A 129,655-nucleotide genomic window follows, 5' to 3' on the forward strand; every position below is an offset into this window, starting at 1 on the left:
ATATTTACAAGTTTTGCCATGGAATTTAAAGATTAAACAGATTGGATCATATTTTTTAAAAGAAAATCGAAGCATTTTTTCATTTTTCGCGATATTAACTCATCATAAAAATGAGGAAAAATTCCAAATAAATGATAATAGCTTTACATATAATTTGGGCATATTTCTGTGCCTTTACGAAGCTTTTCTACCTCCTTTTTGTACCATCTACTTCATACTCAAACGCTCTAATGAAGGGTTGCATATCACTTTTATTATTGATTCGTTTTTCTATATGTTAAAATTGTCATTTACATACCATGATAGAATAATACAGGTAACAGCAAGTGTTGTTGTACAACAATCGCAACAACAACCACATACAAATTTGTTTTTGTAAGTAATACATGTCAGAATTATGTGTCCAAAAATGTAAAAAAAATAATTAATTTTCAATAAATTATTTTAATTTCAAAAATATACACTTTTGGAATTTGGATTATTAAATTGAAATGCAGAAGACTATTTCTTAAAATATTTAATTTTTAATGCTTTTACATCATTGCCATGAATGTATAGTTGTTAGCTGTTGGTCCTAATCTCTCAACACTTCAAGCAATCGCTAAAAAATCGCGGAAAAGGCAACACCCCTTTCAAATTGAAACCAAACAGCATACATACATCAAAATTTTTTAAGTGTCTTGTCAAAAATAAGTCTAATTTTATATGTTTTCTTATACGATGTAAATCGGAGGTTGCAATGAAATGTATTTTTCTACAGTTTTTACAAATTTAAATAATTTTTCAGTCAACATTTTCCATTCCAAAATTGGTTTGACAGTTCATTGTCCCAGCAGCTGTGTCGATGCGACTACCTGTATTCTTCTACCATGCTAGTATTACTATAGAGTCATATCAGCTGGGACTTGCTGTTACCTGTAATAATTATACCATATTTACATACATAAGACTTATAATTTTTAGGATCAAAACTGCGGTTTTTTTTATTCCTTTGATTATATAGTGATTTGATTATATTACTAGCTGACCCAGTCCGCGCTGCTAGCCAGATGCTGAAAATATGCTTGTAATTGTAAATTATCGTGTTAAACAAAACAGACTCAATAAACTTGAATTGAATTGGTTAATGTTTATTTTTTAAGAACATTTTATTGAATCGTCTAAACCATATAAGTTTTTTTTTTTTTGCTTAAGAAAATATTGGCTTTCAGCTGAAGTCAGTCTATCAGTTTTTTGTAGTTTGAGGTTTCCTTCACCGGATCGGTAGAAATTTCTGAATGGGAATGCAAAAATGACTGGTACCATTCTGTTTAGGTGTTTTGAACCACCTTAACGCATTTTAATAACATGGCTGCAACTTAATCGATATATGCAATGTTTTTCAATCAAATGGCCACTAATTTTAACTCTTAACGCATAGAATCATGTAGCAAGGTGTTTAAGTTTATAGAAAGTAATATTAAGATGAATTCATGTTTTTATATTCATATTTGAAAAGGTTTTAATAAAATAATATTATAAAAATGGTTAAAAAAATAATTTGCCTTCATATTCAAATGCTCCATTTACTCTTGTTAATAAAATATGCTCCAGTTTGTTCGTGTTAGACGAAAACAATCTCTCCACGCTTACTTGTGTACATGGAATGAATGCAATTGTCGTTAGGGAATTGCTTTCTTTTGTCCAGTAGTCTATAATATTTCCATTTACTGCTAATCTGTGCTGTCTTTCATAAATTAGGAGGTCACGCTCAATATTTTATGAGTGGCTCACTGCAGGAAGGTCTATCACAAGTTTTAAGGTAAGCTTCAAGTGCGAAGTGGTCTGCCAATTTTAGTAAACAACTCCACTATAGCATTGTCCACACCATTCTTATCAATTATGCATAAATTTTTTAATGCATTTTTATTAACTGACTGTTCATTTTCCATTTGTGTGTAGTTTAATAAATATTAGGGTGTGCAGTTTTTAATTGTCTTTCTAAACTACCTTCATGGCCGCATAATTTTTTATGGCAGTCTTCTTTCTGCCCATAAATTGTTTATTTTGATCGTCGAAATCAAAGATTTCTAGTGTTATATCATTTTTTGTACGCGGCATGGTCTTACAAAGTCGCGGCATGGTCTTACAAATGTTCAACTGCTAATTGTCATCGTAGATAGATATAAATAGATTCATTGGATTCGTTAAAAACCTAATCCTATTTTCCAGCCATAGGTTGCACTTTTAGAGTAAGAAACCAAATAAAAAGCACAGCTGTATATATAAAACCGTTTATAATTTGTGGGTTAGAGGCTGTTTTTTGATCATAGTAAAATGGAGTGACAAACAATATCCGTCTGTCTATCCGCCAATCTGTTAAAATCTCTATACATCGGCGGACCTGGGAGATACTGTTTTGGCTTCACCAAAATATATATCTACACTTTACTCTTTAGCCAAATCCCAGAAACATTGACCTACATTGCGAAGAGGTTTCTATCCCCTTAGAAGACAAAATGCCAAATATGGGGCTATCAATTTAAAAATATGACAAAAATCAGGGATACCCTTATATGAGGGTTATGCCGTGGGCCCATACTTATAATTTTTGAAAGGATATTTTCTTCTTTCTAAATTTTCAAGTTACCAAATTTTGTCGATATAAGTTCGAAAAATATAAAAAAAATACTTGAAAGCGGGATACATCCTCATATGTTGGCAAAATCAAAACGTAGACCTACATGTAACCCATTTGATTGTATCAAATCTAAAAATCTATCGTAAATTTTGCCAAGTATAGAGCAAAATATTTGAGGCCTTTTGTGCATGGTTAAGGCTATATATAACGGACCATAAAAAGTTTAGCCTGGTAACCCAAAACCTATTTTGGAATTTTGATCTATTAACCGAATACAATCCACTAAGAATTTTCCATCCTAGCAGGCTGTTGCCCAATTTCGTTACTCGCTAATGCATAAAATGGTATTTGCGATTTAAGTATATAAATATTTCGGAAGATTTTTGGAGGACTAAATTTTAACTTCGCTCTACCATTTTGCATAGTCCGCACATTGTGATGCCTCTTTGTATTTGGTATTTCATAACCAATGAATATTTTATTATGAGTTCTCATTGTGTTTCCATCTTCCACCTGAAGTACGATGTAGGACCTGTGGTTGGAAAGCTAGATGCCAATTCCAGTCAGGAAAGATCGTATTGTGCACTTATTTAATATTCTTCATTTCACATACAGAATTCAAACCACAAAAAAACCAAAAACAAAGGTAAACTTCAATAAAACGTGTCGAATAGAAAAAATACATGCGCTGCAAAAATTTCGAAAAATTAAAAAAAAAAAAAATTAGGATATTTTTATGATTTTTTTTTTATTTATTGTTTTCAGGAAGTCATTCCGAAACGGTGTGAATTATTAAAATCAGGCCTCCGTTCTAGAATTATAAGCTTATTAACTAATAAAACTTTCTTTTATAATATAAAATTTACAGAAAAGAAAAACAAATGGAAAAAAATCTTCAACTGGGTCGTTGGTGTTTTACAGCAAATGTCCTTACGAAGTTTGCCAATAGAACGTACTATTATTTTGAAATTAGTTTCCATTTATATGTATATAGATATCATCGTTTTTAATTAAATTTTCAAACCTCAATTGTCAGTATTATAAAGGTTTTAGCAATATTTTCCAAATCAAAAGTAAGTTAAATTCGTAACTTTTAGAAAACTATGTTTGTGCAAAATCCTATGTCAATTAGTCTATATCAATCTGTGTATGTGGCCGTTCGTTAAAATCGCAAGAAAGCTAAATATTTAGGTTAATCTTTAAACATTTATACAATATTCCTAGGAAGTTAGAATATATACGTTTCATTTAAGTATAATAATACCGCTATCCTTTTGTATGTTTTTGCTATAATTTCTAGCGAATGAACTTTAATTTGACATTTAAAGTTTTCAGTATTGTGAAAACAATACCTGCAATAACTGTTTACTATTTAATTTACTATTGTTCCCCATTATGTATAGCCCCAATTTAAAAGTACGTTGGGATTTTAAATGTTTTGATGCTTTGAGAAGTATTTTTAATATAGATATAGGTATAGAATATATCCAAAATTTCTCGATTTTTTCCAATAAGAATTTTCAATTTTAAAAGGCATTCTAAAACAATTCTATAGGAAATTCCTTATCAAAATAGAACATTAAAGTTTTTCACTTTCGCTCTTTTCTAGATGCTTTTCTCAAAATTTTCATTCATGAAAACGTTTCCACTATAATTACAAATAACCAAAAGAAAATTTGAGTCAATTCGGCCAAGCAGTTCTCAACTGATGTGTTACTATATTTTGTTAAATTATATACATATAAATTTAAAGAAGTATGTGTGGCCAGTTCCTCTGACCCCAGATACCTAGGGTTGGAGGGAGAGTCAAGAGTACGCCATATACTAACTATGGAACAAATATTTATTAAATTTGGCAAATATTAGGATTTTAGGTAAATCGAAAAAAATTGGCGTAAAAGTAGGCGTGGTCACTTTTCTTTGCATAAAAACCAAACATTTTAAGCGGTTCTTTAAATGTATCCATTTCCCCTGAAAAAAGTACCGGGCTAAAGCAAAAGTTAAAAATTTATGTAAAAGTTTATATGAAAATTTACTTGTAATTTCTTACTCAGTTTGCGTACCAGCATCTTTTAGCAATTTCCATTGAATTTTTTTTTTTGAGATGCGTGCAAATCCACAATCTCTTGTTGCCAAAAGTCTTCGTGAAAATTGACCTCCTTGTTCACAGGAGTTGATGTGCCTCCACTTAAAATAAATGAAAAATATTGCTTTCAATGGTGGTCTATTTCAAAAATGTTATAAAATTACCGTGGCAAAAGTGGAAAATGTCGGAATTCTGGAACCGCGAAGTTCCTCATTTCAAGCTATTACCAGTCTTGTGTTGAATATTGAAGTGGCCAGAGCATTGGCAATGGAAAATGCATTCCAAAACTCACACACCCCACTCAAAAAAAAAAACTTTACCAGCAACATATTTTGTTTTGCAAATACGCAAGCAATCAAAAAAAATTACTCAAAATATCTCATATTTTGTCCCATATTCCCGGATTTTATTGGTCCGTGCCGGAATTGAGGAAACTCCCGGACCTTTGTTCTGCTCGGGTTGTCAGAACGTCATCCACCATAGATCTCAGCGGTGCAGGAAACCAAGCTGAATGAAAATTACAGCCTACAACGTTGTTATGGTTACAACGATTAATAGGTGTGAACCTCGGTATTTTCCAGATATTAGCCCATTGTTGGTAGGCAATAACTGCCTGCTACTAGGGAATTTCAATGCCCACCATGAGTTGTAGCATTCCGTCCTAGGAAATGACCAGAGATGATCATAATGGTTGGGTAGCAGAAAGGATTTTCCGAAACATCATCAAAGCTGCAGCCACTCGCTATATACCTGCTAGTCGAATACCCGAGATAAGACTAAACTTCCCAGCAGAGGCAGCGGGGTTAGTAAACGAGCGTGATGATCTCCGTCGTACCAACACTACTGAAGCCAGTATCGGTGATTTGACAGTGGAAGTCAACCGGTTGGTACAGGAGCATAAGAGGAAAAAGTGGCTAGACCATCTGAAGTGTTGCAGCATTGGACCCGATATGAGTAAGCTGTGGTTAACGGTTAAGTCTCTCTCGAACCCTGGAAAAAGGGTAATAGAACCTCAGTCACTTTTAACGACATAACGGTGACTGATCCGAAAAGGTGCACTGAGTATTTTAACCAACAATATGTCGAGCACCCCGAGAGCGACAGGGCGAAGCGAATAGTTCTACGTCGTATCAGATCTCTTCCCGACGAGGAAGAACCACCACAGTTTATGATGGGTGATGTTGCAAATGTCATCCAGAATGCTAAGTCATCCAAAGCCTTGGACCCAGACGGAATCTCAATGGTAAAGCTGAAACAGCTGGATATGCCGAGAGTCGAGCACCTAACGAAAGTTCTCAACCAGTTGCTAGCCACCCACAACCTGTTGCTAGCCCCCCTAGCCAAAATTGAAAAATGAATAATATGAAACATTTAAATATAAAAATATAACATATAATCTATATATAGATTATTAGATTTCCTTTAGGAAACGACTCCGACTTGCCGATACCACCACCTTTATCTGCTCGCTTCGTTATCCATACTACTGAATTAGTAGTCCACCGCTGCAGACCGTCATCACCCACGTAGCAAATTATTGCTATTGGCCTTATTGTTAGCTTGGCTTGTCGTCTTCTATTCTCACGGCCACTGTTGGATTACTCTTGATTCCTCTCTGATAATACCCTTTTATAACCAGAGAAATTTCTTCGGCTTTTCTAACTTCTTCGATGAATTCTTTTCTTCTAGAAACGTGGTCGTACTAATCTTCCCCGTATCCGTCGAACAAGTTGTGGTCTTTTTTGCGTGAATCTATTCGTTCTGCATTAGCCAGGGCGGATTCGACCTCGGAATTTCCTCCTTCATACCGTTCCTCAAATTGAGGACTTGCCGACGGGAAACACTTCATAATATTTCCTTCTAAGCATGGAGTCTTTTGTTGCGTTGTAGCAATAGGAACATCTGCTTCATTAGTTCCATCATCGATTTCATATGCTCCTGCTGCAGCATCATCTCCTGGAACGCCCGAAACTGTTGCAGCAGCTCAATATCTCCGACGCTGTTGTATGTATTGTCTCGCTCCTCATCTTGGAGCTTTTGATTTTGGAACTCCTTTTCCATTTTTATACCCTCCATCATACTATGGAGGGTACATTAACTTTGTCATTCCGTTTTTAACTCCTCGAAATTCTCATGTCAGACCCAACAAAGAATATATATACTTGATCAGCGTAAAATTCTAAGTAGATTTAGTGATGTCAGTCTAATTGTCTGTCCGTCTGTTATAATCACGATATCTTTCGAACGAATTGAGATAGATGGCTAACATTTTGCACACATGTTTATTTTGCCAAAAGGAAGGTTATGTTCGTAAAAGGTCCACGTCTTCGTATAGCCCCATATAACTGTACCTCCCTATATTCGGTATTTTTATGATTTTAGCGACATTATTCACCGGAATTGTTCCAAATTTGGTATTTGCCGTTCATAATGGATACTACAGCCTGTGACAGAAAATTATCTGCGCAGGTTCACGTCTTCGTATAGCGTAACGGTACCTCCAAATATTCGGTATTTTGATGTCACGGTCATTATTCACCGGAATAGTTTCGAATTACGTGCTTAGAGTTCGTAATGGATACTACAGCCTGTGACAGAAAATTGTCTGTGGAGGTCCACGTCTTCGTATAGCCCCATATAACTGTACCTCCCTATATTCGGTATTTTTATGATTTTAGCGACATTATTCACTGGAATCGTTTCAAATTTGGTATTTGAAGTTCGTAATGAATACTACAGCCTGTGACAGAAAATTATCTGCGCAGGTTCACGTCTTCGTATAGCGTAACGGTACCTCCAAATATTCGGTATTTTGATGATTTTAGCGTCATTATTCACCGGAATAGTTTCGAATAACGTGCTTAGAGTTCGTAATGGGAACTACAGTCTGTGACAGAAAATTGCGTATACAGGTCTTCGTACAAGCCCCATATATGAGTTCCTCCCTATATTCGCTATTTTGACAATTTAATTTTGACAAATTCGTTCCAAATAGTGGAGGGTATTCAACTACTTTTTAACTTGTTTGTTTCAGCTTTTGATTTTTTATATTTCTTTGTTGTTTTGTTTTTTTTTTTTTTTTTTGTATATTTAGTCCCTTTTTTTGATGTTGCCTTGGCTTTTTTTTTTAATTTATTTCTTATTTTAATTGGGACTTTTGATGTCTTCTTTTCAAAATTGTATATTTTTTCTTTGTGACTGGTTTTGCCCCAATGACGTGTTTTGTAATATTTGCCCTTTGGGTCTTTTTTGTAATATGTATATATTTTTAAATTCTGCCTCTATGACTTTTTATACCCTACAACACTATGTGTTGGGGTATTATAAGTTTGATTGGCCAAAAATTATGTAACGCCTCGAAATGTTGATTTCCCACATAGGAAAGTATATATAGATATCCCTATCTCGCCGAGCTAAGTCGATCTAGCTATGTATGTCCGTCCGTCCGTCTGTCCATGTTAATTTGTAATCACTCTACAGGTCGCAATTATGGCCCAATCTTCACGAAATTTAGAATGGAGGTGGGGCTATAGCCAGAATAGAACGCTTTTGGAGATGATCGCATAATATTTAGGGGTTGAAATGGACCAAAAACTGAAAAAATCCTGATTTTGCAGTTGCCCTACAGGTCGCAGTTATAGACCAATCAACGCGGAAGTTAGCATGGGGCTAGAGCTTAGGGCAGGGCAGAAGCCTCCCAATTTTGCGGTCATCGGGTAATATTTAGTGGGTGATACAGACCATAACATTTCTGTTAAATAAAAGTCAAATTTTTCATTAAACCGCGAATATTTTTGATCTCAGCGAAATCACAAATAGACGAACCGGTCGATTCTGAGCATTATATAGATCGCGATAGTAAATATATCGGATACATATTGCGAAATATATACAATGTGTATATACAAAGGAAGGGGATTTTAGCTAGAATGCTTATATCTCAAGAATGGCTGGCTCTATTTTGACAAATTTTGTCAATTCGGAATGCCCTCTTGGCATAAAAGAATAAAATCTAAAAAAAAAATCGCATAAAAAGATGTCAATAATGATGTAAATAAAGATTTTGTAGTATTTTGTGAATTTTTTTTATTTTTTCATAATTTTTATCGCATGCGATTCATTCATTTTGACTTATAATATTGAAGAATACATTTTGTAATATTTTTTCATTATACAACACAAGTTGGGGTTATTATATACAGATTGCAATTATCCTCACGAAAAAAGGGTAGGTTAGGTTCAGAAATGTTAGGCTTATTGTTTTAAAGGATGTCCGCAACATATTTAGGGGTTGAAATGGACCAACAACTAAAAATGTTGCTGATTTTGTAGCTGTTATAAAGATCACAAATAGAATCCAAAGGATACAGCGGGTAGAATGGACCACTACTTTTGTGTGAAAAAATACCATACAAATATCGTAGACAAGCAAATCATATAGACGAGTCTAAATTTGGAGATACAGAGGGGCCTTATGCTTTTGGCGATGATCGCAAAATAGTTAGGGGTTCAAATGAACCAAAAACGGAAAAAAAAATCCTGATCACACAATTGAAGTTAATCGACACTCCTGGTTCACCATTGGATTAAATTTAGCTGTAAAATGGACCACAAGAACTAACAGCACGACGAAGTGCGTAAATATTGGGCAAATGTCCCTGGTCAAATTGCTAAGGGTAATAACTGGGCAGTGAGACATGACATAAGTTCAAAAGCGAAATCCTTCAAAATGAATTTGAACATGGAACAAGGGGGCTGTTAACATATTGTAGTGTTGTAGGGTATCACATAGTCGGCACCGCACGACTATAGCTTTTGCTTACTTGTTTATTTTTGCACTATGGCTTTTTCAGTCAATTTTGTCCCTTCGACAATTTCTTAAAATACCCTACCGTCTTACATTTAAAATGTCTCAGCGGACTTCTTTTGGTGGCAGTTCTCCTCTTTTTTAAAGAATAGCTACTTCTATTTGTAGTGAGTCTCTTACCACTGGTAGGGGAAAACTATTATTTTCGTTTTGTGGTCGCTAATTCGTTTCACTTTGACAAAAGCGAAGGCTCGATTGACCAATGAAAGCGTGAAAAGAAAACCAACCAAATGTTTTGGCTGTTGATTCAATTTTTGATCCAGCTCGAAGGACCAATGTTTTGAGAATAGAATCCAATCTCCCACTTCGATTGTCAATTCTATGAGAAAAGAAAGAACAACCTTATTCTTTGAACGTAGTTTCAATTCTGATGTAGTTCAATTCAATTTCAAAATATGTTTCTTAAGTGCTACAAAAACTAATCTAACTTAACCTAATCGCAGCAACACAATTATTCTTATTTATTCTAATATTGAATGGAGAACATTGCAGGGCTGCTTGACATTTCATTCAAGTGGTCTTGTACATTTACTGAGCGCATGAATGTCTGTGCGTGTGCCTCATAACCTTCATTATATCACACATTATCGTATGCGTTAGCGCACAAGATCACCGAATTGTTCACATATTGTATTTTATGGCGCTGGGAAATATGTAATATTAAAATATTTATTCTTTATTGATAGATTTTCCCAGCGTCTCAACCGCACTCAAAAGCATGTACAAAGTATTTTGTCCGGAACTATTTAAAGTAGGAACAAGGTCCTCAAGGCGCTAGCCGGCAGCACTTGGGGTACGGACAAGGAAACCTTGTTGACCTCTTATAACGCGATAGGTCGGTCTGTGGTCAGCTATGCGGCTCCAGTGCGGTTGCCTTCTCATGACACCAGTGGACAATTACATAGGAGGCGAAAGTCCTTTCCTTACCACGAGAGTCACCCCAATCATCATATGGTGGATACTACTCCCCCACCCAGGCGTGCCAGGAAGGACATACACGATTTAGCGTGGGAGGTCCAACGTTATAAAAGAGAACATCTATATTAAGAAGTCCATCAAGCACGTCTGAGTGCCATTCATACCGACGCAGTCGTGGATGCTATTAGCAGTTATAGAATGAATGCCGTCCTCTGGGTCCACCCCCATCCATTGCAGCTGAAGAACACCAGCTGCCTAGATGGTGGTAGGATGGTGTAGTCGTCTCAATTCGTATTGGGCCGAGTTGACTAAGATGCGTGACGTTTGCCCGGCGTGTGATACAGGCCTGTACAATACGCAGCACCTCTTTAATTGCACAGCCAAACCTACCCAACTCACTCCAGAAGATCTCTGGCTACAGCCGTTTAAGGTAGCAGAATTTTTAAACATTGAGCTTGAACCGGATTAGCAGAACATGTACTACTGCTACAACAACAATATAAAGATATATGCATTTTTTAAAAAGATATGGCAAGGTTTTTTTGAAGTAACTGGTATTCACTGAATTTTTTCACAATGGCATCTTCATTTTCGTTTAAAAATTATAAACAAAACGCAAATGGGTATTTTATTTTGTGAAATAAATTTTTAATTCAGTTCTTCAATATAAAATAAACGATTTGCGTTATCCATTTTTATTTAAATACATTTTGCTGTTATTGCCATATTATCAATAAGAAATATGCCAACATGAATTCTGTAAACTTTATGTTAAAAGATAAAGAAAAGATGGTCTGACCTTTTTTTTATCGGACAGTTCATACTTTAATGAAACTTGTAATAACGAAAAACGATTTATTTGTCGGACACATAAACCTTTTTATCTATCGGCAAGATGTAATAACCGGCCATAAACTCCCGTCAATTCAAGTGTTTCTGCACAGTTTTTTTCCAACGGTGTGTAAACCACCTTACATTATTTTCATCCTTCCCTTTTTTGTTCAACAACGTGATCCGTGACCGTGGGACGGTATTGGACACATTAGTTGAACAGGAATTTAAAAAAAAACAGTGAGTGAGGTAAAGCTAAGGTCACAAAATTTGATTGCCCACACAAAATTCTTTGTTCCATTCAAATCACTTTCAGAACTATTGTATTTCATCATTAACGAAAAAATAAATTGTGACATTTCAGAATTCAAAATAGAAAAATTAATGAAATTCTAAAATTTTAGGACTGAAAATTATGAAAGAAGGATATAATGTTGAATGGCGTATGCGCATTCAAACGAAAGTAAATTTTGTTTTCTCTGTCATCTGAGTTACGCATTTTGTCAACGTGTTGGAATTTCGACAGAAAAATGGAAACAAAAGGGCACAATTTTCAAAATTTTTGTATCGACAAAAAAATTATTAGCAAGTGATTATCTAACCAAATTTTAAACAGAATAATGAAAAATGTGTGCAAAATGTCAACATTTATACAAAAAGTTCAAAACATGAATGAAAATTGTTAAATGTAATGTAATTTCTTCTATTATTATTAATGCTAATTAAAAAAATCAACAATCCAAAGATTTGAAAGAAGGAATTATGTTAGAATGAATTACGAATCGTGCCGTATGAACGGGTTAATTCATGTACTTAATTCTGACCGTGAACAACGTGATTGAAATTGCAATGAGAACATAGCATAAGTCGAACAATCGACTATGAATAGTCGATAGTTCATAGTCGAGTTCGGCAAACGATAGTAGCAACTAGTTCCGTGCTCTTTAGTGAAGATGTTCAATTTTCTGATGTCTCATTCGTAAACAACAGAGTACCCCGAGTCTTTTCTTTCGATTATTTTTTGTCAAGTATTCCTTTGTGCCCTTCATATTTGTTTAATTGAGCCGATCGGCTTGCAGTCGGCGCACAGCCGCCGCCGACTTTTTTTAAGTCATCTGAGCCGCAGCCGATGCATGCGGCTCTCATCGGCTCAAATTCTTAGCCAACTAAGTCGGCTAAGCCGTCGAAAAAAATGCATGCAGCATGTTTGTATAAATATGCCTTTTAATCTTATCGATTGTATCGATTAATAAACTTATTATTTCATAGTGGTAAGGGTATTATGTCTTTGTGCATTTATTTTCTATTACAAAACCTTTGGCAACCTTTGGTATTTTACGAATTTTGATGGAGTGGCAGATACATGATTTGCAAAAAAGTCATTGTTTTGCTTGTTCATCAAAAGTAGGAGAAGTATTAATAAAAGATTTATAAAATGTGCCAAAGACTTATTAAAAACTATTTATTTAAATAATTCTGTTAATGCAAAGACAAACAGCCTGTACTCTGCAATATTCAAAAATACAATTGTTTGTTCATAACAATGCGGCCGTCGAACCATTTTTATCAAATTAGTTTATTTTTGTAAGAATTATTGAAGTTTTGTTAAGTTAAAGTCGTCGACTGTAGCCGACTTTTAGCCGCCGGCGGCCGTATTTTGCTTTAGCCGCCGCCGCCAATTCTCTTTCGGCTGCAGACTTTTACCCGTCGTCGCCTTTTTTGTGCTTAGCCGCTGCCGCCGGGAATTTCACATCGGCCTCGCCCTCTGGCCCTTAGTCATAAGCAACTTTCTAGTTTTTCTGCGACTGGCGATTTTTTTAAGACGTGCCGCCGCCAATTCCCTTTCTGCTGCAGTCGGCTTTTAGCCGCCGTCGACTTTTTTGTGCTATGCCCCCGCCGCCGGGAATTTCACATCGGCTTCGCCCTCTGGTCATAAGCTTTCTCGTTTTTCTGTGACTGGCGATTTGATTTTTAAGACGTGATTCCGAATTCAAAGTCATAAGCTATGGATTGGGCTAAAAAGGCTGAAGATCAGGTGTCTAAGTTGGTAATAATGTTGTATTTACATTGCTTAGACATTTAATGCATGTGTATGAATATATTTATTGTTTTAGGTTAGCAATTTGGAAATAGAGAAGAAAGGTGAAACAAAGGATGATGCAGACGCCCCGGATGTAGCAAGGTGATATTATGTATTGATATGAACATTGTTATTAGGAACATGTATTAATGCATTATCCATTGCTAAATTATTTTGGGTTACCGAAAATTTTTTTTCTAAGTCGTATGTTCGTTCTTGACGGCCAGACGGATGTAGACATATTTCGATTTTTTACACATACTTCAATTCTAACTTCACACCATGGTACAATTAATTGAATGTAGCAACAAATTTGGGAACAACTATAGTTTAGTAAAAACTCTTCGATTTTTCCGAAATTTTTCCCAGAGATAGGTATTGTTACCCCGATTCCGGGAAACTATTTTTTTCTTGGGTACGGACCCGGGACCCCAAAGTCCGGGTTCAAGACCCGGCCTGAACCCGGTATAGACAATATAGGTATAGTTGGAAAGCTTATCAAAATACATAAGCAACAAGTTGTCACATGATGATCGATTTTTTGAACCCGGATTTTTTATAAAACCCCCAAAAAGTCCAAAAAGGGTCCATTATGGGGATCAACAACCTTTTTCGGGTCTAAAGATATAGCTCCTCCCATCCGCATAAGCCGATTCTAACCAGTTTATTAACATTATGTTTTCAGTAAAAAAGGTTTATTTCGCGTAGCCGTCCTTGGAATTACACCACAAGGTGGTCAGGGTATTATGTCTTTGTGCATTTGTTTGTAACAGGCAAAAGGAAACGAGATAGACCCATAGTTCCTTTTGATGATCTGCATAGAATCACATTCTGAGTCGATTTATGCATGTCCGTCCGTCCTTCCGTCTGTCCATGTATTTTTGTAAACAAAGTACAGTTCGATTTTATTGCCCTATCCAGATGAAATTTTGCACAGATCATTTGTTTGGCCCAAGGACGAACCCTATTGAAATTGGAGATAATCGGTCAAAATTTAGATATAGCTCCCATATATATCTTCGTCCGATTTGCCTTTTATTGTGCACCAAACGTGTAATATCAGCCCGAATAGTATGGAATTTTGCACATACAACCATATTAGGTCTGAAAATAAGTATGCCAAATTTGATCGAAATCGGTTCAGATATAGCTATAGCTCCCATATATATTGTTCATCCGATTTGTTATTTTTGTCCTCCGCAGCCGTAATATGCACCGTAACAATGATATTCAGGGATATATATCAAATACAGCTCAGAAATATCTTTGCCAAATTCTATCGAGATCGGTTCAGATTTGGATATAGCTCCCATATATATCTTTATCCGATTTCAAATTAATTGTGCACCAAATGATCAATACAAGTCCGAATTTAAAAGATACAAATGCTTTGGCATATTTAGTCCTTTGAACTTTAAATTATAATTATAATCATAGCGTGTATGATTGAATTCTCCCATAAAAACTTTTAATTGTTATATGGAGCTCTACTAAATTAGAAAAATGGTGTAGGGTATCATAAAGTCGGTCCCGCCCGACTTTAAGGCTTTCTTTACTGGTTACTCTTATGCTCCTGTGCCAACCGATTGACTTTCACTATCAATTCATTGATTTTTGGATCAGTAAGGTTGGAACGACAGAGATTATCATGCTCAAATGCAATTAAAAGCTGAAAAATTGACTGTTTTAATTTGATATGGGTTTTTTTATAGAATTGTTTCAGAATGTCTTTTGGAATTAAAAATTCTTATTGAAAAAAAAAAACCGAAATTTTTGCGAAATAAACCTTTTTTACTGAAAACATAATGTTAATGAACTGGTTAGAATCGGTTTGTGCGGATGGAAGGAGCCATATCTCTGGACTCGAAAAAGGTATTATCACAAATTGTAGCATTTTGTAAAGGTAAGAGTGTCAGCTATAATTTGGCATCAATTTTGTTAAATAAAAAATCCGGGTCCAAAAAATCGATAATTTGACTATAACTTCCAAACCGTGACCAGTTGTTGGTTAGGTATTTTCCAACGATACCCGGTAATTGTATCCGGGTCTAGTCGGTGTCTTGAACCGGCACTCAGTGGTCCTAGGTACTGAAAAAATTCGAAAAAATTGAAGAGTTTTTGCTAAACTAGAGTTAAGCCCAAATTTGAGTCTACTCTCCTCCTAAACTCAAATTGCTTCAATAAATTGAGTTATTTTTATACCCAGCTATTCAACCCGAAAGTTCAAATACAAAATCAGGTTTTTATACGATTCTACTTAACCGATTTATTAACCTGATCTCCGAACTTCCGGGTCGAATAACCGGGCAGTCGCATATTTCTTCCACAAAATTTACTTTGCCGTAATCGGTTTTTAAGCACCTACGAGCTTTAAAAAATTGAAAATTATCCGAGCATAGCCCCTTAATTCAATTTGCACCAAAGCTTTAGTTCGCTGTGCCGCTGTTGATATCCATATTGCCTTAGTTGTCGAGAGTAGTACAAGTTCAGTCTTTGCAGCGTTTAGTGATTCTTTTATGATGTCTGACTAAAACCGAATTTAGCCACGTAAAATAATATGATCTGTGATCTGAGAAAGAACACTTTTCAGGTACCTTCCACTTGGACCCGTCCATATTGAAAAGGGTGATGTTAATGACTTACACTATTCTGAAATGTCGGAGTGTAACACTTATTATTTGCTCTAAGATTATCGTTGAGAATAAAATATTGATTCTCCAATTAAAGTTATAGGTGTTCGCGTCACATCTTAGAATAATGTTCTTCAAGACAACTTTATGGGTAAGGGATGTAAATTGCAGACATCAGTAGTGTTCTAGCCTGACTGGAATTGGAAAGAAGAATTAGATTTAACTTTCTTTTCGAAACTCGTATAGTTTTTACCATTTAACCTAAAAACCTTATTGATAAAAAGATAGGGCTTCTAGACCAAGATACGGCCCACAGCCGAGGTCTTGGCTTAGACCAGACTCCTTGTCCACTACTACTTGCTTTATGAGAAGCAAAAGGGGATCCCAAGGCTTAGCAGTCCCCCTCTGATTCTTAGGAAGACCTTTGAGGACCACCCCGTTGTTCTTAGTCAAAGAATTTATGACACGCCAATTTCCAGTATTTTCCAGTTTTTTTTTTTTCATTTATAGCTAGCTGCCCAGCATTTGCACCATAACAAGTGTTAGCAATATCGTGCCAAGATGTATTCAATTTGGATTTTCGTATTTCAAGCTTTTATAAAATAATTAACAATGCATTAGAAACCTCAGTCCCACTTGTGAAAATGTGCTGTGATAGGGGTCCAGTTTGGTTTACCCCACAACTTAGGCGCTTACGTAACATAAAAAGCAGGTTATTTAAAAAATTTAAAAAAATCAATTCTACCATAAACCTTACTAATTATACAAAAGCTAGAAGTTTATACAACACTGAATATTCTAAATGTTACTCTGAATACCTAGTCAAGATGAGAAACAGCCTCTATAAAAATCCTAAGAACTTTTATAAATTCGTTAATTCAAAAAGAAAAGTTCGTGAATTTCCCAGTAGTATGCGATTCGGAAGTAGAGAATCGTGTGAACCTAAGGAAATAGCAGACATGTTTGCAGATTTTTTTCAAAGTACGTATTCCAAACATTCTAATAAAGGTGTAAAATACTCTTATAGTATTAATAAACTTAATAATTTTCCTCATATTATTCTCACATCAGATGAAGTGTTGAAAGGTCTACTTTCATTGAAATGTTCTAATTCACCGGGTCCAGATGGTGTACCGTCTTTCATTTTAAAGGCATGTGCACATGAACTATATCTTCCTCTAACAAGTATTTTTAATACTTCGTTAACCCTAGGGTATTTTCCTCTTATTTGGCGTTCGAGCTTTATTATTCCATTACATAAAGCTGACAGTAGATGTGTTATTGAAAATTATAGGGGCATTGCAAAACTAAGTGCAATTCCCAAACTTTTTGAGCGTTTGGTTACACAACGAATAACTCATTTCGTTACATCTATAGTATCACCGCACCAGCATGGTTTTGTTAAAGGAAGATCAACTTTGACAAATTTATTAGAACTGGTCTCTAATGTTCACACTGGATTCTCAAAAAATCTCCAAACTGATATTATATATACTGATTTCAGTAAAGCTTTCGATACGGTGGTGCATAATTTGTTAATATATAAACTTGACTTAATGGGTTTCTCTACAATTCTCCTAAAATGGATATCGTCTTATTTGCATGACCGTACCCAAAAGGTATCTTTTAATAATACTCTCTCTAAAAATATTACAGTATTTTCTGGTGTTCCTCAGGGTAGCCATTTAGGTCCACTACTTTTTGTACTTTATTTAAATGACCTTCCATCTATTATTCGTAATTCAAAAATATTAATGTTTGCTGACGATGTTAAACTTTTCTGCACTCTTGATTCCCACAACGAATCGCTTAATCTGCAACAGGACTTGTATTCTCTTGCTCATTGGTGTAGTGTCAATGGAATGTCATTAAATTTAAAAAAATGTAAAAAATTGTCCTTATATAGATCTCAGCATATGAACTACAACTATTTCATTGGTTCATACAAACTGGATAATGTTGAGTCGTTTCTTGATCTTGGTGTCATATTAGATAATAAATTACGTTTTAATTTACATATTGAGTCTTGTGTTAATAAAGCAAAATCTTTACTAGGGTTTATAAAACGTTGGTCAAAGGAATTCGACGATCCTTATGTAACCAAACGCTTATTTATCAGCCTTGTTCGACCTACTTTAGAATATGGCTGCGTACTTTGGAGTCCTTTTTATAAAATATATTCAAAAAAGATAGAGTCTGTACAGGTTCAATTTCTTTTGTTTGCTCTGAGAGGTTTAGGATGGAATTCAAATGAACTTCTCCCACCTTATGAGAATCGGCTTAAACTTATCGATCTTCCTACACTAGAGAAAAGGAGATTAATGCTTAGATGTATTTTTATCATAAAACTTTTGCGTGGTCAAATTGATTCTGTTTGATTCAGTTTTTAACTGGTGAAATTAAATTCAATATCCCCTCGCGAATTACGCGTTATTACATACCACTTAAACTAACATTAGCAAAATCGAACTATGAAATAAATAATCCTCTCCGAAGTTTATGTGCTGATTATAATAAATTATACAACACGATTTCTTTGTGTGAACCCTTGCATGTCATAAAAAACTCTATCCTACGTTCCTAGTTTATAAAATAGTTGCCAGACTTAGTTTCTGTGATTTAGTATTTGTATTGTTTAGTTTTATTGTAGTTTAGTTTAGATACTTTAATTATTTTAATAGTTAAACCGGCTGATGTTCTAATGTAGCCGGTTTCCCAAGTCTACTAACCCCCTATAATCCGGACTATGGGGTGTACGTGCTCCCTACGTTATGGGGAGGTGGCCCTCTCGGTCGGCAGGGGCGGGAAAGTGAGGCGTTGGGAACGATCGAAAAAAAAAAAAAAAAAAATTAATTAAATTAATTTCAATCGGCTCTATCATTATTATCTTTGTTATGCTGACTCTAAGAGCAATTATAATTCAGTGTTCAGAACTTTTACCGTTTTGACATATTCGGTCCGTTTTCGATTGTGCATGAGTCGTGCATCAATATTCGTTTAGAACTTCCATTATACGAATTTTTATATATTTAACGATATGACTTGACTTAAACTCTATTACTGTCAACTTTTTAATGATGACCCCACCATTTTTCTAGTATTGTACATACATACTGAGTTTGACAACCTTGTTGCAATGGATGGGTATGGTCTCCGAGGACGGCAAAGCAGACGGATTCTGGCTTCATTCTGGTAGGTCTGGATATTCTTCCATAGTGTAGCACTTATATTTGCAGACCACACTGCATAGGGCCAACCAGCTCCCTGTTTCACACTACGGGGTTTGGACTTCTTGTTCCGGTATTCCACGTACGACTGGCGACTACACATATAGTTGATTTTTTAACGTTTCAAACTTAGGAGGATGGTAGTTCTCACTACACCCTCAAACAGTGTGGTATGGTTGAATGTATCAAATACCTTTAATAGGTCAAGTGTTGAAAGCATTGTTCCATGACACTGCTTGTTCTGGTTTAATCCCCGACTGATATGTGTGCATATTTTCTATACAATTTTGATTAGAAAATACTTCTCAATACATCAAAACGTTCAAAATCTCAAGGTATTTTTAAACTTGGGCTATGCCTAATGGGGAAAAAAGTAAACAGTTTTTGCAGGTGTTGATTTCACAACACTGAAAAATTTAAATGTCAAATTACAGTTCATTCGATAGAAAGTATAACAAAACATGCAAAAGAACGAATGTTTAGCGGTATTATTATAGCTAAACGAAACTTATATTTCAACTTCTTAGGAATATTGTATAAAAGTTCAAAGACTAACCTAAATATTTCGCCTTTATAGTGATTTCAACGAGCGGCCGCATAAACAGACGGTTATATATTAATTGGCATAGGATTTTACACTGGTAAAAACTAAATACCTTACAACATGGTATTCTAGAAGTTACGAATTTACAATTACTTTTGTTTTGGAAAATATTGCTGAGACCTTTATAATACTGATAATTGAGGTTTGACAATTAAATTAGATGCGATGATATAACGAATATAAAGAGGCACTGGGGAATAGAAAATAAATCAAAAAGTGAAATTTTATTGTAATTTTTTGACAAATGATTTATAACCTCGAAAATGCTTTTGAGCCCTTCAAAATACTTCAATTCGGCCAAATTAGGGCAGATTTGGTTGACCAATAATAGGAGATAATATTATATGAGAAGAAATATATACCTTTTGTAACGTCAATCATCCTAAGAAAAGTACAAAAGATTGCGCAAAGTTTGAAAGACGCATATTAAATTTGGTGACCTTTATCGTAATTGCAAATGGTGAACGGAGAGGCTAACGGACATAATTTAATCGACAAAGATTTCTACTCTTTAACATACTTTATTATCTTAACATGTTAATGTTAACATACTTTATTCTACTCTTTAACATACTTTTATAAACCGATGAAACTTTATTTATGATAATTAAATTATAGTCACATTGACAGGATTTAAATTTTGAAATTAGCGTCAACGCTGAGCTCCAAAACTCAAAAAAAAAAAATTGACTAGATATGGAAATAATCCATCCAACCATACACAAAGGCCCTCAATTACTTTGCTCTATACTCCGCAAAAGTTACGATAGCCTTTTAATTTGATTTAGTCCTAGGGGTTACATGAAGAATCATTTGTACAAAATATGTATCAGGTCGGTCTACATTGTGATATAGCCCCACTCCAATGATAAAGCCCCTTTCAAATCCCTCAAATATTGTTAATTTGAGATTTTAGAAAGAACAATACATTCTTTCAAGTAATTATAAGTATAGGACCATGCTTTGGTATAAACCTTACATGAAGGTATTCGCTGATTTCAGGTATTTCCAGGGACTTAGTCACATTTTTCAATTGATTTTTCCCTTATTTGGCATCTTAGCTTCTAAGGAGTAGAAGACTACTTCGCAGAAATTTTTCAATGTCAATGTTTCGGAGTAGCGCGTATATAAAAGTAGATGTATACTTTTTAATATATGTGCTATATTATTTAGGTTTTTAACTCACAGATTAAACCTCTGGCTGAAAAATAAGAAGGTTTTGTTGAAACACTATAAATGTCGAATTACAGTTTATTCGGTAGAAATTGTAACAAAAACATTAATCGACAAAGATTTCTACTCTTTAACATACTTAATGGGGCCCCTAACTTTTATAAACCGACGACACCTTATTTATGATAGTTAAATTAAGGTCATATTTTCAGGATTTCTATTTAGAAATTACTATCGATCCTGAGGTCGGAAACTCCAAAAATCGACTAGATATGGAAATAATCCATCCAATGCAAAATTCATTGGGATTGCAATCAGTGAACTGCCGAATATGAAGAGGCAATGTAATATGCGTACTACACAAAATAGTGGAGCGAATTGAAAATTTATTAAGAAAAGGATTCATATCATCGGAAAATTCTTCCGAACCCTTAAACGAACCCGTACCTTAAATCACAGGTAACGTCATACGGGGACTATGTGCTATCGTCAGTAATTACACTGCGACGCAGACAATCATGTGGTTGGGAAATTTTTCGGTTGGTGGATAAAAATCCCAAAAGAGGTGGTTCCCAGGCCATTTTTTTAGGGTCCATTTTATATAGCTTTACCATACCACAAGGGGCCTCAGATATTTCCTCTATACTCCGCAAAAGTTAAGATAGAGCTTTAAATTTGGTGCAGTCCTATGGGTTACATGAAGAATCATTTGTACAAAATATGTATCAGGTTGGTCTAAATTGTGATGTAGCCCCTTTTTAATTCCTTAAATGTTGGTAAGTTGAGATTTTAGAAATAACAAAACATTTTTTCAAATAATTATAAGTATGGACCAAGCTTTGGTATAACCCTTATATGAAGGCATCCACTAATTTCAACTATGTACAGGGTCTTGGTCACAATTTCAATTGATTTTGCCCTTATTTGTTATCTTCGTTTCTAAGGGAAGAAGACCTTTTCGGGGAAATTTTTCAATGTCAATGTTTTAGAGTAGCGCCCATATAAAGGTACCTCCTAATTTTACCTATTTCGAGGGTTTTGATAGTATTTTCGAATCGATTTGGCTTAAAATGTGTGTTTAGGCTACTTTGGCAGAGAACCATCTTACATGTGATTATTATAAACAGTTGATGTATACTGTTTAATATATATGCTATATTAAACTATCAAATTAAAACATCTGGCTGAAAAATAGGATCAGGTTTTTTAAAACACTATAAATCGCCCGGTACGTTAATCTATATTGACATTTTTGAAATTCATATTTATTTCTCTTTAGTCGAGTCATCATTTATACTAAAAATTGCGCCACTTACGTGAGCCAGATCTGTGAATTATTATACTTTAAAAACTATGCGTTAAAGACTAAAACTACAGACCGGCAACGCGGTCTGGGCCAGCTAGTATATATATAAAATAAAGTTGTGCTAGTTACTACGAAATCGAATAAGGACCTTTATACTTTTGCTGTAAACAAATAATCGAACAAGTTGAAGATTTGTTTCTTGTTTTTAATTTGTTTTCTTTTTTGGCTTATCTATTGATTGATTAAATCGATTTTTGGTAAACAAAATAAAGAATTATTTTCACAATATAAAAGAAAGTTATGTTAGGTACTACGCTTATAACTAAAGAACGGTTTGACGGACTTTGACAATTCATAGAATTTTCCAGAAATTTTTCCTAAGCTTTGAAGATACCTTGAATCGCTTTTGCAGACCATGATATGGGTCATAACCCCCCATAGGGATACAATCCGATTTCAAGTATATGTTACATTTTAACCATATTTGTCATAATAATTTCGGCAAATATTGGCAATTTTAGAAGAAACCATCCTTACAAAAATTGATCACGTTTTGGTATAACCATCATATGTATAATTGAAGCTATTTTCGGGGCTTTGAACATGTTTTTTTTTTTTTTTCATTTTTAGGTCTTTATTTGGCATCTTTGTTTCTAAGGGGGTAGAAAATATCTTCTCATAAAATTTCATCAATTGATTTGGCTAAAAAATTGTATTTAGGCTACTCTGGGGTAGAGAATCATCTTACAGATAATTGTCCACATAGGCATTTATTTGAGTATAGTTCCCTTATTAGTGTACCCCGAAGTCCACTTCCGCAACCAATATGAGGCCAGAAATTTATTGAATTTGAAACTCCCAAGAGAATATTGGTTGGGAACGTAGATGTGGGATGCACGTCTATATGATATAAACTCCGAAATGTCAAATTGTTGCAGAAACATGAACAAAATCACGATTATTAATTTCTTTGATCGTCATTGAATTATACTATGATGAAAAAAAATATGGACTTGATGGGGACTCCAACGCACAATATAAATTAAAAAAAAAAATAAAAAATAAATTCCTATCTTACAGTAATGGGTATGAACGAGTAATTATCTTGGACTATTTTGAAATTATTCTGCCTTCAATCATGAGGTGGAAAATTCTAAATTACAGTTAAATTGAATGGAAAATGTCGATAAGCTCTTTACAATACAAAAATTGAGCTAAGTTTCACATGGCGCTATTATAGAAGTTCTATATCATATAGGTTTTTAACACTCAATTATAGCCTATGGCTGAAAAATAATATCAGGTTATTCAAAATATCTAAAACCGACGGTAGGTGATTATCTATTATAATTTTTGCAATGAATGTTTATTTTTGTTTAGGAATTACTATGGAGTTATTTAAGTTATAATAAAAATTGTGCCGCTTACATTATACATATTTGTGTTCTATTATGCTTAAAAAATATGCATTAAAGACTAATTGTACGGGCCGGCTAGTTTAAAATATAGGTCGAATAAAATAACTAAAAATCAGAAAAGTTTTTATTTTATTATATTTCACTGACGAGTTATATATGTTGGTAATATAATAGTAGTGTATTACTTCCAACAAAACGTCAGCACTTGCATTTACCTTCTGATATTATACCATGGAATTAGACAAACGAAAGAACTGGATCATGGTACAACAATGTATTTAACAACAGGTAGTGTTGTACAACAATCAGAAACAATAGCCATATGAATAGTTTGTTGGTAGCAAGTAATACAGACATCATCATTGAATCTAAATATTCTTTTGATGAGGGAGTAACTTTAACTAAACAATTTGTGTTTGTTTTCGTTTTTCATATTGTTGTTGTTTAGTTCATATTCGTCCTCTTCTGAGTCTTCGTTGTAGTAGGGAACTTCCCTGCAGTCTCCCGAACAGCAAACTATATCGCAGCATCTTACAACAAATGTTGCAAAGGCTCCGAGGGGAATTTTATAAGATAGTGGAATTTATTAATCGGAGGCATATCTTGTTCGCTTTAGGGCAAGAAAACAAGCTCAATGTAAATTGCAGCTTACAACGTTGTTATGGTTGCAACGTCCTGAGGAAGGACGCACCAGAAGTGGAGGTGGGGTTTAGCGTTCAATGCAGGCATATCTCACAGTATGGGGGTAGCAGTCAAGTGTGAACGGCCGAGGTAGATGTGCTTAATATGTATATGCCTCCGATTAATAGGTGTGAACCGCGTTATTTTCCAGATATTAGCCCGCTGTTGGTAGGCAATAACCGTCCGGTTCTAGGGGATTTTAATGTCCACCATAAGTTGTGGCATTCCGTCCTATGTTATGAACAGAGGGGGTCAGCGCTGGCAGAGCAGATTGACTGCTCCACATTCTGAACGGTTAACAAGAATGTCCCCATCCGATTGGGAGGAAAGTGTCACAGTTCGCCAGACTTAATCAAAGTGTGATCCGACCTGATAAATTACGTGGCCTGGCAATCCGTCATTTCTCTTGGATCAGACCATCTTCCGATAATCGTCTTCATAAACAAATCGGCTGATTTCATAAAACGCCACATTTCCCTTAACCATGGGAAAGCTCACTGGCCTGAAATTAGATTTCACCAATCGTCACTTCAGAGAACTGCCCAACCCTTCTGATGTTCGGGTAGCAGTAAGGATTTTCCGAGACATCATCATAGCTGCAGTTGCTCGTTATATATCTGGTTGAATAACCGACATTATACCAAATTTCCCAGCAGAGGTAGCGGGACTATCAAATGAGCCGTTCCAACCCTACTGATTTTAGAATCAGTGAATTGACAAAGGAAGTCAACCGGTTGGCACAGGAGCACAAGAGGAAAAAGTGGCTAGACCATCTGAAGTGTTGCAACTGATATGAGTAAGCTGTGGGTAACGGTTAAATCGCCCTCGAACCCTGGAAAAAAGGATGATAGGACCTCAGTGCGCTGAATATTTTAAACGACAATTTGTCTAGCACCCCGAGAGCGAAGAGTACTACGTATCAGATATCTTCCTGTCGAGGAGGCACCGCAACACTTTACAATGGGTGATGTTGCAAATGTCATCCGAAACGCTAAGTCATCTAAAGCATTGGCCCTGACGGAATCTCAATGGTAATGTTGAAACAGCTGGGTACGCCGGTAGTTGACTACCTGTCAAAAGTTAGCAGCCTGTCGCTAGACACCCACACCGTTCCTGAAGCCAGGAAAGTGGACCGGGTAGTCCCGCAACAGAAGTCAGGCAAGGATGCTAGCAAAGGCTCTAGAGGCATTAACTCTTTCCCAGCATCAGAGCAGATCATCCAATTGCATTCAGGATGGTGCAGTCGTCACGAATTGACGAAGATGTTCGAAACGTCTGCCGGCGTGTGATACAGTAACGCACAATACGCCTCACCTTTTCAATTGCCAGGCCAAACCTACCTCACTCACTCGAGAAGACCTTTTGTTACAGTCAATTAAAATAACCCTTAGCACCAGATTAGCAGAACCCAAACATATCATGTGAAACAGAGTAGTTCGTTTGGAGGAATTTGTTCCGACACAACACTTCCACAATGAGTAGTGCTTTGCTGAGGAGCTTGAAAACACATCATCAGCAGCTACTGTCTCTCATGCAAGCATTGACAATTACCAAGCAAATTGTCTAATGCCTAAGACAAAAAAAATTGACTTTCAAGCAAAATGTCTAAAATTTGACCTTTCAGAATGCAATGTTGTTTCCGTCAAAACCCTATTATCATGCTTAAGATTACTTCTTTTTGCAGTGAGTAAATCTTGTTCAATTTAGGTTAGGCTAGGTTAAAGAATGCGCTTCACTCGAGGACCTGTTGCTCCATTGTGTTCATCCTAATTAGAGAAAGGAGAACAAAGAGGAAAAAAATAAAGAAGGAATGTTATTATTTTAGTAAATTGATCTTCTTTCGAAGATTAATGACAAATTTTCATGGAGGCATTACAGTACCTTCCATTTACACAAGGGTTGCTGCACCGAGCACTCATTCTCTAGATCCACTGACTCGGATCCATGTCTTGTCAATTCATCTGCTGATTCAATGCCAGAGATGTTGCAATGGTCAGGAACCCAAAAAGGCTTGAAAGAGACAACTTAACATTTTCCAGAAGATTTCTGCATTCCAGAACTACCATCGATTATTGGTAGATGCATTTAGCTCTTTCAGGGTCGCTTGAAGGTGTTTGCAGGAGTTCCGGAGACCCCAGCACCCGTTCCACTTTTCATCTTTGAGCCATCAGTATAGACGGCTATACCGTTGAAAGATGGAGGGTTCCGGGTCCAGGTGTCCCTGCTAGGTATGTGGATGTCCAATGATTGGAAGTCACCCAAGCAGGTACTGCAACGAAAGCGGTACCTTTCTGTACCCAACCATCAGAAGGGTTGGGCAGTTCTCTGAAGCGGCGGTTGGTGAATTCTCTGAACTCTGGCCAGTGAGCTTTCCCATGGTCAAGGAAAGTACTGCGTTAAGAGGTTATGAAATCGGGCGACTTGCTTATGGACACGATTATTGGAAGATGGTCTGAGTCAAGAGAAATTACCGGTTACCAAGTCACGTCATTTATCAGACCGGGTGACACTATGGTTAAGTCTGACGAACTCTGACACTCAACGCTCTGCGCAGATGTGGAGCAGTCAATCTGCTCTGCCAGCACTGATCCCCTCTGGTCATTACCTAGGGCGGAATGCTACAACTCATGGTGGGCATTGAAATTCCCTAATACCAGGCGGTTATTGCCTACCAACAGTGGGCTAATGTCTGTCAAATAACGCGGTTCACAGCTATTAATCGTTGTAACCATAACAACGTTGTAGGCTGTAATTTTCATTCAGCTTGATTAACGGGTTGGGTTAAAATTTTGACAAAAAGTGTCTTTCAACAATATTCTTTCTAAAAAGATTATTGTTAAAGGACACTTTTTGGTCAAAATTAACATTTTAGAGCAACGAATAACAGATGGAAGGTCGTTTATTTAATGTACAAAAAGTGGAGGACCTAAATGAGGACACTTTTTGGGATACCAAACCTACTTACAATTGATTAAATTTCTAGTACGTTTTAGCACACTTAAAAAAAAGGATTTTCTAAAAACCCAGCCTTATTACACGCCTAGCTTACTCAAATATTTTTAAAATGCATGTTTCGAATTAGTGCAATAAAATTTTTGTAACTTATGAATCAATACACATACAGAGACTGTTAATGCATATAAACCTTTCTTTTCATATGTATATATACTAGTTGAAACCGGTGCGCTTCGCTACCCCTTTTGATTTTATATGCATTGCAAATTTTATATACGAATATTTGTTGGTTAAAAAAAGACAAATTCAAAAATATGAAAAACGTAATTATTGCAATACATTTATGAGTACACAAACAAATACCTCGGTCTATTAACGCGTGAATATGCCAGGAACAGCTGACCATGAGAAAAGAAGGAACATACCAAACTTAGTCCACATTCACGAAGGATTTGTCCTTAGGATAGATTAATTTTAGCAAATGCCAAGCGTGCTGGAAACTGCAATCTTCTGAAGATGAGTGGTATTTCTGTTGCAATTAGAGAATTTGAGGAAGCAACATACTTCCCCGTAATAATCAGTTCCTCAATAAAATTGTTGTATTGTTTTTTTACTGTTAGTCTTATACCATTGCAAAGGCTTTGTGGGTCAATGCTTCTTAATAAAATCATATCCCTACTGAATCGATTTCAATACAATTTGAAAAAATTAATAATTTAATTTTACACCAAATTCCGTCAAACCATCCATATTTCATTGAAATTGGAGGTATATACCGTGTTTGGCGCATCAACTGTGTGAAATCGGCCGAGAGTATATATATGAGAGCTATATCCAAATCTTAACAGATTTCTAATTAATTTGTCAAAATTATTATTGTAACCAAATTCCGCCACACATACTAAATTTCATTGGAATCGGACATAAATATCGTGTTTGGTGCATAACATACATGAAATCGACCGAAATATATGCATGGGAGGTACACCCAAACCTCAATCGATTTCAATATAATTTGGCAATTTTTTTTGGTATCAAATTTCGTCTCTCTGTCCGAATTTCATTAAAATCGGACATATGTATGGTGTTGGTGCATCAAATATATATGAGATCGGCCGACAATATACATGGGAGCTAATCCAAATTTATTTTCGGATCAAATTCCGTTACACATTCCAAATTTCATTGGAATCGAACATAAACATCGTGTTTGAGGCATAAAAAAAAGAAATCGGTCGAAAATATATATTGGAGCTATATCCAAATCTTTACCGATTTCAATATAATTTTGCAAATTTATTTTGTACCAAATTTAATCATTCAAGCCGAATTTCATTCGAATCTGGCATACGTATAGCGTTTGATGTATCAAATATGTGAAATGGGCCGAAAATATATATGAATCTTAAAAATCTTATGAATCTTAACCGATTTAAATATAATTTGATAAATAAATCGTTATACCAAATTCAATCACACATTCTGAATTTCATTGAAATTTGATTATACAGCATATTTGATGCATAAAATACATGAAATCGGCCGAAAATATATATGGTAACTATATCCAAATCTGAACCGATTTCAATATAATTTGACAAATTCAATTTTGTTCCCAATTTCGTTACTTATTTAAAATTTCATTGGAATCGAACATTCATATCGTGTTTGAGGCATCAAATAAACGAAATCGGTCGAAAATATATATAGGATCCAAATCGGAACCGATTTCAATATAATTTGGCAAATTTATTTTTGTTCCAAATTCCGTCGCATTCCAAATTTGGAGACTGTATCTGTAGTCGATTAATAGATATGTGCATATAAAATCTAAATTTTTGGGAGGTACCTCCGAATCTGATGCTATATCCCCGGTTCCAAGTGGAATTTCAAAAATGTATATAGCCTATGTTACCTTTAATTTACATGCAAATTTTCAGGAAAATGTGTTTAGCGGTTTCGAGTCCATAAATTACAAACAACCATACAAATATTTACATTAAACGGGCCCAACTTAAAATAACCTCCACCATTACCTAAAGAAAACATTTTTATATAATAGTATCTCGATTCAAAAGATAAACTACGAAATTACGGAATGTGAAACAATTACGGTCTATAATGTCCATGGGACATACCGTTATATGGGGGTTATACGAAAACGACATGGTCCATTTACGAACTTAATCTGCCTACTGGCAAAATACACCTGGGTGTAAAATTTTAGCATTCTATGTCAATTCGTTCGAAAGATAGCGTGATTACAATAGACAGACGGAAACCGCTAAATCGACTCTTATGCTAAAGTAATGCAGTAATGGAGAGTAATGGAGTAACGGACTTGATTGACGATACTTGATTGACCCGAAACAACAGCATCCCAGTTTCGGCCAGCGGCTGCTAACCCAGTATGTACACGATCAAAACATTATGCGAATATGCCGGTAATTTGGAAAGACACTTAAAAAATACACACTCTAATCTTTACCAAAACGATATACAAATGAAAAATGAGCAGTCGGTTAATAAATGTAAACCGTGTGAGAATCAAGTTTAGTAGGTAGTGTTTATACAAAGTGTAAACCTGTACTAAATGGTACTAAATTTGGCTTTGGATGAATGGATAAAGGTGGAATGTTGAAATTAGTAAAAAAAGAGGACTTCCTGGTACAAAAGTTCTAAATGGTACTAAGAATAGCATAACAAAGGATTATTGTTTAGCTATTTTCTTTTTGGCAACTCTGGTTTAAACAGCTCATGCACGTTTCATGTTTTGTAGTAGAAGTTTTATTAAGAATGAAAAACTTGAGTATGTACAACATGAATTGTAATATAATAGTAAATCAAAGACTACTATAGATAAAACAGAAACTTGGTTATATAAAGTAGTATAACATTTCTTAACACATCAACACTTTCCCTTGTTAAGAGATGTTAGACTGTTTGTTGTAATCCAATGTGATCGCAAAGAAGTTTAAGTCTTGTGGGTTGCAAAGGTTTTGTCATCAAATCAGCTAATTGATCTTGCGTAGGTATTTGTATTACTTGAAGCTCATTTTCAGAAATTTTTTCTCTAATAAAGAAATGCTTATTGTTGATATGCTTTGTGCGTTTGTGATATTCAGGATTTTGTGCCAAACGTACTGCAGCAGAATTATCAACATATAACAATGGAGTGGAATTTAATTCTATCAATTCAGAATATAAACGTTTTAGCCAAATTACTTCTTTTGTTGCTTCAGAAGCTGCAACAATTTCTGCTTCTGTTGTAGATGTTGCTACCATAGCTTGTCTCTGGCTTAACCATGATACAACCCCTCCCGCAAATTTTACAACAACACCAGATGTAGATCTTCCGGTTTTCAAACATCCTCCAAAATCTGCATCACTGTAGCATTCTAGCTCTTGAGCATGTTCGTTGTTGTAAAATATTCCATAATTAATTGTTCCAGATATGTAACGAAAAACTCTTTTAACTCGGGTAATATCTTCGTTGGATGGATTTTCTAATGTTCTTGAAAGGAATCCAATGCTATAAGCTAAGTCAGGCCTTGTTCCCAACATAAGATACATAATGGCTCCTACGGCTTGTCTGTATGGAAATTGAGAACACTTCACATTGTCTTTCCCCGATTCGAAATTTTCTCCTTTCAGCATAGGCGATGAAACTGGCCTGCAATCAGTAAACCTAAATCTTCCCAGAATTCTTTTTGCGTATGCTTCCTGACTGATTGATATTCCACTTTCATTTGCCTTTATTTCCAGACCCAAAAAATAACTTGCATCTTTTGTGGTTATTTTGAATTCTCTTCTCAACTCTTCCAAAAATGTTTCCAGCTCGCCGGGGTCTGTGGCAGCTACTAGACCATCATCTACATAAAGAGCTAGTATTAATTTATTCCCTTCTTGATTTCGTATGTATATACAGGGATCGGCGTCACTTGCTATAAAACCGATTTTTAATAAATATTTTCCAAATCTTCGGTTCCAACACCGCGGAGCTTGCTTTAATCCATATAGATTTTTTTTAAGCTTACAAACTCTTCCTGTGCCGTCATCAAAACCATCTGGTTGTTTCATAAAAATAGTTTCTTCAAGGTGGCCATAAAGAAAAGCAGTGGATACATCAAATTGAGATAGATGCATCTTTTCACTTGCAGCTATACTTATTATAGCTCGTATCGCTGCCAACCTTGCAACTGGACTGAAGGTTTCATTGTAGTCTACACCTTTGCATTGTTTGTATCCTTTTATAACTAATCTTGCTTTGTATTTGTCTGTACTTCCATCAGGGTTAGTTTTTATCTTATAAACCCACTTTGATGGGAGTACCTTATTTCCTTTTGGAAGTTGAATCAAATCCCACGTGTTGTTTTCTCTGAGGGAATTCATTTCTGACTTCATTGCCTTTATCCAATGATATTTTTCTGTACTTTCGACAGCATCAATAAAACTGGTAGGTGTTTGTACTTCACACATAAAATCTTGAGCAGCCATAACATAGTCATCATACTTCGAGTTATGTAGCGTTGATCGATCTCTTAAACGATTTCTAATTGTATTTTCTATCGTATCAAATCCACGGAAATCACTCTCATTGGATACATTTTCTTCCGAACATTCTTCAAACATCTCATCTTCCCAATCTGAATCACAACGAATCTCTTGAATATATCTTGGTGTACTGGGCTGAATATGATCTTCTTCTAACACTTCTTCTTTAGATCTCTCATATGATTTAAATGGCAATTTTATTTCTTCAGCTCTCTTATTTGAAAACTCTTCATTCATCTCTTGCTTTTGATCGTCACATTTTGAAATTTGTTCATTAAATGTCACATCTCTTGACAAAATTACACTCTGATTTTCTTTGATGTAAATTCTATAACGCTCTTCAGTATCATATCCAATTAAATGTCCCTTGATTGCCTTTGAATCCATCTTTTTCCTCTTCTGACTTGGAACATGGACATAGCATTCACTTCCAACTATTCTCAAATGAGTAATTCTGGGTTTTCTTCCAAACCAAAGTTCATGTGGACTTTTGTCATCAACTGGTGTCTTGCGAGTACGATTTAAAATATATATGGCGGTACGAACTAACTCAGCCCAAATAGCTTCAGGAAATTGGACATTCTTATTCGAGTACTTAAAAGTACGGGCCATCTCAATTACAGTTCTATTTTCCCTCTCGCTTGCACCATTCTGTTGCGGAGTGTAGGGAGCAGTTAGTCTCTGTGTAACTCCATATTTCTTTAGAATTTGCTTTACTTCATTATTATCGAATTCGCCACCATTATCGCTCAAAAATTCTTTTATTGGATTTCCTTGATTTTCTGAAAAAGCTAGAACTTCCTTCAATACAGTTTTAACTTCGGATTTTTCCTTCAAGAAATATCCAAAACAATATTTACTGTATGCATCTTTAAATATGACCAAATACTTCCTTTTGCTGAAAGACATATGGAATGGGCCACATACGTCAGCTGACATTAATTCGCCTGGTCTTTTAGAAACCTCTCTAGTACCAAAAGGTAATCGATGTGACTTTCCATAAATACAGGATTCACAAATTTGCATATCAAGTTTTACATTAATACCAAATTCCTCCCTTAGTTTCTTCTGTACATGGCGTTTATTCTGGTGTCCCAACGTTCATGATATAGTTGCAATGTGTTATCAGATTCCGTTAAATTTACTTCATTTGTTGAATTTGAGATGACTGTTTCAATATCCGCTAGATACAATGTGCCTCCTTTTTCCCGATGACCAACTAATATCACCTTATTATTGACCCAAAGTTCACACTCAGTTGCTGTTGACTTAAATTCACTGTTTGAACACTTGTCTTGTGCAGATAAAACAGAAAATAAGTTCCTTGACACTCTTGGAACGTACCAAACATCTGTTAGTGTGATTTGGATTACCTTGTTGTTGACATAAGACTTGATATCAACTGTACCTTTCCCAATTACATCTAACATTTCACCACCGGCCGCTTTAATCTTGCAACATTCCTTGAACTTCTCGAAAGATTTAAATACATTTCTATTATTTGCCACGTGTCGTGTAGCGCCATTATCAATCCACCAATTCTTTGAAATATCCTCCTTAATTGTGTTAATCTCTTCATACATTAAAGGTAAAATCTGGTGTTGAGGAGTTATTGCTTCAGCCTTCTTTTCTTTTATAGGCTTACCATCACTTATCCATTTTCTGCAATCTCGTATCCAATGACCTTTCTTATGACAATAATTGCATGCACCATTTTTCTTGCTTGTTTTTGTATTATTGGTTTGTGGGAATTTTTTCTTGACATTATTAAGCATTAAAGCTTCTTCGTCCTTAACATCAGCACCTTTGCAATTTCTTTGATACATACAGAGTTGTGCGGTCATTTCCTCAAAATTCTTCTCTTCGTTTTTTGTTAAAAGCATCCAACTTGACTTAAAAGTATCAAAATGACTTGGTAAAATTTGAAGGATTTTGCAAACTAATAAAACTTCTGGGAGCTCATTTTCCTTACGTCCTTTCAATCCGTTATTGAGTTCTATCCACAAACTTTTGAGTTTTGCAATATGTAAGCTCACGTCTTCACTTAAATTCCATGTAAATGAGAAGAAGTCAATACATATTTTGAATAATTGATCCTTCGATCTAGCCTCAAATTGAACCATTAGCGATTCCCAAGCCTCAGCAGCAGTTTCTTTATCCATTATCTTTTGATACACATTGTCACTTACTGCGCTTGCTATCATGGATTTTGCATAACTGTTTGCTTTTCTATACAAGTCCGACTTTTCCTTGTACAGCTTCTTTTGTTCACTCGTGGCATCAGAGGATGGTGGATTTGGATTCTTTAGTTTACCTTCAATAACGTCAATTGCTCCTTCGTGATAGTCTAATAAATCACGCATCTTCCGTTTCCATATTGGATAGTCCGTTTCGTTTTCCAAAGGCTTGATGTGCTTAGCAAAATCCATTTCTTAAAAAAAAAATTTTCATAAATTTTTGAAGTTCTATATTTTTATAATTTTTATTTTTCTCAGAGACTCCTGGGCTCATAACCTTTTGTAGTAGAAGTTTTATTAAGAATGAAAAACTTGAGTATGTACAACATGAATTGTAATATAATAGTAAATCAAAGACTACTATAGATAAAACAGAAACTTGGTTATATAAAGTAGTATAACATTTCTTAACACATCAACATCATGTTTTGTTTTACTTCCAACCATCTTCAGTTTGGCATATGACAGCATTCACCAAACTAAGAAATAAGAAAATAAACAAGAATGTCACAAAATCCGTAGAGTGCTTTGAAATCTGTAATTTAAAAACAGTCGTTTTTGTTTTAGCTTCTTCATATTCTGATCTATTGTGAATATGGCAACATTAGCAGAATGAAATAACGAATAAATGGGGAATCAAAACAAAAGACGACGAAGCCTTTTTTTAAAACAGAAAGGGAAAATTTAGCCTCAATGTCAGAAAAAAAAATTTTTAAACCAGTATAGCCGGGGGGAATTAAATTCGAGACGTAGCGATTTTGGCAATAGGTTGCTAACTCCTTAAAAAGGTGATACTGTATTTAATTAATGTCATGCATCTGGTCGCAACATTATTTAGAGGACAATTGACGATTTCGTGCATAATATATGCAGAGAAGTAATTTTGGAATGGGAGGAAGACATTATACGTAAACGTAAATGACGAGGAATAGGCTTTTCAAAGTAGTACGTTTAATATCGCAAAACGACTGAGGGACGACATCGTTGAGGTACTAAAATAATACATACAAATCTTTATAACATTGGAACTGATTTTATTTATAAACTATTGATACTATTAATGTTATTTTGCATTTTCTTGTTCATTTACCCTTATTCTATTTTTGTTTACAATTATTGATAAAAAAATGTTTTTTCGTTCCTCAATGTAATTTTAAATCGAATGATGAAGAATATGAAATAAATTTTATAAGTAAACGAAGACTTGTTTGCAGAAATGCCATACAATAATTATAACCAGATGAAAAGTAAGCAGCAAATTTGCAATAAAATGCATTGTTATTTATGCAATGTTGCGTTTTTTAGCCAAGGGATCGTACCAGCTAAGTGTCGGAAATGATTTGAACCTGGGACTATCACAGCCAGTCGTGCCGAAGATTCTGCCTAAAAAATAATGTTTGGAAAATAAAGTTTGTCCACAAGGATAAAATTCAAAATGACGGAGGCTGAAAAAACCCGAAGCCAAACTACTTCTTGGTATTGACTTTGGCATTGCACTCCCTGAACAGCTACCTCAGGATTTATTTGTTTCTGGTATATGAGCAGATTTGCCACAGCTTCCTCTAAGAGACTGAGTGCCAGCTGCTTGAATATTCCGCCTCCAGTAGCCGTACACTCGGATTTTTTGGTAACCACTGTTTTAACTTTACATTTTAAGCCCTACCAAACAAAAACTTTGTCATACACCTTATTTTTCTAAAATATATTGTGGTGTATTTCAGTAGTTACTTAATTAATATTGGGTGGTAACTCTGTAATGTTAAATGTTCCCTTGGAATGAAAATGTATCTTTTTGTACTAAATTGTTAATCGTTACTTTTCAACTATTAGCCATGGATGTTAAGTTATTGTTAGCATAACGCACTGCCATTTTAATCATCAACCAGTACAAACCGTTCAATCACCATTTTAATATTTTCTTAAACTTTGTTGTGTTAAATATTAAATAAAGAGTTATAGAGTTAAATCTTATTCATCGCGTGCTGATTTTTATTTCAAAATACACAACAAAGATTGGCGACGAGTATAAAGTCAATTTCAACAAATTGTGAATAAGATTTTGTGCATAAATTCAATAAATGGTTTTATCTTGAGCATAACTTAAAATGGAATCCGCTCAATTGGCGCAACTTTTAGAAGCCATAACAACAATGGCAACAGCGATAAAGAACCAACAAACGCAGGCTTCAACAAGTGTCAACATAATTACCAATTTTTATACATTCGAACCAAAAAACGAAAGCTTCAAGACTTATAAGGAGCGTTTGGAAGTGCACCTACAATTAAAAGGTGTATTCGATGACAAAGTTACCTGTGCTAAGTTGTTGTTGCAATACATTGGGTCATCAGTTTATGCTACTTTAGCTACATTAGCAGCCCCAAAGAACATTAGTGAATTGAATTATGATAATATAATTCAACTATTAAATTCGCACTATTGCCCGAGAAAGAATACGTTGGTTGAACAACATAAATTTCTTTGTGAAGTGCAAAATGAGAACCAAAGTATTTCAGAATTTGTAGCTGTTTTACAACAACGTTCAAGTTCATGTAAGTTTGAATGCGTATGCAAAAAGTCTGTTGCTGAGTTATTTTTGCGCTCACAATTTATAAGAGCGAGATACACATATACGTGAACAATTACTACAAACGCCCGATGCATCATTTCATCAAATAGTAGAAAAAGCAACAACACTTGAAGCGGGAAAATTGACAGCCATGCAATCTCACACAACACATCATCATCAACAGAAATAAATCAAATGAAAAATAGAAGTCGCAGTCAACACCGTTCAAGATCAACTACGAGAATTAACTACGGCGAACTAGGCTCAGAAGGGGTGTGTCTTCGTTGCGGCCGGCCAAATCATATTGCAAATGAATGCAAAATAAATAAACGAACGCAAAAGTGCAGTGTCTGTGGTAAACTTGGTCATGTACAACAAGTATGTATACAGGCGAAGATGAAACAAAAGAAATCAAATGATGGTAAATACACACATTCAATTGATCAGTGCAATCAGCTGTTTGATCAAAATAGTTACAATGGCACACACGGAACCTACCCCATGAGCGATAACGTTGGTATAAATAAAATTATCGATATATACCAAAACAATCAAATGTCAAAAAGAGATACACAAAAGTTCTATGCAAAATAACAATAGAAGGAAAAGTGCAATTATTTGAAATTGATTCTGGTGCCGGCTTTACATTAATTCCCGAGAACGAATACAAAATATTAAACATAAATAGACCTATTAAAAAGGCAAATATGGCATTTCGGTCATATACGGGAGATGTTTTTGTTCCCATCGGAGTTGGTTGAATAACAAAAAATCAACTGAAGAATTGTATATTGTGAATTCGAAACATTCAGCTCTGCTTGGCCGAGTTTGGATACGCCATTTAGACATAAAACTTACAGATGCAGAATTAGGAAATGAATAAGGTGACAATTATGCAATTTTCGAGGTGCGACCGGTGGATGAAATCCTGAAAAACTATCCAGAAATTTTCCAACAACAATTTGGTTGTATTCCAGAGTCGATGTGCAGTTTGAAATTACAAAAAGGTGCGAAACCAGTGTTTGTGCGAGAAAGACAAGTTCCTTTTGCACTGCGTGAAAAGATGGAGCTTAGAGCGTGACGGCATAATTTCAAAGGTGAATAAAAGCAACTGGGGGTCTCCATTGGTCGTCATTCCCAAACCAGATGGAAATGTACGTTTGTGTGTGGATTACAAAATTGGAGTGAATCCTCAATTGGAACCAGCACATGAATTGATGAAATTTTCAATATACTCAAAAATTCTACATATTTTTGCAAGATTGACATGTACAAGGCATATTTACATGTTAGAGTGGATGAAGATAGCAAGCAGATTCAAACTATTTCAACACATAGAGGTGTATATCAAATGAATCGACTGTCTTTTGGCATAAAAACCGCACCAAGTGAATTCAATCGCATTTTAGATCAAATTTTACAAGGGCTAGAAGGCACAATATCGTATTTCGACGACATAATAATACATGGTGCAACAATAAATGAATGCGAATGCCGATTAATCAAGTGTTTGGAAGTTCTACAAACAAATCAACTGCATGTGAACAGAAACATGTGCGAATTTTTCAAAACCGAGCTGCAATATTTAGGCTATGTTGTCAGCCACAACAAAATATCAAAGTGTCGACGTAAAATCGAATTTAATTTGCCAAGACCACAAAACGTCAACGATGTGCGAACGTTTTTTGGCATGATCACATATTATTCAAAATTCATTTCGAATACATCAACTTTAACACATCCTTTGCGACAGCTGTTGGAAGATGGTAGAAAGTTTCTGTGGACATCAAATTGTGAAAAAGCATTCAAAAATCTGAAAGAAGAAATTGTTGCTGATAGAGTTCTTACACCCTACAACGAAGCCTTACCTGTGACCTTGGCTTGTGACGCAAGTCCCACAGGTATTGGTGCTGTTTTATCACACATCATAAACGGAGTAGAACGCCCCGTAGCTTTTGCATCGAGAGCCTTGACTAAGGCTGAACAAAATTATAGTCAACTGGACCGTGAGGCGTTGGCTATTATATATGCTGTTGACAAGTATTTTACATATTTGATGGGAAGAGAGTTTACCCTAATTACGGACAACCGTCCACTTTCGAGGATTTTTCACCAAAGTGCAAAAACACCAGCGATGACGTCAGCAAGACTTCTCTGATATACATCCTTTTTACAAAATTTTAATTACAAAGTTGTCCATCGCAGAGAAATCGATAATTCAAATGCAGATTGTTTATCCAGAGCCCCGATAGATAACAACAACAAATTCAAGCATTTTTTGGACGAAGAAGTCAAAAATATTCAGATCAAATAATAAATCAAATTTCGTCCTCATCCATTACTGCTGCAACCATTGCACTGGAGACAGAAAGGGACCCCGAATTATCAACTTTGAAAATAGACCTTCTGAGCGGGAAAAACTTGGAACCAAGATATGCCTTGCAAGATGGAGTTATATTTCGTGGCGATCGGGTAGTAATTCCTGTCAACCTACGTCCACATATTCTCAAAGAATAGCATCATACACACATAGGTGTTGTCAAGATGAAACAGTTAGCACGTAGATTTTGCTATTGGAAAAACATTGATTCTGGCATCGAACATTTGGTAAGAGCCTGCCAAAATTGTGCACAGGTGAGGAAAACTCCTGCTAAAGTAATTACGCATCAATGTGAAGAACCGGGTGAAAATTTTCAAAGGGTCCATATCGACTACGCAGGACCGTTTCAAAACCATCATTTTTTAGTGTTGGTGGATGCAAAATCAAAATGGCCAGAAGTTAGAATTATTCGAGAGGTCCCAACCACTGAAAAAACTATTCTGCTACTTCAAAACATATTTTCGACACATGGTCTTCCACAAATCATGGTATCCGACAACGCTACGATTTTTCAAAGCAACGTTTTCCGACATTTTTGTATGGAAAATGGAATTATCCAAAAATTTATCGCTCCAGGTCGTCCTGCCACGAATGGGTTAGCCGAAAGGTACATTCAAACTTTAAAATGCAAGCTGAAAGCTATGGAGGATGAAAGAGGTAACGTATTTGAAAAGGTTCAAGAAATTGTTCTACGTTACAGAGCAACGTCATTGGCAAACGGGAAGAGCCCTGCTGAACTCGTCGTGCCTTAAGAATTAAATTGGATACTATTCGTCCAATGAAAGAACCGGCAGGAATGTTCGCCAATTAAGCCTGGGAGAGAGAGTACAGGTACGATGTTACGACAGAAATAAGCCGACATGGAAGTTAGGAATGGTCATTCGCAAGTTTGGGAATCTACACTACCAAATAAAACTGGATAATGGTTATGAACTGAAACGTCACATCAATCAACTGTACAAATCCGACGTTCCAAAACTTGAAAATGTGTAACATTCGCTGATGAAGTACAAACAAAAACTAAACCTGCCTTTGATGAAATTAGAATTGAGCAAAGAATTGTCAATCCGATTAACACTCCCATCATTCCCCAACCACAAGTGTCTACACCAGAAACACCAACAATGTTAAGACGTTCAAGCCGAACAAGAAGACCTCCTGTTCATTTATAAGACCATATTCAATATTAGCCTGGGAGATTGTGGTGTATTTCAGTAGTTACTTAATTAATATTGGGTGGTAACCCTGTAATGTTAAATGTTCCCTTGGAATGAAAATGTATCTTTTTGTACTAAATTGTTAATCGTTACTTTTCAACTATTAGCCATGGATGTTAAGTTATTGTTAGCATAACGCACTGCCATTTTAATCATCAACCAGTACAAACCGTTCAATCACCATTTTAATATTTTCTTAAACTTTGTTGTGTTAAATATTAAATAAAGAGTTATAGAGTTAAATCTTATTCATCGCGTGCTGATTTTTATTTCAAAATACACAACATATATTCTGCTTTGCCATCCATCACTCCATCTGTGGTCTTGGTGGCCTCTCCGAAATCCCTTTACAAGAGGTGGATTTTTCCAACTCTTCAACTAAATTATTGCATTGACATGATATTGCTATTTTTATTATGGGATTTTCCATTTTTATTTTATTAACCAAAAAGAAAAACTCTTAACAAATACAATACAATCGACATCAAAAACTGTAACGATACAATCAGAGCCAATACAAGTAAACGTCGTCGTCACATTTTCTTAAAAATGCCAAGAACCTCACAAATATCGATAAGTGCTAATATTGACAATTCCAATACCGATTCGCAACAAAAGCCGTCGACCTGTGCCGGTGTCGATAAATAGAATAACGGCTTTTGTAGCTTCCATTTAACTCACTGTTCCTCCATTACATTAATTCTTTTTTATAAGCTGGACAATTGTTTTTAGTTGGTAATTTTCCTGTTTAAAAAGATTATTTAAATCCGTTTTTGAAGCAGATGGAATAGGTGCTCTAAATATTTTCGGCTTCGGTAACGGTGTGCGAGCATGATGTAAAAAGGTGGTATCCAAATTACTATTTTCTTTAAGGTTGTTAATTTTAAGACCTTTGAAGTGGTAGATGTCTCATCGAGAGTATATATATAAGAAGCATCCATATCCGTCTCTCTTTTTTGCCCCCTCAGTACCATTAACACTTTATAAATACCACACAATATTGCAATTGATTCCTCGTCAATATTTGTTGAGATGACAACCCCAGTTTTTTTCTTCGTGGTGCATTTCTGCCCACGTCTTTTCCATGTATTGCAATCTCTGGTAGGTGGTCCCGAGGAATTTAGTTTTTCAGTAAATTGTTACCAATTTGTTTCGGATATTACTTGATCACCTTTGATATAGCCCTTCGGTAGGTCCTGGTTTCTCTCCATAAAATCTATGGAAATTTTTCATGTCTGTGCTTGCCCTTACTTATTAATTAGCATTTCAAAATACTAAGATGTTTTTACGTAATATTTTTTTAGTTGTTTTTGTTTCGTTTTATCTTTTCTTGAGATTATCATTCGTAATGCCGGACTCTTTAATTGTCACAGATAAATAATTTTCGTTTGGAGGAAATATTATATGGCAAAACTTTGTTAATAATAGGCTTCGTCGACTGAGTAACAATTAAAATTTACCAATTATTTTAAATATATAGATACAAAATGTAAACTTAATTCTGTATTTGTTTTTAAAACAACATTTTTATTACTGTATTGTGTTTTGAACGCCAGTCTTTTTCAAAGTTAACGAACTTCAATTCAAGATTCGAGGGATGGTAGATTTTTACAATTCGAGCGTTAATGAAAAGTTGCTTTTGTGAGAGAGTTTTGGTAAAACTTCAAAGCTAATTGAATTATGTACATGACTTCGGTTTTTGGGCTTACGGTAGATCCATCAAACTCAATGCGACTTGAAGGTAGTAATGTCAAAGACCTAAAATGTCAAAGACCTAAATTGATGCGAAAATATATATATATTGCTATATATCTATATATATATATATATATATATATATATATATATATATATATATATATATATATATATATATATATATATATGTATATATATATATATATATATATATATATATATATATATATATATATAGGAGGAAAATGTTTGTATGTTTGTAATTTATGGTCGAAAACCGCTGAATAGATTTTCCTGAAAATTTCCATATATACTGCAACATCGCCTGAAAGTAACATAGGCTATATACATTTTTGAATTTCCACTTGGAACTGGAGATATAGCATAAGAATTGGAGGTACCTCCCAAAAATTTAGATTTTATATGCACATATCTATTGATTGGTTGAAGATACAGTCTCCAAATTTGGAATACGTCACGGAATTTGGAACAAAAATAAGTTTGCCAAATTATATTGTAATCGGTTCAGATTTGGATATAGCTTCCATATATATTTTCGACCGGTTTCGTTCATTTGATGCCTCAAACACAATATGAATGTTCGATTCCAATGAAATTTGGAATGTGTGACGGAATTTAATCAGAAAATAAATTTGTCAAATTATATTGAAATCGGTTCGGATTTCGATATAGCTCCCATATATATTTTCGACCGATTTCAAGCATTTGATGCACCAAACACTCTATGTATCCCCAATTTCAATGAAATTTGAAACGTGTGATAGATTTTATCTAAAAAATTGATTTCCCAAATTATATTGAAATCGGTTCAGATTTGGATATAGCTCCCATATATATTTTCGACCGATTTCATGTATTTGATACACCAAACACGATATGTATTTCCAATTGTAATGAAATTTAAAATAAGTAAGGGAATTGGGAGCCAAAATGAATTTGTCAAATTAAATTGAAATCGGTTCAGATTTGGATATAGCTCCCATATATATTTTCGACCGATTTTATGTATTTGATGCACCAAACACGATATGTATTTCCAATTGTAATGAAATTTAAAATAAGTAAGGGAATTGGGAGCCAAAATGAATTTGTCAAATTAAATTGAAATCGGTTCAGATTTGGATATAGCTCCCATATATATTTTCGACCGATTTCATGTATTTGATGCACCAAGCACGCTATGTATCTCTAATTTCAATGAAATTTGGAATGTGTAGCGGAAATTAAAACAAATATACATTTGTCAAATTATATTAAAATCGGTTCAGATTTGGATATAGCTCTCATATATATTTTCGACCGATTTCATGTATTTTATGCACCATACACGATAAGTATGTTCGATTCCAAAGAAATTTGGAATATACAACGGGATTTTGATTAGAAAATAAATTAGTCAAATTATATTAAAATCGGTTCAGATTTGGATATAGCTCCCATATATATTTTCCGCCGATTTCACATATTTGATGCACAAAACACGATACGCATTTCCGATTCCAATGAAATTCGGCATGAGTGGCTAAATTTGTTACAAAAATAAATTTGACAAATTATATTCAAATACGCTCAGATTTTATTATAGCTCCCATATATATATATACTCAGCCGATTTCACATATTTGATGCACCCAAAGCGAGAGAGACAAAATCTGGCACCAGAAAAAATTGCCAAATTATATTGAAATCAGTTGAGGTTTGGATATAGCTAACATATATATTTCGGCCGATTTCATATATGTTATGCACCAAACATGATATATATGACCGAAACCAATGAAATTCAGAATGTGTGGCGGAATTTGGTTACAATAATAAATGTGACAAATTAATTGGAAATTTGTTAAGATTTGGATATAGCTCCCATATATATATATATTATCGGCCGATTTCACATATCTGACGCACCAATTTCAATGAAATATGAAAGGTGTGGCGGAGTTTGGTGTAAAAGGTTTTTTTTTTTTTAAATTATATTTAAATCGGATCAGATTGGGATATGATTTTAATAAGAACCATTGACCCACAACGCCTTAGGCTAACACTAAAAACAACACAACAATTGATTATTACGGCGAAGTATGTTGCTATCTCGAATTCACTAATTGCAATAGAAATGCCACTCAACTTCAAAAGATTGCAGTTTACTGTACGCTTGGTATTTACTATGAATTAAATAAATCCGAAAGACAAACCCTTCGTGTATGTATGTCATGTTACTGCTTTTCTAATGGTTTTCGTTATTTACGCGTTAAAGTAGTGCATATATATATATATATATATATATATATATATATATATATATATATAATATTAAAAAATTCAAAATAGTATTACGGTAAGGCACAGAAGCGACATCGACAGTTTAAAATAAAAGTTGTTTTCCGTATTTTCTCTTCCAAGTGCACGACCTAGTTTATTCAGTAACTTTTGAAACTGCATTACATTCGCGACAGACCCCCCCCCCCCCACCAAAGCGACAAAGTCATTTGCTTCAAAATGCCACCTCCAGTAATTTTAACATACTTTTTGCCAGCCATCGGAGTCTCTAATCGAAGGCCCGTTTACATTTAATTTTGTAGCAATGGATTCCCAATCTGGTTTAAAATTAGCTGGAATATAACTTTGGTAAACCCTTTTCCAAACATTTTTTTTTTTCAATTCGGAAACCAAAATTTCCAATTGTTTCGCTATTGTTATATGATGATGAAATATCAAATACAAAATGGTTACAATATCAACGCCGACTAAAAAATATATACCCTAATGTATTCCTTTTTTGATTTATTTATTTTTAAATAGCCCTGCTGAAACCAGTCTCCTTCTAAAAATTATTCGTAAAGGTTTGGTAGAGTCGAAGTTGGATTTAGAAGTCCAACGCCAGGATCCGTCGTCGCCTTTATACTCTGTGAAAACATTTGAGAAACTTCATTTGTAAGTATAATATGTATCTGCATATGTAAAATGATATTAATATATATCTTCTTTTAGAAAACCTGAAATATTAAAAGGAATATACAACATGGGTTTTAACGCCCCATCGAAAATACAGGAAAATGCCCTACCTATATTGTTGGCAGATCCGCCACAAAATATGATAGCTCAAAGCCAATCTGGAACCGGAAAAACAGCAGCGTTTGTCCTTGCAATGTTAAGTCGAGTAGACACGAAACTAGATTACCCTCAGGTAAAATCGCACTAAACACTAAAATCTCCCCCGAGGAGTACATAAGTGTTTCCCTATAAATTTGTAATACTCTAAATGTTTGATTCGACGCCATTTCGATGTGTACAAATTTATAAGGTAACAACATGGTAATATAAAAAGTTAGTAAAAAATTACTGCATCTTGATCGCTCTCTACAATGACATACAAAACAAGCTTAATACTTTATTCAGTGTTCTAAAACTTAAAAAAGCTCAACAAAGAGTTAAACCCTGACATTTGGGATAAAGGGCAGCAAATGCCACATATTTCTCTTTTAATGCCATTGAGAGAAAAAGCTCGTCATGTTATGCCCTGTTTGATCAAACACAGACACGTGACATCCAACTAAATGCTCAATGTCTCGTCATGTCGGTCGGACTCAAAGCCGTCGTCATAACATGTATTGACCAATAAATGGGCATGTTGAATAGCGTGTCTTAAAATAGCTTGTTTCAAAAAAATAGCAACAAGATGATACAATTATCAATGAAACGAGCATTCAAATAACGAGGAGGGAAACCAAATTCCTGCTTTTACGATTGCGCTGTGAATTCTTAGTAAAAAAATAATCTTTTGACACATTTCTGCAAGTAAATTGCAAAACTATCAGATTCTTGCAGGTTCTGCAACAGCATTTTTTCGAACGTATACCTCTGGTATAAATATATAAAATATCAATAAAATAAATTAACTTCACAAAAATGTTATCCAATTTACAATTTATTTATTGTTTTATGATCCGAATTTTATGAAGATGTCAAAAAAAAAGAATTTTCAGCATATTTTCGTAATTAAGAATTGAGACCATTTTCTTCAGTGAGTGTCAGACCTATGTCGAAAATTACAAGAATAGGCAAGTTTACACAAAAAATATGAATTTGTACTTAATTTTATATTTCCAATTGTGTTTATTGCTCCACAATAACAACGCACACTCAAACTGCTCTACCGTCGGAGCAATATACACACACTCAACTTAAGCACACATACACAGGTTAGGTGGGCAGTGGCAGAGCAAGTGTTCGACTGTCTCGATTTCTTCTTCATCTTGACTGATCCTACAGTAGTCAATGTCGTCGCTGTCCCATTTCGAGGTCATAGCCCTCACCTTAAAATGACCTGTGATGATACCCACCACAAGTTTTAGATCAGGTTTCCACAATGACAGCAGCGACCTTGTTCTCTTCTCTGAGAGTGTGGGCCAGATTCTTTTGGGGATGGTGCATCCCACTTCCCAGCCATTTTTGTTGGATTTTCTCAGAGTAATGTCTATGAATGACCTGTAGGAAATGGCACAGTGGTGGTTTAACCGAGTTGTCTACTTCAATTGTAGTTGATTCGGATCCTAGCCTGGCCAATTCGTCTGCAGTCTCGTTACCTGGGATGTTATAATGTCCAGGAACCCAACAGAGCTTGATGGACAACCCAGTGTTTCCCAAGGCTTTCCTGCAGTTCAAAACAGCCCTAGACTTGATATTAAAGGAATTTAAGGCCTTCAGTGCCGCTTGACTATCGACATGTATAGTCACCGGACCGCTGACCTCAGTGTTCCTCGTGACAAGCAGGTCTGTGGCCTTTTTGACCGCAAAGCTTTACGCTTGAAATACGCTACAGTTGTTTCCAAGCTTGTAGGATTCACGAAAATAAAGGGTATCACAGAAGACTCCAGCTCTCGTACCACACTCCATCTTAGAACCGTCGGTATAAACAGCTATGCCGCGGAAAGGTGGGTTGTTATGGGCCCAGGCGGTGGGTTGTTATGGGCCCATTTTGTGTATGTCAGGTGGGTAGAGTGTGACGCGCCCACCGTGATAGGGTGACTAGAGCTCCTTGCATTAGGTCCGAGATTGTTTGCAGGAATTTCCCGGCAATTAATAGGACGACACATCAGCGTATGCGACTACTTTTGTCCCTGTTACCTCTAGATCTATAAGTATATTGTTAATAACCAAAAGCCAGAGTAAGGGTGATATGACGCCCCCTTGCGGCGTGCCCCTAGTGACCGATTTCCTGACGGATGTTTCCCCAATGCTCGAGTTGATGATTCTGCTGCTAAGCATAGTATCAATCCAGTCTATGAGGAGTTGGGGTACCTTAAGTTTTGATAGTGAATCATGAATGGATTCTAACGTGACGTTGTTGAAGGCTACCTCAATATGGAGGAATGCAGCCAAGGTGAATAAGGAAACATTCATGTTCTTCTCTATATAACCTACGACATCATGTTGCTTTGTTTCAACAGATTTACCTTTCATATAGGCATCCTGAGCAGTGTTGATGGCGGTCTTGGGTAGTAGAGATCTGATCTATGTCTATCAGCCTTTCCAAAGTTTTCAATAAGAAGGATGAGGGACCCTTCGGTCTATAGTCCTTAGGAAGTGAGTGACTCGGTTTCCCCGCTTTGGGGATATAAGTGACTGTGACTTCTCTCCATGATTCCGGGATGTAGGATAAACACAGACAAGCTTTGAAAATCTCCCCCAGTATTGGGGATATTGACGCTGAGACACGCTGGATCATATCGGGAATAATACCATCTGGTCCTGGGGATTTAAAAGGCTTGAATGTGTCTATAGCCCACTTAATTTTGGGTAAGCTTACAATTCTGTCAGCCAAGTTTTGGTCTCTAGCCACTGTTGATCTCACTGTTGTACTCCCGGATTTAGAATCCATTCTCGCCACCGTAACGTCTCCTCCACTGCAGTTGCTAAGGAAGATAAGATTTAAACTCTTTTTGGCAACAATACACGTCCTTATCTTATCACCATTGGAGACCGCATAAGAGACGTACTGCCCACTCCCTAGTCCAGTTACCCTATTATTGTATATATAGGGTTCCTGAACCAGAGCTATGTCTACTTCAGCTTTCGAGAGGGATAGGAGGAGTTCGGCAGCAGCTGCTTTGCAGTGATGCAGATTAATCTGCATGATGCTAAGTAGCCGCTGTTTTCTTCCACCTAATGCAACGGCGTTAGACGGAAACGGATCCATCCAGCGCCGAAATGCAATTTTTCCCCCAAGAGATTGAAGGTACTCGTGGCCATCCGTATCCATAGGTACTTTGATGAGCAGGCCCCCTCCCTCAGTGCTTGAACTGACAAGACGCCAGTTGTCTGTTCTGCGTGCCGGATCCACGGATGGTGGTGGCACCCAGGCTGTCAATACCTTACGACAGGGGATGTCCTTTAAGGATACAGCCGCCAGATCACAGCCTTGCCAGAGGTCGCGAAATCCAGATACTGCGGTGACCAGATAATCCTTAGATTCCTGGTTTTCGCAGCACATGACTTTCACGCCTCTGTAAAGGGTTGCGCTGCCAAACTGAATTCCTCTTGGGTCACCTTCTCCCGTAAAGACAAGCTCCCTCAGTCGATCTTCGAATAGCAGCCATCGACTGCCGCTGATTTTACCTTCCGGTTCAGCCTTGTCGATAGTTGCTACTCGAAGATTGTCCGGGTAAATGGTCTGAGAGTACTTCCTCTTCCGTCCTGTTTTGCCTGCCGTTTGTGACTTGACCTCCTCTTTGTGGACCTTATCAGGCTTATAGCTTGAAGGGGCTGGTAGGGCCGGTTTGGTCGCGACCGACTTGCTGACGGACGGAGTGGAAGTTGTAGGTGTAGGCCGAGAAGCCGGGGTTGTAGATGCCTTCTTGGGCTCAGGGTGTGGTTCCTCTGTAGACCGAGCGTGAAGAGGTGTCGGCTTTCGTTGGAACTGCCGAGGCTACGGCTATCACGGGCTCCGGTTTCTTGGTCTTCCTGTTCCTGCGCTTTTTGGCAGGTGGGTTTGACCCAGCAGGTTCAGCACTAACCGTCACCGCGTGAACAACGACCGTGGTGGTCTTGTCGTCGGCGGTGGATTTTCTGACCTCCGCTGGGCCCTCAGCAGAGGGTTGAACCACAGGTTGGTTTACCCTACTGCTGATAGCAGATTGTAGGAGAGGTAGAAGAGTCCGATTAAGAGAACAGCTTGGTAAGTGCGGGTGGTTCTTTTCGAACTTTGCAATTACCTTGAGGTTCATCTTAATCCGAATCCTCTCTCTCTTCGTTATCTGCGCGGGGTCCTGGCCGATAAATTTCTTACAGTAATTTACCGACCTTTTATAGCCTCGCCTTGCTTTCGCCTCATTCGGGTTCCTGCCAGTACCTACGTTGATGGCGTCTTGCCGATCGAGGCTTGTAACATCGGAGGTGACCGACAATGATCCCTCCTGGATTTGTGACTATGCGCAAGTTTTGTCGGGAGTGTTCTGAGCGGCTCTTTGAAATGACTTACCACTTTGAGACGAGGAAATGACCGTGATGTCAAGTTCCTCATCAGAGAGTGGTGAGTCATTTTCAAGGCCAGAAAGAATACTTTCCTGACTGAGCCTCAGCGTTTTTGTCTTTTCCAGGAGAGCGGACAATTGTTCACCATGTTGCTGAATACTTTCATGGATGACGTCACTGTAATTCAGTATTGAGTCGTCCCCTCCCGAGTTGAAAATAGTGTCATTGGTGGTTGTTGGGGCTTTGTTTTTGATTGTATTATTTATCTCCATATGAAAAGTCGGACTTGAAGGAGACAAGGTCCGCCATGGCATAGACTCCCTACCATGGTAAGGACTTGGCAAGTAAGCCTGTTACTCACTGAGACGCCCAGGTATCAGTGAGGCAACCGTAGGAATACAGTCCCTGACTGCAAACCGAGGAACACTGATGGGCACGGTTTACGTAACACCCCAGCGTTAGGGGGTCTTAATCTTCGGTAGACCAACACCGATCACTGGATAATTTGAGGCGGCAGTTGTTCGCCTCGTCGAACCAGGGATCATGGGCACTCGGATATTTGTTCCGAGACTCTCCCCCCGGTACCGCTGAGTTGTCCGCGACTGCCTATTTATTCGCAGCTGCCCAATATATTTATTGGGACGCATCCAGCTATGCTTCCGACAATTGGCCGGAAGCACACGTACACAAATGACGCACAATTATGCCGATGACATGGTCCGCTATCATCGTCGACATACTGCTTTTTTTGAGAACACCATGCAAATGGTCGAGTCGATCATGCCACGATCGAACCTTTGACAGTGACAGACATGAATCAAAATAGGGGTTGTTTTTGGGTGCCAATGTCGATCAAATACTTAGCATATGATTGAGTAGACAAAGACAATGTGTCGAAAATAACACAGTTCGGAATTGTCTCTTGGCAGAAAATGAAATATACAATTGTAATGTTTTATTTGCAAGATTGTTTTCATTTTGACTTACTATTTTACAATGCATATTTCCAGTGTTTTTTTTTACTCTAATATGATATGTAGTCTTTTTAGGGAGTATAAAGCGACAGCGGACAAAACTGTTATTAATAGATTTTAGGTATTTATTAGGTAAGTGGAACTAAACGAATAATATCATTTTAGAAGATAATAGGCTATGAACTAATAATCAATATTTTACCATGTACGAATGGTTTTTGATTAAATTTATTTAATTGATTTGATTTCTTGAAAACTAAAATTGCATGCGGATTATATTGAAGTGTTGTACCGAATTATGTGGTGGCGAATGCCGATTCCTATTAATTTATTCCAAGCTATTAATATAATTGAAAGATATTGAACAGTATGGTGTAACAAGAACACCAATCCCCTTCTTCCACTTCTGGTGGATTTCTTCTTCAATACGTTGTAATCCTAACAACGTTGTAGACTGTAATTTTGATTGAGTTCGGTTTCCTGCAGCCCTGCGATTAAAATATTCCTCCGATTCATATTCATAATGAATTCCTGAAGTTTAGGTAAGATTTAGACGTCTTCTAAGACCAATAGCAGAATTTAATGATAAATAATTTTGTAGAATATATTGACTTGACCTACGATTCAGTTTAAGGGAAGTTTTAAACCATGTTTTCAAATCTGAATCAAAAAGACCCCTTTGCTGACTCACTTGAGGGACCAAAAGAGGGGATCTTTTATTTTTTTCTCTGCTCTAATAATCTGCAGGATTTTCCCTGTAATTATTTTTTGTGCTGCGCGGTGTAATCATTAAAAACCAAATAGGAGAAACAGCAACGCGGATCGGTATAGCTAGTGATCACATAAAAAACAGTAAAATAATTGCAGCAAATACATTTCCAGCTTAATATAAAAACATGAATAGGCATTAAGTGACGTATGAAACTCAGCGTCGCATCTTTTATAACAAAGTCAACGCGTTTACAATACGTAAAGTGGGATATTTTCTATTTTTTATAATGTTAATTGTACCACAAGGTTGTCAAATCGCACTGCATAACGCAAAATAAAATTTGCAAGAATAAAATATTATTTCTTTTGATATAAAATATTTACTTCCACAAAAAAAAAAATACTTCATTTGACAAAGACAAAAACTTACTTTCTGTAGTTGAGACCATAGTACCATCTAATATATCTTCTGAAAATACTTTAAATATATTTCCGTTCAGTCGAAATTGAAAAATTTCGTTGATTTAGCGATGTTAGTATGAAATCACGATTTGGAACACATTTAGATATAAGGCTGAAACGTGTAGGTAAGGTTCGTAAATAGGCCATGTCGGTCCACGTCTTTGTATTTGATGGTTTTTTTTCTGAAAAATTTCAAGTTCCTTTCAAATGGTGAAGGGTATAATAGTATCATACACTGATATTTTGAATTTCCAAAACCAAGGGAGATCCTCATACCAAGTTCGATCGATCGCTCAATAACAATGTCGAACCATTTACTACATTTAGAGCCCTTAAAGTATGAACATTAAAAATAATATTTTCTCTGACCCCTTCAATTAACTGTAATCCTCATGCATCTAATTTCATCAGAATTTCACGTGTTTACGAGGTATTTCCAAAAGTTCCACAATATTTAATATCCACATAAGAGTATATCAAATAGTCTCACAATATTTAACATCCACATGGCAACACTAAACCTATATGCAAAACATCAGGGTTAAAGATTCTTCAAAGCCCAAGTGGACATCTTTCATCTGGACGGAAAAACGAAATACGTGATTAATAGTTGTTTTTTTTTTTTAATTTCATTAATTTTTATATTTTTGTAAATGTTTATTTTGTTTACGATTCTATAAAGATAATTGTAAAATAATATTAAAATGCAAGGAAATATTCATTGTTTTTTTTCATGCCTTCTGCATACTTAGCACGATCTTCATCATGATGGGCATTGAGTAGGAAATCGAGAACTACCTACAGAATCTACTTAACAACTAGTTTGAAAAAAAAAAATAATAAAACATACCTACTTAAACTGATACTAAAATATACATCACAGCATACAGAATTGTCAAAGTCAACACACACTTACTAAGAGGTTTGTCCCTTGAATAATTTACCATTGTTATTGCATGTAATTTTGGATCGACAAATGATTCTACAGTATATAAAATATGACCGTTAATATTAAATTGCAAAATCAAAGCACATATGTTTACATTTCTTTAAATTTATATCCATAAAAAAAGCTATCTGAAGTAATTAAATAAGATTTGACTAAGTTTGTATTGAACTCCATGTAATTTAATTTTACATATGAGTATATAATATGTATAAACAGTGTCAGTTATATAACCATTGATGTAAATTGCATAAGATTGGTTGTAATTGAGAAACCACTACGAAAGCCATGCTGATTGAATTTTGCGAGAAATTATCGTAGTAAATATTTTTTCATACAATTTTGGGATGGCACTTAATTTTGCGATTCCTCTATAATGTTAGACTACCTGGTTTGTGTAATGTTACTATTTAAGACATTTTCCTGAAATTGGGAAAGTGACCAATTTTTAGTGAATAGTTCATTAGATTTAAGAGGAATGTCAATGTGTCTTAAAAATACCTGAGAATTATATTAAATTGATTTTAAAGTTGGCTTCCTTGCTCTAAACCAGCTATACAAAATTCTGTGAACGATGTTAGGTTAGTAGTTGTGGACTTATCAGTGAGGGTAAATGAAAGATTATTAAAAAAACTATTTTGTATCAATTGCGTTCAAAGACTTGAGACTTGCATGATAATTTTAAAATAGCGTTAATTAGACATTATTTGATAACTGTTCTACGCAGCAGTAGCAGCAGCAGACAAATTTTTACCTTGGTTTAATAGTAATTTGAAGAGATGAGCAATCTTTGAAATAAATATCAAATAAGATTAAAAAGTTCAAGACCCCTGACCCTATTACATACGCTTTAATTTTTCTCTTGAAAAGTAGTTCTGCATTTACAATGATGGTGACTAATTTGATTTCCGAAAAATATATATATGGGAGCTATATCCAAATCGGAACCGATCTCGATAAAATTTGGCAAAGATATTTTTGAGCTGTATTTGATATATTTCCTTGAATATCGTTGTTACGGAGTGCATATTATGACTGTGGGTAACATATATAACAAATCGGATGAACAGTATATGTGGGAGCTATAGCTATATCTGAACCGATCTTCAAATTAGACATACTAGTTTCTAGACTCAATTCGGTCGTAAGTGCCAAATTCCATCCCATTTGGACAAAAATTAGACGTTTGGTGCACAATAAAAGGTAAATCGGAGGAAGTTTTATATAGGAGCTATATCCAAACCTGAAGCGATCTCGATAAAATATATATATATATATATATATATATATATATATATATATATATATATATATATATATATATATATATTATATGTATATATATATGTATGTAATATCAGCGCACATAGAACCAATTTAGGCCTAAAATAAGTATGCCAAATTAGGTCGTCCGATTAGCCCAGCTGATTTCTATTCTGGTAGAATATATTTGTTTATATCTGGAATTCGCTGCAAAATATGACAAACTGTCATATAAGAATTTTTACAGTTATGCTGAGAATATTGGTATACAAAATTCGAATTTGATTTTCTAATTCTGCACAATTGCTTTCTTGTGATTTTAAAATATTACAAGTAAAAATGGAAGTCTGCAAGGTTTGCAAAAAAATAGATTGAATGGCAATGTAAATTTTTTCTCCGTTACAAAGGACGAAGACACAAGAGCCCAATGAAGCACAAATTGCCAGGTAAAACTTACGCCCACATTGTTCGTGTGTTCATATCACTTTAAAATGACTGACATTATCAAATCCGGCAAACAATTTAGGCTCATACCCATTGCTCACAGCCTGAAATTCTGCAGCCATTGAAGGCCTTAAGCTATTCGTCAAATAACAGTTAGGAATGGTCCGTATATCCAGTTCATTGAATAAATCTATGATATGTAAACAGAACGTCGCTCGTCATACCTCTTCCTGCATTTATGTGGAAATGACGTCTTCACCTAAAAATAATTCAGATGAAGCAACACACAGACCTGGTACTTTTTTTTAACATTTTTGATCTATGTGATATACTTATAGTCCAGTAATATTTGCGCCGAGAACGACAAATATGTGGAATTGGTAAAAAACTGGAAAATGAAAACAAGGAGCTGAGAAAAGAGGAAGATTCTCATTGCACCCTGCTTCTGGCCATCAACTCAATGCCAATGTCAACTCAAAGCCAGAAGCATTATCCAAAAACTAATTTTTGAGTTCGAAAATCCGGCAAACAATTTAGGCTCATACCCATTGCCCACAGCCTGAAATTCTGCAGCCATTGAAGGCCTTAAGCTATTCGTCAAATAACAGTTAGGAATAGTCCGTATATCCAGTTCATTGAATAAATCTATGATATGTAAACAGAACGTCGCTCATCATACCTGTTCCTGCATTTATGTGGAAATGACGTCTTCACCTAAAAATAATTCAAATGAAGCAACACACAGACCTGGTACTTTTTTAACATTTATTGATCTATGTGATATACGTATATTCTTATAGTCCAGTAATATTTGCGCCGAGAACGACAAATATGTGGAATTGGTAAAAAACTGGAAAATGATGAGTTACAAACGGAATGACGAACTTAATACAGGGTTGCCCATTTTCGACGGACCCATATGTCAACGCCATAACTTTTGACAGAGATGTCACATCGCTTAATGAAATACCGCATTTGAAGCGTCAGTCCAAGCAGATTTTTACCATGAACCAATACACGCCACGCGAGCGCTCTGAAATGGTTGAAATTTACATTCAACAGAAGAAGTCAATTGTGAAAAAAATGTGAGAAGTGCGCCTTCTAAGAACACCATTAAGCGTTTATACGAAAAATTTTCGACTGGCAAGGCTCTTTCTAATCCGAAGAGGCCATATAAAAGTCGACCAAGGCGATCGGCCGAGAATATCGCTGCCGTACGAGCCAGTATTGAGAGGTCCCCAAGAACATCCCAAAAACGCCGTTCTCAGCAGTTGGGCATGGCTCGGTCCACTTTACAACGGATTATTCGCATTGATTTGCATTTGTTCCCGTACAAAATTCAATTGACGCAAAGAATGTTGCCTGCGGACAAGCCGATTGGAATGGGCCCAAAGGTCCGTCGAATATGGGCAACCCTGTATACCCTCCATACTATGTATGGTGGAGGGTATAAAAATATATTAAATTTATTTAGTAAAAAATAATTAGGTCTATTTTAGTATTTTTTAGTGTGTGTTCAAATATTTTTTTTAAAATTAAAAAAAGAAGTAATATACAAAAATAAAAAAATAATATTATTTAGTGAAAAATTAAAGATAAATTTTGTGTTAATAACTGTGTTTTACTTATGCTTTTTGTATGCGTTTTACCTATTGTTTAAGTACGATTATTTATTTGAAATCATATTACTAAAGTTATAAAATAATAATTTGATATTAAAAACTATACAAATCAATAAAGTCACCAATAGTCGATGAAAACCTTCGCCATCGATTTCGACTCTTTCACCAAAAAGGCACACCGTTCGGGGAGAAATGAACCACGGCTCAATGTTACTTAATCGGCAACTTCACCTGTCACTAAAAAGTCAATGTTAGGGAGTAACGAGTGCGTGGTTCATTTCTTCCCGAACGGTGTGCCTTTTTGTTAAAGATTCGAGATCGCCGGCGAGGGTTTTCATCGCCTGTTGGTGACTTATTAGTTATGTAAGCGACAAAAAAATGCTTGCTGTGGGACATGGTTCGATGTCATCTTAAATAAATGCCTTTGTGGACAATTATCTGTAAGATTTAATACAAGTTGTTAGCCAAATCAATTGATGAATGTGGTCAAGACCAAGATGGGTCCTATTCCCAAAATTGAATATTTTATGCGAAGAGGTTTTCTACTCCCTTAGAAACCAAGATGCCAAATAAGAGCAAAAAAAAAAAAAATTAAAAAAAATCCAAGTACCAGACCCCGCAAATAGTAATAATAATATGTATATAATATACTTGAAATTGGATTGCAGCCTTATCCGGGGGTTATGACCCATATCATGGCCTGGAAAAGCGATTTAAAATATCTTGAATGTTTAGGAAGAATTTATGGAAGGATAAAAATCATTTTCTTACTAAATGTTCAATTCTTTTTTTTTTTATTTTGCGCACTTTATATTCGGTATTTCATTGATGGAAGTCCCAATGAATTTTGCATTTTGAGTTCTCATTGGACGGATTATTGTCATATAAAAGAAGTAAGTCCACGTTCTGAAATGAGCCCCATAACGCTTTGTCGGTCATTTTTGTTTGTTTAATTGTATTCGCATCTTCCAGCTGAAGCACGATGTAGGTCCTGAAGTTGGAAGCTAGATGCCAATTTTAGACATGAAAGACCCCCATTTAATATCATATTTTGATATCTTTCATTCAGAATTTAAAACAATAAAAAATTTACACTTCAATATAGTATGTCAAATTGAAAAAAAAAATTGCGACAAAAAAGCTTTTTTCATTCACATTTTTCTTGGCATATTATCACACGATTTTTTGCCAAGATATACCATTAGAGCATGTTTCCATTGGAAACCGAACAACGTTGTTCGCTCTCAGAAATAGGTACACGAATTAACCCGTTCATACGGCACGATTCGTAATTCATAGTAAAATAATTCCTTTTTTTTCAAAATTTTGTTTGTTGATTTTAATGGGAATTTATACTAAAATACATTAAATTCTCACTAATATGGATAGAAGAAAGGATTATTTTTCTCCCAAAGATTTATTAAAACATTAATTTTATAATTTTCAGTCACGTTTCCAACTTTTTGTGTAAATGTTGACATTTTGAACATATTTTTGTATTTTTCTATTTTTAAATTCAGCTGGAGAGACACTTGTCAAACATTTTTTCTGTCGATACAAACATTTTGAAAATATTGCCTCTTTTGTTTTCTGTGGTAATTTCAACTCGTGGACAAAATGCGTACCTCGGATGAGAGAGAAAACAAAAAAAGAGAAATCAAACATATAAAATTTACTTTCGTTTGAATGTACATACGCTATTCTACATTGTAGTTTTCATTCATAAATTTCAGTCTTCCCAAAATTTTTCAAAATTTCATTAAATTTTTCTATTTTCAATTTTTAAATGTCATAATTAATTTTTTCGATAAATGCTCTCATTTGTTAGGGATGGGACATATTTTTTCGTTGTTCTGAGAGTGATTTGATTTGAACAATGTACAAATATGATTGTTCGCTCAGGAAATTTTGTGTGAAGAATTAGGTAGTTTTTTCATAGTTAAGGGTCAAACAACGAATAGAGAGCGAATCAAGTGCAGTGGAAACGCCACATTAAAAAGTTGTATGAATTGTTAAAATCCGCCAAGCCGTTCTTGAGTTATAAAATAACTAACATAATTCTTTATTTTGTTAAAAAAACGATTGAATTCAATATGGTAAGCAAAATTGACAAAAAAGGAAAAAAATCAAGAAATACTTGTTCGCTGATTTTTGTTTAAAAGTCCTTACGAAGTTTGTCAATAGAATGTACTATTATAATTTTTGCAATGAGATAGTCTCATTTTCGTGATTTTTCCTTTATGTTTATTTTTTTTAGTTCTTGTTTCTTTTTTAATTATCTTTAGAAATGACATTTCAAAAGTTAAAATGAAAATTTTCCAATTTCACATTTTTTCACGCGATTTTTTTGGATTGTGTAATTTTCTGTTGAGACAATTCCGAATTTGTCTTAATTGTTAAAATCAGATCAGTCTTCAATATCCATTTTTTAAAACATTTCACAAATCTTGCTCATATAAGCGGCACAATTTTCATTATAAATAATGTTCACGTACCGGTGATTTAAAGTGTTTTAACAAACGTGACCTTCTTTTTCCATTTACGAGCACGGCTCAGTTTTTATACCCTCCATCATTCTATGGAGGGTATATTAAATTTGTAATTCCGTTTATTACTCCTCGAAATAGTCATGTTAGACCCTCCATAGTATATATTCTGGATCAGCGGAAAATTATAGGTGATATCACGACCTGAGATGGAAGGCTAACATTCTTGACGCATGTGTATTTTGCCAGGAGATAGGTTAAGTTTGTAATATGGGCCATGTCCGTCCACGTTTTCGTATAGCCCCCGTATAACGGTACTTCCCTTTATTTGCCATTTGAACCGTAATTGTTTCAATTTCTTTTTATTTTAAGTTGGTAATGGTTACTACAACCTAAGACAGAAAATTGTATAAACATGTAAACGTCTTCGTGCCAAGTAACCGGCAATAGCTGAAATCAGGGCAAAAAAAATTGAATTCGGGGTATACCCCTATATATGGGGGCTATACCAAAACGTAGACCGATATGACACATATTTTGTACAATTGATTCAACCTGTAACCCAAAGCACTACATCAAATTTAAGACACTATAGTGAATTTTGCGAAGTTTAGAGCAAAATCTTTGAGGCCCTTTGTGTATATTTAAGGTTCTATATAATAGAGACTAAAAAAGTTTGACCTGGAAACGCAAAACTTTTTTGATAGGCTAACAGAATACTATCCACTTGGCATTTCCCAAACCCCAGATTGGCTTTTGCTCAATGCAATTACTAACTATTGCTCATAATCCCCCTTATAACGGTACCTGCGATTTAAGTATCTTGAAGGTTTCAGAAAAATTCTCGAGATTTTTTTGTATAGTCCACATATTGCACAACCTCTTTATTCGGTATTTCACTGATTGCTTTCCCATTTTGCATTATGAGTTGTCATTGGACGGATTATGGAAGAAGAAGGTCCACTTTCGCCGTTTCCCTTTCGCCACCGCATAATTCGGTACTATACTTCAATGTAACCCGTCTGCCATTTCAGTTCTCAAGAAATCGAGCCAAATTAATAAAGTTAATCAAATTGAAAAAACTTTCGTACACGATAAAATATTATTTTTTTTTGTTGATAGCTTATCCTCTTCTGAAATGATATTATTCGTTTAATTCCACTAACAGTTTTGTCCCGTGTCGCATTAGTAACATTTTTGACGACTTCTTCGCAACTACCTGCTCAGAAAAAAAATGTCTAATGAAACTCATGATATCCAATTACCCTTATGATATTCAAGAATCCCAACAAATAAATGTGATAGAAATTAGACCAGTACTGTTTCCGAAAACTTAAAACCTGTAAAAAGCACGTTTAATCCTGGACCAGACGCCATTCCTTCAAATTTTCTTAAACATTGCGCGAATTGTCTCGCTTTTTCAATTGCTGTAAAAATTGTAAAAATTAACAAGTCTATTCCAAAATTGTCCTTATTTCCCCTGGAGTTCCTCAGTGCAGTCAATTCGGCCCTATTCTTTTAGCCTTTTTATTAACGATCTACCAACAACTATAAAGTACTAAAATATATTAATGTAAGCAAACGACTTAAAAATGTTTCAGTCCTACAATGATCCGATTAAACAAAGGTTGCTTCAGTCTGACTTGGATTTTTTTACGAATGATGCAATGTAAATTTGATGGAACTAAACATACGCCAATGCAAACACATTTCATTTTCTAGACTACGACTTTTTAATGCAAAATATAACTTTGAAAACAATGAGTTAGAATCTGTTGAATTTTTCTACGATCTTGGCATATTACTTGATCAACGACTTAATTTTCGTCAACACATATCAGTAATGGTGAACAAAGTTAATGGTGCATCAGGGTTTATCGAAAGATGGAGCAAGGAGTTTACAGACCAAGTATATATCTTGAATATCCATTACAATCTTTCTCCACTAGTAAAAAAACGTTGTTTTTAAGTCTAACTATGTTGCAACAAAAATAATACGGTATCCCGAACAAACATGCCAACGCTGTTCAGGCTTAATATCTTTAAACTTCTTTCATTAAAATGTCACCGAACAATGCTTAATTTCAACAGACCTACAAGGAATTTCCAACTGCTTCAAGTCCAATATTATAGGTATTACTATGTTAATAATTACCAATTTAAGAAATTGTACAAAATAATTGAACTATCTGAAAATTTTGAATTTATTTGCTTTCAAAATTTTACATACGAATACTTTGTGGTTTTTAAATAAAAATAAAACAAATTCAGGAGCGTTATAAACAAATCGCTCGGTCTACTAACGCGTGTACATGCCACGTATTCGAGGTAGCAATACATCTGAACATACATATTTCCCCGTAATAATCGTAGCCTCAATTAAATTGTGTAGTTTTTTACTGTTAGCCTAGTACCATTGTATAGGTGTGGTGGTTCTACGTTTCTTAATAAAATAAGAGGAGCACCAACTTTGAGTACTATATAAAGTGATGGAAAGCCTGGCAGAATCAAAGACTTTAGGAATTCATTTGCCACAGTATCGATAAATTTATATATTCTTGCATTTCCTGCAATGCTATTTAGAATGCTACTGTTAATAGAATCAACATCAATATTTAAGGCGCGTTCCCATAACCACTGACTATTATTGACATTCTTTTCAATATTGAGAAACAGGCAATCTACTAATTATTCGATATATTTTATAATATATATATATATATATATATATATATATATATATATATATATATATATATATATATTATAAAATATATCGAATAATTAGTAGATTTCCTGTTTCTCAATATTGAAAAGAGTGTCAATAATAGTCAGTGGTTATGGGAACGCGCCTTAAATATTGGTGTTGATTCTATTAACAGTAGTATATATATATATATATATATATATATATATATATATATATATATATATATATATATATATATATATATATATATATATATATATATATATATATATATATGTAGGATGTGCATCGAATACACGAAATATATGGGAGCCAAACTTCAACCGATTCAAATATAATATGACATATATGTTTTTTCCCATTTCTGTAACTCATTCCAAATTTTTATTAAAACAGCGTGTTTGATGCATCAAGAGGTGCGTGTCATAATCCCCATTACAATTACGGAGATTTTGACCTTTTTTGCTGTTATAACCGCCATAATGGAATGGGTATTATGCCCCCCTCCCAATTTATTATGGTGGTTATGACAGAAAAAACGGCCATGATCCCCATAATTGCAATGGGGGTTATGTCCGGGCGCCACATCAAGTACTTGAAATCTGCCGAAAATATATATGGGAGCTATATGTTTGTTTCGACAAATAATTTTTAAACCAAATTCCATCACAAATTCAAATTTCATTGAATTTGGAGATACATAGCGTGTTTGATGAATAAAATACATGAAATCGGCCTAAGACATATATGGGAGCTACATCCAAATCTGAACCGATTTCAATATAATTCGACAAATTTAATTGTGTACCAAATTTTATTGGAATCGAAAAATACATATGGGAGATATATCCAAATCTGAACCGATTTCAATATAATTTGACAGATTTATTTTTGTACCAAATTCCATCATACATTCCAAATTTGAAGGCTGCATCTATAACCGATTAAAAGATATTTGCATACATTATCTACACTTTTGGAGGATCCTCCGATCTTGAGAAAAAAAAATTCAGGAAAATTTTAGAAATTTTCGAAACATCGTAAAATGGGCGTGCTCACTTTTTCTTTGCACAAAAATCTAACTCGGGGTAGGAAGAACATTTAAAAAAAATAATTATCCAAATCGGCTCAGTCGTTCTCAAATGATTCAGTTACCAACAAACAAAATTTGATTTATATATAAATAGATTAAAAGTAGGCGTGGTCAGTTCCTCAGCTCCCAAATAAATACTCAGGGTTGGAGGGAAGGAGGTTAGAGTAGAATAGATAGGAAATAGAAGAGTTAGTGGGTTTGCATCCACGCTATAGTCAGCGTGTCGTCCTTAGCCATTTTAGTCTTCTGGCTAGCTGAAGAATAACTACTGGCTCGGTTTCGGAGAGGCATGACAAATCCGGCAGAATTTGCTTACCTAAAAGCCTATGCCTTACCCCGATCAGGGTAGGACAGTGACAGAGTAAGTGTTCCACCGTTTCTGTTTCTTCCTCATCTTGGCAAAGCCTGCAGTATTCAGTGTCGTCACCCCCCCATTTTGAAGTCATGGCCTTTATGTTGCAGTGACCTGTAATTAGACCCACCACAAGCTTCAGGTCCAACTTCGTCATGGATGTGAGTGACCGTGATCTCTTTTCTGAATTCACTGGCCAAATCTTTTTGGAAATGTTACATCCCCTTCCAGATAGCCAGTTTTGTTGAAATCTCCCAAGATAGTGATTATGAAGTACTTGAAAGAAGTGGCATAAAGGTGGCTTCACTGAGGTCTCAATCTCTAGATCTACTGACTCAGATCCCCGTCTGGCCAATTCATTGCCAGAAATGTTGCAGTGTCCAGGAACCCAACAGAGCTTAACAAACGACTTTACCTTTTCCAGGGCAATTTTGCACTCCAGAACAGCCTTAGATTTGATTATAAAAGAATTTAGAGCTTTTAGGGCCGCTTGACTATCGACATATATAGTCACCGGTCCATTCCGCTCATCGATTCTGTTTTCCAACAGCTCTATGGCCATTCTGACAGCAAAAATCTCTGCCTGAAAAACACTACAATCGCTGTTTAGTCTGAAGGATCGTTGGATACCTAAACTTTCACAGTAGACTCCAGCCCCCGTTCCACTTTCCATCTTTGAACCATCAGTATAGACAGCTATACCGTTAAAAGGTGGAGTGCCACGGGACCAGATATCCCTGTTTGGTATGCAGATATCGAGTAATTCAAAGCTGTGCCTAGGGAGTATATAGTCGCTAGCTATAGCCTGATTACTTACATTCTCCACATACTTAAGAATGACAGAGTGTCCGATGGATTGGCTCCGCCATTGTCCCAGTTCGTTGAGTCTCAGGGCACACCTAGCAGCTAGTTCCTCTACAAATAAGCCTAACGGCTTTAAATTAAGTAGGGTATCTAGAGCGGATTGTGGCGTGCTCCTGACCGCACCTGTAATTAGTAGCGATGCAACTCTTTGAACTTTATCAATATTCTTGCAGAGGGTGGTTTTCCTTAAGGAATGCCACCAAACAAGTCCCCCATATGTTAGGATTGGTCGGACGATTGACTCATATATCCATCGGATAATATGGGGTTTAAGCCCCCCAACTCTTTCCTATGGAGTTTTTGCAGGAATAGAGTGCATTTAAGCCCTTCTTCGCTCGCTCTTCGATATTCCTCTTCCAGTTTAGTTTCTGGTCTAGGATAGTACCGAGATATTTTGCTTCCGAAGAAAGGCTTAGAATTACACCGTCCAGCTTTGGTAAAGAGAAGACAGGTAATTTCCGTCTCCTTGTAAAGAGTACGAGCTCAGTTTTGGATGGGTTCACGCCCAAACCATTGCAGCGCGCCCATCTGGATAGTTTAACTAGAGCTCCCTGCATGAGATCCGAAACAGTTTGCAGAAACTTCCCAGCAATAAGCAGGACCACGTCGTCGGCGTAAGCCACGACCTTTGTTCCGCTGTGTTCCAGATCGAGTAAAATGCTGTTTATCACCAGAAGCCAAAGCAGTGCTGACAGAACGCTTCCTTGTGGAGTACCCCTAGTGACCGTTTTCCTAACAGAGCACTCCCCGATGCTTGAGTTGATGATTCTGCTGCTAAGCATAACATCAATCCAATCAATGAGAAGTGGTGGCACACTAAGTCTTTCGAGAGAACTATGAATTGCATCAATTGTAACATTGTTGAAAGCCCCCTCGATATCGAGGAATGCCGCCAACGTATAACATGAGCTGTTCAGGTTCTTCTCTATATAACCCACAACGTCGTGTTGCGCTGATTCAACGGATTTGCCTTTCATATAGGCATGCTGAGCAGTGCTTAGCGATGTCAAAGGTATTAGAGTTCTGATCTCAATGTCTATTAGTCTCTCTAACGCTTTCAATAGAAAGGACGAAAGACTGATAGGTCTGTAGTCTTTTGGAAGTACATGGCTTGGCTTCCCAGCTTTGGGAATGTAAGTGACTGTTACTTCCCTCCACAATAATGGAATTTGAGAAAGACGCAAACAAGCCTTAAAGATCACTTCCAGGAATGGTATTACCACAGTCGATGCATGCTGTAGCATAGCGGGGAAAATGCCATCTGGACCCGGTTACTTGAAAGGTTTGAATGAGTTTATGGCCCACAAGATCTTGGGGGCGTTTACAATTCTATCAACCAGACTTACGTCTTCCGTTCCACGATGCTGACTAGGCCGATCTCCCGATCGGTCATTTACCGCATCAGAGCAGTTCGGGAAGTGAGCATTGCCTAGTAGATTGAGAGTTTCTAGACCTGAGTCAGTCCAGCTCCCATCAGCCCGCTTTATGCTTCCAATGGATTTTGGATCCTTTGAAAGTACTCTACGGAATCTGGAGGCCGCATTGACATCATCTATGGACTCGGTAAAACACACCCAAGACCGTCTTTTGCCTTCTTGATCTCACTGTTGTACTTGTTGAAGGCTGATTTATAAGCTTCCCAGTCCGTACTCAGTTTGGTCTTGTTGGCCCTGTTGTAGAAACGTCTGCTTGTCTTCCTTAGCTGGGCTAGGTCTTTTGACCACCATACAGGCTGGTGCCTTTTTCCCGGGAAGGTTAGCGGACAAGCTCTTTCGTAGCTACCGATCAAGATCTTTGTTAGCAACCTGACAGAGTCGTCCACATCCGATGCAGAAGCCACTGGAAGATCTCCAATGGACTTTAGCATCCATGCAGTGTGCTCTGAAAATTGGTCCCATCGAGCCTTTCTCGGGTTTCTATGCGGTTTTTGATGCAATCCCTCTACCGAAATTTGGAATGTTATTTTCGGATGATCCGAGAAGGAGCAGTCAGTCGAAACTTTCCAGTTCAATATGAGCGATTCATCCATGTTAGTGAGAGTGAGATCTATGACCTCCTCTCTATTCTTGTTACAAAAAGTTGCCTCCTTTCCCCGGTTACAAATTTTGAGATTATGTGCTAAAATAAAATCAAAAATGGACTCACCTCTGGCATTAGTGTTGCTGCTGCCCCATTGAGAGTGGTGAGCGTTGGCATCACATCCAACGATGAGACCGCCTTTTCCACCCAATTTTGTGACCAGCTCCTCTACCACTTGGCCTGGCGGGTCGGGGTATTCGAAGGGTAGGTACAGGGAGACGAGGAAGATGATTTTGCCCGTCCCAGTCTCCAGTCTTACCGCCGTGGCGTCTCCTCCGCAGAAATTATTGAGGTAGATTAAGTTTAAGTTTTTCCTAGCAACGATACACGTTCTAACCTTTTCCCCGTTGGAGGTGGCATAGGTGATGTACCGCTCACTCCCTAGTCCAGTTACCTTATTCTTAAAGATGTAAGGTTCCTGGACCAGGGCTATGTCAACTTCAAGCTTGGAGAGGGATAGGAGAAGCTCAACCCCTGCTGCCTTACAGTGATGCAGATTTATCTGCACGATGTTAAGCAGCTGTGGCTTCGTTCTTCCTACTGCGACAACGGCGTTAGACGGAACCGAATCCATCCTGTGCCGAAGTGCAGTTTCCCCCCACGCGCCTGAAGGTGTTCCTGGCCAGCAGTATCAACGGATACCTTTATGACCAGGCCTCCTCCCTCCGTACTTGAGCCAACTAAGCGCCAGCTGTCCGTACGGAGATTGGGATTTTGTTTCCCCAATATTGTCAGCACGCGTGACGGGTCCACAGAGGGCGGCGGCACCCATGCTGTCAATATCCTCCTGCCGGGGATTTCCTTCAGGGATACAGCCGCAAGTGCACTTCCATCCCAAAGTCCTTGAAGGTCAGCTACTGCGGTCACAAGAAAGTCCTTCGACTCCTCATTTTCGCAGCAGATGACCTTCACTCCCTTGTAGACGGCTGCACTGCCAAATTGTAACCTAGAAGGGTCATCCCCTAGGAAAACCTGCTCCCTCAGACGGTCCTCAATGAGAAGCCACCGACTTTCGCTGATTTTGCCTTCCGGCTCAGCTCGGTCGATGACCGCTACACGGAGATTGTCCGGGTATAGGGTTTGGGAATATTTCCTCTTCCTCGAATTCTGGCTCGAAGGTTGTGGGTTAGTGGTGGCAGAATTAGCCTTGGCAGACTTAGGGTCCACAGGGGCCGTTTCTACCGGCCTTGCCACTGTCTTCTTGCCAGCTACTGGCGCAGAAAACGCAGTTGGCAGAGGAGGAAGTTTGCCCGTTGACGGTTTCTGTGCCTCGGGATGAGGTTCCTCCGTTGACCGTCCTCTCTTCATCGTTGCACGAGAAGAGGGTTTGGCCTCCTTTGGATCCACCGGGGCAGCATTTCCGCAAGGGGCGTCCTTCCTTTTTTTCTTCCGCTTCCCTGCGTTAGAAATGGGGGGGTGGGCTGCACTTGATTCCGTTGACGGTGCAACAGCCGAAGCTGTCTTACCATCTTCGGGAGTGGTGTTGCCCTCCACCCCAGCCTCGTTAGATGGCTTGTCCTCAGACGGACTTACCTTCTTGACGAGGTCTGAAAAAAGAGAGGCAAGGTCCTTTTCAATTGAACATTTTGGCAGTTCCGGATGGTTCTTTTCGAACTTCCGTACTGCCTTTAGGTTCCTCTTAATCAGGGCCTTATCCCTCTCTGTAATCTGTAGGGGATCACGACCGATGAAGCTTTTACAATACCTCACCGATCTTTTGTATCCCCTCCTTATTTTTCCCTCCTTCGATCCGGAGTCGTCGTGGTTAATAGGAGCAGCAGTGTCCCCTTCCACGACGCCCTCCTCGACCCGGAGGTTGGCCGCACCGGTAGATACCGATGGAACCCCTTCCATAGGAGTTGACCTCGCTTTGGCACTAGATTGAGTGTCCCCTTCAGTATTTCGGATTAACTCACCCCTCAAAGATGAGGGTATGACGGTGACGTCGAGCTCCTCATCAGAGAGGGGTGAGTCATTCCCAAAACCGGAGGGCACACTCTCTCTCTAGAAGGGCGGACAGCTGTTCGCTCTGTCGCTGTATGCTCTCGCATACCACGTCTCTGTATGTTTGCAGAGTCACGTCCCCGCCCGAAGTTAAAATCATGTCCGTGGCCATGGCCTGGGTCGACACCTCCAAAGAGGTGGTTGAATTTTTGTCGGTTGTTGTGTTGTTGTTCGCTAAATTCTCCATACGATATTGGACTGCGGAGGTGACGAGGTCCGCCATGACACAGCCTCCATATCATGGTAAGGACTTGGCAACTAAGCCTGTTACTCGTCGAGGCGCCCAGGTATCGACGAGGCAACCGTTCTAATACAGTCGGTACCCTGACTGCAAACCTTGGAATACTGATGGGCACGGTTTACGTAACACCCCAGCATTAGGGAGTCCGTTGCGGTGGACCAGGCCGCCGACTGGGTAGTTTAGGGGCGCCAGTGTCGCCTCGTCGAGTCCAAGGAAGGTATCTCGTGCAAGGTATCTCGTGCACTAATTTTCAAACCGATATCTTCATTATTTCGGCAAATATAAGTATTTTAGATAAGTGGACATAGTAAATAAAAAAGATCAAATAATCTTGTGCGTGAGTTTCAGGTGAAGTCATCTTCAAGATATGATTATATCTAATTTTAAGTAAATTATGAACAATTATAAAAAACGCAGCTTCAAATACAAATTTTTATGTATATTAATTTATTTATTTTTATGCACTATTATAGTTTTGGACAAAATATGACGATTATAAAACAAGGGCACTAAAATATTTACAGAGTACAATTGGCGCTTGTATAATAAGTAATAAGTTGTGAGCGCCCTGAAATTTGGTCGTCCTGGCTCCGATTTTCAAAATAGTTTTTGGGGGAATCGCGCTATTTGTACAGAATTTGGATTCCAGAAAATGACGTCAAAATAAATGTGGAAATTCTTAAATAAGAATTAAATAAATACAAATGTGTACTTACGTAGAAATGTACTTATTTCTATTGAATATTTGATATTGGAAAATCGCATGTGGCAAACATATTGAAAAATAAGGAAAATTTACTCTTACAATGACAGTCAGGTATTAATCCGAAATAAAAAGTGTTTAGATTATGGTCAAATATCATGAAACTTGACAGACTGTGTGTGGAATGGTTTTCAAACATTCATTCCTAAAACATTCCCGTGTCAGGACCAATTGTTGAAGAAAATACAATACAATACAAAAGAAATTGCAACAAAACTGGTAATGACAAGCTTTGTTGCTTCATATGGTTGGCTACAGAAGTGGCAGAGTAGATACAATATAAGCTTTAAAGCAGAATGTGGGGAAGCAGCCGATGTTTGTGAAGAGGATGGTAAGAGAAAGACTGGAATTATTGTTCCTAGCAAAGATCTGTGTAAGCATGACAGGCCAGAAAAAAGTTTTATTGGTTATGGGAAAATCAGTTAGATCTCGAGCTTTGAAGCTAATTTTCTCTTATCCTCGCAAAGTTGAGTTAGATAACATGAAGATATTATCTTTTACCTCCAAATACAACTTCAGTATGCCAGCCGCTAGATCAAGGATGTATATATATATATATATATATAAATATATAAATATATATATATATATATATATATATATATATATATATATATATATATATATATATATATATATATATATATATATATATATATATATATATATATATATATATATATATATATATATATATATATATATGTATATATATATATATATATATATATATATATATAATTAAATTAAATAATTCGTGCGGTGAAAATCAGTATATAATAATTGGTAGTACCTACTAGATCTAAACGGAACATTAATTCTAATAGATGAGATTAGGAAATCTGAAGGTATATTACCATTTAATATTTTTAGTACAAACATGGAGTTCAACATAATACGTCTGCTTTTAAGTGTAGGCAACCTAATTAATTTTAGCCTGCTAGCATAAGAAGGCAAAACAAAATCACTATTCCAATGTAAACCTCGTAAGGCAAATAGCAGAAATTGTTTTTGCACGGATTCTATTTTATCTGAGTATATTGCATATTGAGGATCCCATACAACAGAACCATATTCCAATATAGGTCTAACAAGAGACGTAAATAACTGTTTTGTTATATATGGATCAGAAATTCTTTGGCCCACCGTTTAACAAAACCTAAAACACCATTTGCTTTATTTACCATTGTTATTACATGGCTATTAAAATTTAATTTAGGATCCATCAAGAGGCCTAGATCGACAAATGAATCTAGAGTTGATAATGAATGACCGTCAATATTATATTGTAATATCAGAAAAGAAGATCTGGAGAATCACATATGCATACATTTGCTTAAATTTAACTCCATACAATTTAACCTGCACCATTTAAAAAAGCTATCTAAATCGTTTTGAAGTAAATTAGCTCGTTTATCACAATTATGGGAAATGAATAATTTAACCTCATCTCCATACATTAACAATTTCGAGTAATTTATGGAATTAGGTAAATCGTTAATAAATAAAAGAAAGAGGACCGGTCCAAGGTGGCTTCCTTGCGGAACACCCGATGGAACGTTAATCGTTTTGGATAGATACCCTTCAAACAAAACTAGTTGTGATCTATCTTTTAAGTAAGATGATATCCATTTGACTAAGTTGGTGTTGAAACCCATATAATTTAATTTATATATTAGGAGCTCATGATTAACCCTATCAAAAGCTTTACTAAAATCAGTATAAATTGTATCAGTTTGTTTACGCTGAACAAATCCTTTTATTACTGTTGACGTAAATTCAATAAGATTTGTTGTAGTTGAAAGACCACTACGAAAACCATGCTGATATGGACTCAATATAGATTGAATTTTCTGTGAAATTACTGCAGTAATTAATTTTTCAAACAATTTTGGTATGGCACTTAATTTTGCAATTCCTCTATAATTTTACACATTAGTAAGACTACCAGACTTATGTAAAGGTATAATATACGATTTTTTCCAGAAAGTAGGAAAGTGACCAAATTTAAGTGAATAATTAAACAATATAGTTAACGGAAGTGCTAATGTTTCTGAACAATATTTAAGAATTATATTAGGTATACCATCCGGTCCTGGACATTTAATCGATTTTAAACTACGCAGACTATTGGACACATCATGACGTTGTAGAAAAGGCATACAAATTTGATCAGCCTGTAATAACTTATAAGGATACGAATCTTTAAGTTGGCAAGATGTACTGAATAGGTTGTGGCAAAAAAATCTGCGAAACATTCAGCAATATCTGTGCCTGTGACAAATTCTTTATTGTTATATTTCAATACTGAGGGCTTTGAGGAAACTTTTCGTTTTAGATTAACAAAATCATAAAAAGATTTAGGATTGGATTTAAAATTATTTTTAATCTTGTCTAGGTAAAGTTTATACAATCTACGAGACTCTAAAGTATATTTAGATCTAGCAACAGAGTAATTAGTGTAGTCTATTGTTAAGCCTGATTTTTATATTTACGAAAAAGTTTTTTTAAATTTGATAACTCAGAGGTTATCCATGGATATTTATTTGAATTTTTAACTCTAGTGGTTGGAACACATTCCAGTTTAAATCTATTTAGAATATCATAAAATTTATCAATTACATATTCTAAATCTTTATGGTTGTTACACAGGCACACAGAAGCCCAATTTACGGAGGAAATGAGGGTATTAAATTTTCGAAAATTAGTTTTTTTTGTAATTAAGGACAGTTTTAAATGAGTCGGACTGACTTTCTTCAATTACATAACTGTGAGTCATGGAGATATATAAAGTTGGATGGTATATATCTTCAGGAGTGCATATTGGAGGAATTCTGAATATATCAAAATGCTGTGTTATATTTACAAACGCCAAATCAAGAATTTTGACGTGGGAATTTTTCACACTGTTTATTTGATAAAGATTTAAGTCACACAAACTATTTATAACATCAAATGTATACTGGGTACTGTTTATTTCGGATGGCAAAGGAATCAAAGCTTCAGAATCTGGCATTGGAAGCCACCTAATGGAGGGCATATTAAAATCACCAAGGATCAGAATGCGATCGGAATCTTTCATTTTTTCAGTGATTAAATTTATTTCTGATAAATGCTGATTATAAATGTCAAGTGAAGATGAAGGGGGAATATAAGAGCAAGTTACAAACAATTTAGATATGCCCAATTCAATGGAAACACCAACAAATTCTATATCAAGAAAATCATTTAGATCAATTAAATTAGTGGTATATTTGGTATCAATTGCAATAAGGACACCACCACCTTTTTTACAAACACGATCTTTTCTAAATATTTGATATTTTGAACATAAAATTGCACTGTTTAATATAGATGTTTTTAACCAAGTTTCGGAGAAAACCAATACATTATAATTGAAACCAATGCTATCAGTATATAAACTGGTTAATTTTGTATTAAGCCCCCTTACATTCTGATAGCAAATAGAAAATGAGTCATTTAGTTTTTTGGCACCGAATCTGGTCTAAGAGGCAAATGAGCTAAATTATCGAATCTCTCCACAAATTCTTTAATAAATGCCCTAGCAGGCCAAAATTCTTTTAAAATCAACTGTACGAAAATATTTTCAGGCACAACGATTTTGAAAGAAGATCTGCTTTCAGAAAATGCAGATCGGAGCTTATAACATCTCAAAAAGTAATCTCCCTCAATTTTTGATTTTATATAATAGATTATATCATCGGCCGTTGTTTCTGGCGCAAACCTTGTTGCAAATATCATTTTCATGGCGGGAGCCATAGATAATGATCTTTGGACAGGTTGAATTTTGCCAGTAGCAGTCTCGGGACGATCACTAGTGATAAGTGAAGGAAGTGATAATTCCTGTATGTTACGAGTAGATTGTGAGGTTTTCTTAGAAACCTCACTATCAATACTCATAACATCAGGATTATTTACCCCTTTACCTATACCGCTGTTATCTACCGGAACTGGGTGTGTAACAACACTGGCATACGACTGTTCACGTCCAGTCTCAGTTGTTTCAGTGATATTAACTGAAACCGGTTGTGGAACAGTGTTCTCCACAGAAACTATTGCTTTGCGACTAGGCGTTCCCTTAGTTGGTGCCTTTTTCGCAGCCCTTTTTCATTTCTGGCCAGAAACCAACTCATCTAATTCTTGGTATTTCTCAAACAATGTAGAGAAATTCTCAAATCGGAGTGATAGTGAGGAAAATTCTTTTTTCATCGATGTCAATTCCGACTGCAAATCCTTTACAAAATTATAAAAGTCTGCAGAGAGTTTCCTACATTGCACACAACACCAACGAACACCAACATTATTTCTAATTGTGTCTACAACTTTTGCATTAATCCTAGCACATTTTGCATGCCATTGATTAAGACAAAACCAACAGGTAACACACAATTCATCCTCTGCAACAATATTACACAATTCAAAAGGGCACGACATTTTTTATTTTAATTATAATTATTTCTTTTTTAATACACAAGTTACAACTATATTTTTCAAGATTAGATCTGTAGCTGGATTTTTTTTTATTTATTTATTTTATTCTTCTTATAGGTACTTTTTTTGTTAAATCAAATGAAATAAAAATCAAAATACATATAAAAATCAAATGATTTAATGATCTAATTACAGGTACTTTGTTTGTCCCCTACATATGAACTTGCTATTCAGACTGGAGAAGCTGCGGCACGAATGGCACAATTCTGCCCCGATATTAAATTAAAATTTGCCGTTCGTGGGGAAGAAGGTATGACAATTATTGGTCGAAGTAACAGATTTACCCACCTTGTAATGTTGGAAATGTATTATAATTCAAATATTTAATAATGTATTATTTATTTCAGTTGCTCCCGGAACAAAACTTACCGATCACATAATAATCGGCACCCCAGGAAAAGTTTTAGATTGGGCTTTAAAGTATAGATTCATAGATCTAAAGAAGATACGAGTTTTTGTACTGGATGAAGCAGATGTAATGATCGCCACACAAGGTCACCATGATCAATGTATTCGAATTCATAAGTAAGAAACTGCGGCGAATGCAATTTTATTGTAATTAATGACACCTAATTTTAGACAACTCTCGCCCAAATGTCAAATGCTATTTTTCTCTGCTACATATGACAAAGAAGTTATGGAATTTGCTGAACACATTGTCCCTGAGGCAAATATCATAAGGTTTCCAGAAAAAAAATTTATACTGCGTTTTCGGTTAACTATGTCCATTTTCAGACTAAGGAGAGAACAAGAATCCCTAGATAACATTAAACAGTACTACGTCAAGTGTAATTCGGAAGAAGAAAAGTATCAAGCGATTCAAAACATTTATGGAAGCATAACAATTGGACAAGCAATAATATTTTGTCATGTAAGTATTGTACACTTGTTTAAAAATTAAAAAAAGAAGAGATTTCATAAAAATGTTTAAATATAAGAAAAAAAAAGTACAAATTTTTAGATGGCTCGTTTCATTCTACAGTAGAATAATCATAGTAGTCAATGTCACTGAATTCGAGTATGCAATATTTTCGTCAAATCATAAATAAATATATTGAGATGCAATATTAACATTCCATTTTAAAGTGCAAGTGCCAGTGAAAGCGGTTGGAGAATGCAGTCAAGTCTTAAGTTATTGCAGGTGTTAATATACCCTTTCTATGGTGGAGGATCTAAAAATCTCATCACTAAATAGAAGGCTTATAAAGAACATTTTAGAGCACTAGAGTTGAATTTGTATTTAATTTTAGCACATTTGAATTATTTCTTCTGTTATTTTGTTTGCCCGATAGACACTTCACTGTTACGAACATTGATTTTTTCTGACGATAGTATACGCATTTTTTATTGTTTGCTGGCGTGGATGTTCGAACTTGCGACCCCCTAGGTTTCTGGTTTTTAAAAAATTAATTTACTTTGCCATTCAAATTTAATAGGAAAAACTTTCTTTCTGGTAATGCTGCCATTATTTTTGGCGTACTTAGAATGCAGAGGCTAGGCAGTTGTCATAACTAGTAGTGGTAAGCGCTTACCAATTTTGTTGATGCTTAAAAAGTTACTAGTTAAACAAATAATACATACATATGTATAGGATCGTAAGTTGCGTCAGAACTTAAATCACATTTTTACTCAATTTTAATGTTTTCAGGTTTACTAGGACAAATATCAACAGGTCCAAGAACAGTTGCACCAGACCTATCGAAGGCAGGGTCTGATTGCTCTATTCCAACCAATTATTCTCTCCAGTTGGGAGAATCTGACATCAGAATTAATATAAAACGACTTGTATTAGTGATCCTAGGCAAAATGTTTCTGGGCTGAATCGAAAAATTTTTTTTTGTTATTTTGGTTCGATTGAAGTATCTGACAGACAAAGGCGTCTGAATGCAATTGTGGTCGTATTTATTATTATAGTATGAACATATTTTATGTACCCATGGTACAATCAATAGGTACTTAAAACACTTATTGTGATTGGAATCGCAGTACAAAAGGTAAACAAAACGTTAACAACTTTTGACATTTCATCTGAATTTGAAAATCTGATGTAACAAATTTATTACAATTTTCGTTACAAACCACTTTACGCATCCTTTCCCCTATGAACATTATTTTAATCGATTGATATTAGGTATGTACGACAAGCCGATATTCCCTCATGTCAAATCACAACTGGTATGAACTGCCAAGTGGATTCTTTATACCCAATATTAGGACGGACGATATATCGCGAATGAACCATTTAAAATCTTTTTCGGAACTCCTATGAATTTAAGACATTATCTATGACGACCTTTGGAACTATAAAATTTGGCAGTATTCCAATGATACGCAACATAAGTGATTTGCACCGTGAACCGATTTTGTATGTTAACAGATTCTGTATTATATCCAATGTTAGGACGGAAAATATAACGCGAATCAACCATTTAAAATCTTTTTCAAGTTGACGCGGAACTTCTATAAATTTGTTCTAATATATATATATAGGACAAAAATAGGGAAACTTGACTAAACGTTCATTGAGACGCATAGCACCCAACTCGGCTGGAAAATGACTAAACGATTAAATGGGGCTTATAAAGCACAAAGGTCGTCTATCAAAAGTATGGTTTTACTCCTCAGAGTTGTAAACTTCTTTTTCTAGTGTAGAAAATTGAATTTTAGCTTTCACAATTTCAATTTTATGACTGGGGATGTCCATCTCAGTCAAGTTTTAAAATTACCGATGCAAATGCGGCGCACTCAATTCCAAGTCTGACAGATTAAATACTTTATTGGCACTCCTCTTACAATACGATACTGAACAAAAGTTTAACAGAATTTTCTTGTAGTACACAGAAGTTAATCGTCGAATATTGTTAGCCAAACTTTCTGCATTATAATTTTGGCTACAATAAAAACATGTGCTAACCAACCTACGGAATCAATCAGATTTTCAATATGAGAAGAAACTTGCCGCTTTGAATAGTTGGATTTGAAAATAAAGGAAATACCTTGTACCTTATAAAATTGCGTAACACAATATTGTTTGAACATTCTAGTACGAAATTATGGGCATTATAGGTAAGGTGCGAAAATTGACAATATCGGTCCACTCCATCAAGTACCTCCCCCACAAAAGTTCAAAATTTTGAATAAATATAACTCTTATAAAATGTGATGTAAGAGCCAGCTTGTCTTCAAATTTTACACATCACATAATATTTATTAACCCAAGGTCTGGTGATAAAATGAAATATATCGGTCCACTCCTTCTGGTACCTCTCCCACAAAAAGTAGAAATTTTCAAAAAAAAAAAAATATTTTCTGTACAGAAAGATAAACGATAATCCGATTTTGCTCCAACTTTGCAAATCCTAATATTTGCATCAATGCTAAGTCAGGTGCGAAAATGGCCAATATCGGTCTACTCCTTCAAGTACTTCCCCACAAAGGGTCAACATTTTGAATAATTACAATTCTTAATAATAATGTGATGTAAGAGTCCGATTGTCTTCACATTTCTCACATCCCAATAATTTTATTAACCCAAGGTCTGGTGCCAAGATGGAATACATCGGTGCACTCCTTCTGGTACCTCCCTCACAAAAAGTTAACATATATATATATAGTAATATATGTATATATATATATTATATATATATATATATATATATATATATATATATATAACGCGAATATATATATATATATATATATATATATATATATATATATATATATATATATATATATATATATATATATATATATATATATATTCAACATTAAAAAATAAAACAAATTCAAAAGTTATAAAAAATATTGTAATACTTTTATGCGTAAACAAACAAATAGCTCGGTCTTTCAAAGGGTGAACATGCCAGGAAGAGCTGAGCATCAGAAAAGCAGAAACATGCTGAATTTAGTCCGCATCCACCAAGTGATTGTCCTTCGGAGTTATTAACTTCATAGCAAATGCCAAACGTTCAGGAAACTGCAATCTTTTGAAGTTGGGAGGCATTTCTGTTGCAATAAGAGAATTTGAGGTAGCAACATACTTCCCCGTAGTAATCATACCCTCAATTAAATTATTGTGTGGTTTTTATGCCCTCCACCATAGTATAAAGTGTATATTAAATTTGTCATTCCGTTTGTAACACCTAGCAATATACATTTTAGACCTCACAAAGTATATGTATTCTCGATCAGCATAAAATTCTATGTCGATTTAGCGATGTCCGTCCGACTGTCAGTCTATGGAAATCACTCTGCTTCCGAACGAAATAAAGTAGGTTGATACAATATTACTCAAATGTATATTATATCTGCAGGACTTTTGGTATTGAAAATGGACCATGTAGGTTCACGTTTTGGTACAGTCTCCATATAACGGTACCTATCGATAATCGTTACTTTGATGATTTTAGAGACCTTATTCGCCGGAATTGTTTCAAATTTGGTATTTGAAGTTCGTAATATGACAGAAGATTGTCTGTGCAGGTTCACGTCTTCGTATAGCCTCCATATAAGAGTACCTCCGGATATTTGGTAGTTTGATGATTGATGACATTATTCTCCGGAATTTGTTTCAAATTTGGTATTTGAAGTTCGCAATGGATACTTCAGCATAAGACAGAAAATTGTCTGTGCAGTACACTTCTTCTACCTCCCGATATTCGGTATTTTGATGATTTTAACGACATTATTCGCCGGAATTGTTTCAAATTTGGTATCTGATGTTCGTAACAGATACTACATCCTATGACAAAAAACCGTCTGTGCAGCTCCACGTTTTGGTATAGCCGCCATATAATAGTTCCTCCATATATATGGTATTTTGACGATTTTGATGATGCAGGTCCACGTCGTCGTGTAGACCCTAATATAATGGCTACATTCGGCATTTTGAAAAACACAATTTGAAACGGATTTTATTTATTTATTTATTTTTTTTTTTTTTTGAAAATTGCCAATTTCGTTCCAAAGTTCGGCCCGGCCAAACTAAAAGGTTTTTTACTTGTTTACTGTAAGCCTTATGCCATTGCAAAGCCGGTGGGTCAATGCTTCTTAATAAAATCATATCCCAATCTGAAACGATTTCAATATAATTTGACAAAATTTACATTTACACTAAATTCCGTCACACCTTCCATATTTCATTGAAATTGGAGGTACATACCGTGTTTGGTACATCAAATATGTGAATTCGGCCGAGAATATATATGGGAGCTATATTCAAATCTTTACCGATTTCTAATTAATTTGTCAAATTTATTATTGTGTCCAAATTCCGCCATTAAATGAAATTCTATTTCATTGGAAAAGGACATATATATCGTGTTTGGTACATAACATACATGAGATCGGCCGAAAAATATATATGGGACATGTACACAAACCTCAATCGATTTCAATATAATTTGGAAAATTTATTTTTGTACCAAAGTTAGTCACTCATGCCGAATTTTATTGGATTCGGACATACGTTTCGTGTTTGGTGCATCAAATATATAAAATCGGCCGAAAATATGAAATCTGAACCGATTTCAATATGATTTGACAATTTATTTTTGTACCAAATTTAGTCACTCATGCCGAATTTAATTGGAATCGGACATACGTTTCGTGTTTGGTGCATCAAATATATGAAATCAGCCGAAAATATCAAATCCCGTCACACATTTCAAATTTCAATGAAATCGAAAATACATATAATGTTTGGGGAATAAAAAAGGAAATCGGTAGAAAATATATATGGGAGCTATATCCAAATCTGTACCGATTTCAATATAATTTTGCAAACAAATTTTTTAGACAAATTCCATTACACATTCCAAATTTCATTGAAATGTTGCGTACAAAGCGTGTTTAATGCATCAAATACATGAAATCGGGCGAAAATAAATATGGGAGCTACATCCAAATCCGAACCGATTTCCATATAATTTGGCAAATATATTTTCTAATCAAATCCCACCACTTATACCAAATTTGGAGACTGTATCTCTAATCGATCAATAGATATGTGCATATCAAATCTAAATTTTTGGGAGGTACCTCCGATTCTGATGCTATATCTCCAGTTCTAAGTGGAATTTCAAAAATGTATATAGTCTATGTTACTTTCAGGCGATGTTGTAGTATACTTGGAAATTTTCATGAAAATCTGTTCAGAGGTTTTCGAGTCCATAAATTACAAACAAACATGCAAACATTTTCCTCTTTTATAGATATAGATTATGCAAGTGTCCGATTGTCTTCAAATTACACACATCACAATATTTTTGATAACCCAATGCCTGGCGTGAAAATGGAATATATCGGTCGACTCCTTATACGTGTGGGAGGTAAGAGTCAAAATTTTGAAAATCCATGAAGGTCATTTAATGCGAAATTAACATCCGATTTAATTCAAACTTGGCACATCTCAATATTTCCATCAACACAAGATTTTTTATAAAGATGATAGAGATCGGACCATTTCTTCTTGTACCTCCCCCACAAAGGGTCAAAGTTTTGAATAATCAAAACGATTATAAAATCCAAAAAAAAAAAGCATCAGGTTCTCTTTATATTTCACACATCTCATTATTTCCACTAACAAACGATCTGTTGTGAAGATGGTATGTATCGGTGCACTCATTCTGGTCCCTGAACATTTTGGAAAACAAAAAGCTCAAATAAAGCGAAATAAGCATTCAACACTCTTCAAATTTCATACTTACAAACATTTGGCTAACTGTCGTGTGAAGATGATATATCTGGGAACACCTTCTGGTACCTCACTCACAAAGGGTCATAATTTTCTGTCACAAAGGGTCACTTTTATCTGTCATAACTTGCGAAACAAGTCAGTGATTCTTTACAATTTGCTATATTAAAATATGTCTTTCTTTGCCAGAAACCTGAGATGAATATGGAATTTATGATTTTCCATAAATTGGATATAAATGTTAGATTTTCTTGTAATTTTACCCATATCAATATTTTTATATGTATTAGTTGAAGCATGAAAATGGAATACTTCGATCGACTATTACTGGTACCTCACCTACATGTTAACATTTTCTAAAATTTATCATATATAGCATGTAAAGCGAAGGAAGTTACCAATGAAGTCCATACTTGGCACGTCGCAATATTTATATCATATTTATTTAGGTTCGATACGAAGTGGCCAATATTGGCCCATTACTTTGGAAGCTACTCCATAAGGGATTAAGCATTTGAATAATCATAACGGAAGTCAAAATATTTTTAATTAATCATACATTTGCTGAGGGTATACATCTGTAGGCAAAACCGACTAAATTTGGTACAAAAATTAATTTTTCAAATTATATTCAAATCTGTTCAGATTTGGATATATATATATATATATATATATATATATATATATATATATATATATATATATATATATATATATCAAATAATGTGGGTTGTTGTTGTAGAAATGTTACAAACCGAATAAAAAAGTTAATGTACCCTCCTTTCCAAGGTGAAGGATATAATAAGCATTAAAGACAAGGTACATTAACTTTTTTATTCGGTTTGTAACATTTCTACAACAACAACCCACATTATTTGATATATATATATATATATATATATATATATATATATCCAAATCTGAACAGATTTGAATATAATTTGAAAAATTAATTTTTGTACCAAATTTAGTCGGTTTTGCCTACAGATGTATACCCTCAGCAAATGTATGATTAATTAAAAATATTTTGACTTCCGTTATGATTATTCAAATGCTTAATCCCTTATGGAGTAGCTTCCAAAGTAATGGGCCAATATTGGCCACTTCGTATCGAACCTAAATAAATATGATATAAATATTGCGACGTGCCAAGTATGGACTTTATTGGTAACTTCCTTCGCTTTACATGCTATATATGATAAATTTTAGAAAATGTTAACATGTAGGTGAGGTACCAGTAATAGTCGATCGAAGTATTCCATTTTCATGCTTCAACTAATACATATAAAAATATTGATATGGGTAAAATTACAAGAAAATCTAACATTTATATCCAATTTATGGAAAATCATAAATTCCATATTCATCTCAGGTTTCTGGCAAAGAAAGACATATTTTAATATAGCAAATTGTAAAGAATCACTGACTTGTTTCGCAAGTTATGACAGATAAAAGTGACCCTTTGTGACAGAAAATTATGACCCTTTGTGAGTGAGGTACCAGAAGGTGTTCCCAGATATATATCATCTTCACACGACAGTTAGCCAAATGTTTGTAAGTATGAAATTTGAAGAGTGTTGAATGCTTATTTCGCTTTATTTGAGCTTTTTGTTTTCCAAAATGTTCAGGGACCAGAATGAGTGCACCGATACATACCATCTTCACAACAGATCGTTTGTTAGTGGAAATAATGAGATGTGTGAAATATAAAGAGAACCTGATGCTTTTTTTTTTTGGATTTTATAATCGTTTTGATTATTCAAAACTTTGACCCTTTGTGGGGGAGGTACAAGAAGAAATGGTCCGATCTCTATCATCTTTATAAAAAATCTTGTGTTGATGGAAATATTGAGATGTGCCAAGTTTGAATTAAATCGGATGTTAATTTCGCATTAAATGACCTTCATGGATTTTCAAAATTTTGACTCTTACCTCCCACACGTATAAGGAGTCGACCGATATATTCCATTTTCACGCCAGGCATTGGGTTATCAAAAATATTGTGATGTGTGTAATTTGAAGACAATCGGACACTTGCATAATCTATATCTATAAAAGAGGAAAATGTTTGCATGTTTGTTTGTAATTTATGGACTCGAAAACCTCTGAACAGATTTTCATGAAAATTTCCAAGTATACTACAACATCGCCTGAAAGTAACATAGACTATATACATTTTTGAAATTCCACTTAGAACTGGAGATATAGCATCAGAATCGGAGGTACCTCCCAAAAATTTAGATTTGATATGCACATATCTATTGATCGATTAGAGATACAGTCTCCAAATTTGGTATAAGTGGTGGGATTTGATTAGAAAATATATTTGCCAAATTATATGGAAATCGGTTCGGATTTGGATGTAGCTCCCATATTTATTTTCGCCCGATTTCATGTATTTGATGCATTAAACACGCTTTGTACGCAACATTTCAATGAAATTTGGAATGTGTAATGGAATTTGTCTAAAAAATTAGTTTGCAAAATTATATTGAAATCGGTACAGATTTGGATATAGCTCCCATATATATTTTCTACCGATTTCCTTTTTTATTCCCCAAACATTATATGTATTTTCGATTTCATTGAAATTTGAAATGTGTGACGGGATTTGATATTTTCGGCTGATTTCATATATTTGATGCACCAAACACGAAACGTATGTCCGATTCCAATTAAATTCGGCATGAGTGACTAAATTTGGTACAAAAATAAATTGTCAAATCATATTGAAATCGGTTCAGATTTCATATTTTCGGCCGATTTTATATATTTGATGCACCAAACAAGAAACGTATGTCCGAATCCAATAAAATTCGGCATGAGTGACTAACTTTGGTACAAAAATAAATTTTCCAAATTATATTGAAATCGATTGAGGTTTGTGTACATGTCCCATATATATTTTTCGGCCGATCTCATGTATGTTATGTACCAAACACGATATATATGTCCTTTTCCAATGAAATAGAATTTCATTTAATGGCGGAATTTGGACACAATAATAAATTTGACAAATTAATTAGAAATCGGTAAAGATTTGAATATAGCTCCCATATATATTCTCGGCCGAATTCACATATTTGATGTACCAAACACGGTATGTACCTCCAATTTCAATGAAATATGGAAGGTGTGACGGAATTTAGTGTAAATGTAAATTTTGTCAAATTATATTGAAATCGTTTCAGATTGGGATATGATTTTATTAAGAAGCATTGACCCACAACGGCTTTGCAATGGCATAAGGCTTACAGTAAACAAGTAAAAAACCTTTTAGTTTGGCCGGGCCGAACTTTGGAACGAAATTGGCAAATTTTCAAAAAAATAAATAAATAAATAAATAAAATCCGTTTCAAATTGTGTTTTTCAAAATGCCGAATGTAGCCATTATATATGGGGCCTACACGACGACGTGGACCTGCATCATCAAAATCGTCAAAATACCATATATGGAGGAACTATTATATGGCGGCTATACCAAAACGTGGAGCTGCACAGACGGTTTTTTGTCATAGGATGTAGTATCTGTTACGAACATCAGATACCAAATTTGAAACAATTCCGGCGAATAATGTCGTTAAAATCATCAAAATACCGAATATCGGGAGGTAGAAGAAGTGTACTGCACAGACAATTTTCTGTCTTATGCTGAAGTATCCATTGCGAACTTCAAATACCAAATTTGAAACAAATTCCGGAGAATAATGTCATCAATCATCAAACTACCAAATATCAGGAGGTACTCTTATATGGAGGCTATACGAAGACGTGAACCTGCACAGACAATCTTCTGTCATATTACGAACTTCAAATACCAAATTTGAAACAATTCCGGCGAATAAGGTCTCTAAAATCATCAAAGTAACGATTATCGATAGGTACCGTTATATGGAGACTGTACCAAAACGTGAACCTACATGGTCCATTTTCAATACCAAAAGTCCTGCAGACATAATATACATTTGAGTAATATTGTATCAACCTACTTTATTTCGTTCGGAAGCAGAGTGATTTCCATAGACTGACAGTCGGACGGACATCGCTAAATCGACATAGAATTTTATGCTGATCGAGAATACATATACTTTGTGGGGTCTAAAATGTATATTGCTAGGTGTTACAAACGGAATGACAAATTTAATATACACTTTATACTATGGTGGAGGGCATAAAAACCACACAATAATCTAATTGAGGGTATGATTACTACGGGGAAGTATGTTGCTACCTCAAATTCTCTTATTGCAACAGAAATGCCTCCCAACTTCAAAAGATTGCAGTTTCCTGAACGTTTGGCATTTGCTATGAAGTTAATAACATTTGACCGATAGATCATTTTCAATAGCAATCATCTTATACACAATACAAATTGTTCTGCTAAATTTTGACGCTCTACATCAAATAATGTGGGTTGTTGTTGTAGAAATGTTACAAACCGAATAAAAAAGTTAATGTACCCTCCTTTCCAAGGTGAAGGATATAATAAGCATTAAAGACAACAATTTCGGGCCGGAAACGTGTTTTTTTTGTCTTTAATGCTTATTATATCCTTCACCTTGGAATATATATATATATATAAATATATATATATATATATATATATATATATATATATATATATATACATATATATATATATTCCAAGGTGAAGGATATAATAAGCATTAAAGACAAAAAAAACGCGTTTCCGGCCCGAAATTGTTGTCTTTAATGCTTATTATATCCTTCACCTTGGAAAGGAGGGTACATTAACTTTTTTATTCGGTTTGTAACATTTCTACAACAACAACCCACATTATTTGATGTAGAGCGTCAAAATTTAGCAGAACAATTTGTATTGTGTATAAGATGATTGCTATTGAAAATGATCTATCGGTCCACGTTTTGGTATAGTCCCCATATAACGGTACCTCTCGAAATTCGGTACTTTGATGATTTTTGCAACATTTCTCCTCGGATGTGTCTAACACATATAACGATACCTACCGATATTGGGTATGTTGATAATCCTAGTCACATTTACCCACATAATTGTTTAAAATTTGGTATTTTAAAAGGTTTGATAGATTACAATCCTTGAAGTATAAAATTGTCCACATAGTTCCCGTTTTAGTATGGCCCCATATAACGGCCTCATTCACTTTATGGTTTTTTAATAAGTTTAACTACATTGTCCAAACAGTCTTACTGGTATATGAAGTTTAAAGTGAAACTCGCTTGAATTCAGATACTTCTATATAAAAATGTTTGCTTTACCCTAAGCTGGATGATATTAAAAGTTGTGCCCAGCCGAACATAATTTTTATACCCTCCACCTTGGAAAGGAGGGTGTATTAACTTTGTCATTCCGTTTGTAACATCCTTAAATATTCGTCGTAGACCCCATAAAGTATATATATTCATAATCAGCATAAAATTCTAAGTCGATTTAACGATGTCCGTCTGTGTGTCTGTCTGTTGAAATCACGATACAGCCCACATTATTTGACGTAGAGCGCCAAAACTTAGCAGAACAATTTGTATTGTGTCTAGGATGTTTGGTATTGAAAATGAGATATATCGGTCCACATTTTGGTATAGTCCCCATATAACGGTACCTCCCGCTATTCGGTATTTTGATGATTTATGCCACATTTATTCACGGATTTGTCTGAAAATTGGTATTTGTAGGTCATAACGGGTCCCAGTTCGTGTGGCGAGACATTGCATGTATAGGTCCACGCTTTGGTATAGCCCCCATATAAAGGTACCTCCCGATATTCGGTATTTTGGTTATTTTTGCCACATTCTTTCACGGATTTGTCTAAAAATTGGTATTTAATGGTCATAATGGGTTCCAGCTCCGGTGGTGAAACATTGCATATATGGGTCCACGATTTGGTATAGCCCCCATGGTTTTTGCCATATTTTTTCACGGATTTGTCTAAAAATTGGTATTTATAGATCATAATGGGTTCTAGTTCGTGTGGCGAAACATTGTAGGTATAGGTCCACGTTTTGGTATAGTCCCCATATAACGGTACCTCCCGATATTCGTTATTTTGATGGTTTTTGACAAATTTTTTACGAATTTCTCTGAAAATTGGTAGTTGTAGGTCATAATGGGTCCCAGTTCGTGTGCGAATCATTGTAATTATAGGTCCACGTTTTGGTATAGCCCCCATATAAAGGTATCTCCCGATATTCGGTATTTTGGTTATTTTTGCCACATTTTTTCACGGATTTGGCTGAAAATTTGGTTCTAGAAAAATGGGTTCTAGTTCCTTTGGCGAAACACTTTATGTATAAGTCCACGTTTTTGTGTAGCCCCATATAGCAGTATTTCCCGATATTCGGTATTTTGATGATTTTTGGCACATTTTCCCACGAATATGTCTAAAAATTGGTATATGTGGGTCATAATTTGCCAAGATTCCATTCCGAAATTGTATCAATTGTGAAAATCCGTCAAAACGTTCTTGAGTTATAAACATAGCAACTAATAAACATATTGAAAAAAAATCTTCAACTTGTTCGCTGTTTTTTTACAGCGAAGGTTTAAAGGCCTTTACGAAGTTTGGTCCTTGCTATTATTTTTAAATTTAAAAGGAACCTATTGCAATGCAATAGGTTCCTTTTTTTGGATTTTTTAGCAATTTTGAAAAAATAATTATCTTTTAACTATGGTTTGACCACGTTTAATTATTTTGACATCTATTCAGGTCCACCACTCCACATACAAAATAAAACATTGTTATTATTGTACACTTTAAAAAATTAAAATGAAAATTTTTAAATTTCGCATTTTTACGCGATTTTTTTGGATTTTATCCTTTTCGGACAGGAGAAAATTCCAGATTTTGTGTGAATCGTTAAAATCAGATCAGCGGTTCTTGAGTGGTAACTAACACAACTTTCTTTTATATATAGATAGATTAGAAGTATGCGTGGTCAGTTCCTCAGCCACCAAATAAATCCCTAGGGTTGGAGGAAAGTCAACAGTATCTCGTGTAATAATTTTCAAACCAATATCTTCATTATTTTGAAAAATATAAGGATTTTAGATAAATGGAAATAGTGTCCGTAAAAGAAGGCGTGGTCAATATTTTTTTTTCTTTAAGAACCTAACTCGGGGTATGACGAATGCTTGTACAAAAATTTATGCAAATCGGTCCAGCCGTTTTCAACTGATTTCATTACCAACAAACAACAATTGATTTATACATATATAATAGCTGGCCCGGTCCGCGTTGCCGGCCCGTACTTTTAGTTTTTAAAGCATAATAAATCACAGATCTGACTTATGTAGGCGGCACAATCTTGATTATAAGTAATGACTATATTATAATTACTCCAATTTTGATTATAAGTAATGACTTGATTATGAGTAATGACTCCATCACTAAATAGAAATTAATATTCATGACAAAAATTATAATTACCGTCGGTTTTAGATATTTTGAATAGCCTGATCCTATTTTCAGCTATAGGCTTTAATTTGAGTGTTAAATACCTATATGATAAAGAACATCTATAATAGCCCCATGTGAAAATTCAGCTCAATTTTTGATATTGTAAAAAGCATTCAAATGAGCTATAATGTGAAGTTTGTATTTCCAACGTTTAAAATCCCGTACTACGTGGTATTCAGTTTTGTCCACCTCATACTTGACGGTAGAATGTTGTCAGAATAGCCAAAAAAAAATTACTCTTTTGCTCCGATTACCGTAAGATGGGCATTAATTGTTTGTCATTTAAATCGAAATAATCATTTTAGACCCAACAAAGTATATATATTCTTGATCAGCGTAAAATTCTAAGACGATTTAGCCCTGTCCGTCCGTCTGTCCTTCTGTTGTAATCACGCTACAGTCTAAACGAATTAAGATAGGAAGCTAAAATTTTGCACAGATCTCTCTTTTGTCTGCAGGCAGGTCAAGTTCGAAGATGGGCTATATCGGTCCACGATATCGTATAGCCCCCATATAACGGTACCCCCGATATTCGGTATTTTGATGATGTTAGCCACATTTTTCAATGAAATTGTCTGAAAATCCACACAAGTAGTTCCTTGTGGGTACTTTATACCTCGACAGAGAATTATCTATATCGGTCCACGATATCGTATAGCCCCCATATAACGGTACCCCCGATATTCGGTATTTTGATGATGTTAGCCACATTTTTCAATGGAATTGTCTGAAAATCCACACAAGGAGTTCCTTGTGGGTACTTTATATCTCGGTAGAGAATTATCTATATAGGTCCACAATATCGTACATCCCCCATGTAACGGTACCCCCCGATATTCGGTATTTTGATGAGTTTACCCACATTTTTCAACGGAATTGTCGGAAAATCCACACAAGGAGTTCCTTGTGGATACTTTATACCTCGGCAGAGAATTATCTATATAGTCCACAATATCGTATAGCCCCCATATAACGGTACCCTCACGGTATTCGGTATTTTGATGATTTTTGCCACATTTTTCAATGGAATTGTCTGTAATTCCACAAAAGGATTCCCTTGTGGGCATTTTACCTCCTCAAAAAGAATTGTCTATATAGGTCCACGATATCGTATATCCCCCATATAATGGTACCCCCCGATATTCGGTATTTTGATGATTTTACCCACATTTTTCAACGGAATTGTCTGAAAACCCACATAAGAAGTTCCTTGTGGGTACTTTGTACCTCGGCAGAGATTTATCTATATAGGTCCACAATATCGTATAGCCCCCATATAACGGTACCCCCGATATTCGGTATTTTGATGATGTTAGCCACATTTTTCAATGGAATTGTCTGAAATTCCACAAAAGGAGTCCCTTGTGGGCATTTTACCTCCTCAAAAAGAATTGTCTATATAGGTCCACGATATCGTATATCCCCCATATAACGGTACCCCCCGATATTCGGTATTTTGATGATTTTACCCACATTTTTCAACGGAATTGTCTGAAAATCCACATAAGGAGTTCCTTGTGGGTACTTTAAACCTCGGCAGAGAATTATCTATATAGGTCCACAATATCGTATAGCCCCCATATAACGGTACCTCCCGATATTCGATATTTTATGATTTGACCCACATTTTTCATCGGAATTGTCTGAAAATCCTCACAAGGAGTTCCTTGTGGGTACTTTATACATCGGCAGAGAATTATTTATATAAATCCACGATATCGTATAGCCCTCATATAACGGTACCCCCGATATTCGGTATTTTGATGTTTTTAGCCATATCTTTCAACGGAATGGTCACAAGGGGTTCTTTGTGAGCACTTTACCCCCCGACAGAGAATTCTCTATATAGGTTAACGATAACGTATAGCTCCCATATAACGGTACCCCGCCATATTCGGTATTTTGATGATTTTAGCCACATTTTCCAATCGTATTGTCTGAAAATCCACACACGGAGTTCTTTGTGAGCACTTTACCCCTGAAACGGAATTGTTTATATAGGTCCACATTATCGTATATACCCCAATTGTCTGTAATTCCACAAAAGGATTCCCTTGTGGGCATTTTACCTCCTCAAAAAGAATTGTCTATATAGGTCCACGATATCGTATATCCCCCATATAATGGTACCCCCCGATATTCGGTATTTTGATGATTTTACCCACATTTTTCAACGGAATTGTCTGAAAACCCACATAAGAAGTTCCTTGTGGGTACTTTGTACCTCGGCAGAGATTTATCTATATAGGTCCACAATATCGTATAGCCCCCATATAACGGTACCCCCGATATTCGGTATTTTGATGATGTTAGCCACATTTTTCAATGGAATTGTCTGAAATTCCACAAAAGGAGTCCCTTGTGGGCATTTTACCTCCTCAAAAAGAATTGTCTATATAGGTCCACGATATCGTATATCCCCCATATAACGGTACCCCCCGATATTCGGTATTTTGATGATTTTACCCACATTTTTCAACGGAATTGTCTGAAAATCCACATAAGGAGTTCCTTGTGGGTACTTTAAACCTCGGCAGAGAATTATCTATATAGGTCCACAATATCGTATAGCCCCCATATAACGGTACCTCCCGATATTCGATATTTTATGATTTGACCCACATTTTTCATCGGAATTGTCTGAAAATCCTCACAAGGAGTTCCTTGTGGGTACTTTATACATCGGCAGAGAATTATTTATATAAATCCACGATATCGTATAGCCCTCATATAACGGTACCCCCGATATTCGGTATTTTGATGTTTTTAGCCATATCTTTCAACGGAATGGTCACAAGGGGTTCTTTGTGAGCACTTTACCCCCCGACAGAGAATTCTCTATATAGGTTAACGATAACGTATAGCTCCCATATAACGGTACCCCGCCATATTCGGTATTTTGATGATTTTAGCCACATTTTCCAATCGTATTGTCTGAAAATCCACACACGGAGTTCTCTGTGAGCACTTTACCCCTGAAACGGAATTGTTTATATAGGTCCACATTATCGTATATACCCCATATAACGGTACTCCCCTATATTCGGTATTTTGATGATTTTAGCCACTTTTTCCAATGGAATTATCTGAAAATCCATACAAGGTGTTCCTTGTGAGTACTTTACACGCAGACATAGATTTGTCTTTATAGGTCCACAATATCGTATATCCCCCCATATATCGGCACCTTCCTATATTAGATATTTTAAAGATTTTAAAATAATTTTTATTGGATTTTATTTTTTTGAAAATTTTCTAATTCGTTCCAAATGGTGGAGGGTATTCAAAGTTCGGCCCGCCGAACTTACTGCTTTTTTACTTGTTGTTTATTTAAATGTGTTCGCATCTTCCAGCTGAAGCACGATGTAGGTCCTGGAGTAGAAAGCATTTAACATCGTATTGCGCCCTCATTTCATTTTTAATATTATTCATTCAGAATTCAAACTAATAAAAAAAAAATACACTTCAATATAGAAAAAAGAAAAAAAATCTTCAACTGGTTCGCAGATTTTTTTTGCGGAAAATTTTTAAAGGTCCTTACGAAGTTTGTCGGTAGAATGTACTATTATTTTGAAACTCGACTCCATTGAAAAATTTTCGATTTTTCCCGATTTTAGAATTTTCATATAAAGGGACAACGGATAAAATTGTTATTTATAGATTTTATGTATTTATTGGGTATTACGAATAAATACATAAAATCTATAAATAAAGTCTGGCAACTCTTGTCGTGTTTAGTTGTGTTTTATTTGTGTCAAAATAGTGATAAAATAATTTTAGATATATTATTATTTATTGTTCTTTTTGTGCAGTGAAATACTATCAGTTCTTACTAATATAATCGAAATTATACGTGCATTGTGAAGTTCAGTGTTTAAATACGGTATTTTACAAAATAATTAAAACAAATTGTGACTGTTTTTGCGCCTTCTCATATTTTTGTTTTACTTTTGCTGTTTACGTCTGTTTCGCTTTTTTTTTTCTCCCTTGTGCCTTGTTCTTGTTTTTCAATCCCAAATTCTAAATTTTATATTCACAATCTAAAGCATACTTTGAGGCATTAGAATAATTTTTTGAAGTTTTGCACAATGGCCTGTTTATACAAAAATTGTAAAATTACTAATGAAAATGAACGCTTTATTACTTGTTGGCTATGTGAAAATCATGGTCACTTTAAATGTGCGGGTTTTACTGATAGAAAAAATGGACTTCGCTGGACGTGCATAAATTGTAGGTCCTTGGAGGTTGATTTTTACCGTCTATTTAAGGAGTCTAAAGTCGAAATTGCAAACATGAAGAAAGATTTTGAATCTGTTTACTCTCGCTTAAACTATTTTGAAAATATGTATAATAAATTTGAGTATCCTGATGGTTCGCCCAAAAGAAAAAAATCTTCAGCTATTATTTCTGGTAATAACTTAATATCGCTAAATTCACCAGTTGTTGCCCCGCTACAAAATAATACTGAAAATTTATCTTCAGACAACCATCTGGCGCCTCCGTTGCAATTTGCATCTTCGCCGTCCAGCAGGTCATCACGGTCTGTTTCTAATACAAGTGAAAGTCGGAGTACTCAGATCGAAACCTTATCTTCTGAAGCTCCATCTAATGTCCAGCAAAATCCACATCATTTGCATAGCGTCCCCCCTATTTTTGTAAGTGATTATACGTCAAATCCTACAGCACATCCACCATTGCAATGTGCTTCTCTTCCTTCTAGTAGCCTAATTGTAGTTCCTCCTAGAAAAAGCGTATTTATATCTAGATTGCATCCTAGTACTACAATAAATATTATAAGTGATTATGTTAAATCTAAAATACATAATCTTGAAGAAAGTGATTTTAAAATTTTTAAGTTTAATTCCTCCTCTGCTCGTGCAATTTCATCGTTTAAGCTTGTTGTTTCCAAAAACATATTCGATACTATTATTAATAGTTCATTCTGGCCCGATGACATTTTAGTAAAAGAGTTTGTATTCAGAGAAAAGCGTAACGCACTTAATCCTGTCCGTACTTCTAACGCTATGCAAGCTTCAAAAAACTAATAGAATCTGATTCGTTACAAATGTTATACCAAAATGTCAGAGGTCTTAACTCAAAACTTCGTCAAACTTTTTTAAAATCTTTTGGTTCTGATTTTAAAGTCTTTATATTTACTGAAACTTGGCTTAAACCTGAAATCTACGACACAGAAATCTTTTCTGACCAATTTGAAGTTTATAGAAATGATAGAGTAAATAGAACCGGTGGAGGAGTTTTAATAGCTGTACATAATTCCATTACGTCTGAAATAGTTGTCACTGAAGATCTTAATATAGAATTTATATGTGTCAAACTATTATATCGTGGTAAATTTATTGCTTTAACTTGTTCCTACATTCCTCCAAATTCAGACTTTGAAATATACATTAAGCACTCAAAGCTTCTGAAGGATGTTTCATGTTTAAAGTCAGCAAATTTTGATCTTATTTGTCTTGGTGATTTCAACTTACCAAGTATATCGTGGATCCCTAAACAAAATTCCATAGACTATATTCCTGTATCGTCTGCAGGCTCAGCTAGTAGAATGGACGAATTCTGGGAAGCTATATTTGACCAAGGACTTTTCCAAATAAATAATGTTTTTAATGTCAAGAATAGAATTTTAGATTTAGTATTCTCCACAACCGTTAACCTTTCATTATGTAGATGTGCACCGTTTGTCGAACCGGAGGATAATTATCACCCAACCCTCAATATAACTCTTGATCTTAAAACTCAAATAACATCCAAACCACTCAATAAAAAAATATCCTTTAACTTTTCCAAAATTAACATTGATTTGTTACGTACTACTCTTTCCAATACAATATGGCGTCTTGAAGGTGATATTGATTATTGTATTTCCGATTTTTATAATATCTTAAATGAAGCCTTTAAACTAACAGTCCCTAGTTCAAATTACGCGCCAAATGGAGGCTCGCCATGGTTTACTCCATATTTAAGACGTTTACGTAATAACAAAAGTAAACTTTTTAAGAAATTTAAAAAATTTAACTCATCCTTAAACTACTCCAATTACTCCAAAGCTCGAAATAATTATAATACTGAAAATTTAAAATGTTATTCGGCATATCTACAAAGAATTAGAAATAGTTTTCAACGCAACCCAAAAAACTTCTATAATTTCGTGAATTCTAAAAGAAAAGCCCATGAATTCCCTAGCTGTATGAAATTCGGCAGCACAGAGGCTACCGATGATTCTGATATTGCAAACATGTTCGCAGATTTTTTTCAGAATAGCTATTCAACATTTACATCCACTAGCAACTACAGCTTTAACATTAATAGACTGAATTTTTTGCCCCAAATTTTGCTTACGGAAGAAGAGGTTTTAAATGGTTTAAAAACTTTAAAAAATTCGATCTCCCCAGGTCCAGACGGAGTACCGGCAAACGTTCTTAAATTATGTGCAATTGAATTATACATACCACTTACGAAATTATTTAATTACTCTTTATCTTTAGGCTACTTTCCTTATTTTTGGAGATCTAGTTATATAATTCCTCTCCATAAAACTGGTAGTCGTTGCAATATTGAAAATTATAGAGGCATTGCTAAGCTTAGCGCAATACCTAAACTTTTTGAATTTTTGGTTTCGCGTAGGCTAACACACTTTGTGGCTCCAATTTTTTCACCGTGTCAACACGGTTTCATCAGAGGTAGGTCAACTTTAACTAATCTTATGGAATTAACATGCTATGTTCATAATGGTTTTGCTAATAAATTTCAAACTGATGTAATTTATACCGATTTTAGTAAAGCTTTTGACACTGTCGTACATAGTTTATTACTCCACAAACTTGATTTAATGGGTTTCCCTACATTATTGTTAGAATTTTCATATAAAGGGACAACGGATAAAATTGTTATTTATAGATTTTATGTATTTATTGGGTATTACGAATAAATACATAAAATCTATAAATAAAGTCTGGCAACTCTTGTCGTGTTTAGTTGTGTTTTATTTGTGTCAAAATAGTGATAAAATAATTTTAGATATATTATTATTTATTGTTCTTTTTGTGCAGTGAAATACTATCAGTTCTTACTAATATAATCGAAATTATACGTGCATTGTGAAGTTCAGTGTTTAAATACGGTATTTTACAAAATAATTAAAACAAATTGTGACTGTTTTTGCGCCTTCTCATATTTTTGTTTTACTTTTGCTGTTTACGTCTGTTTCGCTTTTTTTTTCTCCCTTGTGCCTTGTTCTTGTTTTTCAATCCCAAATTCTAAATTTTATATTCACAATCTAAAGCATACTTTGAGGCATTAGAATAATTTTTTGAAGTTTTGCACAATGGCCTGTTTATACAAAAATTGTAAAATTACTAATGAAAATGAACGCTTTATTACTTGTTGGCTATGTGAAAATCATGGTCACTTTAAATGTGCGGGTTTTACTGATAGAAAAAATGGACTTCGCTGGACGTGCATAAATTGTAGGTCCTTGGAGGTTGATTTTTACCGTCTATTTAAGGAGTCTAAAGTCGAAATTGCAAACATGAAGAAAGATTTTGAATCTGTTTACTCTCGCTTAAACTATTTTGAAAATATGTATAATAAATTTGAGTATCCTGATGGTTCGCCCAAAAGAAAAAAATCTTCAGCTATTATTTCTGGTAATAACTTAATATCGCTAAATTCACCAGTTGTTGCCCCGCTACAAAATAATACTGAAAATTTATCTTCAGACAACCATCTGGCGCCTCCGTTGCAATTTGCATCTTCGCCGTCCAGCAGGTCATCACGGTCTGTTTCTAATACAAGTGAAAGTCGGAGTACTCAGATCGAAACCTTATCTTCTGAAGCTCCATCTAATGTCCAGCAAAATCCACATCATTTGCATAGCGTCCCCCCTATTTTTGTAAGTGATTATACGTCAAATCCTACAGCACATCCACCATTGCAATGTGCTTCTCTTCCTTCTAGTAGCCTAATTGTAGTTCCTCCTAGAAAAAGCGTATTTATATCTAGATTGCATCCTAGTACTACAATAAATATTATAAGTGATTATGTTAAATCTAAAATACATAATCTTGAAGAAAGTGATTTTAAAATTTTTAAGTTTAATTCCTCCTCTGCTCGTGCAATTTCATCGTTTAAGCTTGTTGTTTCCAAAAACATATTCGATACTATTATTAATAGTTCATTCTGGCCCGATGACATTTTAGTAAAAGAGTTTGTATTCAGAGAAAAGCGTAACGCACTTAATCCTGTCCGTACTTCTAACGCTATGCAAGCTTCAAAAAACTAATAGAATCTGATTCGTTACAAATGTTATACCAAAATGTCAGAGGTCTTAACTCAAAACTTCGTCAAACTTTTTTAAAATCTTTTGGTTCTGATTTTAAAGTCTTTATATTTACTGAAACTTGGCTTAAACCTGAAATCTACGACACAGAAATCTTTTCTGACCAATTTGAAGTTTATAGAAATGATAGAGTAAATAGAACCGGTGGAGGAGTTTTAATAGCTGTACATAATTCCATTACGTCTGAAATAGTTGTCACTGAAGATCTTAATATAGAATTTATATGTGTCAAACTATTATATCGTGGTAAATTTATTGCTTTAACTTGTTCCTACATTCCTCCAAATTCAGACTTTGAAATATACATTAAGCACTCAAAGCTTCTGAAGGATGTTTCATGTTTAAAGTCAGCAAATTTTGATCTTATTTGTCTTGGTGATTTCAACTTACCAAGTATATCGTGGATCCCTAAACAAAATTCCATAGACTATATTCCTGTATCGTCTGCAGGCTCAGCTAGTAGAATGGACGAATTCTGGGAAGCTATATTTGACCAAGGACTTTTCCAAATAAATAATGTTTTTAATGTCAAGAATAGAATTTTAGATTTAGTATTCTCCACAACCGTTAACCTTTCATTATGTAGATGTGCACCGTTTGTCGAACCGGAGGATAATTATCACCCAACCCTCAATATAACTCTTGATCTTAAAACTCAAATAACATCCAAACCACTCAATAAAAAAATATCCTTTAACTTTTCCAAAATTAACATTGATTTGTTACGTACTACTCTTTCCAATACAATATGGCGTCTTGAAGGTGATATTGATTATTGTATTTCCGATTTTTATAATATCTTAAATGAAGCCTTTAAACTAACAGTCCCTAGTTCAAATTACGCGCCAAATGGAGGCTCGCCATGGTTTACTCCATATTTAAGACGTTTACGTAATAACAAAAGTAAACTTTTTAAGAAATTTAAAAAATTTAACTCATCCTTAAACTACTCCAATTACTCCAAAGCTCGAAATAATTATAATACTGAAAATTTAAAATGTTATTCGGCATATCTACAAAGAATTAGAAATAGTTTTCAACGCAACCCAAAAAACTTCTATAATTTCGTGAATTCTAAAAGAAAAGCCCATGAATTCCCTAGCTGTATGAAATTCGGCAGCACAGAGGCTACCGATGATTCTGATATTGCAAACATGTTCGCAGATTTTTTTCAGAATAGCTATTCAACATTTACATCCACTAGCAACTACAGCTTTAACATTAATAGACTGAATTTTTTGCCCCAAATTTTGCTTACGGAAGAAGAGGTTTTAAATGGTTTAAAAACTTTAAAAAATTCGATCTCCCCAGGTCCAGACGGAGTACCGGCAAACGTTCTTAAATTATGTGCAATTGAATTATACATACCACTTACGAAATTATTTAATTACTCTTTATCTTTAGGCTACTTTCCTTATTTTTGGAGATCTAGTTATATAATTCCTCTCCATAAAACTGGTAGTCGTTGCAATATTGAAAATTATAGAGGCATTGCTAAGCTTAGCGCAATACCTAAACTTTTTGAATTTTTGGTTTCGCGTAGGCTAACACACTTTGTGGCTCCAATTTTTTCACCGTGTCAACACGGTTTCATCAGAGGTAGGTCAACTTTAACTAATCTTATGGAATTAACATGCTATGTTCATAATGGTTTTGCTAATAAATTTCAAACTGATGTAATTTATACCGATTTTAGTAAAGCTTTTGACACTGTCGTACATAGTTTATTACTCCACAAACTTGATTTAATGGGTTTCCCTACATTATTGTTAGACTGGATTTCATCATACCGTACTCAAAAGGTGTCTTTCACAAATGCCATCTCAAAAAATATTCTAGTCCATTCTGGTGTTCCTCAGGGAAGCCATTTAGGACCATTACTATTCGTTCTCTATCTCAATGATCTTCCGTCAGTTGTAAGGTTTTCCAAAATTCTAATGTTTGCAGATGATGTTAAGCTGTTCATTAATCTCGATTCTCTCAATAGCTCATTACATTTACAACATGATCTACATTCCATTGTAAATTGGTGTGGTATGAATGGCATGTCACTAAATCTTAAAAAATGCAAAAAATTATCATTATTCAGATCTAGACATATTCAATCTGATTACTTCGTAGGTTCATACAAATTGGAGAATGTAGACTCATTTATTGATCTTGGTGTTATTTTGGACAATAAACTTCGTTTTAACTTACACATTGAATCTAGCGTTAATAAAGCAAAGTCTCTTCTAGGTTTCATTAAGCGCTGGTCTAAAGAGTTTGAAGACCCTTACGTAACTAAACGCTTGTTTACTAGTCTAGTTAGACCTACATTAGAGTATGGTTGCGTGTTGTGGAGTCCATTTTATAAATGTTACTCTAATTCAATAGAAGCAGTTCAAAAACAATTCATTATATTCGCTCTCAAAGGTCTGCCCTGGAATCCGTCTGAAGCACTCCCCCCCTATGAAAATCGATTAAAACTTATAGACCTTCCATCGTTAGAAAGAAGGCGTTTAATGCTTAGAGCAATATTTTTAATACGACTTTTGCGTGGTCAAATTGATTCACAATTTTTAATTAGTGAAATAAAGTTTAATGTTCCGTCTAGAATAACTCGTAATTATATACCGCTAAATCTTTCCTTGGCGAGATCTAACTACGAACTAAGCAACCCCCTTAGATCTTTATGTGAAATATATAACAACCTCTATAATAATTTATCACTATCTGAACCTTTGCATGCAATAAAAATATCAATACTTAATTTATAATTATAGTATTTGAGCTGCCAGATTTGTATTTTTGCTCGTTGTGTGTGATTTGTAATACTAATCCTTTTACTAAAACCGGCTGATGTTTTACTGTAGCTGGTGTTTCCCTACAATACTAACCCTCCATGGTGCGGACTATGGGGTGTACGCGCTCCCTACGTATTGGGAGGTGGCCCCCTCGGTCGGCAGGGGCGGGTAAGAGTGGCGTTGGGACCGAACGAAAAAAAAAAACAGTTTTATCCGTTGTGGCTTTATACTACCCTACACATCATATTAGAATTCAAAAAAAAAAAAAAAAAAAAAAAAAAAAAAAAAAACACTACAAATGTACATTCGAAAATAGTAAGTCAAAATGGAAAAAAATATGCAATATAAAACATTACTATTGTATATTTTAAAAGTCAAAATGAAAATGTTCAAATTTCACATTTTACGCGATTTTTTTTGGAGTCGTGGTTAATATTTTTTTCTTTAAAAACCTAACTCGGGGTATGACGAACGTTTGTACAAACAAACAAACAACAACAAACAACAATTGATTTATATATATATATATATATATATATATATATATATATATATATATATATATATATATTTCAATTTGAGTCAACTCACCTGGAATTACATCTCGTTTACCAACATTATACTTTACTGATAACCTACTAGTCCAAACACTTTTGCGGTTGCGTTTAATCAGTTCTATTTTTTCCTTGATGGAATGAATTTTACGAGGAATATGAGAAATTGTCCGAGAAATTATTTAACAAACAGACTTTCAATGGAGAAATGTAGCATTTCACATCAAACAACCACGTGGTACTAAACTTAAATCAGCTATAGACGAAGGGCAACGAGACTTAAACTCAAAAAAAAATGGGGTTTCCTAGAATTTTAAATAAAATAATCATGTTGTGCACGGAAAATATAGGTAAACCTTTTGGAATTGAAATTAAACTTTTTGCAGTGGAAATCCAACCTTTTGCAGTGGAAATGAAACCTTTTGTAGTGGAAATGAAACCGTTTGCAGCGGAAATGAAACCTTTCTTTATTTGAAGTGAAACCTTTTGCAACCGAAAATAAACTACTTGCAAATCAAATGAAACTATTAGATTTATAGAAAGAAACATAACAAAACATTTTTATTTTTAGTATATTTAAAAATAAATAAACTTATTACTAATATATAGTTAAAGAGGAATTTTTATTGATTATTAATATCTATATTTTTACATTATTTCTTAAACTTTCAATTATTGTAATAAAAAAAAGGTTCTTTCTTGATTTAATATAAAATATTTTCATATTAAATAGTCTTAGTACTTAACGCTAAAACGAAATTGGAACAAATTTTGGCCTTTATTACTATAGATTGTATGGGCAGGACTGAAATGCGGAACTAGCCTTTACTATAAGGTTTTATAGTTATAACATACTATTAATCTTACCTGAAGGATTCCCGATTCGCAACTTGTTTGATTTTTAACAGCAGATCCATTATTTGGATAGAGCAGTCTTATTAGGTGTGCTATTGAATGGTTTTTGAAACATCCTGGTATCATTTTCAATATCAAACACCCTAGACACAATACAATATTGTGCCAAATTTCAAATCTCTACATCAAATTTAATATCAATATAGTGATAACAACAGACAGACAGGTGGACATCATTAAATCAAGTTAGATCATGATTGTATGTACATTATGGGGTTTCATTTCCACTGCAAAAGGTTGGATTTCCACTGCAAAAAGTTTCATAAAATAAAAATGTGTTGTTATGCTTCCTTCTATAAATCTAAAAGTTGATTTGATTTGCAAAAAGTTTGATTTAAATTGCAAAAGGTTTCATTTTAACTAGCATATCACTTAACCGATTTAACTGTACAGGCCGCACAAATGAGGATCAACTGTATTTCAAATTCAGTTGCCATTTTTTTTCGACGGTAATGGGCAATATCTCGGGATAAAGCTATATCTTGTCCCCATCTCGATATCAAATTTGTGTACATGTAATTTGATTTTGAATTTCTTGACTGAGTAGGAATAAATAATCTATGGGTTCTAAAATGATTACACTTAATATGTCTTTCATAGTATGATGGGAAGTTATAAAAATGGCGTGGTAACCGAGAAGGAGACTTTTTACATAAATGAAAATTTTTTAACATCTTAGTTTTGAAACAAAATGATGATTAGTTTGTAAAAAAATTTTCCTAATGAATATTAAGATGACAAACAACAAAAACACTCACATATTAATGCAAAATACATAAAATTCAAAAGTTTAATATTGACCTTGAATACCTCTGCAACGTCTGAACCTAATTTGACGAAAGCTAATTATAATAACTGTATTTTCATTGTTTGTATATCAGAACTCAGGGGAATGCCAAAAGGACAGGTGTGTTATATTTATATAACTTTAAAATCGAAAGGTCGTATACAACTTTATATTTATATAAATTTAAATATTCATATTAAAAATTTATTAATTAGTACTCAGCAATCATCAAGCTATATAGTCTATACGAACATAGGCGGGCTCCCAAAATTTCAATTGTTTTTCTTTTCATACAAACTAAGTAAATTGCGAAATGCCCGAATTGCGTATCTTCAACACATTATCAAATGAAACAGCCAAAACCATGATTATAATTGATGGGAAATATACCAACTAGAAGAATCTGATTATTTTCTTAATACGTCAAGTAATTTTTATTATATTAGGATTTTAATCCGACAATTGTAGAAATCAGTATTTTTGTCCTTTAATAAATAATATTATGATCAAATATTTAAAAATTTTAAGCATCAGTCGTTACAAAATTAGTTTGTAAGCTGTAATAAACTTGACTCCACGTTTGTTTGCGTGTAAATACTGCTCATATGTTGTTTACAGTTTCCCAAACATGTAGTATTTATTTCATCACTTTTGTGAAAAATTGTCGTGGCAGACAAAGAGTGGAAAAGGCTTTAAAAGATTGGCTCGATACGGGTGCATTTGACTTAGATTCTGTAAGGTGAAGGTTTTACTTATTTTACAAAGTAATTGAACAGTAATTGCTTTAATCTAGAAACTCTACGTTGGGTGGGCGTCCACGTATGGCATATAAAAAACGTTCAGACAGAACCAAACGTCGATGAATTGGTGAACTCGTTTAATCGACATTGGGGTAGTCATAACAACATTTTTTTATATGTTATCGATTTTATAATGTAAATAAGTGAAAACACGTTAAATTTTGAGGGCCGAACTTGCATCGGGTAAAGAAAATATATAAATATAAAAGTATTGGGACACACTTGGGAACTTAGTTGGAGATCTTTTTAAAAACTTCAAAATATCACATTGGCGTCGCAATCTTAAATGAGGATATCATCTATTGCATCTATTGTGAGTTTCAAGTACCAAATTTGAAACAATTTTCCACAGGAGGTAGAATCCAGTACGAACTCTAAATACAGAATTTGAAACTATTTCTTTATAAATTGTGGCTTAAATCATTTTGTCAAAAATTATTATATTTTGAAAGTCAACCGCAATCTTATATCATGTAAAGTGTAAAAGTTCATAGAATTTTCTTTACAAGAATCTTTTTGGATTCTATCACATAAAATTTTTAAAATATAAAGAAATGAGAAGATTTTCAACAAAAAATCCACTTCAATGTCATTCAAAATATTTGTTCCATTGATGATATTAATAAAATTTAATTTATTCTCTATAGACTCGAAAAACAGCTGGATGGCTCGCTGGGAAATTGTCGTCAGATGGACATTCTGTTGCAGTGCTTTCAGGTGAACTTACTGTTGAACAACGTTTGGCTGTTCTAGATCGATTTAGAATTGGTTTGGAAAAAGTATTAATAACTACTAATGTTTTATCACGAGGTAAGTTCACAGTAGTATATGGCAAAGCAAAATTAACAACATATCGTATTTGTGTTTAAATATCGAAAGTTAGAATATGACGGCTTTTTTTAGAGTCCTTCATTTAACATTATCCATATATCTCTATATTTGCATAGAAAACCATTTGGCCAAAATGCATTTCAATGGCATATCACCCTTGCTGTTGCAAACCCTTAATTTAGGTTTTATGTTAGGTAGTATAAAAATTTCGACGCATTTTTGTTTTTTTAGAATAGATTGCTTTTGGAGATGATCGCATAATACTTAGGTGTTGAAATGGACCAAAAACGGAAAAATTTTCTGAACAAACGGAGCGGAAATTAGCATGGGGCTAGAGCTTAGGGCTGGGCAGAAGCCTTCCAATTTGGATGGTCATTGGGTAATATTTAGTAGGTGAAATAGATCATAACATTTGTGTTAGTTATTTAAAGCTTATATCTCAAGAATGGCTAGACCGATTTTGACAAATTTGGTCAATTCCTCAAAATCGCAAAAAAGATGCCAATAATGATGTTAATATACAAAAATACACGTTCGAGATATGTTTGGATTCAAGTATGTATATATTTGGGGCTGCTTGCAAACAAATATATATTTGGATGCAAACATATTATGCTTGGGTCGAAGTATATATGTGTTTGCAACATTTTGTAATATATTCAAATTTTAATTGTTTGGGTTCAAACATATTTTTTATGTTAGAACCATGGTAGAAGAATGTAGGTAGACGCGTCGAAACAGCTGCTGGGACAATGAACTGTCAAACCAATTTTGGAATTGAAAATGTTGAATGAAAAACTTTTAAATTGTTGAAAAACGCGAATTATAATAGCCTCCGAATGACGTAGTATAAGAAAACATATAAAAATCTACTTATATTTGAAAAAACAGTTAATTTTTTGACATAAATATGTCAAGCCTGTATTCTTCTGTCATGGTTAGAACATATGTGTTTTGTTATTTATTGATGCTGTTGCGTGGAGAATAATGAAAATGTTTATGAGTGCGGTTGTAAGATTTAGATTTTTTAAAAGAATTTTAGTTTTATTTAATTATTTGCTTCCTCTTCTATTGTGCTTACGATCTCGTCACTTGGGTAAAAAAAGTTTTTTGTCATAGAAGTTATTTTTAAAATAACTTCTGGGGAGAATATCCCAGACAAAAAGCTGGGGAACTGATGATGATTGGTGGCTCTTTCCGAAACCTAGGTATTCCCTGCCTTACCCCATGGTAAACATTACCATCGTTCTTTACTAATAAACAAACGTTGTTTTAATAAAAACAACAATAATTGTATCCGAACAAACAAGCCAACACTGTTCCATATATATTAAATACTAGCTGGCCCGGTCCGCGTTGCCGGCCCGTAGTTTTTGTCTATTATGCATATTTGTCAAAGCATTATTACTCACAGATATGACTGATATAAGTGTTCACGTACTGGTCGATTAAAAGTGTTTTAAAAATATTTTAATATACCTGTTCCCATATTTAAGCCGTGGGCTTCAATATTTTAACCTTGGACTTCAAATGTGTGGATGTGCTATCCAAATCTTTTAAAAAGTATATATCAATCGTATCCCGATGTAAGGGATCAAATTAATTTTTAGTATGGTAAAAATCGTAGCAAAAATTTCCAGTCAAATGAGCAGTAATTTGGATTTTACTGTATTTTGTACACCTCATAATTTAGGGCTGAATGGTTTAAGAATAGCCAAAGTTAATTACTTTTTTAAACCAATTAGCACCTCAGATTATGCATTAGAGTCGTCATCAGTCCCCCTAACCATGTCGGTCTGTTTATCCACCAAAAGGTGGACTTGAGGGGGTTCTATTACATGGAGAAAATTCTAAAATTTGTAGATATGTTGAAATTTTTGTTTAAGATTTCCACCCCTAATATACATTTTTAGCCAAATCCTTTGAAATATGGTAAAATCAGGAGGGACCTTTATATGGGCACTACTCCGAAACATCGACCTACATTGAAAACTTTCTTCTACCCCTTATAATCCAATATGACAAATAAAGGCCAAATCAAAAACATAGCTATTTCACACCCATTACCGAAAGATGGGAATTTATTTTATTTGCCATTTAAATTGTAAGTTGGAGACTCCATAAAGTCCATATTTTTTTCATCAGATAGTATAACTCAATGGCGATTCAACAAATATTCGGTCCCGTGCTACTTTCTTATATTTGTAATTTGTTCATGTTTTCACAATTCATTTCATATAGATGTACATCTCAAATCTACGTTCCCAACCAATATTCTCTTGGGGGTTACAAATTCAATGCAATACAAAATTTTCTTTTCTGACCACACATTAGATGTGAAAGTGGACTTGGGGATACTCCAATGTGGGGACTTTACTTAAATAAATTCCTATGGGGCAATTATCTGTATGATGGTTCCCTACCTCAAGGTAGCATATATACAATTTTTTAGCCAAATCAATTGATGAATGTGGTCAAGACCCTACTCTGAAAATATAAAATTTTATGCGAAGAGGTTATATACCCCCTTAGAAACAAAGATGCCAAATAAGGGCCAAAAAAAATGAAAGAAGTGGCCAAGACCCCAGAAATAGCTTAAATCATACGATGGTTATATAAATATGAAATCGGGTTGTACCCTTATCCGTGAGTTATGATCGATATCACGACCTGCAAAAAAACATCAAGATACCATAATCTTGATGTTTTTTTTGGTGAAAAATTGTATATAGTGAAAAATTATTCTTTATTTTGTTCCCAAAAAATCTACTAAATTCAATATAATAATACAAATTGAAAAAAATTGACAAAAGAAGAATAACAAATTGAAAAAATATTCAACTTTTTCGCTGTTTTTTACAACAAATGTTTAAAGATCCTTACAAAGCTTGTCAATATAATGTACTATTATTTTAAAATTCCATTATTATTTAAAATTCCATTCGATTCCATTGAATTTTTTTTTTCGATATTTTCCCAATTTGAGAATTTTTGCAATGAGATCTCTTTTTTTGTGATTTTTTAGCGATTTTGTTAAATTATTTCTATATCATCTATTCCGCTTCGCCACCACATAATTCGGTACTACACTTCCATGTAACCCGACATCAATTTCAGTTCTAAAGAAATCAAGTCAATTAAATAAATTGTTATTAATATTCGAATTCAAAAATTAAATTATAAAAAACAGTACAAATGTACATTAGAAAAAAGTAAGTCAAAATGAAAAAAAAAAAAAAATCATGCAAAATAAAACATTACTATTGTACATTCCAAAAGTCAAAATGAAAATGTTAATATATCACAATTTTACGCGATTTTTTGGATATTATCCTTTTCGGACAGGAGATAATTCCGAATTTATATGAATCGTTAAAATCAGCCCAGCGGTTCTTAAGTTATAAGCGTATTAACTAACACAACTTTCTTTTATATATAGATATATACTTCGATACAAACATATATATACTTATTTCGAAGCATATATTTACTTGCTTCCAAGCATATTTTAACTAACATCTAAGCATATACATGCTGGGATCAATCATATATGTGTTTGCATTGAAGTATATATATGCTTACATCCAAACATATATATACTTGTATCTACGCATAACTTTACCTACATCCATTACCTGATGTACTTGCATCTAAGCATGTATTTACTTGTAGTACCCGTGTAGATTTTGTAGTATTTTGTGATATTTTTGTTCATATTTTTTATCGAATGCTGTTTTTTCAATTTGACTTATAATATTGAAGTGTACGTTTTGTATATTTTTCACCTTACGACACAGGTTGGGGTTATTATATACAGAATGCAATTATCGTCCGATCCTCACGATAATTTTCATAAGGGTAGGGTTAGGCTCAGAATGGCTAGGCCTATTGTTTTTAAAGATGTCCCTAATATGCAGGGTGAAATGAAAAAACTGCAACCAACTTCAGACTGCTATAATTTCTGAGGCACTCGGCCGAAAACTGTTAAAATTATTCCAGTGACAGCTCATTATATTGTTTACAAGCGTACAAAAGCATTTTGGTGAGAATTTTCCAGAAAAAAGTTATTTGTAATGGAATTCAAGCGTGATAGTGTGATTTCTTTATATTTGGCTGGAAAACCACAAGTGGTTATCGTTACAGCACTCCAGCATTTGAATGTGAATAAATCTTTTGTGTCTCGTACCATCGCTCATTACCGTGACACTGGTAGCGTAGTCCGACGTCAAGGAAGTGGACGGAAGAAAACAGCAACATCAGCAGAAATGGTTCAAAAAGTAAATTAGCGACTTGATCGAAACCCGCGTCGCAGTGGCCGAAAAAGGGCTCGTGAGCTAAACATATCGCAATATTCCATTCTTCAAATATTGAAAAATGAGCTCGGGGTAAAGCCATTGCAATTCCAAAAAGTGCAAGAACTTACACCGCAACAGAAAGAAAATAGATTCAAAAATGCTAAAGAGTTGATTCGCTTGGCCGAAAGTGATGAACTGCCGAATTTGGTTTTCTCCGATGAGAAAACATTCGTTGTCCAGAAGTTTGTAAATAAACAAAATTATCGTGTTTACTTTCCAAAGAGGTCAGCTGAAAATGTTCACCTTCGGTTGGCCACCAGAACTTAAGTTCCGGCCATTGTGATGGTGTGGGCCGCCATGACAGCCGATCGTCGCTCTCCGCTCGTACTAATCAACCGTGGCATCAGAATAAATGCCAAATATTATAGCGAAAATATTCTGGAGGGTGTATTTAAGCCTTAGGCACCCAAAAATTTTGGCGCAGACCTTGGACATTCCAACAGGACTCAGCACCATCGCACTCAGCACAAGAATGGTTACAAAATGAGGTTCCTCGCTTCATTTCCAGCGCACAATGGCCACTAAAAAATACCAAAGTGTAGATCACCTCAAGCAAGTGCTTCGCCGGGAATGGGCCAAAATACCGCATTGGCCATAATTCGTGCCGAAGGTGACCAATTCGAACAAATCTAAACTTATTCTAAAATTTGATGCTATTTCCGACATTCAATAGAATTGAAAAAAAAAATATATAAAAATGATGGCGTTTGACTTTGTTGCAGTTTTTTATCTCGCCCTGTATTCAGGGGTTGAAATGGACCAACAACCAAAAATGTTCCTGATTTTACAGCCGTTATAAAGGTGACATAAAGAAACCAAACCAGCGAATAGAAAGGACCACTACTTTTTTGTGAAAAAAATACCAACATTTCCATTCTATCGAAACGCTGTAAATAACTTACAAGCGAAATCCAAAATACACATAAAGTGAACTTCTGAGTTTTTATGCTGATTTCGTTGAGGAATATAACCAAATATCGTAGTCAAGCAAATCAGATGAGTTTGGAGATACTTTTGGAGATGATCGCAATTTTTTTGTGTTCAAAAGAACCAAAAACAGAAAAATGTTTCTTGTCACACAATTGGAACCAATCGACACGGAATTTAGCATGAGAAGAGATTTAAGGACAAGGAAGAAGTCTAGCATTTTGGATGACCATTGAATTATATTTAGGTGTAAAATGGACCACAACAACTAACAGCACGACGAAGTTCGTAAATATTGGGCAAACGTCTCTGGTCAAAATGCTAAGGGTAATATCTGGGCAGTGCTCCATGACTTAATTTCAAAAGTGTTGTAGTGTTTCACATGGTCGGCCCCGCACGACTATATCTTTGCTTGCTTGTTTTCTAATAGAAGTGAGGGGTGTATCCGGTAATTTTTCATGCGTCAGACTACTTTAATTGTCTTCTGACTAGTTAATCAATTTGTAGGGATTGTGGCCCAGTATAAATCATCATGCAACATTGATTGTGTTTATTTTGGCACAAGACAATAATTGTGTGCTCCAAACGAATATAAAATGTACGTAATACTCGGCGTACTCCTTCGACGTTTTTCACCAACAATTTTGAGCACATGCATTTATATGTATACTAGCAAATGCCCGCTTCCAAGTATGCGGAAAAAGGAAATCATATTAAACGTATGTTTATTATAGGTGTATTATAGACCGCTATTTCCCTTAACTTCCCATAACTTGAACGACTGACTTAAATACAAATCCAATCAATAAATTCATAACTATATACAAACTTGTAATTTTCTGTCTCTAAAATATATAAAAATGGGTACAAAAGTATATGTATCTTTGTAAACTATGATTATCTATATATATAAAAGAAAGTTGTGTTAGTTACTACGTTTATAACTTAAGAACCGCTGAACTGATTTTAATGATTCATACAAATTCGGAATTGTCTCCAATCCGAAAGGGATAATATACAAAAAAATCACGTAAAAATGTGATATATTAACATTTTCATTTCGACTTTTGAAATGTACAATAGTAATGTTTTATTTTGCATGTTTTTTTTCATTTTGACTTACTTTTTTTCTAATGTACATTTGTAGTGCTTTTTATATTTTATTTTTGAATTCGAATATTAATACCAATTTATTTAATTGACTTGATTTCTTGAGAACTGAAATTGATGGCGGGTTACATGGAAGTGTAGTACCGAATTATGTGGTGGCGAGACGGAATAGATAATATCGAAATAATTTAACGCGATCACGCCAAAGTTAAAAGATAATTACTTTTTCAAAATCGAAAAAAGAGATCTCATTGCAAAAATTTTCAAATCGGGAAAAAATCGAAAAAAAAAAATTCAATGGAATCGAATTTTAAAATAATAGTACATTCTATTGACAAGCTTTGTAAGGATCTTTAAACATTTGTTGTAAGAAAAAGCGAACAAGTTGAAGATTTTTTCAATTTGTTATTCTTCTTTTGTCAATTTTTCTCAATTTGTAATATCATATTGAATTCAGTGGATTTTTTGTGAACAAAAAAAATGAAATAAGTGCGAAATACGATATTAACTGACATCTACCTTTAAACTCCAGGGCCTACATCGTGCTTCAGCTGGAAGATGCGCACACATTTAAACAAACAAAAATGACCGAAAAAGACTAATGGGGCTCATTTCAAAGCGTTGACCTACTTCTTTCATGTGACAATAATCCGTCCAATGAGAGCTCAAAATGCAAAATTCTTTGGGAGTACAATCAATAAAAAGTCAAATTTAAAGGGTGCAAAATAGTAGAGCGAATGGGACTTTTAGTAAGAAAAGGATTTCTATCCTTCCAGAAATTCTTCCCAAACATTGAAGATACCTTTAATCGCTTTTGCAGGTCATGATATCGATCATAACTCACGGATAAGGGTACAACCCGATTTCATATTTATATAACCATCGTATGATTTAAACTATTTTTGGTGTCTTGGTCACTTTTTTCATATTTTGGCACTTATTTGGCATCTTTGTTTCTAAGAGGGTAGAGAACCTCTTCGTATAAAATTTGAAATTTTCGGAGTAGGGCCCATATTGGTCTTGACCACATTCATCAATTGATTAGGCTAAAAAATGTATTTATGCTACCCTGGGGTAAGGAGCCATCATACAGATAATTGCCACATACGTAAGTAAAGTCCACACATTGGAGTATCCCCAAGTCCACTTTCACATCTAATGTGTGGTCAGAAAAGAAAATTTTGTATTCTATTGGTTGGGAACGTAAATTTGGGATGTACATCTATATGAAATAAATTGTGAAAACATGAACAAATTACAAATATAAGAAAGTAGCACGGGACCGAATTTTTGTTGAATCGTCATTGAATTATACTATGATGAAAATATAGACTTTATGGTGTATCCAATTTACAATTTAAATGACAATTAAATTTAGTTCCCATCTTACGGTAATGGGTGTATAATAGTAATTATATTTGACAATTCTGAAATCAGTCTGCCCTCAATTATGAGTTGAATAAAACTATTTTTACTTATTTAAATCACGTGAATTTTTTTTTTTTCAGTTTGACATGCTATGTTTTTCTGCTATATTTTTGTTTTTGTTTGGCCTCTATTTGTCATCTTTGATTATAAGGGGTAGAACAAGTTTTCAATGTAGGTCGATGTTTCGGAGTAGGGCCCATATAAAGGTACCTCCTGATTTTACCATATTTCAAATCTTACACAAAAATTTCAACATATCTACAAATTTTAGACTTATTTGACTAAAAATTAAAAATTAATCGACCAGTACGTGAACACTTATATCAGTCATATCTGTGAATAATTATGCTTTGACATATATGCATAATAGACAAAAACTACGGGCCGGCAACGCGGACCGGGCCAGCTAGTATTTCATATATTTCACAATGATCTCAATACCAAAATGCACAATTCTAGCTCTTTTCCTATTCTATGTACAATATTCAGTACCATTTATTACTGAAGTACGCATTTGCAATTCATCCTCCTTATCTAGAAGCTAAACACTCGTAGTGATCCTAGTACCAAAATTTATTTTCCATATTTATTGTTGCTACACTTCCTGCTGAAAAGCATGCATTTTCAAAAACCCCATTGTCTAAACCATACTTACCCTCACAGCAAAAAAAAAAAAAATACTTACACATATACTTACACTATGGAGTTCCAAATTCCAAATTCATATCCTTATATCAACCCTACTTCCAAAACATGATTCTCTTACAAAACTTCAGGATTTTACCTTGGACTTCTCACTTAATTTCAAATTATAACAAATTAAGAGCTATGTAAACCTTTAGTACACCCAAACCCAAATTGCACCCAACTTAGTACCAATTAGTTCAACTCTCACGCTTAGTACACATTCCAACTTAATTTTTACAACTTGTATCAAGATTTTAGCTCTATCTGTTCTCATAACACCAAGTGATTCGAAACTTAGAGCTTTTAGCTCACATGGTTCGAATTTCAGCGACCCTTATTTAAAAGTTCAGAATCTTAACTTTATCTTTTAAAACTATACTTGATTCAATGTTTTATACCTTTTAATACAATTAGTACCCTTACCCCACCCCTACACACCAACATTGGTCTACATGCAAAATTTCAAGATTCCACCTTCAGCCGTTTTGCCTGATTATACCAATATCAAATTTAGTACCGCTCATTCGTTCTTTTTCAAAACCATTTCATATCTCCACCCTACATACCAATATCTATAATTCAAATGTTAGTACCTTTCGTACATCTATGGTACGTTTTTCCATGTCACAACACTACACACCAATTCTGACCCCAACAACGAAATTCAGAAATCTATCTCTCTATCTAATTGTGTACCATTTATAACATTTTGTACTCCTGTAGAACTTATTTCCAAGAATAATTTAAAATTTAGGGTCTCCAACTCTGTAGGTTCATCCAAATTCAATTTGTACCAATGTTAGTACCATTTAGTACAAAACAAGTACGATTTTCAAAGTTCCTACATAACCCAATCCTACAATGCAATAGTCCTAATTCCAAATTTCAGGATACCAGCTCTATCGGTTCACCCAAATCCAAATTGTAGCCAATAAACAATTTGGTACATAATAATACAAATTTCCATAACTATATACATCATACAATCCAATAGAAATCTCTTTTTTCCAAATTGCAGGATTCCAATTCTACCGGTTCTCCCAAAATTGAAATTGCACCAAATTTTGTACCATTTAAGACACATAAGTTCGAATTTCCAAAACTTCCCACATATCTATCGGTTCTCCCAATATATATATATATATATATATATATATATATATATATATATATATATATATATATATATATATATATATATATATATATATATATATATAATAATGTAGTACTATTAGTACTAGTAATAATGTAGTACTATTAGTACTCATAGGTACGAATTTCGAAAAACGGTATATCAGTATGAACAGAAAGATTTTAAGTGTTTTGAAAACTTCCACCTCTGTTATATATATAAATTTCGAAAAACGGTATATCAGTATGAACAGAAAGATTTTAAGTGTTTTGAAAACTTCCACCTCTGTTATATATATATAAATATATATATATATATATATATATATATATATATATATATATATATTTATATATATATAACAGAGGTGGAAGTTTTCAAAACACTTAAAATCTTTCTGTTCATACTGATATACCGTTTTTCGAAATTCGTACCTATGAGTACTAATAGTACTACATTATTACTAGTACTAATAGTACTACATTATTATATATATATATATATATATATATATATATATATATATATATATATATATATATATATATATATATATATATATATATATATCTATATATATATATATATATAGAAGTTTTCAAAACACTTAAAATCTTTCTGTTCATACTGATATACCGTTTTTCGAAATTCGTACCTATGAGTACTAATAGTACTACATTTTGTACAATTTAAATTTTGAGAGAACCGATAGATATGTGGGAAGTTTTGGAAATTCGAACTTATGTGTATTAAATGGTACAAAATTTGGTGCAATTTCAATTTTGGGAGAACCGGTAGAATTGGAATCCTGCAATTTGGAAAAAAGAGATTTCTATTGGATTGTATGATGTATATAGTTATGGAAATTTGTATTATTGTGTACCAAATTGTTTATTGGCTACAATTTGGATTTGGGTGAACCGATAGAGCTGGTGTCCTGAAATTTGGAATTAGGATTACTATTGCATTGTAGGATTGGGTTATGTAGGAACTTTGAAAATCGTACTTGTTTTGTACTAAATGGTACTAAAATTGGTACAAATTGAATTTGGATGAACCTACAGAGTTGGAGACCCTAAATTTTAAATTATTCTTGGAAATAAGTTCTACAGGAGTACAAAATGTTATAAATGGTACACAATTAGATAGAGAGATAGATTTCTGAATTTCGTTGTTGGGGTCAGAATTGGTGTGTAGTGTTGTGACATGGAAAAACGTACCGTAGATGTACGAAAGGTACTAACATTTGAATTATAGATATTGGTATGTAGGGTGGAGATATGAAGTGGTTTTGAAAAAGAACGAATGAGCGGTACTAAATTTGATATTGGTATAATCAGGCAAAACGGCTGAAGGTGGAATCTTGAAATTTTGCATGTAGACCAATGTTGGTGTGTAGGGGTGGGGTAAGGGTACTAATTGTATTAAAAGGTATAAAACATTGAATCAAGTATAGTTTTAAAAGATAAAGTTAAGATTCGGAACTTTTAAATAAGGGTCGCTGAAATTCGAACCATGTGAGCTAAAAGCTCTAAGTTTCGAATCACTTGGTGTTATGAGAACAGATAGAGCTAAAATCTTGATACAAGTTGTAAAAATTAAGTTGGAATGTGTACTAAGCGTGAGAGTTGAACTAATTGGTACTAAGTTGGGTGCAATTTGGGTTTGGGTGTACTAAAGGTTTACATAGCTCTTAATTTGTTATAATTTGAAATTAAGTGAGAAGTCCAAGGTAAAATCCTGAAGTTTTGTAAGAGAATCATGTTTTGGAAGTAGGGTTGATATAAGGATATGAATTTGGAATTTGGAACTCCATAGTGTAAGTATATGTGTAAGTATTTTTTTTTTTGCTGTGAGGGTAAGTATGGGTTAGACAATGGGGTTTTTGAAAATGCATGCTTTTCAGCAGGAAGTGTAGCAACAATAAATATGGAAAATAAATTTTGGTACTAGGATCACTACGAGTGTTTAGCTTCTAGATAAGGAGGATGAATTGCAAATGCGTACTTCAGTAATAAATGGTACTGAATATTGTACATAGAATAGGAAAAGAGCTAGAATTGTGCATTTTGGTATTGAGATCATTGTGAAATATATGAAATACTAGCTGGCACGGTCCGCGTTGCCGGCCCGTAGTTTTTGTCTATTATGCATATATGTCAAAGCATAATTATTCACAGATATGACTGATATAAGTGTTCACGTACTGGTCGATTAATTTTTAATTTTTAGTCAAATAAGTCTAAAATTTGTAGATATGTTGAAATTTTTGTGTAAGATTTGAAATATGCTAAAATCAGGAGGTACCTTTATATGGGCCCTACTCCGAAACATCGACCTACATTGAAAACTTGTTCTATCCCTTATAATCAAAGATGACAAATAGAGGCCAAACAAAAACAAAAATATAGCAGAAAAACATAGCATGTCAAACTGAAAAAAAAAAAAAAAATTCACGTGATTTAAATAAGTAAAAATAGTTTTATTCAACTCATAATTGAGGGCAGACTGATTTCAGAATTGTCAAATATAATTACTATTATACACCCATTACCGTAAGATGGGAACTAAATTTAATTGTCATTTAAATTGTAAATTGGATACACCATAAAGTCTATATTTTCATCATAGTATAATTCAATGACGATTCAACAAAAATTCGGTCCCGTGCTACTTTCTTATATTTGTAATTTGTTCATGTTTTCACAATTTATTTCATATAGATGTACATCCCAAATTTACGTTCCCAACCAATAGAATACAAAATTTTCTTTTCTGACCACACATTAGATGTGAAAGTGGACTTGGGGATACTCCAATGTGTGGACTTTACTTACGTATGTGGCAATTATCTGTATGATGGCTCCTTACCCCAGGGTAGCATAAATACATTTTTTAGCCTAATCAATTGATGAATGTGGTCAAGACCAATATGGGCCCTACTCCGAAAATTTCAAATTTTATACGAAGAGGTTCTCTACCCCCTTAGAAACAAAGATGCCAAATAAGTGCCAAAATATGAAAAAAGTGACCAAGACACCAAAAATAGTTTAAATCATACGATGGTTATATAAATATGAAATCGGGTTGTACCCTTATCCGTGAGTTATGATCGATATCATGACCTGCAAAAGCGATTAAAGGTATCTTCAATGTTTGGGAAGAATTTCTGGAAGGATAGAAATCCTTTTCTTACTAAAAGTCCCATTCGCTCTACTATTTTGCACCCTTTAAATTTGACTTTTTATTGATTGTACTCCCAAAGAATTTTGCATTTTGAAATTGCACCAAATTTTGTACCATTTAATACACATATATATATATATATATAGGAAGAGGTGGTATATATATATATATATATATATATATATATATATATATATATATATATATATATATATATATATATATATATATATATATATATATATATATATGTATAAACTATTTCAGGTTTATCTATGTTGGAATATCAATCAATCAATGTAATAGAATAACGTCACAGTCAAAGTGAACCACTGAAATTGTTTTTTGCGCTAAATTAAAGTTAAATTCTATCAGAAATGTTTTAAACCGAAAACATGCGATCGGCTATGCATCAGTATTACATTAACAGGCATTTTGTGAAGATTGGCGGACAAACTAGCCTAGATTTGAGAAGGCTTTTTATTAAATTGCACCAGGAGGGGAAATCGCAAAGAAATATAGCAGAAAGCACTAAAATAAGCCGTGGAACTGTACACCACATTATACAGAGATTTAAGGACTATGGAAGAATCGAAAAATCCACGAAAGATTTTTACTGATTGCGACGAGGCTTACATTCTTCGAGAGATAAAGAAAGATCCTCATCTTAGCGCTCCAAAGCTCACCCAAATAGTCAACAATCATTTGGGAATTGATGCGAATCCTGAAACAGTAAGACGAGTTCTTAGAAAACACGGATTTAATGGGCGAATTGCTCGCAAGAAGCAATTTATTAGCCTAAAGAACCGAAAAAAAGAGATTAGCATTCGTTCGTGAATATTTTGCAATGGACATGAGCTTCTGGCAAAGGGTAACTAAAGTTATATAAGCATAAAAAATTACTAAATCCTCTTTATTAAGGTTTTATTTACGGATGAATCTAAATTTAACTTATTTGGACCAGATGGTAATCGTAGAGTGTGGCGACAGAAAAATACTGAATTACAGTTAAAAAATATTTTGCCCAACATAAAACACGGCGGTGGTTCAGTCATGGTTTGGGGCTGTATGGCTGGAAGTGGCACTGGAAACTTGCAGCACATACCAGGAATCCTTAATAAATTTGGATATATTGATATTTTAAAGGAAAATCTTAGACCAAGTGTTGAGAAATTAGGGATAGAAGAAGACTCCTGGTTTTATCAGGACAATGATCCCAAACACAAATCTCGTATTGCCATAGAATGGCTTTCAAATAATTGTCCCCATGTATTGGAAGTTCCTCCACAGTCCCCAGACCTTAACATAATAGAAAATTTGTGGGCATTACTAGACACAAATGTGCGAAAATATCATATTTCTTCCAAAAACGACCTCATACACCATTTGGAGGCTGAATGGGCAGCAATTCCATCTGCATATACAACCAAACTCCTGGAATCAATGCCAAGGCGTCTAAAAGCTGTTATGTTGGCCAATGGTGGGCCTACAAAATATTAAAATAGTATTATCAAAGTTTTTTGTAAAGTGGTTCACTTTGAATGTGACATATGAAATTCGACTTTTTTTAGTTTTTATTTATATTTTAATTTTAAAAAAGAATATTGATAACCAAGCACTTTTTAAATTATCTCTTGAGTTTAATGAATAAAATTGAATAATACACCCCAATGAAATCCACTTCTTTTTATGTTTTATAAGCAAAAACTTTTCAATGTTTGAGGTGGTTCACTTTCAGTGTGAGCCACTGTATAATGAATCTAAATAAAGAGGGATTTGTTAAGAGCTTGATAACTTAAAAAAAAAAAACGCATAAAATTTGCAAAATCTCATCGGTTCTTTATTTGAAACGTTAGATTGGTCCATGACATTTACTTTTTGAAGGTCCATTCGGAAAGTCCAATTTTGGGCAACTTTTTCGAGCATTTCGGCCGGAATAGCCCGAATTTCTTCGGAAATGTTGTCTTCCAAAGCTGGAATAGTTGCTGGCTTATTTCTGTAGACTTTAGACTTGACGTAGCCCCACAAAAAATAGTCTAAAGGCGTCAAATCGCATGATCTTGGTGGCCAACTTACCGGTCCATTTCTTGAGATGAATTGTTCTCCGAAGTTTTCCCTCAAAATGGCCATAGAATCGCGAGCTGTGTGGCATGTAGCGCCATCTTGTTGAAACCACATGTCAACCAAGTTCAGTTCTTCCATTTTTGGCAACAAAAAGTTTATTAGCATCGAACGATAGCGATCGCCATTCACCCTAACGTTGCGTCCAACAGCATCTTTGAAAAATACGGTCCAATGATTCCACCAGCGTACAAACCACACCAAACAGTGCATTTTTCGGGATGCATGGGCAGTTCTTGAACGGCTTCTGGTTGCTCTTCACTCCAAATGCGGCAATTTTGCTTATTTACGTAGCCATTCAACCAGAAATGAGCCTCACCACTGAACAAAATTTGTCGATAAAAAAGCGGATTTTCTGCCAACTTTTCTAGGGCCCATTCACTGAAAATTCGACGTTGTGGCAGATTGTTCGGCTTCAGTTCTTGCACAAGCTGTATTTTATACGGTTTTACACCAAGATCTTTGCGTAAAATCTTTCATGTGGTCGAATAACACAAACCCAATTGCTGCGAACGGCGACGAATCGACATTTCACGGTCTTCAGCAACACTCTCAGAAACAGACGCAATATTCTCTTCTGTACGCATTCGTGTGGTTGGTTTAATGTTAAACTGAGTGCGAAACTTGGTCACAATCGCATTAATTGTTTGCTCACTTGGTCGATTATGTAGACCATAAATCGGACGTAAAGCGCGAAACACATTTCGAACCGAACACTGATTTTGGTAATAAAATTCAATGATTTGCAAGCGTTGCTCGTTAGTAAGTCTATACATGATGAAATGTCAAAGCATACGGAGCATCTTTCTCTTTGACACCATGTCTGAAATCCCACTAATGCATGAAAATCCTAACCTCAAAAAAATCACCCTTTATATATATAAAATAATTAAACGCGGTCACACAAATTTAAAAGATAATAATTACTTTTTCAAAATCGCAAAAAAATATCAAGAAAAAGGAGATCTCATTGCAAAAATTCTCAAATCGGGAATAAATCGAAAAAACCATTTCAATTCAATCCAATTTTAAAATAATAGTACCTTTAAACTTCTGCTGTAAAAAATCATCGAACAAGGTGAAGATTTTTTTCTTTCTTCAATTGTTTTTTTTTAATTTTGTATAATGTACGATTAATTTCTAAATGATTTTTAAATTTGGCTTATCATTTTGAATTCAATAGATTTTTTGTAAACAAAATAAAGAATTATTTTCACAATATAAAAGAAAGTTATGTTAGGTACTACGCTTATAGCTAAGGAACGGCTTGACGGATTTTGACAATTCATACAATTATGGCATGGCATCCTGGATAAAAATAGCGGTAGAATATGCCAATAAAAATTTTAATGAAAAACAATTTTTTTGGTGTGATCTTTTTTTCAATATGACATACGATATGGAAGTGAACATTTTTTGTTATTTTGAATTCTGATTGAATAATATTAAAAATGAAATGAGTGACCTACGTACATCCTACTTCTCTCATATGACAATAATCCGTTCAGTGAGAACTCAAAATATGCAATTCATTGGGACTGCAATCAGTGAAATGCCAAATATAAAGGGTGCAAAATGGTAGAGCGAATTGAACATTTAGTAAAAAAAAGGATTAATATCCTTCCAGATTTTTTCCTAAACTTTCAAGAAATCTTAGATCGCTTTTGCAGGTCATAACATATGATTCTCGGTTAAGGGTACAGCCCGATTTCGAGTATAGTTTACATTTTAACCATATTGTGCATACTCATTTCAGCAAAGGTTGGTAATTTGAAAAGAAAACATCCTCGCAAAAAATTATCACGGTTTTGTATAACCCTCATATGATTTAAGCAATTTTCAGGGTCTTGGAAAAACTCTTCTCATGAGATTTTCAATTTTTGGAGTGAGGTCCATCTTGGTCTTGACCACATTCATCAATTGATTTGGCTAAAAAATTGTGTTTAGGCTACTCTGGGGTACAGAATCATCTTACAGATAATTGTCCTCATAGGCATTTATTTGAGTATAGTTCCTACATTAGTGTACTTCCAAGTCCACTTTCCCAAACAATGTGTTGTCAGAAAATAAAATTTTGTATTCTATTGAATTTGTAATCCCCAAGAGAATATTGGTTAAGAACGTAGATTTGGGATGTACGTCTATATGACATAAACTCCAAAATCTAAAACGCTTTCAGTCGGAAATTGTGGAGAAACATGAAAAAAATTACGAATATTAATTTCTTTTATCGTCATTGAATTATACTATGATGAAAAATATGAACTTTATGGGGTCTCCAACGCACAATTTAAATGACAAAAATAAATAAAATCCATTCTTACCGTAATGGGTGTAGAATAGCAATTATCTTTGACTATTCTGAAATCATTCTGCCCTCAATTATGGTGGACAAAACTAAATACCACGCAGCACGGTATTCTAAAAATTGGAAATACAAATTCCAAATTACAGCTAATTTGAATGGAAAATGTTTCTAAGTTCTTAACAATACCAAAAATTGAGCTGAGTTTTCACATAGGGCTATTATAGATGTTATATATCATGTAGGTTTTTAACACTCAAATTAAATCCTATGGCTGAAAAATAAGATCAGGCTATTCAAGATGTCAAAAACCGACGGTAGGTGAACATCTATTATAATTTTTGCCACAATTATTCATTTCTATTTAGAAATAACTATGGAGTCATAACGTACAATCAAAATTGTGCAAAAATACGGGTCGGCAACGCGGACCTGGCCTTCATATAACCCTTAAAAGAATTATTCAATTTAGACCATTCCTGTGATTGGATTACGACGATGGAAAACATCATCGAACTTTTTCTGGTTCGTCCCTCCAAAAAGTTCAAAATAAAAAATATAAATCTGATATAAATATAAATCGGTACGACGAGTACTAAATAGGGTACCTTTTGTATTTAAATTTACAATGAGAGTGACTGATGGAGTGTATGATGGATGTTCTAAAGGGTTTTTGGAAATTTACTCTATTAGTGTTCGAAAAGTACTAAAGAAAAGTGGGAGGAGTGGTGATGTAAGAGTAGTGAGAGGAGGTTGCTTATGTAAACGAAAACGGTACAAAACTTGGAACAATTTGAATTTGGAGGAACGGATAGAGCTGAAATCCTGAAATTTGTTTTTATGTGCACGAAAAGTGCTAAATGGTACTAAATATGGAAATGAGATTACTATTTCATTATAGGTCTGAGGTATGTACGAGGGCGGTTCAGAAACTTCTTAGCCTATCAATGAAAGAGAATAGTTAGTTTTTTAAAAATATTCTTATTTTTTTTTTCTAGCAATTCTATCCCTTGATAAAAATAGTTTTCCTCAAGGTCTTCAAAATAGTGGTTTACAACTGTAATTTCATTTTCATTTGGGGTAAAACGCTTGCCAGCAAGGAGTTATTGTTAGATTTGGGAACAAGTAAAATTCATTGGGAGCTAAATCAGAAGAATAAGGTGTTGCCATACCTTACCTGCCGATTGAATTGTTTTTGCCTTCTTTGGGGCACTCCTTCCAGCTTCAGTAAACAACAGTTATGAAACTTAAAATCTTTATTTCGCTTAAAACGATCCAAACAAACTTGAGCAATGTTCATTCTTTTTCGTTTTTGATCGACTATTAACAAAATATGGGTGCCACATTGCAGAAAGCTTTTTCATCTGTAGTTCTTCGAGCAAATTATATGGACTCGATCATTTAAGATGCCCATGATATTAGCAATTTAACGTACTTTTATTCGTCGATCATTTAATACCATATCTTGCACTTTGGCTATAATCTCTATTGTTGTTGTTGTTTTTGGACGTCCACTACGTGGTTCATCTCCAATGCTTGTACGACCACGTTTAAATTCAACAACCCATTTTTTACTGTCGCATATAAAGGAGCACTTTTACCTAACACGTTCACAGTGTCATTATGAATTTCTTGTTCCGATAAACCTTTTTTATGTAAATATTTAATGACAGCACGCATTTCTAATTTCCATTGTAAAAAATTGCGGATGCGTCTTTTTTGAACACCTGTGTTAATATAAATCGGACCTAGTGGGATTCAGTTCAAACACATAAATTTGAACGGACACTTACAGTCCTTAAAATTCTCCTTACAAGCACATAAACTTGAAGGAAAGACGATGATTATTAAATGAATCCAAATTGGTTATGGTCGCTTCATAAAAGACAACTGATTAACTCTTTATTATTTTCATTCTTTTATACAAATAATTTCTTAGCATAATTGATTACTTGCATAAAGTAAAACTAGGTCAAATATTATTAATACAAAGTGAATAAATGAAATTGTTAAATATTGAACCTAAATAAACGTTAATAAATGGCTTACATGAAAATGCTGAATTAACAAACTAGAATAAAGCTGTAAATACGTCACAACTAAACTACAACTTAATATAAATATGTATGTAGATACGTATGTGTTAACAACCTGTTTCTATATGAAGGTGTTGCCAGATCGAAACAAAATTTAACATGTGTTCATAACAGAGGTGGGAGTTTTCAAAACACTTAAAATCTTTCTGTTCATACTGATATACCATTTTTCGAAATTCGTACCTATGAGTACTAATAGTACTAAATTTTGTACAATTTAAATTTTGAGAGAAATTCGAACTTATGTGTATTTGTAGATCTCTTGGGCTTTATGTTGTGCACAATTCCTGTCCGACGCACCTGGATGTTGCTCGTGGCACCACCTCATTGATTGATTTTTGCCTGGTCTCTGAGACCTTGGCTTTGAATTTTTCCTTGCAGGGGCAGTGTCCTGGTATTTCTCACCATGCGTTGATTTTTGGAGGTGTTGAACTCCCGGTTATTGCCGAAGAAAAAGTTATTGAATTCCTGGATTTTCGTAGGACCGACTGGCGGGGTGTGGAAGATTATGTCTGCAATTTTGATTTTAGTCCTCTGTATCTTACGAGTGATGTTGACCAACAGTTGGCGTTGTTTGATTTCTTGTTTCAAAATTTGTTGTCCTTCGTACCCACTGCTACCAGTTCTTTTTGCCCAAAAAATGATGCTTGGTTGGAGTTGGATGTGGTGAAATCGGCTTGTTACGTTAGGGATCAGGCTTATCTGGAGTGGCGTAGGTGTCCTACGGTTCGCAACAGGCAAATATTTTGTATGTACAGAAACCGCTGTAAGGCTGTCATGCGTAATGAAAGAAGGAAATTTTATGAGGAAATGTTTGGTCGTATGAGTAGTGTGCAGATATGGAAGTCGTTAAAGTCGTTTGGTTGTCTTGATGATGGTTGTGATGTCCCATTTATTGATGTCAATGCTGCTAATAATTACTTTTGTAGTGTTGGTAATTTAACTTCATCTCGGGATTTTGTGGTTAGTGGGGCAAATGGTTTTGATTCTTTTAGATTTGACTGTGTGTTCATGGAGGATTTGTTGCGTGCTTTGCGGAATGTTAAGTCAAATGCTGTAGGTGTTGATGGTATACCTATCAAGTTCTTCAAATGTGTATTCCCTTACATTTGTTCTCACTTTCTGCATTTTGTAAATTGTATTTTTATGACGTCAACCTTTCCGCTTGCGTGGAAGGTTGCTCGTGTAGTGCCTGTGCCGAAGAAGGGGAGTTCTTATCAGCAGACGAATCTTCGACCTATAAGCATCCTGCCGGCTATGTCGAAGATAGTTGAGCATATAATTAAGGATGCTATTGTGGAGTTTCTGGATGACCATAGATATTTGAGTAGTTCTCAGTTTGGATTTCGGCGTGGTTCTAGCACCACTATTCATCTTTTAGCCCTCACTGATCTCATTCGTGATGTGTTCAATGGTTCTGATGTTGGTTTGCTCGTTGGCCTTGACTTGTCTAAGGCCTTTGATTCCGTGGATCATGCGCTTCTGCTTTATAAGCTGAGAGACAAATTTGGTTTTTCTTCTTCATCATGTAGATTGATATCGTCGTATTTGAGTGGGAGATCTCAGTTTGTTGTGCACAGGGGTGTTGAGTCTGATGTTTGTGCTGTTCGGTGTGGTGTCCCGCAAGGGTCTGTACTTGGCCCTCTGCTTTTTATAATGTTCATTAATGATATTATGGGTTCCGTACCTAATTCTGCGTGTGAGGTCTTCATGTATGCGGATGACATTCATGTCTTCTTTAGAAGTGCAGATCTCTTTGAGTTGCAGAATGTGGCAAACACTACGTTGGGATTGCTTTCTGCATGGATCTCCTCTAATGGTTTGTCTGTCAATTGGAATAAAACCGAAGCTCTTCTGTTTAATAGTCCTCGTAATGTTCCTATGCCGTGCATCTGTGTTGGCTCTTTTGTGGTTAATGTTTTGGATGAGATGAGATGTTTAGGTGTAGTCCTTGACACCAAGCTTAATTTTTCTGCGCATGTTGATTCATTGCTGTCTCGTGTGCGTTTTCAGCTTAGGAGGCTCTATAGTCTTCAGGCTCACTTGCCTCTTGGTGTTAGGATGATGGTAGCCAGATCCTTATTAATGTCTCATGTCAACTATTGTTTGGAGGTAATTTCTGGAACCAATGCTTGCCAAATTTTGCGCGTGCGCAAACTTGTTAACTCTATTGTTAGGTATGTGTTTGGGTTGCGCCGTAGTGATCATGTAACACAGTATGTTATTAAGTTTCTTGGTCTGTCTTTTGACAGATATGTTGAGTATCGCCTACTTTTGTGTCAGTACAGGATTATGATTAATGTTAATTCTCCTTTATATAATAAGTTTGTGTTTTGTAGATCATCTCGGAATCCGCAATTGCTACTTCCGAGGTTTCGTCTTTAGTTGGTGAAAAGGCGTTTATTGTGAGAGTTGCGAGATTGTGGAATCAGTTGCCTCTGACCCTACGTAATTTTACCTACTATTTTAATACATACAGGAAGAGGTGTTTTGAATATTTGTCTGTTCATTGAGTTTCTGGTTGCGGGTTATTTTTGTTATTTCTTTTTAGTTATTGGCTGGGGGGCCATTTTTATGGTTGTTTAATTTCTGTTGAGTAACGTTATTATTTTATTTTTCTTTTCTCTTTTGTAAGAATTTCGTTCTTATGCTTGTAGTTGCTACATTTGCTCGATTTGAAGCGAGTGATGGTTAGCACCTTAAGGTATGGATGCCTCTTGCATTTTTCCTCTCTGCCTTGCTTAACTGTTGTTCAGCTTGGTGGAGAAGTTGTGTCTGAGGGTCTGATTATTGTTATTTAAAGTATTTGTTTATAAATATAATTTGTATAATTCTTGTAAATTTGTTGTTATGTATTAAGGTTTTTTTTATGTTAATATAGTTATAGGCTGTGTTTATACTGTTGCATATTAATATAAGATTTTGGCCATGTTGGCTTATTTATATTGAATTGTATGAAATAAATGAAATAAATAAAAAAAAAATGGTACAAAATTTGGTGCAATTTAAATTTTGGGAGAACCGGTAGAGTTGGAACCCTGCAATTTGGAAAAAAGAGATTTCTATTGGATTGTATGATGTATATAGTTATGGAAATTTGTATTAATGTGTACCAAATTGTTTATTGGCTACAATTTGGATTTGGGTGAACCGATAGAGCTGGTATCCTGAAATTTGGAATTGGGATTACTATTGCATTGTAGGATTGGGTTATGTAGGAACTTTGAAAATCGTACTTGTTTTGTACTAAATGGTACTAAATCAAATTTGAAACTAAATGGCAAATTTTGCGGAGTTTAGAGAAAAATATTTGAGGCCCTTCGTGTGTGGTTAAAGCTACATAATTGCCCCTAAAACGTTTGGCCTGGGAACCTAAAACCCTTTTGCGATTTTGATCTGCTATCCAAGTACTATTCACTTAGAATTTCCCAACCCCCATATTGGGTGTTGAACAATGTCATTACTCGCTATTGCGCAAAGACCCCGTATAATGGTACCTTCCATTTAAATATTTTGAAGGAGGGTATGAATTCTTTTCTTACTAAAATTTTAATTCGATCTACAATTTTGTATAGTCCGTTTATTGAATTCCTCTTTATATCCCAATTTAATTTCGAGTTCTCATTGGGCGTATTACTGCCTAATGAAAGGAGTAGGTCCACGTTTGATATGACCTCTATACAGCTGTGTCGGCCAGTTTTGTTTGTTTGGAAATATTACAATTTTACATCGTATTGTGCTCTGATCTCATTTTCTTTAGCTTACATTCGAAATTGAAACAAAAAATGTTAACTTCAATAAAACATTTCAAATTGAAATAATTTTATGGGGTATTTAAAATTATGAAAAATTAAAAAAATATATCACCAAAAAAAAAAATTAACTTTCATTTTTTGGCGTATTGACCAATAAAGAAAGAAAGAAATGGTGTGAATTGTCAAAAACAGGTCAGCGGCTCTTGAGTTATAAGCGTAGTAACTAACATAAACATCTTTAAAAATAATACATTATTTTGTTCGCACAAAAAAAACTATTGAATTCAATATAAGTCAAATTGAAAAAAATCGTACATTATAAAAAATTGACAAAAAAAGAAAAATAAATTCTTGAACATGATTACCACCCGAAATAACTATAAAAAAGTATTTGTTTTATTTTAGAATTATATTTCTTGTTAAGTCCGCTGCTGGTACTGAACTTGCAACCTTATGATTTGTATTTCAACACAATGTGCCACTGTTGCGCACATGAAGTATTGGTTAATGTTTATAGTACGATTCGCATATTCTATGTCTACGTTACTCATTGCTTGATATGACGAAAGTTAATTAGTTTACTACGTGAGTTGTTTCTTCTAAATCCATTATTTTCAGACAATTGGCGAGCAAGAAGTTAGTTTACATCAACTTTGTGAAATTGGTTACTCGACTTATACAGCAACTTCAATATACAAATTCAGTTGCGAGTATATACTTACCATTTCGAGTTTCCAGCTAATGTTTCATGTTAACTACTGTTTCCAAGTTGTGTTCCTTGTCCATCCAAATTAGGCGAAATGCAAAGATTCTTAATTTTATCGTTTCATTTGTGTATGGTTTTTACAAAGACAATGTGTTATAGTCTGTTGATCATTATCTGAGCTTTTCTTTCGAAATTACTATGTTGGACAAGAAGGAATTTTTTATACCTCTGGACGACTTATAAACCCAAAGAAATCGTTGGCAGTTTGGGCGACTGTGTTGTGGAATAGACAACATCTGCCCTTATGTAAATTTATTTTCCTTTTTAAAGTCTTTTATATGCTTTGGAGAGTTTTTGCTTTATCTGATTGTTGTTTTTACATGTAAGTTTTTGCGTTCTGCTAATCTGGTCCCAACTCCAGGTTTAGAAATTCGGCTGCTTTAATGGCTGTAGCCAGCGATCTTCTGGAGGGTACGTTTGGCTGTGCAATTAAAGAGCTGCAATGTATTGCAAGGGTCTGTATCACACGCCGGGCAGGCGTCACGCAACTCTTCATCAACTCGTGGCCAATACGAATTGAGACGACTACACCATCCTGAAAGTAATTGCACCAAAACTACCCCAGTTTGTCTAGGCGGTTGGCGTTCTTCAGCTGCAATATATGGGAGTGGACTCCGAGGACGGCATTCATTAAGACCTGCCTGATAGGCTTGTACGCATCCCAAGTACTGCGGGCTAGCGCCTTGAGGACCTTGTTTCTATTTTTCACCTTGTTGCAGATAGGTGTGGCTTGCGCGGACGACTTGTTGTCGAATGTGACCCCTAGAATCTTGGGGTAGTTCGTGGTCGGTATTAAATTCCCCTCTACCTGCACATTCAGCTGTGTTCTCATCTCCGCAGACCATGTGGCAAAGAGTGTAGCATTAATTTCGTTGCGGATATTTTCATATTCCTCTCGGGAAGTATGCGCCAAGCTCCGCGAGATAGCGGTTTAGCGTTTCACTTATGTCATCGACCGCTGGGCCGGACGCCATGATAGTACAATCATCCGCATATATTACAATCTCTATGCCATCTGTAGGGCGAGAAATTCCGAAAAGGTAGAGGTTAAACAGTTTCTGTTTCACTCTACTGGCTTGGGACTTCTTGTTCCGGAATTCCACGTATGACTGGCGTCCACACATATAGTTGATTATCCAACGTTTCAACCTTGGTTGGAGGGTGGTTATCTGCACGTCCTCAAACAGTATGGCATAATTGTTCGTATCAAATGTCTTTGATTGGTCAAGGGCTACCAACACAATTCTGCCACACGGCTTGTTCTGGTTCAATCCTCTACTAATATGTGTGGAAATGGCGTGTAATGCTGTTGTAGACGGAATTCGTGCTGATGGTTGGCAACTGGATAGCTTCCTTTAATGCTAGGGAGGAGTAAAGCATCAAGAGTCTTACCTACTACAAAAGCGAAATCGGCGTGTACGATTCGCCTTGACTGGCATCCCTTCCTGGCTTCTGTAGCGGAACCAGTCGACCCATTTTCCAGGCTTGGGGCACTATGTGGGTGGCTAGCGACAGGTTGAGAACTTTCGTTAGGTACTCGACTCCCGGCGTATCCAGCTGTTTCAGCATTACCATTCAGATTCCGTCCGGGCACAACGCTTTGGATAACTTAGCGTTCCGGATGACATTTGCCACTTCAGCCATCGTAAACTGTGGTGGTTCTTCCTCAGCGGGAAGAGATATGATACGACGTAATACTCTTCGCTTCATCTGTCGCTCAAATCGGTTCCAATGTTGCAACACTTCAGATGGTCTAGCCACTTTTTGACGGGTCGCCAAGTCACGTAATTTATCAGACCGGGTGACACTATGGTTAAGTATGGCGAACTGTGACACTCTCCTCTCAGAATATGGAGCAGTCAATCTGCTCTGTCAGCGCTGATCCCCTCTGGTCATTACCGAGGACGGAATGCCACAACTCGTGGTGGGCATTAAAATCCTCTAGTACCAGACGGTTATTGCCTACCAACAATGGGCTAATATCTGGCAAATAACGCGGTTCACAGCTATTAATCGGCGGGATATACACATTAAGCACACTTGACCGCTACCCCCATACATTCCGTGTATGGTCAGTAAAGACTAGCTCAAGCGAGATAGGTCTGTACTGAACAGATGGTGTAACAGGAAAGCTAGTCCCCCCAACTCCATTTCTGCTGCGATCCTTCCTTAGTACGTTTTAACCATGCACAGCTGCGATATTAATGTTCCTCCGAATCATAAATTCTACTATCTCATCTATTTACCTCGGAGTCCGTTGCAATTAAATTGCCAAAACGATGCACAATCCGGTGTTGGAACAACATGTACGTTAGATGCTGCGGTGTTGGTTGCTGTTCTGGAGACTGTGGCGGAGTTCCATACTCCGACGACGCCTCTGATGAGGATGAAGAAGAAGTGGACTCACTGGGGACTACGTTACTGCAGCACGTCGCAACATATCCCTTTCGCTGTAGTCTCACAACGCCTTAGTCCGGAACAGTTCTTGAAGTGCACCTATTTCTCTACATCCATTACATCGCCCGAAAAATATCTGCAGTGGATGACGTTCTGACAAACCGAGCAGAACCAAGGTCCGGGTTTTCCTCAATCCCGCCACGGACAAAAAAATCCGGAGCAAGCATTCCGGATATGCAGAAAATAAACAACACAAACATGTACATACTGGGTTGCAGCCGCTGGCCGAAACTGGGATGTTGTTCTTTCAGGTCATTTCGGTATCGTAAACCCGCGGCCGTGGAATTGCTTTATATGGTCTTTTATTGCAACGTCGAAAAATGAAATTAACAACTCCATCTACACTTAAAATTGGACTTAAGTTATGCTTTTACTCTTATAATAAATCCATTCACATGTATTTTTATAATTAAAAAACAGGCATTGACGTGGAACAAGTTACAATGTGGTCAACTTCGACTTACCAATGGATGCAAGGGTAGAGCAATTGTGAAACATACACATCGCCTTGGCAGAACTGGAAGATTTGGGTTTGTCAAAATAAGTATACTGTTATATGACGATATTGATCCTTAATTCTTTTTTACAGGAAAAAATGGAATAGCCATAAATCTTGTTGACAGCGATAAATCGATGGAGATAGGTCGTGCTATTGAAAATCACTTTAAAGACGATAAGGACTAAATGCCGATAATACTGAGGAAATTGAAAAAATTGGACGTAATTACCATTTCATGTGAAATAAAATTAGACTTGTCCATATATAATATATGATATTTTTATTTGACCATATGATACATTCCTTCTGAATAAAATATTTTTAATATAATTAAATGTTTATAAGACATGAAAATATTAAACGGAGTTAGGTAGCTGGCATGCCCGAACAGCAACGAGTTGAGCAGTACAAAGATGGGGGAAAACACTTCACTGTATTCTAAATTGTTTGACCACTTAATTTTAGACATAACAAATATTAAAATGGCTACCAAAACAAAAAGTATGTGCTCCACATAAAGCGATGTAGGCTTTGCGCTTGTTTTCTGATCCAGTACATTCGTAACAATACGATTAG

At 34.9% G+C, this 129,655-nt stretch overlaps 1 protein-coding gene across 1 annotated transcript; it reads left to right on the plus strand.

Annotated features, from left to right (window-relative positions):
• The first annotated feature begins 12,889 nt into the window (after positions 1–12,889).
• On the plus strand, positions 12,890–115,423 carry LOC101900579 (DEAD-box helicase Dbp80-like). The gene is made up of 10 exons (XM_059127711.1): positions 12,890–13,369; positions 13,437–13,504; positions 44,873–45,004; positions 45,062–45,257; positions 73,205–73,319; positions 73,417–73,594; positions 73,649–73,750; positions 73,805–73,940; positions 102,069–102,231; positions 115,348–115,423. Exons 1-10 carry the CDS (start codon positions 13,328–13,330, stop codon positions 115,389–115,391), a joined length of 1,176 nt encoding a protein of 391 aa, XP_058983694.1. The 5' UTR covers positions 12,890–13,327; the 3' UTR covers positions 115,392–115,423.
• The last annotated feature ends 14,232 nt before the right edge of the window (positions 115,424–129,655 follow it).

This window comes from Musca domestica, unplaced genomic scaffold (assembly GCF_030504385.1).
Source record: "Musca domestica strain aabys unplaced genomic scaffold, Musca_domestica.polishedcontigs.V.1.1 47, whole genome shotgun sequence".
NCBI classification, from domain to species: Eukaryota; Metazoa; Arthropoda; class Insecta; order Diptera; family Muscidae; genus Musca; species Musca domestica.

Bases quoted from the DNA above. Each gene is read 5' to 3' on its own strand.
- LOC101900579 (XM_059127711.1), top strand. From the start codon at position 13,328: ATGGATTGGGCTAAAAAGGCTGAAGATCAGGTGTCTAAGTTG. The intron at 13,370-13,436 runs GTAATAATGTTG...TTATTGTTTTAG, and splicing joins AAGATCAGGTGTCTAAGTTG to GTTAGCAATTTGGAAATAGA. The intron at 102,232-115,347 runs GTAAGTTCACAG...AAACTATTTCAG, and splicing joins TACTAATGTTTTATCACGAG to GTTTATCTATGTTGGAATAT.